Source organism: Rana temporaria, chromosome 2, assembly GCF_905171775.1.
Source record: "Rana temporaria chromosome 2, aRanTem1.1, whole genome shotgun sequence".
NCBI classification, from domain to species: Eukaryota; Metazoa; Chordata; class Amphibia; order Anura; family Ranidae; genus Rana; species Rana temporaria.
Window position 1 is genome coordinate 367,701,722 of NC_053490.1, and position 121,896 is coordinate 367,823,617.

Genomic DNA, 121,896 nt, shown 5'->3' on the forward strand with positions numbered 1-121,896 from the left:
TGGTTGTGTGAGCGCTCGCATTATGCAGTGATGGCGAGCAGAGGGAGAGGGAGGAATCCCCCGCAGAGCTGACTGGGGACGCTCTCCCTCTCGGGGAGCAAAATACAAAAATTGCAAAAAAAAATGTTTTTTTTTTTTGGGGGGGCACATGGTGGGGCACAGCATGATGTTGGGGGGGTCAGGGCCCCCTCTGGCCCCCCCCCTAGGGACGCCCCTGACTATGATACACAGTTGGGAATCTGTAATTTCCTAATTTTGGAATTTTATTTTTCCTGAAATGTGTCTCCTGGAGGAATACAACATGCGCCTTTAATCTCCATAATTCCGCCAGCAGCTTAGACCGTTTCTCTGGGTTATTTAACCCTTTCACATTATAAGAAGTTAAAGTAATCCTAGTCATTTTAATATTTCTCTTAGGCTATCCCCAATGTTTCAAAGAAGGAGGGGTAGAGGGAGGTGGAGAGGAAAAAAAAATATATACTGACTGCGCCTCCACTCAATGTCTTCCAATCTGGTTAGTCCCCTAGAATCCCAGAGAAGACCAAAGAAAAGAAAAAAGGACCTACGCCTCCGACTTCACTCCCAGCGGAGAAGAGGCGCAGAAATTGGGGGTAGTGGTAAACCAAGACAGAGAGCTGAGGCCTATGCCATCCTGCACCCGCCTATTAAACCCTTTTTATCACGGGTTGACACTTATCCCTGTTTCCAGATACACTATACTAAGCCCGCCAAGACTTTTAACTATATAAGCATAAACAGAAGTATACAAACATTAATACATTTATCCCTTATTGCAAATACACTGCCCCCTCCTGGACGTTTAACTATACCGGATTATACAAATATATACAGAAACAACTCCCCTCCATCACCCCCACCCCCCCAACCAGTGCATCCCCACACCCACATGGGTATATGCTGACCCACCAGCAGGGAGGGGGAAAGAGGAGAGAAATGAAAAAGGGGAGCGACCTACATAAATAATAAATAAATAATAGCATAACCACCACTCTCAATGAATTATTCAAATGATTGAATTGCACAATTAACCTAAACCCATCTGCACATTTATCTATACAGGAGTGTATACAACATCCCTTCATTACATTATTACCCCTCCCCTCCCATATTCCCTACCACTACATACCGCTACATACGCCTCCCCATTACCCCGATTAAGAGATACTCTCCAAAATCGTGGGATCCAATCGATAACAATAATTACGCTCCCATTTATGAGCCCACATTTCTTTATTCTTCTTCTTTCATCCTTTATTATCCCTTATTAATTCCCAATACTCTCTCTGATTCCTCCCCTCCCCTCCTCCCTCTCCCCCCCTACCCCATCCCCCCTCCCTTCGTAAAGTGATACTACTCCCATTTCCCCGCCTACCCCTACTCACGTGATACAAAGTATACCGTGAATACCGTGAAACTACATTAGTCTCCCTACAGAAAAAAAAAAAAAAAGAGACTGATATATTCTACATGTGACACCCGCCCTCTCCTGAGAGCCCTTTCCCCTATGTTGTATGATCCCTTCAAATTAGGGAAGGAAAATCAGATAAAAAATAAATAAAATAAATAATTGTGAGTTATAATCTACCATGCAGTGGCACTTTAATAATGTGATAGAATGAGAGAAAAGCCCCGGGTATAAATATTGGGGTCCCTGTTACCTATCTACTAACTCTCTGTGATAACCCCCCCCGCAGCTTACCTACCTCCCCTCCCCCCATCCCCTATCCCCCAAACACTGCCCCCCCTTTCCCCCCCCCGGATATCTCCGGCGGATCCCCCCCCCCCCCCACGAGAGAGAGAGGATGAGAGAAGAGAGAGAAGAAAAAGGAGAAAGAGGAAGAGAGAGAGAGAGAAAAAAAAACCAGAGACAGAAAAAAAAAAAAAAAACGCACACAAAAAAAAACAGAGGCCTTTCAACTGCCCTTAACTTTTAGCACTTTTAACGCTTTCCACAACTACAAATATGGGAAGAAAACGACAAGGAAAATTAAAGATACGAAAGGATTAACACATTATATCCTGTAGTATACTCTTCACCCCTTAAAAATAATTTAGGTTATTATTCAGTCCTTTTTATTGATTTATGAAGTAAAATCCGTTGTAGTTGTTAGTTTGATCCAATTGGGGACCTCTATAGGCGCTGTCTCCGAAAACCTGAATAGTTCTGGAAGTTGGTCAGGGGTACGCAAGTTAAACCTTTCCCCCCCCTTTCTTACAAACACTGCTAGCGGGTACCCCCATTTATACGTAGCTCCACTGCTAAGTATAAGGTCTAATAGTGGTTTTAACATGCGTCGTCTGCGTTTAGTCTGCCTGCAAAGGTCCGGAAAGATTTGAATCTCCCCACCATCATACTCCAGGGTCCCCGACTGCCAGGCCGCCCTAAGAATGTCCTCCTTAATCCTGAAACAATGTATCCTACAAAGCACGTCCCGGGGGTAGCTCTGATTGTGGTGTTTAAAGCCTGGTATTCTATGCACCCGATCCATTTCCATACTAGTATTTGGAGGATTTTTAAGAAGTTTGTTTAATATGGTCAGTACAACATCTCTTAATGCTGGTCCTTCAATCGACTCTGCTATACCTTTAATCCTTATATTGTTTCTTCTGCTCCTATTCTCATTTTCTTCAGAGTATAGCTGTAACATTGTTATTTGGGAGTTTTGTGAGTAAACCTTTTCCTCCAGAGTTTTCAGACGTAGCTCCACCACTCCCTGAATTGTCTCCACACTCTGCAATCCATTCTTAATAACAGCTACTTTCCTGTTTACACCTTCAATCTCCTCTCTAATAGGACCAGCAAAATTGGCCATCAGCTCCTGGATATCTGATCTGTTAGGCAATGCTTGAATCAGCAATAGTAACTGTCTGATGCTAGGTTCACCCTCTGTCCCTTCCATTTCTCTATGGAGTGGGTCAGGCATGCATACCTGTATCTCCTTGCAGTTACTCTGATCAGACCAGCTCTTTATGGGATCACCAGTGTCATTTTCCGGGGTAACACCCCCCAATGTTGCCATATCTCCTACCTGCTGTTGCAGCTGCTGACGCGATCTCGCTGTAAAGTGGAGATAGCTGGTGCGTGCGCGCTGGTTTCAGGTAGGGACGACCGCATTCCACCTCTATTAGTCCCCAGGATTTCAATCCCGCTCTGCTTGGCGTCCTGTCTTCCAGCCATATTGCGTGTAGTATAGCGGTGCATCGGTGTAAACATATATGGCACCCCAGGATTTCTGCCCCGCCTGGACATAGACAGGTATATCGGAAGGGAATCCTGTCTATCGTGATCCGTCGATCGTGAATTGTACGAGCTGTGCGGTATATGCAGGCTATTCAAGCTGCTATCTCCCGTTAGAGCAGGTCTCCTTCTCGGCTGCAGTCCTGGCAATTACGGCCGTCAAGCTCTCACCTGACACCTCCTCACTCCATCATGGTCAACCACTCCCCCATCAATTGGAAGTCAGCTGCTGGAGCAAAAAAAGAAACAAGGGTCGCGTATCTCGTTTTGAGGATACGGAGCAAAGATACACGCGGCGCATTTTTTAATTACGCCGCGCATCTCGAGATACGTCGGCGTAAGTGCTTTGTGAATCTGGCCCTTTGTTTTTTGTCGTGCATTTACCATCTGATCCATGAAATTGTCCTACAAGACATTTATGAACTGGCGAGCCTTAGATGAATGCGCGGTTCCTTCCACTTAGTCTATGTCTGAATAATTAAAATTCCCTATTATAATGACACTTCCCATTCTTGCCGCTAATCCAAATTTGATAGGCGGCCCACCTCTGCCTCCTTCCTCTGGTTAGGGGGCCTATAGCATACTCCCAGGGCCAGATTAAGAACATCATGGGCCTGGTGCTGAGGATTTTGGTGGGGCCTTTTATAAATAATAAATAAATGCGTGGGAATGACATGAACGCAGCCCGGCCAAGGCAAGTGACCAAAGGCACATAACCCAGAAGGAAGACTGGGTGAAGATGGAAGTGCCCGAGCCCCGCCTGATTCATCACAGCACAGCACTGGAGGGCTTAGTCTGAAAATTTAAGTGTACACTAATGTGCTAATATGCTGTGCATACTTGTACGTTGTGGCATAACCTACCCCAGGGCCTCTAGAAAGTAGTAATGTCAGGAAAGTTTACTACCACTTTAATATCACAGGATCCCAGGAGCCTCTCATGGGGCCCCTACTGACCCAGTGGCCCTTGGGCAGTGCCTAAGTGCACAGTTGCCAACATTTAAAAAATATTTTCAGGGACACTTTTTTATATAAGTGCTATATTTAGAGTAGCTGAGATCCCCGATGTTCCTCTATACATCATAGTAGTAATCACAAAATTAAATGAGTACTAATAATGGGGCAGAACAAATATGAGAACTGAGATTTCCTTTAGTTGAACTAACAAAAGTGTGTCCATTCTAGAGCTGGTAACATTGAGGATATTCAGTATAATTTTAAAGAACTGTTTTTGTGGGTAAGCAACATAGGGGAGGAGTATGGACGGTATATAAGTGGGAAGTATGTGCAGGTGAGGGAGAGGAATGTGGAGGGTCTAACAGTGGGCACTATGTACAGGAGAGGAGTGCAAAGGGTACGGCAAAAGGCACTATGTACAGGAGAGGAGTGTGAAGGGTATGACAATGGGCAGTATGTACAGGAAGAGTGTGGGGGTATGACAGAGGGTAGTACGCACCAGAGAGAAGTGTGGAGGGTATGATGGGGCAGTATGTACAGGAGAGGAGTGTGGAGGGTATGACAGTGGGCAGTATGTACAGGAGAGGAATGTGGACGGTATGATAGTGGGCACTATGTATAGGAGAGGAGTGTGGAGGGTATGACAGTGAACGCTATGTATAGGAGAGGAGTGTGGAGGGTATGACAGTGGGCACTATGTATAGGAGAGGAGTGTGGAGGGTATGACAGTGAGCAGTATGTACAGGAGAGGAGTGTGGAGGGTGCGACAGTGGGCACTATGTACAGGAGAGAAGTGTATGACAGCAGGCACTATGTACAGGAGAGGAGTGTGAAGGGTATGACAGTGGGCGCTCTGTATAGGAGAGGAGTGTGGAGGGTATGACAGTGGGCACTATGTACAGGAGAGGAGTGTGTAGGGTATGACAGTGGGCATTATGTATAGGAGAGAAGTGTGGAAAGTATGACAGTGGACACTGTGTACAGGAGAGGAGTGTGGAGAGTATGACAGTGAGCACTATGTACAGGAGTGGAAGGATATTTAGGGACTGCGTAGTGGTTAAGTGGGTCATACATGGATTGAAATTACGCAAAAATTATGCAGAGACCAGCCATAGTCGATCTATGTATGGGCAAGCTGGTTTTACACAAGTCAATCTATTAATCGACTTGAGTACAACCAGCCTGTTAGGTTTTTCCCAAAACAATCAGTGCTGCCAGCTATAGTTAGCAACACTGATCATTGTACTCACTGGCAGAACACAATAACACTGCAGGAGTGATTCCCCCATCCACAGGTCAGCAGGTGAGAGGGTGTGTGGGGACAGGCTGGGGAGAGATACTAGTCAGTGGCTGGGTATGCACTGGTAGTATCAGAGCCAGATACACACAGTTTACATACGCCACGATCGTTAGAGCGAGAACAATAATTCTAGTACTAGACCTGCTCTGTAACTCTAAAAAAAATTTAAAGCATCGCTTAGGATACCAAAAAAAAATCGTGCTAACATAACTAACTAGTGTTTTTTTTAATGAATGAAACAGTTTTTTTCCAAAAAGAACATGTTTGAAAAATTGCTGCGCAAATACCGTGCTGCACAATTAATCGTTAAAAAAATCGTGATCTCGATTCAACCCCCCTGACGATCTCCAATGCAGAGTTTGCCGATTCTTTCATATAAGTGGAAAGACTTTCAGCTATCAAAAGAAAATATCTGGGCAGTCTGCCAAGTTTTTAACAGGAAACATTGTAACTAGCCTTCCTTCTTAGATCAAAGGGATACACTTCTGTGTGTAAAGAAAAAATCTGGGCAGTCTGCCAAGTTTGTAAACAAAATGAAACATTGTAACTAACTTCCTTCTTAGATCAAACTTCTGTGTGTAAATGCAGGAAAGTCCAACACTTGTTAAGTTAAAAAGCAATATTATTTGCTAGAAAATTACTTGGAACCGCCAAACATTATATATGTTTTAGCAGAGAATCTAGTGAATACAATGGCAATTGCTGCAATATTTTACGTCACACTGCATTTGCCCACTTCAATGAATAATAAAAACCATAAAAACAAAACAGTAAAGTTAGCCCATTTTTCTTTTTTTTTTTGTTTTAATGTGAAAGATGATGTTACGCCGCAAGAATCGTGAGAGAATCGTGATCTATCTTCTAAGCAAAAAAATTGCAATTCACATTTTAGCCAGAATCGTGCAGCTCTATACCGTGCAACATAAAAAGTGCAATAAACACCATAGAGTAATTTTCTAGCAAAAAAACAAATTATGATTTTTACATGTAGTAGAGAAGTGTCAAAATTGGCCTGGGTGGCAAGGGGTTAATTACCATGAGTAATATACAAATAATTATTATAAGCCCTGTGATCCTATCAGTTTGCTGCAGTGTGTCAGCTTGTATTTATATTGGCCGCTCTGAATGTAGCTTCTGACAGGCTGTGCAAGCATCTCCGTATCTCCGGAACCATTAATGATAGCTGTCCCATATTTTGACCAGTTGTAGGGTGGGTCTTCAACTGCCTACCCCCAAATGTGGGGTTTCTGTGACCTCTGGTCGTCGAGCTACAACCCCCGAAGTTTTTTTTTTTTGGGCAAATGGGCTTATCTTGAAAAAGGGGCCTGGAGCTGCAGCTCCATCAGCCCCCTTGTTAATCCGGCCCTGCATACTCCCCGTATTACTTTACTCTTATTTACCTCCCTTTGTAGCTCTACCCATAAGGATTCCACTTGCTCCCTTAGTGATGTCATCTCTCAGGCCCCGTACACACGTTCCTCGGTGAGTTCAGGGATGAAGCCGCCGAGGAGCTCGGCGGGCCGCCTTCTCCCATAGAACAACGAGAAAATAGAGAACATGTTCTCTATTTTCTCGACGAGTTCCTCGGCGGCTCCATCGGGCCAAAAGTGTACAGACGACAGAGTTTCTCGGCAGAATCCGTGTTTGACCGAGTTTCTCGTGAATTCTGCCGAGAAACTCTGTCGTGTGTACGAGGCCTCACATTCACTTTACATAATATTTGATATACAAGCATACCCCTCCACCTCTTTTACCCTCTCTATCCCTTCAATATAGGGAATACCCTTGAATAGTTGCCAGCCAATAATGAGAGCTTATATTTTAGACTTAAGAGACTAAAGAGAATGTGAAACGAGGGAATCTGTATACCAAGTTGAGTTTTTTTAGAGAAGAGTTTGCTTGCTTTAAATTTTGAGCAGAATGAAGTCTCAAAGACATAATGAGGAAATCAAGGAGTCTTGACCTTCTGTGATTGCTTGAACAGTCCACAGCATTTGCAATATTTTTCCCCAAGCCTGAGAATAAAGTTGGATCCTTGACCCGACTTTTGGGTCCAAAACTATTAAAAGGATTATTGTGGCATCTAATTGAGGCATCTACTGTGAATCGATTGAACAAGGTTTAAGCCATGTGGGGCAAAAAAAATAAAAATTAGAGCAGGGGTGCCCAACCTTTTGAAGATCGAGAGCCAGAGCATTGTGTGTATAAGGCATGTAAAATTCACGATAGTGGTCTGCAGAATTCAAAATTGTGAGTTTAGTGGTTTGTGAGGTCTGAAAGGTTGGTGACCACTGGTAAAGGGTACCCGCAGTTTTACATAAAATGTTCCTCACATCTCCCAGTACCTGTAAGGCCCCGTACACACGACAGAGGAACTCGACGTGCTTGGCACGTCGAGTTCCTCGTCGAGTTTTGGGATGAAGCCGCCGAGGAGCTCGGCGGGCCGCCTTCTCCCATAGAACAACGAGGACAACGAGAAAATAGAGAACATGTTCTCTATTTTCTCGTCGAGTTCCTCGGCGGCTCCATCGAGCCAAAACTGTACAGACGACAGAGTTTCTCGGCAGAATCCGGGTTTTGACCGAGTTTCTCGGTGAATTCTGCCGAGAAACTCTGTCGTGTGTACGAGGCCTCAGAGCTGTAACGAAAGCACCCTACAGCATAGGTTTTGGGAATGTGCACTGGTAAAACCCTCCTGGCTTAAAGGGTTTGTAAAGGAATTTTTTTTTTTTATATTAATAGCTTCCTTTACCTTAATGCAGTGCTGTTTTCATGTCCTCATTGTTCGTTTTTGCTCTCAAGTTGCTGTAACTCTTTTCTGATCTCCACACTTCCTGGTTGTCTGTTTCCTGATAACAACAGTACTGGAAGCTTTCTCTCTGTGGTCACTAATCAAGGAGGTGTGATTACTGTTTGTCTAAAACCCCACAGCACCAATCAGTTTCGTTTTCCAAACCATCACTGCCCTGTATTGGCTCTGTGGCTCTGTACATCACAGAAGCAGGAAACAACATGCAAAAACGAAACTAGAAACTGCAGGTACATTATATAATTGAGTTGTATCTATTTGTAATCATTTTTAAAAGGAATCAGTTAAAGCGGTGGTTCCCCCTTAAAAACAACTTTTTTTTATTCCACTGCCCCCCCACATTCCATCACGATTAAGGCACATATTTTTTTTTTCCTGCTGTACATACCTTACTACAGCATATTCACCCGTGCATCCGGGTTGCGAGTCCTGCGGGAGTGGGCGCTCCTCACATGCTGTTGATTGACGTTTTGCCCAAAAACGAGCTCTCCCCCGTCGCGTAAGCCGCGTCACGGTTGGCGAAAGGAGCCAAACGGCGAGTCGGCGCTATACTGCGCATGCGCATCGCCGTTCGGCTCCTTTCACCAACCGTGACGCGGCTTACGCGACGGGGGGAGAGCTCGTTTTTGGGCAAAACGTCAATCAACAGCATGTGAGGAACGCCCACTCCCGCGGAACTCGCAACCCGGATGCACGGGTGAATATGCTGTAGTAAGGTATGTACAGCAGGAAAAAAAAAATATGGGCCAGATCAGCCAGCGGTGCAAATTTAGTTTGTCCTAACTTATGTCATTTAAGTTACGTTGCCCTAAGTTGGTGTCGTAAGTGCCGTATCCACAGCGCATTTGCGTCTAAATTTGCGCCAGCGTAACTTAAATTCAGGGGCGTAAGGCGGGGTTTTTGCAAGTGGGAAGGAAGTGGGCGTGCTTCATTGTAATGAGCCGTGACCCCATGCAAATGAGGCGCCGGCCGTACTGCGCATGCGCGCACGAATCGGGACCTCACTGGGCATGTGCAGAACTGGTCTCGGCGCAATCAGTGAGATAAGTAAAAGGCCAAGTGTACTTAGTTTGAGGATCGCCCTGTGTGTAAAAAGCACCACACACACACACTTCCCTTGCAAAAGTATATCCCATTGTTTCCCTTCCATGAGCAATTTGCTTCTGCTCTGTTTGTTTGTGTGTTGGTAAGTTGTGTTTGTGAGAAAAGTGTTTGAGGAGTTGGAGAGTCTAGTTGTTGTTTGTTTTTGCGAAGTGTCTTTATTTAATTTGTTTGTTAGTGTTTTTGCTGATTGTTTTTTGGTGTTTGTTTTTTGTTTGTTTGTTGGTGCGTGTTTGTTTTTGAATTACTATTAGCTGTGTCCTTGTGTGTTTAGATTTTGGTTAGTTTTTTGTGGTGTATATTTTTGTCTGGTTTTTGGGTGTGTATTGTAGATTGTTTGTCGGGTGTGTTTGTTGTTGCTGGGTGGTGTATGTGATGCCCCCCAAACGCAGGAAGCTTAATTTCACCCTGGGAGAGAAGCAAATTCTTGCTCGGGGCATTGTGAAATATGGGCGATTTCTGCATGGCCCTGAGAGCCAGAACACCACCCCAGCCAGGAGGAGGCAGCTTATTAAAAAAATCACGGACCAGATCAATGCGGCGGGGGGGGGGAGACCAGGACCCTCGCTGGCATACAGAAAAAAATAAATGATCTGAGGAGCGTCGTCCGGAATAAGATGGCAAGGATCGACGCCCATACCAGGGGCACTGGAGGAGGGGGACCCTGCCCAGTCAGACTGACGGAGGAGGAATGGGCAGTGGCCCAGTGTTTCCACCCACAGCAGGTGGTGGGCCTGCCTGGCTATACGTCAGATGTTCCTAGGAGGACAGGTACGTTTTTTTGTTTATTCTCTGTTGATTAGCATGTGTGGGTGGGGGAAGGGAAGATGTGCCAAGTGTGTGGTTCCTCAAACATGTGATTGTTTTGTGTCCTCCACAGATGGCCAGGAGGTTGCAGGCCAGGAGGTTACACGCCAGGAGGTTGCACGCCAGGAGGTTGCAGGCCAGGAGGTTGCAGGCCCATCGGGCCAGGCTGCAGCACCACCCCCAAGACAGGCTGATGATGAGTCCCAAGAAGGGCAGGATTCCCCAGGGGAGGGGATTGGCCAAACCTCCACTCATGAGGAGGTTGAGGGGGAGGAGGTTGAGGGGGAGGAGGATGAGTGGGAGGAGGATGATGAGGGGGAGGAGGACGAAAATATGCAGATTGGCCGGGAAGTCCTCCTGGCCACTGATATAATGACCTTTGAGTCTTCCCCTGAGGCTACCCCTGAGGCTGGCACCAGTCAGGCCACCATCAGGGGTAGCCCCTCCCACTTCTCCCCCAACAGGCCTCCAGTCACCAGGGTCACTCTCTCCCCTCCTCCAGGCCCGCAAGACTCAGCGGCAGCCAGGGGGCCAACCCAGGAGACCGTGGCTGTGGGCGAGCGTCTGTCGGCCAGTGTGGTGAAGGACAATGCCCGGCAGACCCGCACTCTTGGGAAAATACTTGAAAAAATTACGCAGATGGAGCACAGCCAGGGTGAAATGATGGAGGCACTCGGTGATGTGGCCACCAACTCAACGGCGGTCATTACATGTTTGAACGACATACAGACCGCCACAACACGCGTGGCCCATGAGCTGAGTGCCCTGACCCAGGCTGTGCAGGACAATACTAGGTCTGGCCAGGCCAATGTGGCTGCCCTCACTGCCTGTCTCACTCGCATTGCAGGGGCCATGGAGGGCAGGCCAGCAGGGGCGGCTCCTCCTTCCCCAGCTCACCCCCCCCAGGAGGCTCCTCCTTCCCCAGCTCACCCCCCCCAGGAGGCTCCTCCTTCCCCAGCTCACCCCCCCCAATGGACATCCTCCGCGACGGCGTGGCCGTGGCCGTGCCCGTGGCCGTGCCCCTGCCCGTGCCCCTGCCCGTGCCCCTGCCCAGCCAAGGCGTAGCAATCGCCGCCGCTAATTAATTTGCTGGGATACTTTTGTTTTTTTGTTTATGCATTTTTTTTTTTTTATTATTTAATTTGGTCTTCTGTACTTATGATTTGATTTATGTGTGTGAATGATGTGTGAATGTGGGGGGGTGGCATTCCTGAGAAATTAAGGGTGTCACCCTCAGTTTTGGTGGAGTAGGGATCCCCAGGACCAGGGAGAAGTGCAATCCCAAGTTCCTGAATGGTGTATGAATGCACAGTGACATAATTGGAGCCGTGGCGTGGCGTTACTGCTCCCAAGTCCCAAAGGGGGGGGGGGACTTGGATCTAATCCAATTCGATGTGCATGTGATGTGTCTGTGCTAGGAACCACAGTGGTGTGCATTCATGCATTATCATTGTGACTTTATTGATGTGCATTTACAGGGAAAAGATACATTCTTATTGTGACATTAATCATGTACGTTTACTGGGAAAAAATGCCTTCTGCAAGGCGTCTCCTGGCTGCTGTGCCCTCAGTAGACCGGGTAGAGTTGGTTGGGGGGGTATTGCCTGGGTCGGGGGTCAGGTCATCACATAAGTCAATATGCAGTCCCCTTCTGAGGGCAAAGTTGTGGAGTATACAACATGCCCCAATTATTTGGCACACAAAGTCTGGGGAATACAGCAGTGTACCCCCAGACTTATCCAGGCATCTGAAGCGGGACTTCATAAGCCCAAATGTACGTTCAACCACTCCCCGGGTACGTATGTGCGCCTGGTTGTAGCGTTGTTCTCCAGGGGTTTGGGGGTTCCTGAATGGGGTCATCATGTGAGGTCCCAAGGCATATCCTGAGTCACCTGTAAGGGAAAAGACAGGAGGATATTAGTCATGCATGTGCCCCTTGTGATGTCAGCATCATGGGGGGGACATACCTGACACACATGTCACTCACCAATCAGCCAGCTGTCTCCATACATGTTCTGGTCCAAATCTCTGGAGATCTGTGTTTGCCTGAAAATATAGCTGTCATGGCAGGATCCCGGAAATTTAGCACAGACGTGCCAGATGAGGCCATGGGCATCTACGATCACCTGCACATTTATGGAATGCCAGCCTTTACGATTCCGGAATATGTGCTCAGTATCATGGGGTGGTTGTAGTGCCACATGGGTACAATCAATGGCCCCGATGGTGCGTGGAAATCTGGCAATGTGATAGAAGTCTGTCATGGTCTTTAAACGCTGGTCCTCCTGGGTGGGTTTTTGAAATTGATTTCCCATGCGCCGCAGGATTGCAGGGACCACTTGGTGCACACACCTGCTGATGGAGGATTGTGCCATCCCAGCCACGCCTCCACTTGTGCGTTGGAAAGAGCCAGTGGCAAGAAAATGCAAAGTTGCCAGTACTTTGGTGAGTGGCTGCAGTGCATGGGAGCGTTGTGTTGGGCTGGTAAGATCATCCTGAAGTATTGTTGTTAATTCCAGGATGGCCTCACGGGTAAATCTGTAGTTGCGGAATACTTCAGAAGCAGGCATGCCAAACAAATCTTGGCGTGGGCGGTATACCCTCTCCTGTGCCCTCCTCCTCCTCCTCTGTGCCCTCCTCCTTCTTTGTGCCTCTATAGACACTAATGCAGCTAGGATCATTGATGGTCCTGGCATTTTGGCAGACAGATTTTAGTCCTGAAAGTGTGTGTGTGCTGAGCTCTTCCTCAATGGTGTTGCTTCAGCAGACATTCAGACGGCATGTGTAAAATTAGGGCTGCTTTTATAAAGTGTAAATTCCCACCGGGAAACTAACAGGTGCGCACAGGGCGTAATCTACGGCGCACACACTTAATTCTGTGGATCGCCCTATCTCCCTCATTTGCATCTTTGCCTATCAAATAAAGCGGCGTGCCTAGCGTAATTTGCGCCCGAGAATGCGCCGGTGTAATTATTTTAGGTAGGACGGAAAAGCCGGAATTTCAGGCGCTTCTCGTTTTGAGGATCGGGCGCAAAGATACACGCCGTGTAAATTTAGAAAAATCGAGTTAAGTTGGCGTATCTCTTTTGTGGATCTGGCCCTAAGTGCCTTAATCGTGATGGAATGTGGGGGGGGGGGCAGTGGAATAAAAAAAAGTTGTTTTTAAGGGGGAACCACCGCTTTAACTATTATGTCTCTATACCCTGTAAACAGTCATTTCAGCAAAAAATAAAAAAAAATATTTTACAACTCCTTTATAAAAAAAAAAAACAGAGTGACAGAGTGAGAACCGGAATCTGTGTATGTAAACACACAGATCATGGGGCCAGATCCTCAGCCAGCGGTGCAAATTTAGTTTGTCCTAACTTATGTCATTTAAGTTACGTTGCCCTAAGTTGGTGTCGTAAGTGCCGTATCCACAGTGCATTTGCGTCTAAATTTGCGCCAGCGTAACTTAAATTCAGAGGCGTAAGGCAGGGTTTTTGCAAGTGGGAAGAAAGTGGGCGTGCTTCATTGTAATGAGCCGTGACCCCATGCAAATGAGGCGCCGGCCGTACTGCGCATGCGCGCACGATTCGGGACCTCACTGGGCATGTGCAGAACTGGTCTCGGCGCAATCAGTGAGATAGGTAAAAGGCCAAGTGTACTTAGTTTGAGGATCGCCCTGTGTGTAAAAAGCACCACACACACACACTTCCCTTGCAAAAGTATATCCCATTGTTCCCCTTCCATGAGAAATTTGCTTCTGCTCTGTTTGTTTGTGTGTTGGTAAGTTGTGTTTGTGAGAAAAGTGTTTGAGGAGTTGGAGAGTCTAGTTGTTGTTTGTTTTTGCGAAGTGTCTTTATTTAATTTGTTTGTTAGTGTTTTTGCTGATTGTTTTTTGGTGTTTGTTTTTTGTTTGTTTGTTGGTGCGTGTTTGTTTTTGAATTACTATTAGCTGTGTCCTTGTGTGTTTAGATTTTGGTTAGTTTTTTGTGGTATATATTTTTGTCAGGTTTTTGGGTGTGTATTGTAGATTGTTTGTCGGGTGTGTTTGTTGTTGCTGGGTGGTGTATGTGATGCCCCCCAAACGCAGGAAGCTTAATTTCACCCTGGGAGAGAAGCAAATTCTTGCTCGGGGCATTGTGAAATATGGGCGATTTCTGCATGGCCCTGAGAGCCAGAACACCACCCCGGCCAGGAGGAGGCAGCTTATAAAAAAAATCACCGACCAGATCAATGCGGCGGGGGGGGGGGGGGGAGACCAGGACCCCCGCTGGCATACAGAAAAAAATAAATGATCTGAGGAGCGTCGTCCGGAATAAGATGGCAAGGATCGACGCCCATACCAGGGGCACTGGAGGAGGGGGACCCTGCCCAGTCAGACTGACGGAGGAGGAATGGGCAGTGGCCCAGTGTTTCCACCCACAGCAGGTGGTGGGCCTGCCTGGCTATACGTCAGATGTTCCTAGGAGGACAGGTAGGTTTTTTTGTTTATTCTCTGTTGATTAGCATGTGTGGGTGGGGGAAGGGAAGATGTGCCAAGTGTGTGGTTCCTCAAACATGTGATTGTTTTGTGTCCTCCACAGATGGCCAGGAGGTTGCAGGCCAGGAGGTTACACGCCAGGAGGTTGCAGGCCAGGAGGTTGCAGGCCCATCGGGCCAGGCTGCAGCACCACCCCCAAGACAGGCTGATGATGAGTCCCAAGAAGGGCAGGATTCCCCAGGGGAGGGGATTGGCCAAACCTCCACTCATGAGGAGGTTGAGGGGGAGGAGGATGATGAGGGGGAGGAGGACGAAAATATGCAGATTGGCTGGGAAGTCCTCCTGGCCACTGATATGATGACCTTTGAGTCTTCCCCTGAGGCTACCCCTGAGGCTGGCACCAGTCAGGCCACCATCAGGGGTAGCCCCTCCCACTTCTCCCCCAACAGGCCTCCAGTCACCAGGGTCACTCTCTCCCCTCCTCCAGGCCCGCAAGACTCAGCAGCAGCCAGGGGGCCAACCCAGGAGACCGTGGCTGTGGGCGAGCGTCTGTCGGCCAGTGTGGTGAAGGACAATGCCCGGCAGACCCGCACTCTTGGGAAAATACTTGAAAAAATTACGCAGATGGAGCACAGCCAGGGTGAAATGATGGAGGCACTCGGTGATGTGGCCACCAACTCAACGGCGGTCATTACATGTTTGAACGACATACAGACCGCCACAACACGCGTGGCCCATGAGCTGAGTGCCCTGACCCAGGCTGTGAAGGACAATACTAGGTCTGGCCAGGCCAATGCGGCTGCCCTCACTGCCTGTCTCACTCGCATTGCAGGGGCCATGGAGGGCAGGCCAGCAGGGGCGGCTCCTCTTTCCCCAGCTCACCCCCCCCAGGAGGCTCCTCCTTCCCCAGCTCACCCCCCCCAGGAGGCTCCTCCTTCCCCAGCTCACCCCCCCAGGAGGCTCCTCCTTCCCCAGCTCACCCCCCCCCCAATGGACATCCTCCGCGACGGCGTGGCCGTGCCCGTGCCCGTGGCCGTGCCCCTGCCCGTGCCCCTGCCCGTGCCCCTGCCCGTGCCCCTGCCCAGCCAAGGCGTATCAATCGCCGCCGCTAATTAATTAGCTGGGATACTTTTGTTTTTTTGTTTATGCATTTTTTTTTTTTATTATTTAATTTGGTCTTCTGTACTTATGATTTGATTTATGTGTGTGAATGATGTGTGAATGTGGGGGGGTGGCATTCCTGAGAAATTAAGGGTGTCACCCTCAGTTTTGGTGGAGTAGGGATCCCCAGGACCAGGGAGAAGTGCAATCCCAGGTTCCTGAATGGTGTATGAATGCACAGTGACATAATTGGAGCCGTGGCGTGGTGTTACTGCTCCCAAGTCCCAAAGGGGGGGGGGACTTGGATCTAATCCAATTCGATGTGCATGTGATGTGTCTGTGCTAGGAACCACAGTGGTGTGCATTCATGCATTATCATTGTGACTTTATTGATGTGCATTTACAGGGAAAAGATACATTCTTATTGTGACATTAATCATGTACGTTTACTGGGAAAAAATGCCTTCTGCAAGGCGTCTCCTGGCTGCTGTGCCCTCAGCAGACCGGGTAGAGTTGGTTGGGGGGGTATTGCCTGGGTCAGGGGTCAGGTCATCACATAAGTCAATATGCAGTCCCCTTCTGAGGGCAAAGTTGTGGAGTATACAACATGCCCCAATTATTTGGCACACAAAGTCAGGGGAATACAGCAGTGTACCCCCAGACTTATCCAGGCATCTGAAGCGGGACTTCATAAGCCCAAATGTACGTTCAACCACTCCCCGGGTACGTATGTGCGCCTGGTTGTAGCGTTGCTCTCCTGGGGTTTGGGGGTTCCTGAATGGGGTCATCATGTGAGGTCCCAAGGCATATCCTGAGTCACCTGTAAGGGAAAAGACAGGAGGATATTAGTCATGCATGTGCCCCTTGTGATGTCAGCATCATGGGGGGGACATACCTGACACACATGTCACTCACCAATCAGCCAGCTGTCTCCATACATGTTCTGGTCCAAATCTCTGGAGATCTGGGTCTGCCGGTAAATATAACTATCATGGCAGGATCCCGGAAATTTAGCACAGACGTGCCAGATGAGGCCATGGGCATCTACGATCACTTGCACATTTATGGAATGCCAGCCTTTACGATTCCGGAACATGTGCTCAGTATCATGGGGTGGTTGTAGTGCCACATGGGTACAATCAATGGCCCCGATGGTGCGTGGAAATCTGGCAATGTGATAGAAGTCTGTCATGGTCTTTAAACGCTGATCCTCCTGGGTGGGTTTTTGAAACTGATTTCCCATGCGCCGCAGGATTGCAGGGACCACTTGGTGCACACACCTGCTGATGGAGGATTGTGCCATCCCAGCCACGCCTCCACTTGTGCGTTGGAATGAGCCAGTGGCAAGAAAATGCAAAGTTGCCAGTACTTTGGTGAGTGGCTGCAGTGCATGGGAGCGTTGTGTTGGGCTGGTAAGATCATCCTGAAGTATTGTTGTTAATTCCAGGATGGCCTCACGGGTAAATCTGTAGTTGCGGAATACTTCAGAAGCAGGCATGCCAAACAAATCTTGGCGTGGGCGGTATACCCTCTCCTGTGCCCTCCTCCTCCTCCTCTGTGCCCTCCTCCTTCTTTGTGCCTCTATAGACACTAATGCAGCTAGGATCATTGATGGTCCTGGCATTTTGGCAGAGAGATTTTAGTCCTGAAAGTGTGTGTGTGCTGAGCTCTTCAGCAATGGTGTTGCTTCAGCAGACATTCAGACGGCATGTGTAAAATTAGGGCTGCTTTTATAAAGTGTAAATTCCCACCGGGAAACTAACAGGTGCGCACAGGGCGTAATCTACGGCGCACACACTTAATTCTGTGGATCGCCCTATCTCCCTCATTTGCATCTTTGCCTATCAAATAAAGCGGCGTGCCTAGCGTAATTTGCGCCCGAGAATGCGCCGGTGTAATTATTTTAGGTAGGACGGAAAAGCCGGAATTTCAGGCGCTTCTCGTTTTGAGGATCGGGCGCAAAGATACACGCCGTGTAAAATTAGAAAAATCAAGTTAAGTCGGCGTATCTCTTTTGTGGATCTGGCCCATGGTTCTTTTAGGGGAGAGGAGACTGATCTTGTGTTCATACAATGTATGAACATCGATCTCTCTCTTCCCCTAGTTAGTCCCATCCCCCCTACAGTTAGAAAACAGTGAGGGACCACAGTTATCCCCTTGATTGCCCCCTAGTGTTAACCCCTTCCCTGCCAGTGACATTTATACAGTAATCAGTGCATTTACACTAATTGCTGTATAATTGTCAATGGTCCCAAATGTGTCAAAAGTGTCCGATTGTGTCTGCCGCAATATCGCAGTGCCGATAAAAATTGCAGATCGCAGCCATTACTAGTAAAAAATAATAATAAAAATGCCATAAATCTTTCACCTATTTTGTAGATGCTATAACTTTTGCACAAACCAATTAATATACGCTTATTGCAATTGGCCTGGATTCAAGAAGCAATTGCGCCTGTGTAACCATAAGTTACACAGCGCAATTGCTTACTTGACCCGGCGTAACGAATGCTCCTGATTCAGGAACCTCGTTGCGCCGACTGCAGCCTAAGATCTGCGCGGCATAAGGCTCTTATGCCCGCATATCTTAGGCTGCATTCTTGCGATGGCCGCTAGGTGGCGTTCCCATCGTGCTCAGCGTATAGTATGCAAATTGCATACTAACGCCGATTCACAACGTTGCGCGAGCCCTGCGTACGCTATTAGCAGGCGCAGCCAATGTTACATATACCCGTCGTTCCCGCGTCGCGAAATTTGAAATTTACGTACTTTGCGTAAGTGTTTCGTGAATGGCGCTGGACGCCATTCACGTTCACTTTGAAGCAAATGACGTCCTTGCGACGTCATTTGCCGCAATGCACGTCGGGAAAGTTTCCCGACGGAGCATGCGCTCTACGATCGGCGCGCCTAATTTAAATGATTCCCGCCCCCTACGGGATCATTTAAATTGCGCGCGCTTACGCCGGGCATTTTGCCAGCGCGCCCGCGCAATTTACGGAGCTACTGCTCCGTGAATCAAGGGCAGCGCAGTAAATTTGCGGGGGCGCAGGGCAAAAACGTTGCCCTGCGCCTCCGTAAAATATGCGCAATTCTATCTGAATCCAGCCCATTGTGTTTACCAAAAATATGTAGAAGAATACATATGGGATATTTATTATAGCAAAAAGTAAAAGATATTGTGTTTTTTTCAAAATGTAGCTCTTCTTTTGTTTAAAGCACAAAAAATAAAAACCGCAGAGGTGATCAAATACCACCAAAAGAAAGCTCAATTTGTGGGGAAAAAAAGACGTCAATTTTGTTTGGGTACATCGTCGCACGTCAGTTAAAGCGACGCAGTACTGTATCGCAAAAAAATTACCTGGTCATTGAGCAGTCAAATCTTCCTGAAGTGTTTAACCACTTCCCGACCGCCGCATGTAGATATATGTCGGCAGAATGGCACGTACAGGCACATTGGCGTACCTGTACGTCCCTGCCTAGACGTGGGTCGGGGGTCCGATCGGGACCCCCCCCCCCCGCTACATGCGGCGGTCGGATTCCCGCGGGGAGCGATCCGGGACGACGGCGCGGCTATTCGTTTATAGCCGCTCCGTCGCTATCGCTCCCCGGGGCTGAAGAACGGGGAGAGCCGTATGTAAACACGGCTTCCCCGTGCTTCACTGTGGCGCTGCATCGATCGAGTGATCCCTTTTATAGGGAGACTCAATCGATGATGTCAGTCCTACAGCCACACCCCCCTACAGTTGTAAACACACACTAGGTGTACACTAAATCCTACAGCGCCCCCTGTGGTTAACTCCCAAACTGCAACTGTCATTTTCACAATAAAGAAGGCAATTTAAATGCATTTTTTTGCTGTGAAAATGACAATGGCCCCAAAAATGTGTCAAAATTGTCCGAAGTGTCCGCCATATTGTCGCAGTCACGAAAAAAAACGCTAATCACCGCCATTAGTAGTAAAAAAATAATTAATAAAAATGCAATAAAACTATCCCCTATTTTGTAAATGCTATAAATTTTGCGCAAACCAATCGATAAACGCTTATTGCGATTTTTTTTACCAAAAATAGGTAGAAGAATACGTATCGGCCTAAACTGAGGAAATTTTTTTTTTTATATATGTTTTTGGGGGATATTTATTATAGCAAAAAGTAAAAAATATTGCATTTTTTTCAAAATTGTTGCTCTGTTTTTGTTTATAGCGCAAAAAATAAAAACCGCAAATACCACCAAAAGAACGCTCTATTTGTGGGGAAAAAAGGAAGCCAATTTTGTTTGGGAGCCACGTCGCACGACCGCGCAATTGTCTGTTAAAGCGACGCAGTGCCGAATTGTAAAAACCCCTTGGGTCATGTAGCAGCATATTGGTCCGGTCCTTAAGTGGTTAAATTACCAAATGGATGATGATTTTTTGTCAGTGTCAAGCTTTACCAAAAATGTTTTACTAGCCAAAGCAGATATAAAGTCATCTTTTAGGCTACTCTCATTAATCATCTGTGTTTTAATTCTTCTATTTTATTACGTTTATTACATTCTTTTTCTTTGATATATGCCACCTTATTGTATGTTCCCTATCTTGTTTTGGAAGGGTTTTCCGCTTTTATTGAATAGGTAATCACAGTAGAGTTAGATTCCTCTAATCATTTATTATTTAAGTGATTTATTTATTTAAGTGATTTTCTTTTCATGGGTGCAGTTTGTTCTTGAATTTTGCAGTTTTTTTTTTTTTTTAATAAACATTTTATTGAAAGTTTTCAACAATACAGCAATATCCAAAACATATACATGTCAGTCATATTTCAAATGAAATCTTATCAGGAACTTATGGTATTTAAGTAATCATTACAGAAAATTATGTCATATAAGTTAAGTCAATGACAATGGTATCTTATACATGGGTCAAGTCCTAGTAACAAGAGTTCAGTTTGTGAATATTGAAGCACACATTGACAGGCGAGTATGAAACACCGTAGCTCCGAGCTGAGCATTCGTGACAGGAGCCCACCTCTGCCCTACCCACCCCTTAACGGGGACATTCTGTGGGCAGCGCAGAGCAGGGATGGGAAAGAAGAAGGAGAAGAAAAAAAAAAGGGAGTGAAGGAGGTACCTAGCTAATAAATCTATGGGAGGATGCAATCTCTAGTGTCATGTTTAAGTTTTTCCTAAGTACCAGATGGTACTTGTGTAGGGGGGTTTCTATATTGTGTCCAGCAAGACCATGTTTGTCTGTACTTCTCGTGTGTGTCTTTAGTTTGGTGGATAAGGCGTTCCATCTCCTCTATTTTGTCAGCCCGTACATGCCAGTCTTCAATTGTCGGGATGGTTTTAGACTTCCAGTATAAAGGAATGCATTGAGTGGCTGCATTTATAAGGTGGAATGTTAGTGATTTCCGGTATTGTTGTCTTGGGATGGGGGTATGATGAAGCAGGAATTGCGCTGGGGTAAGGCTTATAAATATTGTAGTTAGTTGCACAATGTGTTCATGTACCTCTTTCCAAAATTGGACTAGTGAAGGACAGTCCCACCAGATGTGCAGAAACGAGCCTTCCGCCCCATCACACCTCCAACAAGACGAGGTCACCGTCGGGAAAATTTTGTGAAGTTTCTCAGGTGTTCGGTACCACCTAGTACAAAGCTTATATCGATTCTCTTGTGCTGAGACATTGATAGATCCTTTGTGTGTGTGTTCCCAGATATTGTCCCAGTCCTCGTCAGATAAGGACATAGAGAGATCCTTGTCCCAAGCTGAGCGAGTATTTGAGGAAGGAGCTGACTCCGGTATCAATAGTGAGTGTAAAGTGGAGATCAAATGGCGCCTTGGTTCTTCCCCAGTGCATATTTGTTCTAAGGGCGTGAGATCTCTGCACCATTTCCGATGTGTCTGGGTTGGACCTAGAAAGTGTTTGATTTGAAGATATTTGAATACGGACATGTTCACTTGGGGGAGCGAAATAGTTAGATCTGGGTAAGCTAATAATTCACCATTGTGGAAAAATTGCTGAGCTCGAATGGCCTGGGATTTGGGGTCTATCACAGGATGTTTGTAAGATAAATTCGGAAGAAAATCTGGGTTGTGAGATAAAGGTGTCAACGGGCCCGGTGAGGGGGTTAATTTTAGGGAGCGACATATCACCTTAAAGTTTTGGAGTGTAGGACCTATTAAAGGGTGGTTCAGACAGTCTGTAGGAATCGAGCGCTGTTCAATCCATGGCAAATGGGTAATCGGGAAAGAAAGGAATGCGTTTTCCAAAGCAATCCAATCCTTGTTGCCTCTGTGGAGATGCCAATCTACAAGTCTAGTGAGTAGACAAGCTTTGTGGTATAGGGCTAGGTCCGGTATACCCAGACCCCCCCTGTGTTTTGGTTGAATCAGTTTAGACCAGCTCAATCTAGGTGCTTGGCCTGCCCAAAGGAATGTTCTGCAATGTTTTTTGAAGGTCGTAAAGAAGGTTTGAGGGATCATGATCGGGACCGCCTGAAGAAGGTATAGAACCCTCGGAAGGATATTCATTTTGAGAATTGCTGATCTGCCAAACCAAGAAAATCTACCCTTGTTCCAGTCTAATAGGTCTGATTTGATGGTTGAAAGATTTGGTAGAAAATTTAGTGCAAATAACTTACTTAGATCTTTAGGGATCTTAATGCCCAAATATGTAATGTAGTCAGATTCCCATTTGAAGGGGAAGTTTAGTTTACATAAGTCAACTACAGGGGTTGGCAGGGAGATATTCAGAGCTAGCGATTTGTCAAAATTAATTTGCAGATTTGATAGAGTGTTGAAAAGTTTAAAATCAATCAAAAGATTAGGGATTGTGGTTATCGGATCCGAAAGGAACAGCAAGACATCGTCTGCATAAGCTGCTGTTTTGTATTGCTTTCCCCGGATCTCGACACCCTTGATGGCATCATTTGCCCGAAGTTTTCTGAGAAAGGGTTCCATCGTGAGAATGAAAATAAGGGGAGATAAAGGGCAACCCTGACGGGTTCCATTAGATATGGAGAAGGCGTCCGATAGGTGGCCATTGACCCTAACCCGGGCAGTGGGGCCAGAGTACAGTAATTGGATCATTTGGATAAGACGTGGTGGCAAGCCCATTTTGTCTAAGACCGCCAGCATGAAATCCCAGGCCACTCTATCGAACGCCTTCTCAGCATCCAGTGATAAAAAGAAACCATTTGTTTTTTTTGAGGAGGACAGCCAATAGTGTATGTTGAGAGCTTTGATGGTATTGTCCCTGGCCTCTCTGCCGGGGACAAAGCCTACTTGATCGGTTGTGATAAATTTGGGGAGTAGTGGAAGAATACGGTTGGAGAGTATTTTGGCATACAGTTTGACGTCAACGTTTAGTAACGAAATCGGTCTATAGTTAGAGACAAGTGTGGCATCTTTACCTGGCTTGGGAATCGGGGCTATATGGGCCTCTAAGAAATCTTTGGCGCGTAAAGGGGAATCCGGGAGGGTGTTAAAGGAGGACAGGAAGTTGGGGATTAATATATCCGAAAAGGCCTTGTAGTAGCTAGCTGGCAGACCATCTGGACCGGGGCTTTTCCCCGGTTTAAGTTGGGATAATGCTATTGTGACTTCTTCAGTGGTGATTGGGGAGCCCAGGTCCGCAACGTCTTCAGGGACTGTATATGAAGGGCAGAATTCCGATAGGAATTCCACTATCAAGGTCTTCCTGTCAGGCTCTGCGATCGGCTGACGTGAATTCTGTAGGTTGTATAAGCCCGATAAGTATTTTACAAAATGGTCTGCAATTCCATTGTTCGTAACAATAGATTCCCCAGAGGTGTCAGTAACATTATTGATGGTGTGTGATGCTCTTTTTTTTTTGTAAAGCCGCTGCCAATAGTTTGCCTGATTTGTTCCCATATTCATAGAAAAGTTTGCTGGTAAGCATATGTCTGCGGGCAAGCCTTTTCTTAACCACTTAAGCCCCGGACCAATATGCAGCCTAAAGACCAAAGGTGTTTTTACAGTTCGGGACTGCGTCGCTTTAACAGACAATTGCGCGGTCGTGCGACGTGGCTCCCACACAAAATTGGCGTCCTTTTTTCCCCACAAATAGAGCTTTCTTTTGGTGGTATTTGATCACATCTGCGGTTTTTAGTTTTTGCGCTATAAACAAAAATAGAGCGACAATTTTGAAAAAAAAGCAATATTTTTTACTTTTTGCTGTAATAAATATCCCCCAAAAACATATATAAAAACATTTTTTTTCCTCAGTTTAGGCCGATACGTATTCTTCTTCCTATTTTTAGTAAAAAAAATCGCAATAAGCGTTTATCGATTGGTTTGCGCAAAATTTATAGTGTTTACAAAATAGGGGATAGTTTTATTGCATTTTTATTTTTTATTTTTTTTTTACTACTAATGGCGGCGATCAGCAATTTTTTTCATGACTGCGACATTATGGCGGACACTTCGGACAATTTTGACACATTTTTGGGACCATTGTCATTTTCACAGCAAAAAATGCATTTAAATTGCATTCTTTATTGTGAAAATGACAGTTGCAGTTTGGGAGTTAACCACAGGTGGCGCTGTAGGAGTTAGGGTGCACCTAGTATGTGTTTACAACTGTTTGGGGGTGTGGCTGTAGGAATGACGTCATCGATCGTGTCTTCCCTATAAAGGGAATGACGCGATCGATGCGCCGCCATAGTGAAGGACGGGGAAGCCGTGTTTACACACGGCTCTCCTCGTTCTTCAGCTCCGGGGAGCGATCGCGACGGAGCGGCTATAAACAAATAGCCGCGCCGTGGTCCCGGATCGCTCCCCGAGCGGACCCGACCTCCGCATGTAGCGGGGGGGTCCCGATCGGACCCCCCACCCGCTAATAGGCGAGGACGTACCTATACGCCCATGTGCCTGTACGTGCCATATTGTGGACGTATATGTACATGGGCTGGTCCTTAAGTGGTTAATTTCCCCCAGGAGCTCTTCACAGGCTTTTACTAAATCTTCGTGTGTTTGGGTAGCTAACGTTCGCTTGTGTATAAGTTCCAGGGTTTTGACCTTGTTTGACAATTCTAGAATACGCGCTTTTCGCAACTTGGCTCGTTTGGCCATGATTGAAATGAAGTGTCCTCGCACCACGCATTTATGAGCGGCCCAGACCAATGGAGCAGAAGTGTCTTCAGATATGTTTTCAGAGAAATAGTTTGAAAGAACCTTAGATATATCAGTGATGTTATTATTGTCCATTAAAATGGAGTTGTCCAGTCTCCAAATGTACGATCTGGGGCGGCTAACAGGTAACGAGAGCAGAATCGTGATCGGGTGATGGTCTGACAACAGCATTGGGTCAATTGTGGCATTAACTAGGGAGGTAAGGTCAGTTTGTGTGAGAAAGAAGTGGTCTATTCGTGAGTATTTTTTTTGGAGTGGTGAGAAATATGTAAAATCTTTCACATTAGGGTGAAGGGTTCTCCATGTGTCGTGTAGGGTCAAGGTAGAGAGGGTGGTTTTGATAGCTTTTAGCGCACTAAATTTTAAACAGGTGGAGCCATTGGATGTGTCAAGATCTGGTTGTAAGGGAACATTAAAATCCCCGCCTAAAATAAGGGTACCCCTCTGGAAAGACGTTAGTTGATAAAGGGTTGACCGAAAGAAGGTTACTTGTTTCGTGTTGGGAGCGTATATATTGGCTATCGTGTACATCGCGTTATGTATGGTACCTCGTAGGAATATATATCTTCCCAGAGGGTCTATCTGTGTTTCTATGACTTGAAAAGGACAGTGTCGAGAAATTAAAATCGATACTCCTTTAGACTTCGCTTCGCTATTAGGGGCATGAAATACTAGCGGAAAGTTCTTGTCAGTTAATTTGGGAATTACATCTGCTCGAAAATGCGTCTCTTGGATTAATGCTATGTGAACTTTTTCTCTTTGTAGCGAGAAGAGTAAGCGTGAACGTTTCTCGGGAGTATTCAGTCCCCTAATGTTTAAGGAGTATAGTTTAATTTGACTTAAAGGTCCCCCCCTCTGTGAGATGGGTGAGGGAGATGATACCGGAGTCATGTCTGTAAGGTATTGGTCTGAAAAGTGAGAAAAAGGGATTGGGATGTGGGGAGGCCGGGATGTAAATAATATAAGTTTCGTAAAAAGTTAACCAAATAAGGAGCAATATTAATAGAATGGGCCAACAGGCCTGTAATTTCTAGTTACCGATTAAGTGGTGGGGATATTCCACTCACTTTTTATTTACAAAGGGTAATCGGAAAAGTACGGTGGATGCCAGACCCCCAGGACCTTAAAAGAGTCCCAGAAGCACCAGAGCACCACCGTAGTGGGGTTGACCAGGACCAGCAGAGGCCAGTGAAATATTAATAATTATTCTATAGCTATAAAACCAAAACTATGTTTCTTAACAGGCCAAAAAATTTAACCAATTTCGCCACGTCACCCCAGAAATGATTCAGGCTGAGAGGAGACAGGATGCCTATTAGAAATGCACCAGATGCCAATTATGCCAGTTGAGGTAAAGTGGGTACGACCAACTGGTTAAATTAGAATGGTAAGCAATCTCTCAGTGTGAATCTTACATTTCTATAAATTCTAAAAAATGTACTACTTCTTAATAAAGCAGATAAAAGGAGAAACTAATCAACTAATTAAACAGATACTATAAATTCACTATTAAAACAATTATTAGTATTCTCATTTTTTGGGCCTTGACCAATAATGCTTGGTGACTTCCCATAAGGGGAGAGTATTGGTGACAAGGGTGTACTGCCTCAAAAAAAAAAAAAAAAAAAAAAACTCGGTCAGGACCTTTTACCTGCTACCTTAATTAATCATGGATGTCGAGGCCCCATCAGAGTCTTATAAGGTAGAAGTGTGAATAGAGAGTCTACTATATTCTTGTGTTACACCTGTGAGAACATAGCTGTATTAGGTAGTAGGAATGGGGGAAGAGTCTTGTAATCGTACTACCCCAAGTATGGAGGTCATCAAAGAGTTATCAGGTAACCCCGGAATCCAGAAACCGCAATCAGGGGTATCAGTCTCTGTGATCATCAAGAGCTAGGTGGTGCCGATATACCAAGGTTGGTCAGGGGGAGTTGGTTAGCCCTGTATCTGGGGCAAGCTGGGGGGGCAGTGTTCTTTTGGTCGAGTAGCCTCTTTGGTGCATGCAAAACAGTCTCTGAGGTCTGCAGGTTTCTACTGTTGACCACAAGGGGAGGCTTATTCGGTCATGCATAAAGACATCAATCAGCAATGGAACTTGTTTAGGTGATCAAGTAGCCTTTTTCTTGAAGAACACGGAACAAAGAAGAAAAAAAAAAAAAAAGGAAGTACCTCAAACAGGATGTGATGAAACTTTCAAGGTTTGATAGGTATATGAACCTATGTCTGACCATTCACTCGATGTGATCTCTTCTAGCCCTTCTGGCTACCGGTGGGGTCATTTGGTCTTGCTCCCTTCCTGCTCCGGGGGAGTTCTGGGGGAGTCTTGAGTTGGAGGGGGATCTTGTCCTGCGAAACCTGGTAGCTTGGGTTTCCATAGGTGTTTCGGGTGGTTTCCCCCTCCTCCCGACCGAACGGCGGTAAGGTGCATACCAGTCAGGCACTGAGATTGGGGGCAAGCCCAGTGTTTCGCAAAATCTAGGTAGGTCTTCTGGAACTCTCAAAGAGGCATTGCGACCTTGGTTGGTGGCCGACAGACAGAAGGGGAATTTCCATTTATACCTAATATCTCTGGACCGTAAGGCTTCCAATAGAGGTTTAAGATCGCGCCTGTGTTGCAGAGTGATTCCTGACAGATCTTGGTATAATTGGACAGAGGTTTCCCCGCAATACAATCTCTGTCCCCTGGCTTTGTTCAAAATTTCTTCTTTTAATTTGAAGTCTGACATACAACATATTATATCCCTTGGGGGATCTGTATCTCTACCTCTTGGGCGCAAAGCACGGTGTATTCTCTCAAAGTCAATGAAGGTTTGTGGGGGTTTACCTACAATGGAGTTGAATAGGGTAGTAACTTCTCTTTGGATCTGGTCACCCTCAATTATTTCAGGCACTCCTCTCACACGAAGGTTCCGGCGTCTTCCTCTGTTGTCTAAATCTTCCAGCTGTCGATTAACTTCCCTCAGTTGGAGGGTATGGTCATCTATCTTTCTGGTAGATTTTTGGAGAATTACTTCGTGTTCATCCGTTATCTGTTCAGTGGCTGACACCCTGTCAGAGAGGGAGCGCAGGTCTATACGAAGTTCTGCTATCGCGGCAGCTAGAGTGTCTTTGATATCTGCAGCTACTGCTCTTAAGTCCAGTATATTAATCTGTGGCAACCCGGCACTCCCAGTATCCTCCATACCTCTTAGTGTCTGAGGGGATATTTCTGGTTCAGGAGCTGTCAGCACTATATCTATGGGTGCTTGCGGGGGGGCTGAAAGTGAGCTATGATTTGAGCCCCGGTGGGTAGATGCCCTGTTCCCTCGGGGATTGCGAGGCTGAACAGTAGTATTATGCCCTGCTATTCCGGTGTTTTCTCTGGGGGACCGGGAGCGGGAGGTCGAGGAATGGCGGGAAGAGGTTCCCATACTAACCGGTACCAATACTAGAATACTTATGCAGTTTATGCGCTCTTGTTGTATAGAGATTGTGTTACGTTCTTGGGGAGCCTGGTGGAACAGAAAAGGGGGGCAAGAGGGTGCCTCTGAGAGGATCAATATGGCCGCCGACACAGGATATGGGCCGTATTTGCTGCCTTCAGTGCAGATTTTGCCGGGCACAGTATGCCACAAAAGTCTCTCCAGGCTACTCGGTCCTCAGCTCATAGGGTGGTGGGGTATTGAGTAGAGAGGGGGATTGTAACTGACCTCTAGGAGCTGCCACAGAGAGGACCAAGATGGCCGCCGATACTGGAGATGTGTGAGGCTAGTGTCCTGTCAGGCTGCTGCTGGAAGGTGAGGAGTGCCTTGGTGATGTCCTCGGGCTGTCCACTCTCTGTTCCATTAGGTGGAGGGATGTACAGGAGCAGGGGAGCTCGTAAATCTCCGCCGGGAGCCGTCACTGGAGGGGACCAAGATGGCCGCCGACGCTGAATAGAGGCCGGATTCGCGGCACTTCAGGGGAATTTTGCAGGGTATGGAGTACCTCAGCGGTGTCTCCGGGTTGCCTTGTCTCCGGTCCGGCGGGCGGTGGGGTGTTGAGGAGCAAGGGGAGTCCCGTACAGCCGCAGAAAGTTATCCCCGAGAGGACCAAGATGGCCGCGACTAGGCCGAAGCCGCGGTCTTTCCTAGTGAGCTTCCCCCGGCTTCAGCACTCGTACTCGCGGCGGTCTCGGGCAGCGTTTTTTTTTTTTCCTAGGTAACTTCACTGCAGGCAGGGATGGTCTATGTAGCTAGTGGGGAAGTTTGTGGACGGAAATGGAGTGTTATTCTGTCACATAAGCCATTGTGCTTGTCTGAGGTGACAGGAGCTAAGGATTTAGTCGTCCATCTTCCCTGCTGGTCCGGCCACGCCCCCTCCGAATTTTGCAGTTTGATTTGTATATTTTATGTCTCAGGATAAAAAAGCCTAGCTTAGTACTTGCATCCACTTCTAATGCATTACAATTGATAAATAATTAGGCTCTGTTTTGAAAAAAATAAATATGTTAAAAATATTACTTTCTTTTATTAACAATACAATGATCACACATAAAAACTGGAATGTCTTCTAGGCCGTTAAATTTTCAACACTATTAGGTGTTATAACCAGGGAACATGTGGGAACGAAGTTCCTGCACTTTTTTCACAGCAGGAACGCAGTTCCCTTTGCAGGACTAGAGCAGCCGAGAGCAGCCGAGCCGCCTGAGCCGATCCTTCACTAAGCGGCGATGCCCAGCTCAAGTTACTGGCAGGTGAACCTTAGTAATCCTTTATGTTACAGGCAGGGCTCAAGTCCTGCGGGAACGCGTGGGAACGGAGTTCCTGCACTTTTTCCACAGCAGGAACTCAGTTCCCTTTGCAGGACTAGAGCAGCCAAGAGCAGCCAAGCAGCCCGAGCCAATCCTTCACTAAGCGGCGATGCCCAGCTCGAGTCACTGTCAGGGGCAGGAAAACCTTAGTAATCCTTAATGTTACTAGCCGCTTCCTGTATATGGATTCATCGGGTAGTGTGCGGGTATTCCGTCACTTTTTATTTCAGCTTGTGTATTCAGTGGCTTGCCACAAGTTCAGCAGCATTTGTTTTATCCAGGGCTCAAGTCCTGTGGGAACGCGTGGGAACGGAGTTCCTGCACTTTTTCCACAGCAGGAACTCAGTTCCCTTTGCAGGACTAGAGCAGCCTAGAGCAGCCAAGCCGCCCGAGCCAATCCTTCACTAAGCGGCGATGCCCAGCTCGAGTCACTGTCAGGGGCAGGCAAACCTTAGTAATCCTTAATGTTACTAGCCGCTTCCTGTATATGGATTCATCGGGTAGTGTGCGGGTATTCCGTCACTTCCTCAATGCCGCAATGTCTCCCGGGAGCTTTTGTCATCGTTCCCAGGAGACATTGCGGAGGTCTGCCGCAAGTTATCACGGGATTTAGAAAGAACTTGCTTCTTTCTAAATCCTGTAATAACTCGCGGCAGACCTCCGCAATGTCTCCTGGGAACAATGACAAAAGCTCCCAGGAGACATTGCGGCATCGAGGAAGTGACGGAATACCCGCACACTACCCGATAAATCCATATACAGGAAGCTGCCAGTAACATAAAGGATTACTGAGGTACAGTGGATCGAAAAATAAATAAAACATGCGGTTTAGTAATTATGCATATGAGCGTATCATTTTTTTTTTTTGGTGGGGGATTGGATCTTGGGTGGGAGTTCCCACACTTTTTTCCCCAGGACTTGACCCCTGGTTACAGGTCGCTTCCTGTATATGGATTCATCGGGTAGTGTGCAGGTTTTCCGTCACTTCCTCGATGCCGCAATGTCTCCTGGGAGCTTTTGTCATTGTTCCCAGGAGACATTGTGGAGGCCTGCCGTGAGTTATTGTGGGATTTAGAAAGAACTTGCGGTTTAGTAATTATGCATATGAGCGTATGATTTTTTATTTTTTTTTGGTGGGGGAGTGGATCTTGGGTGGGAGTTCCCACAATTTTTTCCCCAGGACTTGACCCCTGGTTATAACCCTTACCAATCTAGGCTCTGTTTTGAAAAAGTAATTATGTTAAAATCATTACTCCTTTCTTTTATTAAAAGCAAGATCACACATAAAAAAATTGAATCTCTTTCAGGCCTTTTAGATTTCAGCACTAGAATTTTACAAAAAAAATCAAGACTATAATATATTTGTCAAGCCTAAAATGATAATTTTCACATGACAGAATTAACAACGCTATAAGGGTCAACATTTTTAGACAATTTCAACCGTAAATCAGTATGGCGATACAGAGTTGTTTTAGATAACATATTCTGTTCTCTTCATAAATGTTGCAGGATCTCTTGAATTTTCTGCAATCTGGAGTGAACTTTAGTATGCCCCTTAGTTGGAAAAATGGGGGCTATTTAAAAATATAATTTTTATTATAGCTTTTTCCTATTCTATTTGCCAGTGAAATCTGGGAAGACAATTTCAAGAACAGAATACTGTTTTGGACAGTCGGCTAGGGAATATTGTTTGCAAAAAAATGATTCTCCTGAAAATCTCTGCCAGTCATTGATTTATTCAGATATTTGGTGTATAACTGCCTTAGCCTAATTATTTAGATAAAAGCAAAGTGCATTCTAGGAAAAGATAATAAGCTGACCGACTTTCTCTCTTTTGATTTCAGATGGATTGCTTCCATGCTTTGATGTCAGATGAGAGTCTAAATAGTGTAGCATATCCACATCACGTATGGGATCTAATTTTAATATATTTGCTGACAAGATTAAAAAATATATATCATCTTCTACTTGGATTGGATATTCCTCTGCTTGAATGTTGTGGTTGTCCTTTCAAACTTCTAATAATGAGTCTTCATCTATCTTCTATGAAATTTTAGTTTCATAATTTTTAAGTATTTTAATGGAAGATCCTGGTAATTTTTTCTTTAGCTGCGCAACACCCAACAGGTATCAGTGTTTTTTTTTTCTTTCTCGAAAAAGGATGTTTATTGAACATTATGGTAAAAAATACATGGTTACATACATTTTGACAAATTTGTCTCACATCATCCTCATGTAACAGCACACAAAGAAGTAGAAACAATACCAAGCATTTAACATGGCCCACTCTCCTCAAACTAAACCAAGAAATACCACAATAGTGCGGGTACATTTTTAACATCGGACCCTCACACTCCCCGACCCACGCCAGTTTAAGCAATGCACCCATCCCTTGGCCCTCTCATCCTCCCACCTGCGCGGGGTGTCATTTGTTCTGTTCTCGCATCATTGACGCAAGCTTCTTATATGAGCAGCCTGTCCAGTACCAGCTCTAATGGGGCCAAGCCCGGGGCATTTAACCAAGGGGCCCATAACGACTCAAACCGTCCCGGTCTCTTCCTATGCTGATAAATATATTTCTCTGCCCGGAGGGTGAATTGCATCTGAGCTATCCATTCCCCTAGCCTAGGGGGTTCCACATCTTTCCAATGGGTAAGAATGAGTTTGCGGGCCTGGAAGAGGGCCCTCCCAATGGCAGTCTTCGGGTTATCCTCAAGTGGCAGTTCATCTATAATCCCCAAAATGCAAACCTTGGTGGTCTTTGGTACCTGGATCATAAACACATCATTCAGAGTTTTGAGGACCCCTGCCCAGTATAGGTGCAGCTTGGGGCACTGCCACAGCAGATGAATGAGGTCCCCACGTTCCCTGGCGCATCTAGGACATGCATCATCATCTACCAGACCCATCCTATGCAGTCTGGCTGGTGTAAAATGGACCCGCAAGATAATATAAAGTTGTGATAGACGTTGTGCCACATTAAGCGAGGAACCCTTAATAGCCAGAAATGCCTCTTCCCACTGTTCCTCATCAGTGTTTTTTATAGGCTCTCAAAGGTTACAAAAGTGACAACATTGGAGTTGACAGTGAGATCTCTTGATATCACTTCCAAACTATGTTATGTTATATTATTACAAAAACACAGAGGTCCTAATTTAGCGCTATAATGGAACAAGCCGCTGGAAATTGCCCAGGATCTTTTTCCTAATAGTTGCCCCACAGCCAGCCACACAGTCACAGTCACTCTTTGGCTCATAGTTACATAGTAGGTGAGGCTGAAAAAAGGCACAAGTCCATAAACCTATGTGTGTGATTATATGTCAGTATCACCTTGTATATCCCTGTATGTTGTGGTCATTCAGGTGCTTATCTAATAGTTTTTTTAAACTATAGATGCCCCCCCACTGAGACCACCGCCTGTGGAAGGGAATTCCACATCCTGACCGCTCTTACAGTAAAGAACCCTCTACGTCGTTTATTGTTAAACCTCTTTCTTCTAATTTTAATGAGTGGCCACGTGTCTTGTTAAACTCCCTTCTGCGAAAAAGTTTTATCCCTATTGAGAGGTCACCAGTACAGTATTTGTAAATTGAAATCATATCCCTTCTCAAGCGTCTCTTCTCCAGATAGAATAAGTTCAGTGCTCGCAACCTTTCATCGTAACTAATGTCCTCCAAACCATTTATTAGCTTTGTTGCCCTTCTTTGTACTCGCTCCATTTCCAGTACATCCTTTTTGAGGACTGGTGCCCAGAACTGGACAGCATACTCCAGGTGCGGCCGACCCAGAGTCTTGTAGAGTGGGAGAATTATTGCTTTATCCATGGAGTTAATCCCTTTTTTATTGCATGCCAATTGTCCGTTTGCTTTGTTAGCAGCCTACTACTGATCTACTACTAGGACCCCCAGGTCATTTTCCACCCTAGATTCCCCCAGAGAGTATCAATAACAAGTCCAGGGGTGTTTTTTTCCCTCTTCAGACCAAGTCTGAATGTTAGGAATGACTGGGCCCCATACAACCTACCCAACAGGCTGTACCCCCACAGCCTACCTGATGGGCCCACCCTCAAAAGGATATTTTCACAAAATATTTATGAAAATCATTATCAATGGACCCAAATATTCCTTCATCAAAAACATAAATTTCATCTTCAAGCAAATGTTCTTCCCAAACAATAAGGCACATATTCCACCAACTCCCAGTTGCAATCCCCCCATCCCAGCACAAATATTTGCCCCCCCCCCAGCTCAAATCCCACCCCAGTTCCCCCTCCTAGTACAAATCTCCCTCACCCCAAAAAGTCACCCGCCTAGCATACATCAAACTTTCTATCCTAGCACAAATCTTCTCCCCCAAATCCCCCCTCCCAGCACAAATATTTTCCCCCCAATCCCACCCGCCCAGCTCAAATCCCACCCAAATCCCCCTCCTGGCACAAATCTCCCTCACCCCCCCAAAAAAAAATCACCTGCTTAGCACACATCTTTTATCCTAGCACAAATCTTCTCCCCACAAATCCCCCCTGCCAGCCCAAATCCCTCCTAATCCCTCCTAATACCCACAAATCCCCCCATCTCCCCTCTTCTTCAATCCCCCTTAGCCCCAATTCCCACAAATTCCTCCTCCTAGTACAACACCCTCTAAATGAACCTTCCCAGCACAAATCCTCCCTACCCAAATCCCCCACCCCCCAGCACAAACATCCCCTCTCCTGGTTCAATCCCCCCTTCCCCAAACCCTCCTCCTAGCACATATCTCCCCTATCCAAATCCACATTACTTTTCCCAACACAAATAGCCACCCTTCCCCCTCCCCCGTTTGAAGAGCATTCATCTATACCAGGGGTGCCCAACCTTTTGAAGGCCGAGGGCCACTTAATGTGACTTGGTAACCTGTCGCGGGCCGCAATGAGCTGAGTGTCCAGTCTGCATATGCCAAGCAGACACAGCCCAATCTACTCTATGTTTACATCTGCCGATCCATAAAGGTGAATGGAGGGTCCAATTGGGTTGGACCGATTGCTTGAAAGGGGCCTAAGGCTGCTTTTATACTGATGGTCTGTGGTCTATTGCGGCACAGTGTACCTGGGGTTTTCCCGCTGGTTGGCTGCAATTTGCCATAGGTGTCTGTTATATCTTGCAGGTGTGGTGCACTTTCTGAAAAGCCGCTTGCTTCCTCCCTCTACCGCCGGCTTTATTTACAACACTGATGCTCTCAAATGGCAGGTAGGCAACCTGCAATCTGGGCTTGCCAACTGGCCATCCCAGAGCCATATTAGAGGGCTCCGCGGGCCACATGTGGCCCCCGGGCCACTGGTTGGGCACCCCTGATCTATACAGTATACAGCATGAAACCGTATTTTACTGTAGATCACATTGCACTGTACACACACCACCCCCTATCTCCTCCAAGGACTGCTCACCTCCCGGCCACAGGAAATGTGGAAAGGGGGCATGTACAGTATACAGTGAAATGCGATCTACAGTAAGATCCGGTATCATGTGCTGTGTAGATGAACGATCTTCTGACAGGAGAGAGAGCACAATACAGCGCACCTCCTCCTGGATGTTTCTTCTTTCGCTGTTCCAGCCTCCCGTCCCAGCTGTGAGTGCAGGCGGGGGCGAGGGAAGGAGATCCGAGGTGGCCGGCCTGGCTGCTGCGTCCTCTTCCTTACTTAGGGCTTCTAAGGTTGCTTCCAATTCAGTCTTTTTACGTGCAGTGGCAGCGGCTGCTTTGGCAGCGGCTGTCTGCTCCTCCCCTTCTATGCGTGCTCTCTCAGCTCTTATGACTGCCTCTTTCTGGGCATATTTGGCCCTAGCACGTGCAGCCTCTGAATTGGCTCGAGCCTTGATAGCACTTGCGCTTGCACTGGATGCATTTGACTGCACTGATTTGCCTGACCTTGAGGGAACAATCTGCACGCTTGGGATGCACAGCTCCTTCACAGGTGAGGAGGGAGCTTGCCCACTGTCCTATGCTGTGTCCGGGGACAGCTCTGCTCATGTTCCATCCTCTCCAAGCCTGAACCAAACATGCTGTTAGCCCAGACTGGGCTCTGCTTCCGCTGTGTTTTTCTTTTTCTATCTGACTTGGGACTATGTGGCAGGGGAAAACCTCTTCTATACCTGAGCTGGGGGGGACAACCCTGGGGCCCAGCCTAACCCCCCTCTCTCTTACGCCCTCTCTCCTTCACTCCCCCTCTCTCACTCCCTCTCTCTCTTTCACTTTTACCACCCTCTCGGTCCCCCACCCTCTCTCTGAGCCCCTTTCAGTTGCCCCCTCTCTCTCAGTCCCACATTTCTCTCAGCTCCCCTACCTGTTTCAAGCAGAAACACTGCACATACTGACTCCTACCACCATGACCACTTCAAATCACTGAGCCAGTGCAGCACTGACACAAGCCTCGCTCCGGACCTGGCCTCACTTTGAGATTCTCTGTGAGTGTGACGTCACTAGTTGCTATACGCCTAGCAACCAGTTCCACCGCTGACCAGTTAGGGTGGCTGCCACTAGCTGTGTGTCCTCTATTTCATTTCAGGACACTGTATTGTCCTTGAATGAAGGTGCCTGGGACAGAGATGAAAATTGCAGAACAGTCCCGAGCAATCTGAGACATGTGGACACCCTATCTGCAGCCGGGGTATTACACAGCACTTGCAGGTGTCAGGCAGCCAAAATGCGGGAGACTCCCGCACCTAGCAGGAGACTTGGAATGTCTGACATTATGACCATCCACCTAATATTGAGTAAGTCCCCCCTTTTGCTGGAAAAATAGCCCTGACCTGTTGAGGCATGGACTCCACAGTACCATCCAAATGAATGGCAGGTACTGCCCAAAGCATCAGCTGGCTAGGTAAGCCATATTGCATCCTGGTATCATCTCTTCCCCAGGTAAGCGATCCACAGGCACCCGGCCATCCACATGATGTAAAACAAAATGTGGTTCATAAGACTAAGCCACCTTTTCCCATTGCTCCGTGGTCCAGTTCTGATGCTCACTTGCTCATTGTAGGTGCCTTTGACTGTGAACATGGGGCAAAACAGGCACCTTCACTGATCTGCAGCTACACAGCCCCATATGTAACAAACTGTAATACACAGTGTTTTATCGGAACCAACATTAACTTTTTCAACAATTTGAGCTATAGTATTGGATCAGACCACACAGGTCAGCCTTCACTCCAGACAATCATCAATCAGCCATGGTTGCTGGTTCACCGCTTTACCTTCCTTGGACCACTTTTTGGTAAGTCGTAATCAATGCAGATTGGGAACCAGGGCTGCTGTTAGAAATTACAGGGCGAAATATAGCCTACCCAAAATAATAGTGGATTATGTTCACTAAAAATAAACTAAAATCATTATTATCGGATACAAACACAAAATGACTTACAATATTCCTGCTAATTCTGAAAGATAAAACTAAACTGAGTGATCATTTATTGTATTCATTGACAAAGGAGGGGGTTGGTAAATATGACATATTTATTGACTCCTTCTCCTGCTGTGCATCCTGAAAAGATTTCCCACCTTGTGTGCCTGCAGCAGCTGGAGAGGAGAGGAGGGAAGCTGGCAGCTCTGTGAAGAAGGGGGGCACAAAGTGTGGCCAGGCAGCAGGAAGAATCAAATCCTGCATGGGGAGGATGAATGGTGTGGCAGAGGGAGCAATTACAGGAATAGCAGTGGCCCTCATGTACTGGGTCAGGCTAGCAGGGAGACCTGGGCTGCAGGGGCAGAAAGGGTGAATGGTGTGACTGTAGGACAATTTCTGTAACTGATCTCCAGTCTGTCTCTCCCTGCAGCAGCTGAAAGCCGGTGGGAGGAAGAGGAGAAGATGGCTTTCAGCTGCTGCATGGAGAGACACACTGGAGATCAGTTCCAGAAATTGTCCTCCAGCTGCACCATTCACCCTTTCTGCCCACATTTGATTCCCCTGCAGCCCAGGCCCCCCTGCTAACCTGACCTGATACAGGAGGGCCACTGCTGCCCCCTTATCGACAGTTCTACAAGGAACATCCCACAAGACCTGCAGCTTTGGCATTGCTCTAACCCAGTCATCTAGTAATTACAATTTAGCCCTTGTCAGAAGTCGCTCAAATCCTTACTCTTTCCCATTGTAACAGAATGACCCGGGACAAACAGAGACTTTTTAAGGATGAGGGGTACTCCTGTACCGGCGTCACCAAGGAGTCTTATGTCTAGGGTCACCTTATGTCCGATAGGGCCATAGGGTGACTGAGAAATTATATCCTAAATTACAGGACAGGGGACATTAATAATAATTCATGGTTGTAGGATGTCTTGAGATATCACAAGTTGTTGGCTTATTCAATGTGGGGACACATTCTTTTGAAAGGTGTTAATTGCATCTACTCCTAGACATTTCATTGTCCATTGTGTAAAGGTGTTAATTCAGGTCTGCTCCTAGACCTTTCCATTGTGTGATAACACGGTTTAAAGCCTATTGATGCCCAGGTGTGACTACCTGTCTGTCGGAGACAGAACGTCTGTCTAAAGATGTGGATTGAAGGGAACTCATTGTGTGATGGTATTTTGTGTGAATTCTATTGATAAAAGTATGTGATTGAAGCCCCATGGTGTGAAGGGGGGTGGAGATTTCAGTGTCCCTTTGATTACGGTCACCTGCTTGTAACTGCATAAAAAGCTGAGAAGAAACCATTAAAGCAGTCTTGCATTTGAAACCAGAAAGCACAGAGCTCGTCTTATTCTGGGAAATGGGATGGATCGGGTCCTGTTGGTTGGAGTGTCGATAAGCTGTCTTGGATGGAATGGAATATCGTGAACGGATTTAACCCCTGTCCCATTTGGGGTTCCGTTACACCCATTTTTTCTAATTTCAACACATCAACTTCATTGACAACGTGTTCACCTGCTGCCTAATATATACAACCCACTTATAAATGCCATAGTAATGTGTTAATCACTGTTATACACTTTACCTGTCAGTGGTCGTAATGTTACGGCTGACAGGTGTAAATAAGTACAGTTGAACCTCGGATTACGAGCATAATCCGTTCCAGGCGTATGCTCGTAATCCAAAGTACTCGCATATCAAAGCAAGTTTTCCCATTGAAGTCAATGGAAACGAAAATAACTGGTTCTGCAGTGACTTTATTGGGATGCAATACCGAATGCGGCCAGAGGTGGGGGGCGCCAGAGAGTGCCGAAAATGGCCGAAAATGGCCGAAAAAGCCAGAGAACACTTTGGCTCGTTTCCTGCGCCCCCGTACCTCAGGTCAAATGAGGTACTTCAGGCCAATGTTCGGCTTTTCTTGGCTCCGGCGCCCCCGTACCCCGGCCAAATTAGGTACTGCAGGCCTATTTAGCTTGAATTCTGCTCGTCTTGCGAGTCAACAAAAAAAAATTGCTCGCAAATCAAAACGCTCTCAAACCAAGTTACTCTTAAACCGAGGTTCCACTGTAACAAAATGCATCAAAATTCATAAAACAACACAAAAAAATTACATATCATTGCTTCCCTGCGTTATACTCAAACCACAGTTTGTTATACAGCAGAGTGAATATTAGGCTTTCATCTCATTTGAGTCTTAACATGTAGGTGAACAGTATAAGAAATCACAGATGACATAATCTCTAATAGAAATCTTAGTGAATGACACATGCTGCTTAACCTGCTGAGTCTTTAATTTAGCTATGGGAGGAAGGGCTGGAATAGACACACCTGAATCTGCAGACTCTCATTTAGAGTGCAGTTTGATGACTATAAATCCACCTTGTAGTTCCTCTTACCATTTGATAATCTTGGTAATGTAGAAGAAAGTCAGACTAAAATACCCAGCCATGGCAGAACAACGATACCTGTGGAACCCACAGTCGACACACGAGAGGTTTGGATGGCAAGGGAGAGACAAGCAGTCCCGCTACACAGAAACTCTGCGAAGTACATGGGTGCGTAATCAAAACACACAAAGGTGAATGTTTGTTTTCCAACTTCTATTTCTTATACTCTACCTGATAAAATAATGTTGTCTCTGCTATAGTTGTTTAAAAATTGTCTTGGTGTAACAATGGACATTTGCATCATATAGTGCCAATAAAAAAAGCAGCATACTGGGACTGTCCGAATTTAGCAAAAAAGTGAAGATGTGTTTTTGTTTTGTTGTTTTTGTGATTTGACCATACATTTGACATGTACCCATTTAGGCCTCATTCACATAAGTGTACTGCTCAGTACACCTGGGCTGTGTTTACGCCCCCAGGGAGGCACTGGTGGTCCATGCAGATGCATGTACCCAACCTGTAACAGCTGCATAGATCTTCATGTACAATCCATGCCGGATTAATGCTGTGGCATGTATCCTGTGATCCTGTTTTAACAATAAAAAGCAATATTTTTGGAGTGCGGCTGTCCAGACATACCCTTTGATTTGCATTGCCAGCACCCGTGGCTTCAGATCCGGTGAAGAGGTTCATCATTTGTATTTTATACCTTGAGCGGTGACTCCCTTTCTCTATCCAATCAGCCAGGGTTGCCAACTTTTAGTACATTCACAAACAGCTTGTAAAATCTGTAATTTTTGCATCTGTCCATAAATGTCCATTATGGACGTGTAGTCTGTATCTCCGTAATGGACATTTATGGACAGATGCAAAAATTACGGATTTTACAAACTGTAAATTTATTGACGGTTGGCAACACTGCAATCAGCATATATCCAATCAGACAGGCCCTTGCACTACATACTTGTTGGTAAATCTAAAGGATATTGTACAATCAAATTGTAACATGTAGTGGCAGTGCACTGTTAGCTGACCATGTACTATACAATCTGTGGCACCAAAGAACGGCTCAAAACCTAGAAAGACTGCCTATGTGATCTCCTTTAGATTCATCAAATGTAATAGGAGAACAAATTGTAACAATCTATTCAATTTGTATCAAATCAGGTAGGCCCTAATCGCCCACATGATCTGAAGATTGCACGAAAACTACCGCTTTCAAATGGATCGTACGACAATCTGATTGTTGGTTCACAGCTTTCGAGAGCCCATCACGACAGTTTATCTGATCGGAGAGGCACGAAAATATATCTTGTATGATTTTCGTTTAATCAGTACAGTTGTTGGTCAAAAATATAATACAAATATATTGGTATTTAATCACTACTGGGGTTTTTATTTTTTGTTAAACAAAAAAAAAAAAAAAAAAAAATTGGGGGGGAAAAAAACAAACCTGTTTCATAGCTTTTCTAAAATATTGAAAACAACAGGTAATTTTTCTCCTTCATTGATATGCGCTGATGGGCACAGATAAGGCGGCACTGATATGCAGAGATGAGACGATCACTGGTGGGTGTCACTGGTGATGAGGCACTGATAGGTTACATTGGGTGGCACTGTGGGCAATGGTGGGTGGTGCTGGTGCGCACTGATAGGTGGCACTGGCAAGCACAGAGGACTCTGCGTCTGCTCTCCTCCTTGATCAGGACCAATGTCCCTCTGACAGCTGGTCACGCTATCAGCATGAGGAGAAAAAGTAGCCGATTACCAGCTCTGTTTACATCACATGATCAGCTGTCATTGCCTGACAGCTGATCACGTGGTAAGGGGTGCAGGGGGCGCGCAGGCCGCTGGAGGATGTCTATTGACTCACTCCCATCAAAGTAGGTCCATGCTGTAGCCCTCATTCAGCTATAGAGTGGACAGGAAGAGGTTAATCTGTTTTACAAGAATTTTTGTAACTTCATCCATTAGGGTCCGTTCATACTGGTGCATTGTAAAGCGCAATATGCTTTTTTTTTTTTTTTTTTGCCCATTTTTAATGCATTATGTTAAAATTTAACATTAAAACGGTAGTAAACTCCTGAATTGAAAAAAAAAATACTGGCCCCTGGGTAGTTTAAGCTATAATGTGCTAGTATGATTGACTTCCCTCAAAACATAGCCCTCCAGTGGCATGCTGGCAGCGCTTACATCTTCACCTGGTCTACCTTCCAGGTTCACACTTTCTGGCCATTTTAAAGGCTAGGCTGCAATGACGTCACTCCTGCGCATTCACGTCATGGTCGTAGCACAATGCTCTGAATGGCCGACGCACTCAATCTGCTGTCAATTCAGAGTGCGGTGTGCATGCATCGGTCACGTCACCAGCTGCTTTACACATGAATATCTCCTAAACACCGCAAGTTTAGAAGACATTCACTGTATCTACAGGCAACCCTTTTTTATAATCTTAACTGTAGTAGGTAAAAGTAAAAAAACTGAGTTTGCTACTGCTTTTAAGCATAACGCACTTTACATGCGTCTTCATCCTAGGTCACCTGGGAAAAAATTGACATGTGACTTAAACAAAAAAGTGTTTTTAGTGCGTTTTTCATTGACTATTATGAAAGGTGCACTTTTGGGGCGTTTTTCAAGCAGGAACTTGAAGAAAAAAAATGTAAGAAAAAAAATAGAGATGTGAACAGTCATGCGCTATTGTCACAATGGAAAGGTGCGTTTTTTAAGCGCACCAGTGTGAACAGGGCCTAACACTAATTAGTTGATACTGGGTCTAAAGGAGATTGTACAATAAGATTGCATAGTGTATGGCCACCTTTAGGGTTAGCAACATTGATTTCCTGGAATCACATGATTTGATTAGGCTCTTGCACTACATTATTTTTGGTATATCTAAAGGTTATGTAGATAGACTGTAAAGGCCAGGTATAGGTTGGGTTCACACTGCTTTATGGAGAGGCTCACAGCAGGGGGTCCAGTGCATCCCTATTCTCCATTTCAGGGACAAATCGAGTCAAAATTTGTGGCTGGATTTGGACCTGAAACGGACCAGAAGACTAACAGGACTCTTCTGCAAACCGCTCCACAGCCGTCCCGGAGCTGTGTGAACAGGCTCCATTGAGAGTCAGTCACAGTCTCCTGACATGCGATGTGGCTGCAGGGAAAACCCACATCCAATTCCCACTACTGTGAACCCAGCCTAAAGGAGAAGTATGACCAAAGCTCATTTGGCTGTATTTCTGTGGATCACAAGCATGCACATCATCCTGCGCTGCTGTGGCCCGTTTTCAGCAGACGTCACAGAGCAGGTCCAGGCTCAGGAAAGATTGCAACCAGGGGCGGACTGACCATTCGGGGGCTCGGGCACTGCCCAAGGGCCCATGCCACTAGGGGGCCCCATCAGGGTTGCCAGCCTCAGTAAAACCAGGGACAGTATGTAAAAATATGTTTTAAAAAAAAAATCCCAAGATTATAGGTGCCCCGCCTATAGTGTATATTGTGTGTATACTGTGTATGTATACTGCGTGTGTGTGTGTGTGCTGTGTGGCTCCATAATCTCTTGCCCCAGGGCCCCATAATCTCTTGCCCGGGGGCCCCATAATCTCCTATTCCCCGGGGGCCCCATAATCTCCTACTTCCCGGGGGCCCCATGTGTTGTCAGTCCGCCCCTGATTGCAACCATATGGTCGGGATCCTCTCACATACCCGGATTGGTACCCAGCGTACCCTCTCAGCAAGCCCCTGTGAGCCTGAGCGGGCTGCTCCCACTCCCTCCACAGGCCAGCGCTCCAGTGAGCACGCGGCGGTGGTGTTGGCATAGCAGAGAGCCGCTGACTGATAGTAACCTTCTCTCTGCTCGGGGAGCAGTGAGAACCGAGCGATCAGCAATGTTTGATCGCTCGGTTGTCATTCTTAAGCCTCGTACACACGGTCGGACATCCGACAAACTTTCCCTTGGATTTTTGTTGAAGTGATTTGTCTGATCACACCCATAGCATACACACACTTTTCTAAAACGTTTCCAACATCACGTGGTTTTTCTGCTCTTTATCGCCACTCTTTGGTTAACTTCTGCTATTGTTGGTTGATTTTAACATTAACATTTAACATTGGTTCTGGGCATGCGTGTTTGTACTTCGGACAAAAGTCTGATGGTTTGCTGTACAAACGGTCGGACTAGGCACCATCAGACTTTTGTTGTCGTAAAGTTTGTCCGTTTGCAGACCAAACTTTTTGTTCGATGAAACCCGAAAAAGTTGGTCCAATGGAGCATACACACGATCGGACAAATGTGAAAACTTGTTGATTTTGAAGTTTGGTGGCCGAAAGTCTGACCGCGTGTACGGGCCTTTAGAGCTGGCGGAGAACAGATGCATGATCCACCTAGGTAAGGATTAATACGAAAAAAAAAATCCCATACTACTCTTTTAAAATTGACAACTGGAATCTGGCTGCTGTATTTAAAACAAACTGATCTTCCTGTAGATTGTGGGCATGCCTGAATATTTTATATGGCTTATCGCATAATTACAGGGTGGAGAATAAGTAGTAGAATGTGCTGGTGGAACCTGATTTCTGAGATCCTTGTTTAATGCGCCTTTGTTTTATTTAAGTAATAAGTGCGCTTCAGTCCTGACAGTATCTTTTTACTTGTACAGTTCTGTTTATTCCTAGGTTTAGTTTCCTAAGAAGCAATATTAAAAGATGATCACTGGCACATGTCAGATTTCTTTTAAAATGCAATGTAGACTGTAGGAGTGCAGCGTTTTGGCAGGGATTGAAAGTAATCTACTTGGCTTTTCGTCCATGAACAGTCTGATGCATGTAATAGAGGGTCCCTCCCACCCATTGCCATAACAGGAGACTCTAGCCCTATATGTCTGTGTTTATTATTTTTTGTGTCTTCCCCACTAAATTGCTGAGTAGATGGAAGTCTTCCTGTATCCTGCTTGTTCCCATATCTTTGTCCTCGCAGCGTTTGCCAAATATTTTAATTCTTTTCTACAACTAAGGCTGTACTCTCTCTAACCACTGTCAAAAAAAAAAAAAAAAAAATAGCCTGTGGACATTTCAGTGGTGCTGTTTGCTGTAGAAATGCTGGATTGCATGTCAGAACTTACATAGTCGTGTACAGTGATTTGGTTTTTCCCATAGGAAAGACTTATTTGGAGACGAGCTACCCAGATCTCTAGGACGCAACATGTCTTCATCGTATAACCGATCATCGAAGGATTTTCCAAGGTCGCGGATATCCCAGTCGGACTCTCCACCCTCTTCTCCTTCACCGACAGCAAAGACTTTACGCGTACGACAACTTTAACCTCTTCCTTGATCCGTGTGTCTTCGACTAGGTGCAAGGTTGCTACGTTTGTTGTGAATGCACATAATGAACTGCACTTGTTGCACATTTCTTGTGCCAGCCACCCATAACAATCACGCTTTTTCACATACTTCACTCTCTGAAGCCTCTGCTATCCCCTTTTCCTTCTCTCTCTCTTTCGGCTTGCTGTCTCTTGTCCTAATATGGAATTGCCAGGCTGAGGATTCCAGTAAATGCTTCCTGGATTCTGTTTGATCCCACGGCTGCTCACAAAAGGCATTAATAAGAACTTTTTAATTGTGCTTATTTTTTTATTATTTTATCTAAAGCTAGCAAGTTTACATATCTGTGAAATGCAAGTTGCAATCTAATAGTTGTGTTTCCTGAGTAGATGATCTGATGCAGAAAATATGTAAACATGACATTTGTAAGGATATGTGTATTCGCATAATTCCTGCCTCTCCTTCACCAAATCACATTTCATTTAGCCTAGGTTCACATTGGAGCGATTTGAGAGATCAAATCGCATGACAAGTAGGAGGCAATGGCACTGTTCCAATCGGTGCGACACTGATTTTTGCAGTGCCGCACGGATTTGCAAAAGTAGTTCCTGCACTACTTTTTCCGATTTCAGGTGCGACTTCAATAGACATTTGTGCATGAAGCCACACAGATGTCTATCAAGTAGCACCTGAAATCGCAAGGACCTTGCTACTTTGAAATCCTGCTACTTCCAATGATGTAGTGCGATTTCAAAGTAGCATCAATGTGAACCAGGGCTTATCCTGATAGATATTGGATTGCTAATATATTGTTGTATGAAAATCACATCAGCAGCATCCCACGCTAGGAAAAACCTGCACCATCCAGTGAGGAGACCAGCCTGTTTGGGCGGTTTGAATTGTATATGCTGAGCTCCCAGTATAATGTTCAGTCTACTTATAGCATTAACCCTGATTGCTTTGATGGCAGGTTCACACCACAATTTCTGCATTGTGGATGTGTTTTTTAGTGCTTGTTCTTGATGCCTTTCAGTGCATTTCCCCCCTTTTTTTTTAGTTGAGGACATGTGCATTCAGGTGCGTTTTTGATGCCTTCTCGTGCATTTTTTTTTTTTTTTTTTAAGTGCGTTTTTGATGCTTTTTGCCACGTTCCATAACAAAAAAATGTAACATGTGCTACTTTTGTTGACTGCACTGGAACACATTGCATTATTGTAAATTAGGGCCATTGGAATCCATGTTACACTGTCAATGCGTTTCTGGTGCAGAATAAAAATTCAGACTGCGTTTCTGGTGCAGATTAAAAATTCAGACTGCGTTTCTGGTGCAGAATAAAAATGTAGAATGTGTTTCTGGTGCAAAATAAAAATTCAGACTGCGTTTCTGGTGCAGATTAAAAATTCAGACTGCGTTTCTGGTGCAGAATAAAAATTCAGACTGCGTTTCTGGTGCAGAATAAAAATGCAGAATGCGTTTCTGGTGCAGAATAGAAATGTAGAATGTTTCTGATGCAGAATAAAAATGCATAATGCGTTTCTGATGCAGAATAAAAATGCAGAATGCGTTTCTGATGCAGAATAAAAATGCACTGGACTGCATCCGGTGTGAACATACTGTATATGTACTCGCACAATACAAGGTTACAGTACAGTACATTTATTGCTTCATCAAAGAATAATCCAGTGACTTCAGGTATCCCTGCCCTTTTAATTACTGACTAGCTTTATGCATTAGAAATGGAGATATGTTGGTGTTCAGGTCTTGAACAGCTCCCATATATACAACACATAAGATACTAAAGAGGTGAAACCACATGTTGATGTTACACACTCATAGCAAACGCTGGCTTAAAAAAAAAAAAAAAAAACAGGGATTCTTGGTTTGCATATATTGTAGCCAGCCCAGGACTGGCCATAGGGCACACCGGGCTACATGTCCCGGGTCCGGAAGTTATATGAACAGTGACACGGAGTGACACGGAGTGATGTTTGTGGCCCCTGAGCTGGGGGAGCCGGTAGGGCCAAAGGCAGGAAATAAAATGCACTCCTGCAGCTGCCTGGCACCTGGAGTGGAACACACAGTGCTTGCTAATGCTCAGCCCAATCACTAATGATTGATCTCCCCTCATTCCTCCTCCAACTGCCGGTGTTCTGCCGAATAAGTCCCCCCCCCAGTGGATGAGGACCCCCCCTGTACTGCGCAGGTGTGAACTGAGCTCCGAAAATAGCCGAACGTAGAGCGGAGAGTCCGCTCTAGACCAGGGGCGGACTGACAACTCATGGGGCCCCCGGGCAATAGAAGATTATGGGGCCCCTCTGGCTTACAGATGGCCACCACGCCAGGAGGCAGTGCAGAGGCAGGGCAGCTAAACTCTTGGGATATTCACATTAAAAGCATGTCAGTTTCGGACATATCAGGGACAGATCTAAAAAAAACACAGATTTTTACATACTGTCCCTGGTTTTACTGAGCCTGGCAACCCTGATGGGGCCCCCTAGTTGCATGGGGCCCTCGGGCAGTGCCCGAGTGACTCAATGGTCAGTCCGCCCCTGCTCTAGACGGCGCCTGCGCAATGACGGGCGGGTGCTTTTGCAATGTTGATGTAAATGGTTATTGCAACAGGTCCAGGGCGACGTGGGCCTCACTGTAAGAGTGGCAAGTCGGCCTCACGTCCTTGCTCGCTCAGCTTCCTTGCTTTTTTTTTTTTTTAACATGCTCCATGTCCACGGGGATGGTAAGGAATGAGCCTGGATGTCTAAAGTGTAGCACCACCACCTCGGCAGTACACTTTGTTGTGCGCAGGCACCGTCTAGAGCTGACTCTCAGCTCTACATGTTCGCCTGTTTTTGGAGGCTCAGTTCACGCCTGCGCAGTATAGGGGGGTCCTTATCTGCCGGGGGAACTTTTTAGGCAAGACACTGGCTGTGTGCACTCCACTGAGACACGTGTGAGAGGCACCGCACTCCCTTCTAGACAGGGTCCCCAAGAACACCCACCGCACAGGCCCCCGGCCTCGTCCAAGCTGCTTGGCATGTGCCAATATAGTGTAATATACACTATATTAGCAAAAGTATTGGGACACTTGCCTTTACACACAAACTTTAATGGCATCCCAGTCTTAGTCCGTAGGTTCAATGTTGAGTTGGCCACCCTTTGCAGCTATAAAAGCTTCAACTCTTCTGGGAAGGCTGTCCACAAGGTTTAGGAGTGTCTATGGGAATGTTTGCCCATTCTTCCAGAAGAGCATTTCTGAGGTCACACTTATGTGGATGAGAAGGCCTGGCTCGCAGTCTCAACTCTTATTAATCTCAAAGTGTTCTATCGAATTGAGGTCAGGACTCAGGCAGGCATCTCCCAATATGTTTGGTAATATAGTGTATGGCAGTGTTCAGGTCCTGAACAGCTTCCATATATACAACACATAAGAAACTAAAGAGGTGTAACCACATATGTTGATATGCTACATGCTCATAGAAAACTCTTGGATAAAAAAACAGGCATATATCGTAACCAGGCCCGAACTGGCCATGGGGCACACCGGGCAGCATGTCCCGGGGCTGGAAGCCACATACACAGTGACATGGAGGGATAGTGTTTGTGGCCCCTGAGCCGGGGGGGCCAGGAAATAAAAGGCTCTCCCTGGAGCTGCCTACCACCTGGAGTGAAGCACACAGCGCCTGCTAATGCTCAGCCCGATCATTAATGATTTATCACCCCTCCTCCTCTGACTGCCGGCTGTGTGCGCTCCGCTAAGACACATGTGGGAGGCACAGCACTTACTTCTAGACAGGGGCCCCAAGAACACCCACCACACGGGCCCCGGCCTCATCCAAACTGCTTGGCATGTGCATCCATTACTAGCGCCTTCTATCAACCTTTTCCTTTTCTTGGGTATATGTAGCACTACCCCCAAAGGAGCGGCTGGTTTGTTTTGGGTGGCATGTTACCTATGTATCTCCGCCGTCTAGGGTACTTGATGAGAGTTGTAGTAAAGGGAATGTGCTTTTATTACCCAGTCGGGCAAAAACAATCAAACAGTGGAAAAGGTGAAGGGGTAGCAAATAGAAGATGGCAGACCAGGTGTAACTGCATATGGGGAAACAGTCCTGCTTCCAACAATACTTTACTTCGCCATTCCAGCCGGAGTGGGTGTAGCGCACCTGGACAGGCCTCTCTCCCAAACTGGCAGCCAGAGTGTCACTCGGGATCAAGTCTCTGCCACAGACCCTCCCAAAAGAATGGAGGCAACTATAGGCCAGAATCCTCTCTCGGTAGATTCAGCACCCGGATCTCCTTCAGGTAGTTTTTTGCAAGTTAGCGACTGACAGGCGATCAACTTCCAGCCTGTCAGATCCCAGGTAGTCCCTGATGAATGGACAGACCCCCTCCTGGAACACCAGCTTCGTGCTTGGTATTCCCCGCTCCTCATCGTCCAGCCTCCTCCAATTGAACGGACAGCTCGGAACTCCTTCAAGTTAAAGACCCAGTCAAGCGCTGGGCCTGCACAGCAGATCAGTTGCTCTGGGCCAACGTGGTCCAGGAACACTGCTACCCACGCACACCCCGGCCAGGAGGGCCATATGCGGGGGTGAGGTGGAGTGGCCACCCCAATGGTGGGCGCCACACGAGGAAGAAAACAAACCAATCTGTAATGGCGTCTGCCCCCCTTTATACCCCTCCCCAGCATGCACAACGAGGCGATCAACTCCCCACTGGCTGCTAAGGAGTGGCACTCAGAAGCACTTGACCCCACTGCTGCCACCTGCTGTCCGGAGGGTGACCTGAGTCCCCGGACAAAAGGTCCGCCCACAGTACAGCCAAGCTAGAGCAGAGACCCAAATTTAAACAATCAAACCAATTCAGAGCTAACTATTTCTCAGAATTTTCCCCCTAAATTTAACATGGCACAGGCTCTGAAAGTAGCCCAGCGCTACAGCAGTTTAGTCATTTAATTGTCTCTGATGTCATCTGAGGCTTGGAATACAAGCATTGGAGAGATCCCCTTCAATCAATCTATTGATCCTGTGTGTATGGGAGAGTCTGTGTAATGTATCTGGATGATATGATTGTGTACAGCTACCATGTGTCTATTTATTATACACGAGGGGCAGACGTGTCTGATGTTACACCGAGTCCGGGTGATATGTTTGGGGTTATCATAGTCCAGGTGATTATTTTGCCAGTGATATGAGGTTACTAGGAGTTTGGCTGATTTAAAAAAAGTGTTTTAATGGCATCCCAGTCTTAGTCCGTAGGGTTTAATATTGAGTTGGCCACCCTTTGCAGCTAAAACAGCTTTGACCATTCTTCCAGAAGCGCATTTGTGAGGTCACTGATGTGGACGAAAAGGCTTGGCTCGCAGTCTCCACTGTAATTTATCCCAAAGGTGTTCTATCAGGTTGAGGTCAGGGTTCTGTGCAAGCCAGTCAAGTTCCTCCACCCCAAACTCGCTCATCCATGCCTTTTTATGGACCTTGCTTTGTGCACTGGTCCAAATCATTTGGTGGAGGGGGAATTATGGTATGGAGTTGTTTTTCAGAGGTTGGGCTTGGCCCCTTCATTCCAGTGAATGGAACTCTTAAAGTGACACTAAAGGTTCAGGTTTAAAAAATAAAAATAAAAACATGTCATACTTGTCTCCACTGTGCATTTCGTTTTGCACAGAGTGGCCCCGAACGTCCTCTTCTGGGGTCCCCCGGTGGCTCTCGCAGCTCCTCCCCCACAAGATCTAACCCCCTCTGGGAAGCTCTTTTCCGAGGGGGTTACCTTGCAGGCGCGCTTCCTTGTGATAGTCGGTGGTCATAGCTGCTGAGTGTATCACTCGGCCCCAGCGCGCTGCGTCATTGATTTGATTGGCAGGAGCGGGAGCCAATGGCTGCGCTGCTATCAATCATCCAATGAAGAGCCAACAGCTGGGGGAAACCAACACGGGATCGTGCCCACGGAGATTCAGGGCTCAGGTAAGTAAAACGGGGGGGGCGGTGACTGCAAGATTTTTTTTTTTTTTTTAGGTAAAAAAACACAAAGCTTTTTCCAACATGACTGCACACCAGTGCACAAAGCAAGGTCCATAAAGATATGGATGAGCGTGTTTTGGGTAGAGGAACTTGAATGGTCTGCACAGAGTCCTGACCTCAACCTGATAGAACACCCTTGGGATAAATTACAGCGGAGACTGTGAGCCAGGTCTTCTCGTCCAACATCAGTGCCCAACTTCAAGAAATAGGCTTCTGGAAGAATGGTCAAACATTCCCATAGACACACTCCTAAACCTTGTGGATAGCCTTCCCAGAAGAGTTGAAGATGAAAAGGGTGGGCCAACTCAATATTGAACCCTACGGAGTAAGACTGGGATGTCATTAAAGTTCATGTAAAGGCAGGTGTCCCAAAACTTTTGACAATATAGTGTGGTGTGTGTATAGATATAGGGTTATTAGAAGTCTGGATAATTTTACTGTAGGTTACTTGACTCAGATGCAGCTGGTGTAATGTGGAGGGAGGGGCGCCAGTAGCATTGCTAAGTGCCAGGCATCCAGCCGCAAGGGTTGCCAACCATAAGTAACTTTACTGAGAGTTTTTACAAATATCATGTGGCATGAACATTGACCATTTTATTTTCTAGGGCCTCTGCTAAAAATATACTGTAATGTTTGGGGGTTCTAAGTAATCAAAAATGGTCATGTTTTACATGTAGGTGAGAAATGTCAGAATTGGCATTGGTGTAAAGTGGTTAATTCCCTATGGGTCAATTAACATTAAAGTTCTACGTCGAACCTGAGGGCCCTTTCACACCGATGTGTTTTTCCCCTTTTTTTACCTTGTTAACCACTTACCCCCCGGACCATATTGCTGCCCAAAGACCAGAGTACTTTTTGCGATTCGGGACTCTGACGCTTTAACAGACAATTGCGCGGTCGTGCGACGTGGCTTCCAAACAAAATTGGCGTCCTTTTTTCCCCACAAATAGAGCTTTCTTTTGGTGGTATTTGATCACCTCTGCGGTTTTTAGTTTTTGCGCTATAAACAAAAATAGAGCGACAATTTTGAAAAAAATGAATATTTTTTACATTTTGCTATAATAAATATCCCCCAAAAATATATAAAAAAACATTTTTTTTCCTCAGTTTAGGCCGATACGTTTTCTTCTACATATTTTTCGTAAAAAAAATCGCAATAAGCGTTTATTGATTGGTTTGCGCAAAAGTTATAGCGTTTACAAAATAGGGGGTAGTTTTATGTCATTTTTATTATATTTTTTTTTACTAGTAATGGCGGCGATCAGCGATTTTTTTTTTTTTTCGGTACTGCGACATTATGGCGGACACTTCGGACACTTTTGACACATTTTTGGGACCATTGGCATTTTTATAGCGATCAGTGCTATAAAAATGCATTGGATTACTATAAAAATGCCACTGGCAGTGAAGGGGTTAACACTAGGGGGCGGGGAAGGGGTTAAGTTTTTTCCTGGGTGTGTTCTTACTGTGGGGGGGGGGGGGCCTCACTAGGGGAAACACTGATCCTCGGTTCATACATTGTATGAACCGAAGATCAGCATTTCCCCTGCAGACAGGACCGGGAGCTGTGTGTTTACACACACAGCTCCCGGTCCCCGCTCTGTACCGAGCGATCGCGTGTGCCCGGCGGCGATCGCGCCCGCCAGGCACACGCACAGGAGTCGGGGGCGAGCGGCTGGGAGAGAGGACGTCATATTACGTGCTCTCGCCCAGCAGAGCCACCTTGTGGACGTATTTCGACGGTGCGTGGTCGGCAAGTGGTTAAATTTTTTTTCACATTTTATCCTATGGGACTCTTCACACCACTGCTCTGCGGGGGCAGTGCATTTTGAAAAGTCCTGCAGGTGCATGCTGGGTAATGGGCACCCAGAAAACACTAAACACTTACACAATATGGGGTAGATTCAGAAAGAAGTTACGTTGGCGTATCTATGGATACGCCGCGTAACTTCTAGGATGCTCCGGCGTATCTTTTTTCTGTATTCAGAAAACAAGATACGCCGGAATTTGGCTAAGATCCGACTGGCTAAGATCTTACGCCCTCGTATCTTACTTGCATATTTACGCTGGCTGCTAGGTGGCGCTTCCGTCGATTTACACGAGGAATATGCAAATTAGGTAGATTTTTTTACGTTCGGCTTTTTCCGGCGTAAAGTTACCCCTGCTATATGAGGCGTATCCTATGTTAAGTATGGACGTCGGGCCAGCGTCAAATTTTCTGTTTGCGTAAGTCGTTTGCGAATAGGGCTGTGCGTAATTTACATTCACGTTGAAAGCATTGGCTTTTTGTGGGTTAATTTGGAGCATGCGCACTGGGTTACGTTCACAGACGGCACATGCGCCGTTAGTCAAAAACGTCAATTACTTGGGGTCAGCCTTCATTACCATACAACACGCCCACTACATGGATCATTTGAATTCCGCGGGCTTACGCCGTACCACATACGCTACGCCGCCTTAACTTAGGGCGCAGGTTCTTTGTGAATACAGAACCTGCCTCACTAAGTTGCGGCGGCGTAGCGTATCCGAGATCCGCTACGCCCGCACAAAGTTACGGCGGGCTATCTGAATCTAGCCCTATGCGTTTTCACAAACTTCTGGTTGTGAGCCGTATCTAGGGACAGACTGGAGGTATATGGTTTCCCTAAAGAGCCACGGTAAACAAACCACCCAACCCTGTTCGTCCAGTTGATTGGGTCAGTCAAATAAGACCCCCCCCCCACCTGTCGGTCAATCGTCCATCCATCAGCCCCACATTTACCCCATCCAGACTGTGGGCAGCTTTGGCAACTTCCCCCTTGTGCTTCCTCCTTGGTGCCTCACCTCGCCTCCCCCCCCCCCCCGCTCCTGGCCAATATGGTCACTTCTCTTGGTCAATCGGGTCTTAAGATTTACTTCCTGATTGGACGGGAGGAGAAGCAAGCAGATGATAGCGAATATTGGTTTGGTTAGCCAATTAAAGCCTCATGCTCTAATCACGTGCTTCAAAAAAGGGAGCGTCTGCCACTGTCCCAGAGTCAGAAAACAGTCCAATAAATTTTTTATTTATTTTTTGTGTAGCGCTACCCCCGGAGGAGCCGCTGATTAGATTTGGGATTGGCGTGTTTAAGTTACCTCTATACCGTGTCTAGGGGTGATGGAAGTGTGGAGAGCAATAACAGAATGTCCAGGACCGTTGACGTTTTCAAATGCTTTATTTTCCTGGTCAAACACGACCAACATGTAACTTGAGGTAGACAGGATAGGTTGGAGAAGGAAGAGCAACTTCACAGTATCAGGCTATGGATAGTAAAGGCAGTCTGCCCCTCTTTGTAGTTGTATTCATCTGCGTCGCCACTCCAGCCGGAGTGGGTAAAAGTGCCCCTAGACAGACCTCTCTCACAGGCCTGGCAGCCAGAGCGCTACTTAAAGCTTCTGGGAGGAACAAGTCTCTGCCACCGACTTGGCTCTAATTAAATCAAGATATTAGATGAGACCTCTGCCACAGGCCTAGTGCTGAAATTGTGAACGTTTGAGCGAATCCTCCCAGTATATCTCTTGGGGTCACCGACTGACAGTTTAAATGTAACCTGTCAAGTGTCCGGTCACCCAGATCCCCGATGGTTCATTTAAGCCCTGTTGGATCACCTGCCTCCGAGTTCTCCTCAGGCCGATCCCCCACCGAACAGCACCCAGCTTGGGATCTTCTCAATAGAAGTGGGGACCCAGAAAATCACTGGGCCCCCTTTGCAGCATATGTTGCTCCGGGCTATGAGACCCCAGAGTCAGGAACTCCGTGTAGCACACGACCTCGGCCTGGTAGGTCATAGTGGTGGGGCCCGTGATGTGCGCACACCCTAAAGGTGGGTGCCGCACCTGGAACCAGGAACCGGCGAAGAACCCCGAACAACGGCCTCCGTCACAGAAATACCCCTCCCCAGCATGCCCCGCGAGGGAAAACTCCTCCAATTGGCTGCTGGGAAGAAGCGGCTCCGCCTGGACCCCTCTGGTGCCACCTCCCGCCCAGAGATGATACCGCATCTCTGGGGCACAGACTGACCCACAGGACAATCCAGATTTGGAGACAGCCAAATTTGACCAATCAAAGAATGAGAGCAACATAACTCTCATTCTCCCACTAAATTTAAGCATAGCACCTGTACGAAAGTACACATGCGCTACATTTGGTATTTATTGGAGGGATTAGAACTCGGATAGGGAATTATGGAATGCCCATTTGACTTCAGAATAATTCCAGGGACAACTTCTCCTATATACAGTCTATATACACTCCTCACTTGCTTGCAAAACTCTGGCTGGCACACAATTTGTGGATCTGACAAAAGCAGTCGGATTTAGAGCAATAGCCTGTTATAGACAGGAACCCGAGGCCCTTTAAGTGTGTAGCAAAGATTCAGTGTTTGGCTTAATCACTCCTATGGCTGCTGATCTTGGCACTACCTGCCTGGCTGCAGCTGCCCATTTCACCAGCCCTCCTGGCTAACTCCTCCACAGTCCTACCAGACTGATCACTCACCGGCCCACCCGGCTGACTTGTCAGGAGATCTGAACATGCTGACCTGTTCCCGCTGTCCTTTCCTTGCTCCTGTGCCTCCAGCAAGGGGTTTATTCGTGTTGTGGGGGATCCTTCCCATGCCCCAGACCCAGGGCCACCCCTCTCCCTAGACTAAGGGGCACTGTCAAGGGACGGTCTTCTCACCACTCCATCTCCAACTTCCACCCGAATCCCCTGCTGGCATGACTCATGCCTATTTATGAGGTGCCTACCCCCTTCCAGACCATTTTTGCTTGGGATTGGTCGGGGCCCATTTCCTATACTAAAATTGCTTACTCTGCTCTCACTGCACACAGTGTGCATTAAAAGTTGCAGTACATTAAATAGAGCCCACTGGACTTCTTGGCTGGAAGATGTCCAGCATCCTCTAACCCTCCTCCCCACATTCTTGCTGTCCCTGACCTGTCCTTTTTTTTTTTTTTCATTTGATTTCAGTTTTGGATCACAAAGGCTGAGCATTACATGCTGGCAGTGCCTAGGTTAGTCTTCATGCAGATGTCCACTCCTCCAAACTGACATCCACCCAGTAAAATGTATGTAAACCTCTTAAAAATGAACATGGAATATCCTTCTACAGTTTGTAGTGTACTTGAATCAATCTAAAGCACTGAATGTGATTTTTCTCTGCAGCCTGGTTTCTCTGCTATCTACAGGAGTAATTTCTGATTGTGCCAACTCCAATGGATCAACAAGGTCAAGGGAGGGGAGTTCCAGCACACAGCCAGTGATTGACAGCCTAAGCACATGTCTCTTTATGAGATTGTGTGTGTGTGTGTGTGTGTGTGTGTGTGTGTGTGTGTGTGGGGTGTTTTCAGATTACTCTACTCTCCTCTTGAGCTGTGCAGTGTGTGACATTGGATACCTGCCGCCTGTCTGGAAGGTCATAAAAGCTGTGTAAATTCTGGACTTTAAAGAAGAGAAGATATGGCTGCAGATAAATGGTTGCGAGCTTATGTAGTAGGTTTTATTTCATCTGTGTACCACCTATGGCTATTCACTTCACTGGGTAGCTGTAAGGGTTTACAACCGCTTTGATGCATTTGAGTCCTTTTGAAAATTGCAAGGCTGCTCCACAGAGGTGGGCACTGCTTGCATTAGAGCTGAGGGCTCTTGAAGTACTAAGGCTGGATGCTGTGAGGTTTTCTAGAAACTATGTGCAACACACTGCAGGCCCCTCCTTCATCCATGATCTGCCTGCATAGTATAGAGGAGCATAGGGACCCAGTGATGTGATCTCTGACCCTAAAATAAGGTATGTAATACGTGGTAAAAGCAGAAAAGTTAAAGAATTTCATTATCATTTTAACAAGGGGATAAGCCAGGGAAGGCAAACGAAAAGCGGATCAAACTCCAGCTTTAGTGAACTGGCATAGCCACAATCGGTTTATGACCCATTGATTTAGGATTACACAACTGCTTTTGGTTGGCTCTTTTTTGGTTGAGGATTATACAGTCCACTCTGCTATATGAATACCTTTTTGTTATGAAGTCCATTATTTCCACCCACCACCTATACTAGAATTATAGCTTCCCACAGTTAGTAACTGTCAAACCATGAATCAGACCGAGACAGAAGTACAGTTAAATTAATAATAAAAAGGTAAACCGAGTAAGCGTAGTCAAAACATAGCCAGAGTTCAGTAACCAGATCAGGTAGTCGGACAAGCCATTGTCTAAGAGCCAGCGATAAAGGTAGTAGTACAGCAAGCAGGATCTGTAGTCAGAGGGGACGTCGGTCAAGCAGGTCTTCAACACGAACACAGCAGAAAGTCTCTTGTGATGTTAACACAGGCGAAGGCAAAGAGCAAATAACCTGGAAGACTTTAAGTAGGCCTAGCTGACAAGCAGGATCATCAAAAGGTGGAGAGATGGGAGCTGGCAATTAGCTGACAGCTGAGCTGCCAGCACAGAAGGAAGGGCTGAGCCCAGCCCTGACAGTAACCCTGTAATGTTGAACAGGTGCCTTTTGAGCATGCAGTAACAATACTGTGCTGCCCCTAAATTCAGAGCACAGTTTTCCTCTGACTTCATTACTTGCACTATAGTAGGAAGGGGAAAGATGCTGCAGGAATCAGCCCATCTAGTAGAGGTGCTTCACGTAGGAAGGTCTAAACAGTTGATGGTTAATGACTGATGCCTGGATTGCCTCAAATGAATGGTTTGCTGCTGCCTCCCTGGTGGCAGGGTTTAGCAAGTGATGGACAGGTTAGACAAATTTCTGGGAGGGGCTGTACATGACCCAGGTGTTTATGTTGGGACTATTGACAAAATACATGGAAAATGGAAGATCCTTGAGACTGAATATAAAAAAAGTAGGCTGCAAGTTGAAGGGAAGGACCCGTCATTGTTATATTTTCTGGAATATTGTCTAACATGGGAAAAGCAGTGATAGCTTAAACCAAATTCAAGGCTAAAGACCTAGTGTAACAAGGATTTTGGTTTCAGAGCACTGGACTTTTCATTGCAAAATTGCAAATTGCAAAATTTTTCATTGCAAAACCTATATGCCAAAGATAGTTGGCACCTAAATATAAGGGGTTCTGCTGTGCTAGGGGAGATGTTTATGGGAAGGCTTGAGTATTTAAACTAGGATTTGTATTAAAAAAAAAAAAACATATGGAAAATACATGTGCAAGACAAACCGTGGATTAAAGTGTTCACCAATGCAAGAAGTCTGCCCAGCAAAATAGTCGGAAGCTTTGGTGCATGAATAAAACTATTGTTTAAATGGTACTGTTGAATCTTATTGTTATTTCGTTTAGTGGGCTGTAAAAATTCCTGATTTTCATATAGACAGGGTAAAACTGAAAGGTAGCAATGTCTGTCTCTACAAAAGAAGTGTTGTAAAACTGTGGAGGACCATGTTGATGGCATGTATGATGGTGCTGAGACATTATGGGTAAAGTGGCATATTTGTGTCCATACTGCAGATTAATTATTGGAGCTTGTTACAGGTGTAGCTCCCAATGAGTGGGCGCTATGTGTTCAAATTATAGTTGTCTGAGCAGTAGTTGGCTCAGAAGGATTGTGTCTAAATTGTGGCTCTCTCAGTTCAGCTGGTTGCATGATTTTCCTCCTGACGATAGGTGTCGCTGTCACCGCTGGTCAGGGTTGCAAAGGCAGCAGGCTGAATGCATTTCCCAGAAGCAGCCCAAGGGGCGTGGTGAACCCGCTGTGCATTCTGGGAGAGGTGCATTCTGGGAGAGGGTACTTAAAGGGCAGACACCATTTTTTGGGGTTTGTTTTCCCGATCCTCAACTGAGGGCCATCCTGGCCTCAGGAATGTGTTGCCAGTTTCCGCCTCTGGGCCACATTGGCCTGAGGCCTTGCAACTGAGACGTTGCTGGGGCCTACTGATCCAGGGATGTTCCTGTGTCGCCTTACCTGATGGAAGGGACCGAGTAATTGAGGACCCAATTGGAGAATGTATCCGGATCAAAGTTTACCTCACAGTGCTGCCGAAACAGCTGAGAGATCCTGTCACTGAGAGCGGTTCTTTTACTTCAGAAACTAACTCAGTGAGGGGTTAACCGAGTCTGTGGCAGAGACTATTGAGTGAATCCTAAGTTCATTTAGTCTGTGGCAGAGACTAATGAACAATTTCTACTACCAAGTCTGTGGCAGACTTTTCTTTGGATCGAGCTTCACACTGGTTGCTAGGACAGTGATAGTGGGCCTATCCGGTGGTTGCTGATTCCAGCGTGGAGACAGCGGTTTCCTCTGGACCTAGGACAATATTCGTGACCAGCAAGTAAGATACCTGGGTCCTCTCTATCCCTCTGTTGGAGAGTTTGTTCAATAAAACCCTTGAAAGAGAATTTGGGCCAGATCCACAAAAGGGATACGCAGGCGTATCTGCTGATACGCCGTTGTATCCCTGTTTCTATCTATGCGGCTGATTCATAGAATCAGTTACGCATAGATATTACTAAGATCCGGCAGGTGTAATAGTTTTACACTGTCGGATCTTAGGATGCAGTATCGCGGCCGCCGCTGGGGGCATTTCTCGTCGAAATTCTGCGTCGGGTATGCAAATTAGCACTTACGGAGATCCACAAAGGTTTTTCCCTTCGTTAAGTCTCCGTAAGTGTCAGTTTGCCGTCGCAAAGATAGGGCTGCTTTTACAAAGTGTAAAGTTAGTACACCATGTAAAAGTATACCTGTCTTTCCCGTGTCGCTGTCAAATTTCTTTTTAATTTTTTTTTTCCCGCCGCATCTTTTTTACCCGTCGCGATTCACAAAACTCGGCGCAACGTAACGCAAAGCACGTCGGGAAAATAGCGTCGGGAGCATGCGCAGTACGTCCGGCGCGGGAGCGCGCCTAATTTAAATGGGACTCGCCCCATTAGATTGGGCACGCCTTGCGCAGGACGGATTTAAGTTACACCGCTGCAAATTTCTAGGTAAGTGCTTTGTGGATCGGGCACTTAGGTAGAAATTTTGCGGCTGTGTAACTTAAATCGGAATATTTAAGTTGCGCCCACTGGCTGGGGATCTGGCCCTTTGTGTTGTGCAGACATTTCTTCTGGATAACTCCTTTAAGGAGAACCCCTGAGAAGAACACAAGGAACAGTGAGGTAACGGTAGGCCCAAATCTAAACCAGCAGCTCCTCTGGGGGGTAGTGCTACACAGGCCTCTAGTATTGGGCCCCTTTCACACTGGGGCGGGAGGCGCGGTGGCGGTATAGCGCCGCTAAAAATAACGGCGCTATACCATTGCATTTGCTGCGGGATTCGGTCGCTAGCGGTGCAGCATTAACCCCCGCTAGCGGTCGATAAAGGGTTAATACCGCCCGCAATGCGCCTCTGCAGAGGCGTATTGCCGCGGTTTCCCATTGTTTTAAATGGGAAGGAGCGGCGAAGGAGTTGTATTACACGCCGCTCCTCTCACCGCTCCAAAGATGCTGCTGGCAGGAGATTTTTTTCTCTCCCGCCAGCACATCGCCTCAGTGTGAAAGCCCGAGGGCTTTCACATTGAGTATGCAGTGCAGGAGTTTTTCAGGCGGTATAGCAGCTCTATATTTAGCGCTGTACCGCCTGAAACTCCTCAGTGTGAAAGGGGTCTTAATGAGGAGGTAGACTCCACTCCTTGTACTGATAGAAGGGGCTGGGCATTGGTAATAATGGGGAATTTTGACTACCCTGAAATTGACTGGACTAATAGCACTGCTGGGACAGTAAATTTAAAAACCTATTACAAGACATTATTTTGGTTTATAAAAACCCCAACTAGAAATTATGCTCTGCTAATCTCAAACCATACAGAGCTTATTACTAATGTTCATATAAAAGGACATCTGGGTAGCAGTAGCCAACATGGTTATTTAAGTTGTAAACAACTTTGATACTAAAATGTTAAACACTCAAATTTTGGGCTGCTTTGCAAGAATTAGACTGGGAGGGAATATTGTCAAAGAATACTGAACAGAAATGGGAATGCATCAAATGAACTGTATGCAAACACATAGCAAAATACAGTATATTCACATGTAGGCACGAAGTAAAAAAAAAAAAAAGCCCTGCCCCCCCCCCCCAAAAAAAATGAAGGAACACTATCATTTGAAAGTTACCAAGAATATAACCAAATACATAAAAAAGAAACCAAGGCTGCAAAAAATGCAAGTGAGAAGGCTGCTGAAGAGTAAGGCAAACCCCCAAAAAATCAACTTTATTGAATTATATTAGTAAAAAGATTGGGTCTGATGCAAGCCCTTTACAAGATAACTGAGTTGGTAACTGTGGACATATAAGGCTAATTTATTAAATACCCTCTTCAGCTGTGTGTATATAAAGGGAAATTGAAGGACTGAATGGAAGTCCGTAATGAGGATGTATTGGCACAGCCCCAAAATAACCGCAACGGCTCAAAACTGATAAGGTCTAGAAACCTTTAGAACATGGGTAATAAAGCACTTGGACTAGATAGCATACCCCATTGGATCCTTCTTCTGTTATTTCAAAGCCAGCGTTTTTAATTTTTAAGATAACTGGTTCCGTACCACTAGATGGGTGCAAAGCCAATAAACTGCCTCTCAAAGTCATTACAAGTAATTATATACTTGTTATCTTAACTTGTATGGTTCGGAAGATATGAGAATAAAAATACACACAAAGCCTTCTTATGCTAGTATGAAGATGGTCTCCAGGGAGGGGGTAGTATTTGACCATTTGCATTAAAATTGTCTCTTAGATAGCGTTAACCATATGTATGGCGACAACATGTGAAGATTGCTTAGTAAATTTGAGCAGGTAGAAGGAAAATGAAGTGGAAAAAAAGGTTGAGGGAGATGGGAAGAAAAGGGTAGGGTGAATCACTCAACACTGCCTTAGATATTCTCCAGGTATATGGACAAAAATCTCACTGTACCAATGTGAAGTCAAACAAACAACTCTTTAGTTTAAATAAAAAATAGTGTGAAGAGTGCCTAAAGTAGTGTTTCTCGAACTTTTTTTTCAGTCAAGGCACCCTTTAAAAATCCACACAATCTCGAGGCAAGATATGGTAACATCCACATGTGTAGGACACCCAACATTACTGGATGTTCTTCCAAAGCAAATACACCTTTGCACACTGGTACTGATTAGTATTCCAATGTTTCTCTTCTCCCTTGGTTTCTCTCCCACATTCAGCTAATGTGACCCTGGTGGTGAAGGAGAGGGGCAGGTGCTCGAAATCCTCCTTATTAACCAATGACGTCATTGGTTGTTGGGACACTGGCGGCTAGAAGGTTGTAATGTGCACAATGGAAACCCGTGGTTTTGTGTAACTGATAGGCAGGCTTGAACCACCTGCTGTCTTGTATACAATGTTGGGCAAATGTCTAGGTGTTTTGCCATGGCATCCCTGAAGACGCCTGAAGGCAACCCAGGGTGCCTAGGCACCCAGGTTGAAAAAAGCTGGCCTAAAGTAAACCCATATGGTCCATGTAATCTTGAAGAAAAGAGATCACCGCTCCAGGTGGGTCTACTATGTAATCACAGGCTGGCTCAGGATACCGAGGGTGCTGGCAGTGCACTAGGCAAGCATAAAAGTTGAGGAAAAGATGGATAGCCGCACTCCAAAAACCGTTGAGGTTGTCTTTATTAAATGAACAGAAAACAATAGATAGATAACAATGCTTTGACTCAACTTTTATGTCCATGTAATCTTGTAGGCTTCTGGCTTGTTATATTCCCAGAAGACCATCAGCTCCAAGTGGCAAAGATGGAACAGTCCATCCTGTAGTTTTGTACTTTTTTTGAGGAACCAGGCATCATGCATATTACAGAAGAATGTGGTTACTGCGCTGGTCTAAATACGCGATGACACAAAATGGTAAATTAAATCTAATACAATAAAGTGCTGAATCCAGTGCAGTGATATGCGTGATAAAACACAATAAATAACTATACAAATAAATAAATAAGTAAATTGCAATATCCAGCTGTCACAAGCGTGTACTATTGCGTAGTGCTAAGTGCAACTACTGTGCCACCAAACAAGATTTAAATAAGTAAATAAATAACAATAAAAAATCTCACAACCATGTGACTAAATAAATATCAAAATGTGATTCTGTTAAACATATGAGATATATACGTGATACTGTGTGCAACTAGTTTACCAACAAACAGATCTGAATTAATATAAATATAAATATGGATATAAAGTGCAAAGTCATAACATATGTGCAAAAAGCTTTTTAAAGTTCATGTGCCTGCATAACACAACTCCAAGATTGCCTGGAAAACCAGCAACTTGTCAGTTTGGAATCCAGTAAAGGGAAAAAGTTTTTATGTGGTAATTTGTCCTGGAGTTATATCTCATACATCTAGGGTGCAGCTATCTCTTCCACCCGACGGAAACAAGTGCTACCACCACCAACTGCTGAAATACACACTCACCAGACCCCAGCTGGTAATAAGCCCAAAGCCTTATTCCGTTATGATCGATCGTGTCCTCTTTTCCTCTCTCACAAGATTTTCCTTTGTGCCTCAAAAAACAGGGGGCTCATCATAGTATAGTATGTTTTAAAAAGGTTTATTTCTTTAAAAATATTTAAAATCAAACTACTCACCAAGGAGGTGCTTTAACCAGCACCTGGTGTATTTGGCAGTATCGGGTTTGGACAGCCGCTCACCAGCTTGTCTTTGGGTTGCGCGCCCGGCTCCTGCTACACTTGTGGTTCCGCTGGTCAGATGTACCCCCTCTGTGCGTTGTCCACCTGGCTTGGGGGTACATCTGACCAGCGGAACCACAAGTGTAGCAGTATCGGGTTTGGACAGCCGCTCACCAGCTTGTCTTTGGGTTGCGCGCCCAGCTCCTGCTACACTTGTGGTTCCGCTGGTCAGATGTACCCCCTCTGTGCGTTGTCCACCTGGCTTGGGGGTACATCTGACCAGCGGAACCACAAGTGTAGCAGTATCGGGTTTGGACAGCCGCTCACCAGCTTGTCTTTGGGTTGCGCGCCCGGCTCCTGCTACACTTGTGGTCCGGTGACAATCACATATATTTATCATGCATATTACAGTAGCAACAGGAACGTTTGGAATCTGCCAACAAATTTGTAATAGAGTTGAAGGATTTTATCCCAGAAAGGTGTGATAGGGGGACATATCCCCATATAGGGATCTTGGTACCTGGGGCATTACGGCATCTCCAGAAGGTCTCCAGAATCAAAGCATTGTTATCTATCTATTGTTTGCTTCCTTCGTCAATTGTTATCAAGAACCGTAGGACATCAATTTCACCTAGATACAAATTGTAGATGCATTCTTGTGCATTAGTTGAGATGGAAGCTTTGTGTGAACATGAGTGTCTAATCCTCCCAATCTAGTGACTCTTACATTTTTAAATTTATAAATGACAATGTTTGCAGATGGCACCAATGTCAAGTCAAAGTAGTGGAATGGTGTCCTTCCAGAATATCTCCTACAGTGCCTTGCAAAAGTATTCACCCCACTTGGCATTTTTCGTGTTTTTGTTGCCTCACAACCTGGAATTAACTTGGATGTTAAGAGGATTTGCATAATTTAATTTACAGAACATGCCCACAACTTTGAAGTTGTGTGTGTGTGTGTCCAAATAGGACAAAATAACAGAAAAAGTCAGTGTGCATAACTATTCACCCCCTAAAGTCAATACTTTGTAGAGCCACCGTTTGCAGCTATCACAGCTCCAAGTCGCTTTTGATAAGTATCTATGAGCTTGCCACATCTTGCCACTGCTCCAGCTCCTTCAAGTTGGATGGTTTGCACTTGTGAACAGCAATCTTTAAATCTGACCACAGATTTTTTTTATTGGATTGAGGTTTGGGCTTTGAATAGGCTATTCCAACACATTTACATGTTTCCCCCTTAAACCACTCAAGTGTTGCTTTAGCAGTGTGTTTGGGGTCATTGTCCCGCTGGAAGGTGAACCTCCGTCCTAGCCTCAAATCACAGCGTGGTACAGGTTTTGCTCAAAAATATCCCTGTATTGAGCACCATCCATCTTTCCCTCAACTCCGACCAGTTTCCCAGTCCCGACTGCTGAAAAATGGGGATGGTGTGCTTTGGGTGATGTGTTGGGTTTGTGCCAGACATAGCGTTTTCTTTGATGGCCAAAAAGTTAAATCTCGTCAGACCAGAGCACCTTCCTCCATACATTTTGGGAGTCTCCCACATGCCTTCAAACTCCAAACGTGCAAGTTTTGGTGTGTGGCCGTCTCTTGGCAGGTTTGCTGTTGTGCCATGTTATGTTCTTTCCATTTGGTCATAATAGATTTCATGGTGCTCCTAGGGATCATCAAAGATTTGGGGGGGGGGGGGGGTTTATAACCTAACCCTGACTTGTACTTCTCAACAACATTGTCCCTTACTTGTTTGGAGAGTTCCTTGGTCTTCATGGCAGTGTTTGGTCAGTGGTGCCTTTCGCTTAGGTGTTGCAGCCTCGGGGGCCTTTCAAAAAGGTCTGAATCCCAAACTGTGGAGAGAGTAAAAGGGTAGTACTAAACACTGCACTGCCCTTGTCTCCAAAAACTTGCAAATTCATAGCCAGTACAATTACATTTAAATCTCATGTCTGTGCTAAGCAGCCACAGAGAAAACATGTGAAAAATCACATTTGACTGAACCCAGGTCATATGAGGAATGCAGCAATGTCATAAGCCTCTAGTAGTGGGGTCTGCAAAAGACCCTGCTAGTAGAGACCATTAATGGTCTGGTAGAGCAGCCTTGCAATAAACATGTGGGTCTGTCTCTTTGACTGGGAACTGAACTACTGGAGTACATCCATAACTCTAGCCTTGGTGGAATTAACTTCCTATAAAGTGGATCTAGACATGTATAACAAAATACCAATCATCACCAAAGGTGCATATATTATAAAGTCTAGAAGGCTAATAAGACACATTAGATCTCTTGAGAGATATGAATAATGTCTGTCATATCTAGTTTCCATAAAATCATAAATGCACACTTTTTTGATCAGACTGTGAAAACTCCTCAGAGGGAAATATAGATGTATTAAAGATAATTGGCATTAAAGTGATGATAAAGGTTTGTTTTAAAAAAAAAATGACAAAGATATCATACTTGCCTCCACTGTGCAGCTCGTTTTGCAGTGTGGCCCTGAACACCGTCTTCTGGGGTCCCCCGGCAGCTCTCTCGGGAAGTGCTCTCCCAAAGGGGTTACCTTGCGGGTGCTCTCCCGGGTCCTGAATTCAGTGTCCATAGTCGCAGAGTGCATGACTCGGCCCCGCCCCCGCCACCTGTGTCATTGGATTTGATTGACAGCCCTGCTATCAATCAATCCAATGAGGAGTCGATACTCGTCGAGTCTCAATGCGGGACTTCCAGGGCTCCGGTAAGTAAAACGGGGGGTGGGCTGGTAAGTGTCAGATGTTTCTTTAACCTTAATGCTTAGGATGCATTAAGGTGAAAAAACATGAGGGTTTACAACCACTTTAAGGGTGTGTTTTTTCTGGGTATAATAAAATACACTTTGGCATTTTGATTGGGTAAGATTCAATCTAGAACATATCTCTAAGTACAACAAAAGACCTGTTGTATTTGGCAGCTGCATCTCTCATCTGACATCAAAACTACCAAGGACATCATAAGCCACTTTTTTCTGAGGACCAGTGATGACAGATTGGACTTACTGTGAAAGTGATCACATTGCACAGAACCAAACACCAGGTAAACTTAAAGCAGAACTTCAGTAATTTTTTGAATCTATTAAACCTCTGCCTTTGTTCTAATTTTGGATGGTAAAAAAAAAAAAAATTCTGCCAGTAAATACCTTATACAGCCCACTTCCTGTTTCTTGTCTGGTCATTAGCCTAGGCTTATGACCTCATGCACAGCTCTTTCTCACTCTTGTGAGATTGCCAGGAAGGGAGGGGGGGATGAGTCATAAGAGAGCCAATGAAGGCTGCAAGGCTGGAGGTGTGTCTGTGTGAATACAGGAAGTGAACAGGCAGCAGCTTCACCTGCCCACAGTTAAAATGGTTGCATCCAGACTCAGTGGAGGGAGATTTCTGCAGCATAATTGGCAAGTACAGAATCGCAGTGTATATATAAAATATGCAAAGTGGTTGGAGGGAAGCTTCAGAATGGCTGAATCCCCTCTTGCTGTTGCTATGTCTGCTTTGTAATATCTTTACTGTAAATATATTCTTGCATTTTCATTAAAACTATATTAAATTTAGCGTGTACTGGAAGTGACATAAGGACTAGCGCAGTGTGGTGAGAGAAAGTTGGTGTGAGCAATTACTGGGGCGGTTGAATGCATTAGCTATACTACGCTGACCAGTGTTCCCTGGATGCACTTTGTGCTCCTTGTGCTGTTTAATTGATGCTTGTGAGCATTTTTTTTTTTTTATACTTAATAAAATTGCTAATTGTATAGTGCTACACCACGGGTGCATTTATTTATTTTTATGTTGGCTATTGATTGTGCCATGCAGGGTAATTATCTGAGCTGAGTTACTCTGATGGACCGTGGGGGGGATGTATATACTTTGTGTGTGGACTGTGACTGTTGTACTTTCAATGTTTGCAAACTGGTGTTGTGTGACATTAATTTATGTAATTAATGGCACAAGCACCGCCATGTAGATCCATATATACTTTGATGTTCGTTTTTTATATTTAAAATTGATAAGTTGAATCTCTGGATGTTCTAACTAGAAATGAAAAGAACTTTGTGAAGAGTAACGATTACATTCTGGGGCATCAATTTGCTCTGATGACACATCAGTTTTTGGATCAGATCACGAGGACGAGGAAAGTCCTCCAATGCATAACTGTACCTATGACCACTCTCTAAGATGTAAATTGCATTCACTTTGGAAAGATCTCGTTCCATTTCCTGTCCAGGACAGAAAATCAAGGGAAATCTCCCCAGCAGAGCACAGAAAGCAAAAAATGATTTTATAGGGGTTTTTAACTTTCCTTCACTATTCAAACTTCAAATAGACAATGAATGCACAGTATGTTGCCTTATTCACTTGTCAATGCAAGTCAAATTACTAAAAAATCTATCTGATAAATCATACACTTATTTTCTATAAAAAAATTTTTTAAAAAAATTGGCATGTGTCTGTGCTGGAGAATTTTATTTTTTGTTCATCTTATAAAGTAGGTATAAACTACAAACTTGCTACTTGTACCTGTACATCCTTATTGCTGTACTCTGAAGTCCTCACTTTTAATCAGGCTGTGCCCAAACCTCAGGGGTTAATTCATAATTTCTGTCTAACGGGAACAAGTAAAGCAGTCTTGCTTGCCTGATCCTCTATGCTGCTAGACCAGTCTCTGCAGCCTCTTGCCTGTGTTCCGGCAGTCTAATGTCTTTTGACATCAGCAAGAGCTCTGCAGAGCCCATAGTCCTGCACTGAACATGGAGACCCCAAAGAACATTTCACACAGAAAAGCACCATCTGTCAGTGGAGCGGAGGATTAAGTAAATGCTTTTGCTGTCCCCTATTCTGAATAGGCAGTTAGCCCTTTCAGTGTGGGTGCAGTCCCCTGCAAGGTAAGGCTGTTTTTTTTATTTTTTTCTGGCATTGGGCTTCAAGTAAAGGTTGATTGCCTGGGGATATGGCAGAGTGAGCAGATGTGTCTGAAGAGCTCTGCTTGGGTGAGATCTGGACACTTTATTTTGTCGCGCAGCCCCCTCACATTCCATGTCAGGAACTTCAGAGACGCCATAACAGAACAGTCCTAAGAAAATCATTGAACATGGTACAAGAGCCAAACCCCTGGTTTCCCATGGGCTTGGTTAAAACAACATAAACCCAAAATGATAGTAGTTGTAGCATAGCACATAAAAACCAACTGAACCATACACTGTCATTTCTAAGCTGCGTCTGACACACATTACATACCTTTGAACTTTTAAACATTAATTCCCCCCCTCCCCCCCCTGCACATCTCAAAACTAGTGCGGGCATTATCCCAAAACAAAACAGTTACTACCATCCCGGTGTACAGGGTAACCTAAAGAACAAAAGAACAGTAGCTTGCGAGGGGCCCCGTGCACCCACCACCCCCCAGGGCTTCAAATTAATCATGAGGAGAAAAAAGGCGCGCGGTAAGAAGCAGCTTCCCCCGAGACATAAGAGCAGGTGGGGACTGGCACCCCCTGTGCACCCCCCAATAACCTGATCAACATTCCGGGATGGACACAGGGAATATCCTTGCTGCACAGTACATGTAGGTGGTAGGACAGCTTAAGTCCCAAGGCTCCTGCTACCTGGGTAGCTTAGGATTCACGTGAGCTCTTAGTGTAGCCCCAGAAGTATGTTCATGGTATTGAATAAGTCATGCATCACATTTCCAGTGTAACCCAAATATTAACGGTAGGTAAAAGAAAAAAGTAAAAATCAAATAATGGTCCTGCAGAAGTCATAAAACATCAGTCATGGTAGTGCGTACTGGCAAACAATAGGCCCAGTAAAGTTCCACAAAAATAAAAAAGGGGGGAAGTTCACAACAGGTGAAGGACTGGGCATAAATAAGAATGGCAGTTATATAGCTGTCCATGGAGCACTACAGTAAAGTATAGATGCAAAGTCAATGCAAGTAAAGGAGTACAGTTAGCATAGCTAACTGCTCCACAGCCAGCATGGGGGAGAAGGCTTCCCTTCCATAGGCCGTGATGAGTAGCTGCTCCAGAAACATGGCTGGATCTCTTCCTTCAGCTCCCTCTGGTAGACCGATCAGGCGCAAATTACACCTCCGGAGCCTGTTCTCCATTTCATCCTGCTTGAGAAAACAGTTGCAGGATCTGCTGCTGCATATGATCAGCCCCCGACTGTAATGGCAGCAACGCATCCTCAACAGCACCTAGGCGGGTCTCCGCCGTTTTCAGCCGTTCACGGAGATTGTTCATGTCCTGCCTAAGGAGGGAGATATCTACCTTGACCTCCTCTATTTGTGTAGCCAGGGTGGTACGGCAGAGCGTGATGGCTTCAAGCAGTTTTGCGGTGTCCCTCGCCTCTCTGTCCTGGGCCGCGCCGCCATCTTCCGCCTGCCCCCCCCCCCGGGTCGTGGCGGTATTGCGATAGCTTCGCCTGGGCCGATTTCTGCGCTTTTGACGGCGACATGATGCCCTGAGTCTGGGGAGTCCAAACGGGTGAGTATGCTAGGCTACAGTCGGTTGTGAAAGGCAGGATGGCTTAGATTGCAGGATCAATGGCCGGAGCTCTTCAGGAAGCGTCCTACTCCATGCTCCATCAGGCCACGCCCCCAAAACATTACTTTTTACTTTATCAGCTACTGTCAGATTTTAATTTTAAGAGGAAAATATTTTTGTCTTTACAACCCCTTTAAGTGTAAAACCGGATACATAAGTGCCGGCCATTACAGGCCCCAAAAATTAGTCGACAAGCGTTCACCTGACAGCAAACACAACTTTGTATTCTGTGGCTGGAGGAACATTAAGCTATTCACCGGATACAAAATTGAGTACCGGACAGTACAGCCCCCGAAAATTAGCCCACAGGCATTCACCTGACAGCAAACAACTTTGTATTCTGTGGCTGGTGGTACATTAGGCATTCACCGGATACAGAAGTGCCGGCCAGTACAGGTCCAAAAAATTAGCCCACAGGCATTCACCTGAATTTGTATCAAACATGGTCTACTAATCACAAGTGTTGAATTCCTCCAAATCCATGCCTCATTCATTTTTATAAATGTGAGGTAGTCAACACTGTTGTGAGCTAGGTGAACATCCTTTCTGACAGGACACTGGATCTCATATCATTAGTGACCAACACATCTTCAAACCACCCTCTTCTTGCAGGCACTGTTGGATTGGTACCCAAAACTGTTTCTCTGTGAGTGGGAATTCCTCTGCCAGCGGACGCAAAAGCAGAATGCAGCATTTCTTGAAGCAAGGCCTGGAAATGCTGCATTCTGTTAGCCCTCTGTGATGGTGGTAACATTTCCGCCATGTTTTGTTTGTACTGGGGGTCCAAGTACATTTCCACCCAGTACTGGTCCTTGTAACGTCACACCAATAACTTTGCACCAAGTACAACTATAGTTGCTTCTTTCCCAGTCAACTCTCTTTGTTTCTGCCTTCTTTCCGAATACCCTCTCACTTCCTGCGGCCTATTTAAACTCCCAGCACTGACAGGAAGGTGTTCCTCTATTGCTGACAGAACACCACTGTCAGCTGGACTCACCTGAACTGAGCTCTAGCTTCCTGAACTGGATCACCAGGACTCCTTGTTTGCAGCTACCGCTCTCATCAACCAGGTCCAGGCTCCCAGGACGCACATCCATGCCCAGCTATCTGAAACCGCAAGTACTCTGCTATAGAAACCAATTACTAAACGCTGATCTCCATACTTGCCGCTTGCTTCCAAGTTATGTGCACTGCTATGCTAAAGTACTAAGGACTTTCACTCAAGGTTGTACTGCAGCTCACATGTTATGTCACTGCTACAGATAACAGCTCTCATGTTAATGTTCACTGCTACAGATACCAGCTCTCATGTTAATGTTCATTACTAACCCCTAGTGTGCAGTCCCAGAATTGCAGCTATACTTATCCTTATACCATTAATACCAAGATTTACTTTTATGTTGCTTATGCTGGAATAGGCACTATTTAATTTACTGAGGCTGTGATGATAGAACCCAAACTCTTAACTGAGTTAAGAGTGAAACCTGGGTTCGAACCTGAGAAGTCTCCGCAGTTGCGATCCATAAACCTGAAACTAATTCGGCGTATTGTTACAGTCCTTGCCCTTTATGCTTTTTATACGGGGGTCCCCCTTAAAACACTGGAGCATGAAGGCCCCCATTTGCACTAACTGGAAGCGCTGTACTGGCCTGGCTCCTGCTCATCATCCAAGATAATGTTGTCCTCGTTCTCATCCCCCCATCCACAGACAACACCAGGGATCCCAGAAAGGTTTAAAGCATGTTCTTCTTGCTCCTTCTCCTCCTCTGCCCCAACACCATCCTCCTCTGACTCCTCTTCAGACTCCCGTTGTTGACTTGTCTCAGGTGGAGTAGCCCCCCCGGGAATTCATCCAGCATTGCAACTTCCTCATCTTCCTGCTCCTGCTCCGGCTTGATCAATGACACAACGCAATGCACGCTCCAGAAAGAAGGCGTAAGGTACGATGTCACTGATGGCTCCCTGGGTGCGACTGACCAGTTTGGTGATCTCATCAAATGGCCACCGAAGTCTGCATGAGTCGCGCATGAGCAGCCACTGGCGCGGTGGGAAAAAAAACAAGCTTCCCAGAACCTGTCCTACTGCAGAGTTCGTACAGGTAGTCGTTGGGCTGCTCCAGCAGAAACGTGCAGTTATCAAGCATATACAAGGTTGAGTTCCATTGCGTCGGGCAGTCACAAATAAGACGTCTGACGGGCAGGTTGTGTCGCCGCTGAATGTCAGCAAGGCGAGCCATGGCCGTCTAAGATCTTCTGAAATGGGCCCCCCTTTTTTTTTTTTTGCCAGGTTGCGTGCTCGGATAAGGGTCTGATATGGATTTTTTGGGGGGGGAATCCCACGCCTTTTTTTTTTTGGCTCAGAGGTCCCCTTAAAATCCAAGCGAACCTGGATTTTTGGGGGGAACCCCCACGCCATTGTTAAAAAAAAAATTGGCACAGGGTTCCCCTTAATATCCATACCAGACCTAAAGGGCCTGGTTATGGAATTTGGATGGAATTTCAATTACTTTGTATTGCCGGGACCCGACAATTCACTATAGCCATGAGTAGTTTTTAAATTACTTTTTTTTTTCTTTAGAAATGTCATTTTGTGCAGAAACTGTTATAAACACGGGAAACATGCGCTACTTTACAGACATACTGTAGACACCCCCCAGGTATGAAATTTAAAGGAATATTTCATTTATTGTTTCACTTTAAGCATGATTAAAATCGCTGCTTCCAAAAAAACTTCATTTTTTTTACAACTTTTTTTTTGCATTGATACATGTCCCCTGGGGTAGGACCCTGGTCCCCAAACACTTTTTATGACAATAACCTTTTAAATTGGCACTTTTGATTTTTCATGTTCGTGTCCCATAGACTTTAACGTGTTTGCGTGTTCAAACACATTTTTTGCATGTTCTGCTGCGAACCGAACCGGGGAGTGTTCAGTTCATCCCTAACCACTAATAATCTTATACCATTCAGAGTTTGAATCATTAAACACTACTCTCAGAATACTGTCTTTTAGCCAGTTTTCTATCCCTTTACAAACTGATTTTTTTTTTCCAAGCGTGTAGACCAGGCATCACTAAATGGTGGACCGCGGGCCGGATCCGGACCGAGCCACTGTCCCATCTGGACCCGTGGTCACGTAATTTAGGAGCCGCTTCTCTTCCCCAGCCTCGGCCGCTGTTCTCTGCATGTCAGGAGGCACCATGGTAATATCCCAGCTCTGCATTAGGGACGGGTAATCAGCTGAGTGCTGGTAATAGACTTTGGGAGACACAGCGCTGCATTGGATGGGAATGAGAGCTGCTTTTCATATTAACCAGCAAGTGATTGGTGGCTAGGACCACCCTGCATCTTAGCCCACTCGTTCCCATCCAATGCAGAGCCGTGTCTCTCAAAGTCTGTCTAATACCAGCACTCTGCTGATTACCCGCCCACAATGCAGAGCTGTGCCTTCCGCACCCGGTATATTACCATGGTGCCTCCCGACCTCTGCTTGATCTAAGGTAGGAGAGTAAAGTATGGAGCACACTACAGGAGGAGGGGGGGAGATGTGAGAAGAGGCAGTGCTGGAGGGGGGAGACTATCTGGAAATTTAGGGGGCTGTGAAGGTAGGCACTGCTGAGGGGGGGCTGTGAAGATAGGCAGTGCTGAGGGGGGCTGTGAAGAGACAGGGTTGTGATTTGAGAGGGGCAGTGCTGGGGATATGTGAAGTAAGGGTGATCTAATGAGGGGAAGGGCGATGTGAAGGGGATGCAGGTGCTGTGAAGAGTGCAGATCACACTTCTGTGGGGGATTTGTGATGTGAGGGGGCAGTGCTGTGGGGAGGAGTACTGTGAAGGGCACAGTGCTCTGTGTGAAGGGGGGGCAATGCTGGGGGGGGGGGGGATGATGTGAAGGGGGCAGTGCTGTGGGGGGAAGGAGTGATGTGGAGGGGGGTTGGGCAGGTGATGTGAAGGGGGCAGTGCTGTGGGGGATTTTTGATGTGAGGGCGGTGGGTAATGACAAAACACAAAAAAAATAATCACAAAAACTATGCAATTTGGACCTCCTCTGGCAGAAAATTTGGCTGATCGGACCTCCATAAAATGTAATTCAATACCCCTGCTGTAGACTTTACCTAATACATTAGCCGTGTGTGGGAAACTGTGTCAAACCCTATGGCAAAATCAAAATAAACTGTTTACACCCACCCCTCTGTCCAAGATTTTTCTCACCTCCTCATGAACAGAAATCAAATTTGTTTGTCAACTTCTGTCCTTCATGAACCCATGCTGTCTTTTACTTGGATGCGTTCTTGCTGGAAAAAAATAATAATTTTATGTGGTCTTTTATTAAACTCTCCTGTATCTTTACAACTAAAGAAGTTAAACTAACAGGTTTATAGTTATTTGGAAAAGCCTTTGATCCCTTTTTTAAATATAGAAACCACATTGGCCTTATGCCAATCCAGTGGTACTATGCCAGTCATTAAAGCGTGCCTAAAAATTAGAAACAATGGCTTTGAAATGAGAGCTCAATTATTTTAGGATCCTTGGACGTATGCCATCTGGTCCAGGTGCTTTATTCACATTTATACTGTTGCAATATTACTGAACCATATACATTTTGAGCCATAGTGGTTCATTTGGGGCTGTGTCAATATCATTCCCATTATGCACTTAAACTCCCCCATGCTCTTTTGTACACCCAAAGCTGAAGTCACTCACTGTAGATTTTTTTTTTTTTGTAAAGGGCCTACATGCTCAGACCTGACCTTTTTACCATTAATCTCTTTGAAGATTTTTTTGGGGGGTTTGTTCTATCTTTTGCAATCCGTCATTCATTCTGAATTGTTGTGCTCTTTAGTTCCTTTTTACATATTCGTTATAGTGTTTGTAACATTTAAAGTATGATAGTGTTGAATCATTATTTTTTTATTTTTGTGTCCCTAAACGGACACTGCTTTTAACTCTTGCATGCAATCCTTAACAGAACACACGCGGGGCATTGATACGTGCACAACATATCTGAGGTGGCACTTTTGCCTTGCTCCATATTGTTTGGATCATAATAAACAATGTAGGCAAAAAGGCAGTAGTTAATTACCTTAATTATGAGGTGTTTAAAGAAATGTTTTCACTGCACCATACAATTAATATCTGCTTCTCGTTTGCCCAATCCAATAAGGGAGAATAAAAGCTGATCTTGTTTTTATGTACAATGAGGGATACTTTCTGCAGACACCTTCATAAACCTAACCCTAGCTACTTCCCCCTACTTCCACAGAGATATTGATTGGTGGTAAATTCTTGGCAGAAATGGAACCATGCAAATCATTAAAATATTTACTTGTGGGGTAAAAAAAAATCAAAAAAAACAAAAAAACAAAAAAAAAAAACAGTTCGTATTAGTCCTCTATATACTGTGGTCAATATTATGTTTGTTTATTTATGACTGCTATGAGATATTTTGAGTTCATCTACGAGTTCTGTGTTTGTTCTTTCTTCTAGTGGGCACCTATCACTATTGGGTAAACACTAGCTGATTTACAAGAAAAAGTTTGGTTGGCAATAGCAGAAAGTTGATGTGTCAGTGACTATTTTTGGGCAAAAAGCATGTATTGAATGTGCTTTTTGTTGCCTGTCTTTTTTTATACAGCATAAATTAAGGCTTTTAGTACACTGTACATTGCCTTGAAGAATTGTGGTTCTTCAACCTCCATATCTCAAGGGGCATTCTGCGGCACTGCACCTCACACCGATCTCTCAAGACACTGCCATTGCCCCCCCCCCCCATTGGAATTGGATTGGATACTTAACGAGATAATGGTCATGGAGACATTGGTTGCGGAAGGCTGTCCCGATCCTAAACAGAACAGCACCACCTGAACTTGTTGAAAGGGCCTACAGCAATTCAGATGCTTTCAATCCTTTATCTCCCAGAGATTGGCCTTATTTATTTTCACTTCTAGCTATTTTTTTTAAGCGTTTCTCAAATTGCTCAGTTATCCCATTTCTCCTCCACCTCCTTTTTTCCCCGCTCATTTCTTCCCTCTCCATCTTATACCTTGCTGCGACTATTGGCTTACCATGGTTTATCATGTACACAGTGAAGTTGGCAACCTATTCTGCTCGTTACATCTTACTTGCCACTGTTATCTGCTTGATAGTTGTCATCCATGACATGTTTTTGCACAGTTTTCCATTTTTTTTTATATATAAAATAAAGTATTGTTTTTTTCCGCCCTACTTGGTGATCGTGCAAATGATTAACACAAAAAAACTTATTGTAGCCATGTTGCGCTCCAACATCAATGGCAATAACATTTCTTGAAACGTGTAGCACAATCACAGTATGGTCAAAAGAAACTCACTACTGACATACATTAATGTGCAAATTTAACTTCAATGCAACATGGCCTAATGGCATGTCATTTGTTGCACATGAATTCATATAATTTCAATTGTATCATGCCTTTGTATTGGAATACTTAACCTTGAATAAAAAAGATAATTTAACCCAAAGCGGTTATTCAGTCAAAAACTGTAGCTGCTGACTTTTAATAATTAGATATTCACCTGTCCCAAGATCAAACGCTGTGGTCGAGGCGGTGGAAAAGCGGAACTTTCTCTTTTGGGTACATTTCTGCTTTAAATAAAGACTAGAGTAATACACTTTGACAAAACAACTAATGAGCAATCCATTTTCATGGGCCTGAGTGCTGTACTGGCGGCCAACACAGTTTAATATTTGGTGCTTTGAAATGTCAAAGCGTACACAGTTAAAATGCGTATGATAACCTGGATATTGTTTTGATTGCCGAATGACTCCATTATAGTGTTCTAGAGGTTTACAGATGTGCAGACACTAATGTGTCACAGATGTGCAGACAAATGACAGTTAAGATTACTATATAAAGAATAACATTTGTGTGCATGGCTGCTTAATACTGATTATCACAGAACCAATTTCCTCCCTGCTTTGTAAATTGGTTTACACTTTTCACTTATGTGTACGAAGTCACTTATTGCTAATTTTTAATGACTGCATAAACTTAATTGCTTTTCTTTCATTTCACACTTTGACATTTGTGTATTATGATCTTGTTAGTTTTTAATGCTGTGTGCTGGATACATTGCTTTTTGTCTGTTTTGTCACCATTCTAAGGGGGTCTGTTTTTATAAACATTGAGTGAAATCAAACAGGTTCTGCTTCTTATTTATATCTAGTGAATGTTGCAGAATGAATGCAAGTTAAAGCAGAACATCACTCTCTCAGGCAACATTTACTCTTTTTAATCGTAAATAAATGAAAGTAGATCATATTTACTTGTGTTAGGCCGGGTTTACACTAGCTGCGGCCGTGGCTCGCAGCAAGGGGTCCGGTGCGTCCCCCTTGCCTAAATTCTAACCTGTAACTGAGCGAAAGACACACAGGACTCTTTTCCAGTGCGGACTGCGGCCGTCTCAGAGGTGTGTGAACCGCCTCCATTGAGAGCCGGACACAGTCTCCTGTCATGTGAATAAAATTTGCATAAGTGTAAACCCAGCCTTATTTTTTTCCCAATATTCAGTTACTTCCTGGTTTTCATGCCTAGGCAAATCATGTCATACATCCAATCTGGGGAGGGGGTTCTCAGTTATGCACACCCTACTGCCTACATGCCTAAGCCAAGATGTATCCCAGGAAATAAATTAATTATCTGTCCTTGCTTAGGATGGCCACAGCCAGAAATGCTAGGGGGTATTTTTCAAAGTGATTTCTCGGCAAAATAATACATGGAGACATGAATTAAGAGGTGGGTTTGCTTTGAATATTAAAAATGAAATAAGTAGCATTTTTGGCTTGGGGTGCTCGGATGCTGTGTAGTTCTACTTCAAGAAATACATGGAATCCTATATGTATTCCTGTTTTGAAAGTGGCAGAAGACCTGTTATTAGACCTATAAATCAAAACATAAATCCCAGTATCGACATAAATAGTTTGTGAACCATTATGTAATGCCCATGTGCATCAAAGTCCAAGTGCAAATACACTGATATGCTGTTGAAGTTCTCAAAGGAAAGGAGAGTTCAGAAAAAGTTTAAACCAATCCTCAAGTATTTAGAGGAAGATAGAGCGCATTAAACCACCACTAGGGTCTCCAGATCATGACACCACCACCTTAATCAAGATGCGGGCTTACCAGATTCTTTAATTAAAGAGTGGCCAGATAACCCTGGCCAAGGTATTCCTAGGACTCTCCCACAGGATTCCCTCAAGGGTTACAGATATGCACTGAAAGTGTTGTCTTGGTAGTATCCAGGTGCGGCCGCAATCAACATAAAACAAGTAGCTCCACAAAGTGTAAAACTTTACTGTAAAGATTGCTATCTTTACAATCAAGTTAATAGTAAGGTTTTACACTGTTGATTGTGGCCACACCTGGATACTACAGAGCTTCAGTGCATATCCGTAACCGTTAAGGGGATCCTGTGGGGAGTCCTAGGAATACCCTGGCCAGGGTGTTTGGGCCACATGCTCATCTGACCCTTTTTAAATTAGCGGGTCCACTAATCTGGTAAGCCCACATCTTGATTGAGGTGGTGGTGTCATGATCTGGAGACCCTATTGGTGATTTGATGCACTCTATCTTCATCTGAATACTTATGAGGAGGATTTGTCAACTTTTTCTGAACTCTCCTTTCTTTTGAGAACTTCACCAGCATATCGGTGTATTTGCACTTGAACTTTGATGCACACGGGTGTTGCATAATTGTTCACAAACTATATCAATACTGTGATTTATAATGTTTTGATTTATGTATAAATCGATTATAGCACAGCTCCTTTTTTTTTTTTCTGTGAAAATATCTCTGTGCAGCCACTACTTTTCATATTTGTATGCATTTATAATTTTCATGGGTTTTCTGAGTGCAGTTTTTGAGTTTGGATAAGAGCGGTTATCTCAGAAATGACAGAATTCCACAAATCTTTGGGTTTTTGCCTTTTAGTTGTACTTTGTTAGAAAAGCCAGATGCTGGAATGGTACAGTTTTGGACAAATGCTCATAAACCGTACTTTTTTTAAATGGGTTGAATATTATTGGCAAATGTCTTTGTGAAAGTTACGTTTTTTTGCTAATAATTTGGATCTGTCTTATATACCCCACTAGTGTAACTGTTGTGCTTTGTATTTTCAAAGTGATTCATCGTGCCAGTACTAAACTGTTTGTCTTTTTTACAGCATGAAAGAATATCAAGGTAAGATAATTTTGTTCTATGTTCATTACATCAGTTGAATCATGTCATTACTTTATATGATATTTTGACAGCAATTGTCAGTGTATAAGTATACAAAAACTAGATTTTTGTACTTGCCTGTAAAATCCATTTCTTGGAGTACATTACGGAGCAGGCTTAATCATACCCACCTGGGTTATGTGCCACCTACAGGTGAATGGACACTGGAAACAAAAACAGGAAGTCGTCCCTATATAACCCCATCCCCCAGGGAGAGTATCAGTTTTGGAGCAAGCAATGAACCCCTAAAAGAGAAGGATCTATGTATTCCATATTGTACTCCAAGAAATGGGTTTTACAGGCAAGTATTAGAATCCAGTCTTTTTCCTACACCAAGAAACAGAGCAGGCTTAATAATCATGGCCCACCTGGGATGTCCCAAAGCAGGGAACACAGCTACTGCCTCCAGGCCTAAGGCTACACTACAGCTTCCAAGACACTGACTGAACGCAGCAGCTTCTGCAGCATTTACACCCACCTTTATGAAAACTTGTAAATGTGTGCATAGACGACCAGGTAACAGTCTTGCAAACCTCTTCCCCTAATGCCTAACAGATAGTACAAGAGGCCTCTACACTCCTGGTGGAGTGAGCTTTCACACTAAATGTACCTTATCCTTGCCTTTCTAGCCACAGGCATGAGTAATCAGCTGATTTAATCCAATGCGAGTCAACTTGGTAGCCACCTGACCCTTCCAAGCCGTTAAAGAATGATGGCAGATTGGATCCTGAAGAAGATTCAGGTGGAATACTGAGCCCTCCTGGGTCAAGCTAGAGTGACCAGAATTACCAGCGTATTCACCCCCTGGACTCTGCGCAACAGCTGTGGAAGAAGCTAAATTGGAGGAAGAGCGTATAATGGAGAACTGATCCCCAGGATGGCCTTTGAAAATGCTTGCAGATCTTTGGTCCTGGAAACAAATCTCCTTAGCTTCACGCTGAATCTGGATGCTAGCAGATCCACAATTGGCATTCCCAAACACTGACAAAATGCCTTGAAAACCTCAGATATTTGTGCGTTTTTTTTTTTTTTGTAACCTTGTTCATGGTACCAAGTTTTTGTTGAGACAAGATACTGCAGCGTCCAAAGTGGGTGTACCCCGTCTCTTGGCAAACTTTTTTCCTCCATAGGATAAAGATGCTCAAATCTTTTGGGAGGAACAAACACCAGGATGAGCCCATTCTGGAAAATACCTCCCCTAAGTGGGGGTGTAACTGCAGCTATTGGGCCCCTTGGTGTGGCCACCTGGACCCCAGCAGAAGAGATTTTGGAGCTGTAGACTCAAGAGGCAACTCTAAATCAAAATGCACCATATCTGCCAAGGTACCCACAAGAATCCTCTGGGCCTGTGACACAGTCTGGCCCAGAATTTGCTAAGACTCAGATTCCTCAGCAGTGAAGTATGCCCCATGTAGAAACTTGACCTGGGTAAACCTATCCCTGGCAGAGACCCCCCAGGGAGAGGTACTGCTGAATGCCCTCTTCCCAGTCCTCATCAGCCAATGTGGAAATATCTGCCTGCCAGACCGAAAACAGTTGTGAGACCTTGGAGGTATCCAAACCTGCCCAGAGGAAGTAAGTACAGGGTGCCCAGGGGGCTTAGTCTCATTTGCTGTACCAAGCAAGCGTTCGACACCCGTGGTCTCCATCACCAGTGATATGGGAAACTGGGACTGAAAAGCATGGCGAAGCTGAAGGTACCTAAAGAACATATGATTTGGTAGCCCCTTCCGTTGTTTTAACTCAAAGTTAAACCGTCCACCCGATGAAACTATATCCGCCAATGTCTTACTACCAAACCAGGCCCACAGTACAGGATCAGGGATGTTATGGAAGGGTGATAGTCGCAGATTCCCCCACATCGGAGTGTGAGGAGACCAGCCATTGGGTTTCTGAACCCTGCTCCGGACAGTTTCCCAGACTCTCAGGGTAGTCCGCATCGAAGGGGTGACATTGGGGTTGGACCTAGGCCTTCGGTGTATGAGATTGTGCAGCTCAGAGTAGGATGTGAGCAGCTCGGCCTCCAAAGTGGAAACCGGGTTAGCCGGCTCCTCTAACAGCCACCATCTGAGTGTGACAAGGACTGCAGCCCAATAATATTTTTGGAAAAAGGGTAGAGCAAGGCCTCTCAGGGTGATATGCAGTTGTAAGCTGGATTTGGTGATTTGGTGATTCTAAAAACGCATTGGGGATACACAGGAGTCTGTCTAAAGATATACAAACATTTCAGCAAGACAGTTATTTTGACAAGGTTAACCCGTCTGACCAGGGTAAGGGGCAGCGTTTTCCAAGCAGCCCATCTCTGGGTCAGGAGAGACAGCACCAGAGTCGGGTTAAGAGGAATGAACTGTCAGGTCTCTGTGAATCACTACTCCTAGGGTCCGAAACTGTGAAACCTGTTGCAGAAGGAGCGCGAAGATAACAGACTTTCCCCAGTTAATACAGACGCCAGAGTATTTACCGACCGTATTGATAAGCACCAGGGCAGCCCCAAGAGTCGGTGGTGTTATGTAAATATAGCTGGGTGTTGTCCGCAGAGAGATCTTTTCTTGGACTGGGCCTATAGGGATACCACAAACCGCCGGGCAGGAACGCAGGAGAATCGCCATTGGCTCAATAGCCAACGCTAAAAGGGCAAGGGATAGCGAGCAGCCGAGCCTAGTGCCCATATGGAGATGAAAGGGCGGGGGAAAAAATCGACCCTGTGTGGACTCTAGCTGTAGGGGACCTATACAATGCCTGTACCTATGATATGAATCTAGGCCCAAAGCCGAACCAATGCAGGACCTACCATAAGTAATTCTATTCCACCAAATCGAATGCTTTCTCTGTTTCTTCACCTTAGCTACTCGGAGAAGCATGGCCTCACGGTAGGCCACCTGCATATCCAAGTAGGTGATTGGGTTACGAGTAATAACATACTGGGATTCTAGGTCTTGGGCTTTGGCCTCAGCTTCCTCAATACAGAAAAAGTATTGAGGAAGTTGTTCGGCTCATCCCTACTCGTGGGGATCAACTTTTCTGCAAATGAAAGTCAGCGTGCAGCCAGTTTCTTTAAAATCTGACGGGTTGCCAGCTTTATTTAGAAGAGGTTTGCAAAGTCATAAAAACTAAAAAAACAGTAAAGTAAATCCTTGCTGTCCAGCGCTAAACTAGACAGTAGACTGCTCTCTACACGGTGTGGGGCTGGTCCCCGTCACCCACAAAACATGTGGTCAAGCAAACCTTCTTTTCCAATCCAAACAGAGCTTTCCTCTCACAGATTCCCTTCTGAGTCTCAAGCCAGAGCTCTGCTGTGCTCCATGCTCCATTACCTCACCTCGCATACCGTCACATATCCTTCCCCCCCCTTTTCTCCCCACCCCCGTGGCTGAGCAATTGCTCCAAGCATACAGTGCATGTGGGAGAGGGTATCTGCATTGTTTTGGAGCTTGCCCGGCCTATGCTCTACTGTAAATTTAAAGGGCTGTAAAGCCAGGAACCATCTTGTCATGTGGCCATTTTTCTCCCTGTTGTCACACATTCACTTTAGCGGAGCATGGTCGGTGACCAGCTTAAATGGCCTCCCCAACAAGTAATACTTCATGGAGTCTAGGGCCCATTTAATAGTGAGACACTCCTTCTCGGCAATAGCATAGTTTTTTTTATGCTTGTTCAATTTCCGGCTCATGTATACAACCCGGTGCTCCTCAACATCTGTTCTGGGATAGTACAGCCCCTAGGCGTCCATCTGTACCACAAACTCCTGTGTGAAGTCTGGGGTTACTAGCACCGGTAGTACACAAAGGGACTGCTTTAATTTCTGAAACTCCTGCTCAGGTTCAGGATTCCATTTGACCATGACCGACCCGCTAACATTCATCAGGTCGGTCAGAGGGACGGCAATGGTGGCAAAGTTGGGTGTAAACTGTCTGTAATACCCAGGAAGGCCCGAACTTGTCTTTTGTTTACTGGTTGGGGCCATTTTTGAATTGCCTCAATCTTCTTGGTCTGAGGCCTGACCAGTCCCCGGTCAATAACGTACCCAAGGTATTTGGCCGTGAGACCTGCTTCCCTAAGAGAATCTACCACTGCTTGTACTCGGGAGGTGCGATTCCCAATCTAGGCTGTGGATGACCACATTGTCCAAATAAGTGGCTGCATACGGGCGATGTGGTCTCAAAGTTTTTTTTGTTGCAAGGTAAAATATACAGACTATATACAGACTATCCATTACCTCACCTACACACTTTTCTATTATAATTATGTAGCACTACCCCCGAAGGAGCTGCTGGATTGTTTTGGGTGGCATGTTACCGCTATTCCTTCGATGTCTAGGGTATACGATAAGAGCTGAGAAGAACTGCAATGTCCACACTTCGGGTTTCTTTTTCTGTGCTTTATTACCCAATGGGGTAAAATAATAAAAGTAGTAGTTTAAGAGGTAAAAAAAGTAGTAGGAAGTAGGTTCAGGTGTATAATTTTGTTCAGAAACAATCCTGCTTGCAGCGATGACACTTTCGTTGTCACTCAAGCCAGAGTGGTTATTGTGCACCTGGATAGGCCTCTCTCACCAGCCTAACAGCCAGGATGTCACACGGAAACGTTGGCAAAGTCTCTGCCACAGACCTTCCCAAAGGTGGAGATGTAATCGGTCCAGAATCCTTCTCAACACAGGATTATACATCCGGATCTCTCTTGAATAAACTCGTGAACTTATAGCTCCTTCAGGACGGACAGCACAGGACCACTCTGCAACTGTAGACCCAGTCTGACTACCGGGCCTACTGAGTAGAACATTACCCCGGACCAACGTAGTCCCGGAGCCAGGAACACGCACCCCCGGCCATGAGGGCCACACACCGGGGTGGTGTTACGACAGACCAGCGATCAACCGCAAACTAATGACCTCTGTCCCTTAAGTACTCTCCCCCAGCATGCACAGCGAGGTGACCAACCCCCCTCTGATTGGCTGCCGAGGAAAAACACCCAATACACCCTGACTTGACTGCTGCCACCCTTGGCCTGGGGTGGTACAAACACCCCAGACAGCAATAGTGGTCACTCACAGTACAGCCATGGCTGGAACAGAGGCCCAAATTTATTTGGCAAAACAATACGGTCAGAGGTAATTAAGTCTCTGACCAACCCCTAAATTTACAGCAGCACCAGCTATGAAAGTAGCAGGGCGCTACAATAAAATTTACTATTATAGCTTTTATTATAAACTATATGTAAAATAGCCAAAGTCGGTCAGTAATTCTTCTATTCAGGTCTCTGTGCCATAGCAGCCAATTTTGGATATATTCGATTTACATTTTTATTGGAATTTCCATTCAAATTTGGCTAAATTAACTGTTAGTGAAACATAACTAATACGAAAGCATCTGAAGTAGCGAATTATCTGAAGTAACGAATGCTGCATCTAAACAAATAGAACTGAAGCAATTCGAATTTACGAGTTATCCTCTGCATGGTTTGGCTCTGCCCCATCAACAGTAGCCTGCATCATCAGAGTGTGTCACAGGGCTACACTAGTTCATGAACTTTAAAGAGTTTGTGACTCTAGAGAGAAGTTATCACTTTAGATATATTTTGAGCCCCTGTAAAAGAAAAAAAAAAACTTTGAAAAATACATAATTTGAGTTGCCTTTCTCTGATATCTTTGGATGCAATGCAAAGTGCTGTGTGTGTTACCAGATTATACCATGTACTACTTCAGTGCATAAGTCTGAAAGGGCCATAATATTTTTGCTGCTTTTAAGTAGAAATTTGGTTGCTGTTTTTTACACATTTGCTGCTTTCATTGTCTTGGATAACTTTTTTTAGTTCTAGTTTTACAATTGTGTTATCCTATTATAGGATGGATTCTGGTGGCCTAGGCCTAACTACATCTGAAAGCGCCAGTGACCGTGCAGCTGCTCGAGTGAATGCATATACACAGCAACGAGAGAATCGCTTGGCATCACTTGGTAGTAAATCTGACGAAGATTTCAAAAAGGTTTGAAATAACAGAATTTTGCAATTTTGACTTAATGCTTGACTGAGTAATTACCCAATTGGGACATTTAAAGCTGAGTTTCACTTGTTTTTGTGTTTATTAAAAGTCGGCACCTACACTTTTTGCAGCTGCTGAATTTTAATAAACACACACTCGCCTGCGATGCGGCTGTCCAAACCCTTGGTTCTCTCGGGATCAAAAGTGTGGGCACCTGGCTGTGACAGCTTGCGGCTTAAGAGCCGGGTGCGCACTGCATATGCTCGAGTGGCGCTGCGCCTTCTCAGGGGCCGGGCGATCTTCTGGGACCTGTGACATGTCCTAGAAGATTGTAGAGAAGGAGGGGAGAGCAAAACTTCCGCTCAAGTCGCCTAGGCAGCCCGAGCGGAAGTGGGAGCTGGGTACCTGTCAAAACTAGGTACCCACTCCCGCCCCCCCAAAAAAGACATGCCTTACACCTCATGTCACATCACAGTACAGTGGAGTGTTCATCTTGGTGTCTGTGTGACATCAACACTTTCCATTCACTGTTTAGCAGCAGGGTCCACTGAGACACTAGAAGCTGCAGCAGCGGGATAACATCCTCAAGTGGATTGCAGGCACAGATTGAATCATCCAAAAGCAAAACACAGCAGTCTTGAGCAGGTGAAAATGTGGATTTTAATGTTGTGTTCGGTTTTTTTGTTCTGTGATTGGGTGAAACCAAGGGATTGGAGAACAATAAAAAAAATCCCAGATATGAACTTTAAAGAACCCAATTGGTGGTATGGTAAATGAAAACAAGGCTGCCTGATTGGCTAGATTTTAGTGAGAATGTCATTAAAGTGATCATTTCCCAATCATGCTTATAGTGCCTGTACTTCATACCTGCAGCCAAGGCTGCCATCAGTGAGCTACAGGCAGTCTTCCTATACCGGGACCCATAATGTCAACAGGGGAGCTCAGGTGGAGTAATTGGCATGGAGGCTGTACCTAAAGTGGTCACCTGCCCCTTTAATAACAGATGTAGTTTGGCTTGTTTACTATGCAAACGATACAATCAGGATTTAGGAGATCCCTAGTAATGGCAGAAGGGAATGGAGCCACAACTTCTCATTTGCTGAGGAGGCTGCCTCCTTAGCCAATGGGTACAAAGGGTGCGCTGCCATCACTATGTAAATTGTACATCCTGCAGGCTGTCTGGGATATTACCCAGGCTCCTGAGAACCGCCTGGATTAATAAAAAATTATTGAGCTGAGGGAGGAGTGGGCTAGAGATTGTGTGATTACAGTAGTATAGAAGCCAGAAGCAACCCCCGCCACTTCATCTCACCACCACCTACCCACAATACAAAAACAGGCCTCCCCATTAGCCATTTGTCCCCATTAAGGCCACCCACCGCCGCTTCTGCTCACCCCCCAAAAAATATACACAAAAACAGGCCCTTAGGCCATTAGGCCATAGAGGCCTTTCAACACCCCCCCCCTCCAAACAATATAAAAAAATAGCATGAGGAATCTAGAGAGCAGAGCAGTTACCTTGGGCTCTCCCGAGTCCTGGTCGGGTCTTCACTCTCTCCCCAGCGGCCTTCTGACTGTGCAGCAGCATTGCACTGGTCCACAGCTCTCCTCGACCTGGGCACCTCCTTTCTCTATCTCTCAAGTCAGCAGTCATGAGACCTGTGACTTCACTGACCAAGCGGAGGGGGATCATCAGAAAGATGATGCTTACCCCGGCGGTGCCACTTTAACCATATCAGGGACAAAAGTCCCCAATATTTGTGATGGAGCCTGATTTTCGAGATTTTGCCTGAGACGTCTGTCTAATTTCCAGGAATGTCAGACAAATCGGGACTGTTGGCAACTATGAATTTTAATATGGTGCTCTAGAGAGGTACACAAATTAGGGCACAGATATGTAGAGAAAAAATTACTTGTAGTAAAACAGCTTGGGGGGGGGGGGGGGGGGTAGCAAAGTTGACTATGCAAATAAATAAAAATGTATTTGATTCCTGTTCTCATTTTAAAGGGTAGAAATTATGAAAATATTTTCAATGTGCCCGGTTCTTGAAATGCTGAATTAATTTTCTGCAGATTTGAGTAGAATTGAGAAACACCTTCTTTTACCCTGCTGAATTATGAGCCTATCATTGGCAACTAAAGATAACTTTTGCTTATTCGTGCACACCAGAATTTATAAACGGAGGTTTCATAATGCCTATGCTGAAGCAATAGCCTTGTTGTAAGAAGTATACAGTATATGATGGCCTATGTGGAATGCAGTTAATGAGATCTTTCATTCAAAAACAAAAATAAGATCCAATTTTTTTATCCATATGGTAAGAAAAAGTTATAAAACTATTTAAGGGATGGCCTACCACATATGGTGGCAATGCCCCAAGGTACAGCAGTTCTGGAATAGCGTTTACAATTACATTTTTAGTCTTACTCAACTTAACCTGACCATGTCCCCAAAACGCACGTTACTGGAATGTAAGGTTGAGGAGGCCTCAAACTCGGACTGCTCCTTAAATTTATATCGGTTTCTGCTAAAATTACAATAGCCAGGAACTGGAGGTCAGCGGCTATACCATTTGACCAACTCAAACTTACACTTTCCTGGCTTATGTTAAATGAACAGTTGACAGAACTCTTACAGAATAAATTGAAGGTGAAAAAGTATGGGTCCATGGATCAGATATTTGACTAATGAACCCCAGACTGTCGCTGGCTAGGTTTCCTCCTGACTATGGAGTCCTTTATCTTCCCTTTTTCTCTCTTCTCCTTTCATTTAACATTTTTTTTTGGTTCCCCCTTTATTTTTTGGAGGGGGGTAATTTTGGTATTGAGAGGCCTGAACTGCGTTTTTGGGGGATGGAGCATCTTGCACTACTTGAGGGGAGAGATGCACATGGGAGAATCCCATTCAACTGTGTTGATATCATAGGATGTACAGTACTGACACGTTTAGATTTTGCAGTCTGTCTTCCAGTTTTCTCTGGAGAAAAATGATCAAGACTGGTTAATAGAGCATAATTATTACATGATTATGATTATTTACCTCTGAAACATAAGAGGCAAGTTGTCTCAGGGAGCCAGGCCTATCGCCATGCGGATTGTGGTAATGTTTTTTACATTGTACTTGTGCAATTATAAAGTTTGCATTTTGTATGGTACAGTATGTTGTTTAGATTATAGAAGCACTGTCTTTTTCAGAATCAATACTGAAATCTCTTTAATTATGTTCTGTGAAAAACCTTAACAATATTGAAATCTAAAACTATTTAAAAAAAGTTTGAAAAAATATGAAAATCCCTTATTATATTTTCCATTTAAAATTCTGATTATGTTTTAAACTGCATACAGTGGTTTTACAGAAAGATAGATATATTTTGACTTAATGCTTTTCTTCTGATGTAATGAATATGCAATGCATTACTAATTGGCATGATGATGTCAACCTAATCAAAGATAACAATTTTGAAACTATCAATAAAAATCATGTGTGGATTTTTTACATATTACACCGTTCATAAAACCATTTGGAATGCAAATTTCAGCATGGTCAATATTCTCTCTACTATATGCTTTCCTTTCATTCATTCTACATATACTGTAAGGGAATGTAAATGTCAGTAAGTGGGTTTACAGTATACTTTTAGGAAATGTGTGACATTGTACACCACATGCAAAAATTACCAAAGAATTGATTGCTTTCAAAAGGTCCTTACAAATTCCCTCATGCTCCTCTTGGGTTAAACATACTAGAATAAGTATACCTCCTACATACCATAATTTTCCTATATTGTTTCTATAAACATTTCCTAAAAAAAGAGGAACATTGTCTTTCCTGTAGGTACAGTACAAGTCACAGGTAAAGTATACATAGACCCTGGGATAAAGGCTCATGCCTTCAGATAATTGGAATCTGGCAAGCTTTTGGGGACATGTACACTGGTCACCTCCCCTATAATGACTGCCCTGTCAGTCCTCAATTTTAGAGCAAGCAATGCAGAGTACAGTAAAACCTTGGTTTGCGAACATTGTTCCAGAAACATGCATGCAGGAATGTGGCCAAACGCCCTGGTAGAAAGCCCCACTTGGCTCACCCCCCCTACATACAAGCCGATCTCCCATCACACTCTACCAAAATGTGTGCCACACTTTCAAGTCCTCCCAATGTTTGTTTCCGATTTAAGACTGAGAAAGTGTGTAGGAGGACTTAACCCCCGCCATAGCAGCCGATAGCGGCTGCAAAAACCCAGCCCATGGGGAGAATGTGACATGCAAAATTAACTTACCTGACGGTGATTGTAGCTTTTAAGCTGTAACTTGCGCAGTCCCAACGTCCCACGGATCCCCACCTTGAGGGCCACAATGTAGCCTCCGGCGACTGACACTCCATAGTGTTTGCAAGGATTACTATACCTGAAACAAACTAAACATGGAAGTCTGGCCCTCCATCATGCCCTCCGCTAAGGGAATACCGACTCTGCCCTAAATGTGCTGTAATATAGACATTAGTATCCCACACACCGTAGCAGAAGAGGTCCCCACGCAACAGAACTCATCCAATTAATGGTTGACGGAATTCAACCCCTGATGGTTCCCGGACCCCCCTCTTCCACTAAGTAACTGAACATCCCGAATAACACGCAGGAAACGGAGCAGCCATAGGTAAGCAATGATCTATGTAAAATTCTTCCTGCCAGCAGTACCCCAAACTGTCCAGGTGTACGGGGAGCGAACGAAAAAATGGATTCAATATCCTCAGAACCCCGTTTCTGTAGCGGCGAACAATGGATAAGGTGAAGCGTGCGTGCCTCCTACTTGGTCAGTACCCCTCGAGGCAAAATCCCTAAATCTGGCAAAGGCTTCACTGTGAACAGCCCGCCCATGCGACCCCCGCTATCTACTTACCCAGCTGTTCAGAGACCACCCCTGGATGTTGTAAAGCGGAACGCAAATACCGTGACACGGGTGTAGCCGCCCTCAGGGAAACAAGGGATCCTAATCCTTGGCACGTCCCTTCCCCTTTTTTTTTCATAAAGAAAACCTCGGTACCCGGGAGGAGAACCTCCCCCACCTTGGAGCACTCATGAATAAAACAGAAGCTCGCACACTTGCAATTGCCCTTGTCGTACTACCCACATAAAAACCCAGCTTAGTGGCCGGTTGTCATGGGAAAGATGCACCACCGGCCCCTCCTGTAAAATTGGTTTGGAGCCCGCGCTAAGGACATGAGCCGCACCCAGGGGATGATGTCTTGGTGGTTGCCATATAACAGAGCTCTGGATTCTTTTACCTATGACACTCCCCATAATGGCAAACGTCTGTAGCCAATTGGCGGAAAACTTTGGTATCAGTCTGTACCGCCTCCTTCCTCATCCTCCTTTGAATCCTTGGGCATAACCCTATCCAGGTTAAACTTCTCCAGAGGTAGCAGGGAAAATCTACACGTACTTGCCCCTGCAATCTCTCCCAGACATCGTGCTTTAATTGTGTCTCTAATGGCCCTTCCAAGCACACATAACCTATCACTTAGCTGCGTCGGCAGTCCGCACAGCATCCGATTTCCCAGGACCCCCTGTGATGTTTCGGCCTCCTCCCCTGATGCCGCAACAGCAGCCACCTGTTCTAGGGGGGGGGGTACTATGGGGCCCCGCGGTAGTGGGTGCTGCAGCCGTAACCAGGGGGAGGGGAGGGTGTACCACACTGTGTCCATTCCCTATCCCGACCACGAGCATTCCACCACGGCGCCACATGCGGGGAATTGCCCCGTTCCACCCGTAAACCTGTGCACCAAATCACGCAGCCCCCTTAATAAATCCCGCAACTGCACTTACGTCCGTATGTGCCACCTGTGGGCCATACCCCCACCCATGATGTGGCGCCGTGAGGGGCTGCCACGCTCCCATCAGCTACCACAACAAGTTACCCACTATCTTACCAAGAGAGCTGTTAAATTCAATTATTTAAACTTACCAGGCTGCCCAGCGGGACCTCCAACAGCCGCCGTCCCATAATCCCCTGATGCCCTTCCATGTCTTCTACAGACCAGGACAGTTCATTTTCTGACATCACTTCTAGGATCTGTGGTTCCTCCCCTTGAGGAAGGCCAGGGTGCTGTGGATCTGTGCCGTACCTGGCTCCGCCTCTCCGCACCGGATTGCCTGTCGATATATTGCGCAGACCCCCAGCACTTGCAGTATCCCGGGCCACCGTTTGCCTTCTCCTGGCCCATTACCCCCTCTCACTTATTGCAGGGGTTGCCACCGGACATTAGGGCCGTAGGCAGAGGCTGGTAACTGCCTGGCAGCCTCGGCATTGCTCCTCCCACGCCGAGACCCCCCCTTACCACTGCATCAGAGAGGGAGGAGTCTGTTAGATCGAGACAGTGACGCCGGGCAGGCGAAGGAGGCGTACGCACACTTCCTGACACCCCGCCAACCCTAGGGATTCCATACAAGCCCCCCACCCACAAAACTGTTAATCGCCTTGCCGGTGATCCTGACGGGTCCTGGGCGGGGCTCATAAACTGACCCAATGCTCATGGGGAGGATCATTGGCTCCGGTGGCCGAGACTGCCGGGCACGTGGGATGCTCTGGCCCCCTCTGCTGACCCGAACCCTAGGCTCAGTTTCCAGTAGTGCAACTTGTTATGCGACTTGGGACTGTAAAGTGATTTCCAATGAGTACCATTCACATCTATGCAACTTAAAAGTAGTACCTGCACCACTTCGGTCCCTTTCATGCGACTTGAGGTCCATAGACCAAGAATATACAGGCATTGCTTCAATTCGCATCAAACTGCTGTAAAAATCACGGAAAAATCGCACGACTAGGGTTGCAATAGTAGAAATTGAGCACCAGTGTCTATTTTAGAGCAGATACCTGGCCCCCTGGAAGCTGCCGCAACCGTGCCTGGATCTTGTCCACCTCGTCCATGCTTAAAAAAAAAAATATTTTTTTGTGACAAGCAGCAGCATGGAATAAACTGCCTGCTTGTCATCTGTCCCTTCTCTGCTGTCCAGGAGACCCCAGCTATTCCTCAACCCCCTCATCCTGTTGCTCCAACCAATCCACCTCTCCCCCATTCTCCACCTACAATTCTTAACCCCATAGTTGCTTCCCCCTCTCACACAGTGCAGGGACGGCCCTGCACTATCTTTCATTTTATGTTCTCTCGCTCTGAGCCTTACTATATGTAAAATACATAGAAACATAGAAAAGTATCGGCAGACAAAAAGACCAATTAGTCCATTGAGTGTGCACTTTCTTTTTTTTGTCTTTTGTTTAACTTGCTTGTCTGAGTCCTAGATCTAGGTTTGTCCCATGCATGTTTGAAACCACTTACTGTTGACTGACTCACTACCTCTGCTGGAAGTCTATTTAAGGCATCAACTACCCTTTTAGTATTATACTTTCTAAGATTAGTTTTGAACTTTCCCCCAGTTAGTTTGAGGTCATGTCCCTGTGTTCTTGATCTTGATTTTATATTGAAAATATTGCTCTTGAACCTTATTCACCCATCTTGATGTATTTTGAAGGTTTCAATCATGTCTCCCCTTTTCCTTCAGACTGTACATATTAAGTTCCTGAAGTCACTCTTGATGTTTTATCCCTCAGACCTTTCATCATTTAAATAAAAACGCAAGAAAAAAAAGACCTTTGACTTGCCTGTAAACTCCCATATTTTTCAGTACACTACCGCAGTGTTTTTCAACTCCAGTCCTTAAGGCGCACCAACAGGTCATGTTTTCAGGCTTTCCATTATTTTGCAAAGGTTATTTGATCAGTTTCACCTCAGCCATTTCATCTAAAGGAAATCCTGAAAACATGACCTGTTGGGGCGCCTTGAGGACTGGAGTTGAGAAACACTGCACTACAGGACACAGGCTGGACATTTTTAGACCCTGTGTTCTAGTCTGCTATTTTTTAGTCTGCTATTTATAGGTGATTGGAAATGGATAACGCTTTGCTGTGCATACCACTAGAACCCTACTTCACTCAATAAGACTTCCTGTTTTATTTTGCATTGTTTGCTGAAAAACTGAACAGAAGCAAGTGTGGTATTTGTCCTGTATTGTACTCTACGGTATGGAATTTTACAAGAAAGTTAAAATTCCTTAATCTTAAAAGTATATGTGAACTCTACCTTTTAAAACTGTGCTGCTAGTGTCAGTGTAGGCAAATCTATATTCTGCCTCAAAGTTAATTTGCAAGTCTAAATTGAGTCAGGGTTTACTGCGACTCATACAGGCAGGTCTCTGGTGCCTCACCCTGGTTCTAGAAGTTTGCAGTAATTTCTAGATGTTAGTGGGCGTTAACCAGGAGGGTTGATCTGCTTTGGGGAACTTGGCCAATCCCCAGGTAGTGGGCCTGGCCGGGTGGCTGAGCCAGCCCTTATATTATGGATGAGTCAGGTCAGCGGGGGAGTAGGTGGAAGATGGGAGTACTGAGGAGACTGTCGGTGGCCTTGCAGGGGGCCCTTGTTTCTGGGGGGGGGGCTCTGCCTCAGTCTGGCTTGGGCGGAGAGACTGCCACATGAAGCAAGCCTTTCAGGGAGACCACGCTGTGCTTAACCTTTCCTTTCCCTTGCCCTGGGAGATCTTCGGAGCAGTCGGGTTGGCTGGTGAAGAAGCAGCCAGTTGGGCTGGTAGTTCCTGCAGGCAGTAGAGCTGGGACCAGTGTCTACAGTGGCGTTGGAGATACTCTGGTATGCAGCCTACAATACATTGTGCTACTTTCTTAGGAACAGAGTGCTCCTTGTCCTTAAGAGGCTTCTGCCTTTTCGATCATCATAGACTGTCAGTGTCCAGGAAGGAGGACAGATTCAGGATTGTGTACATAGGGAGGAAGATCCCATAATTCCCATTATCCCATCCAAGTTATTACCCCTAATAAACAACAAAAACCATGCTCAAAGACTGTTCCTTGTGTCTGGATGAAAGTGGGAAATGCATGTTGCCTGGCTGTGCAGGAGTGGGGAAGCCAGTCATCTGTGGCCCCTGTGGTAGTAGTGTTACAGTATGTTACAAAAAAATGTAAAGTATTTATATTTAAGTGATCACATAATCTCTATTCTCGGCTGCATAGGGGGCCTGGCGAGGTGGGGGTAAAGAATTGGCAGTGCACTGATCTTCCCAGTAAATGGCTGGGCAGGGGGATACGTCAGCACAAGTTGAAGACTACCGCAGGTCAAGCAGGCTGTTCTTGCATCACAATCAGAAAACTGACCACACTGGGATGGCTGTGCTCTCGTCTAGTATGGTCAGTGTAACGAAACGTCCCACACTGAGTGCTTTTGTCATATACCACTTCATCCCAGTCTGAATATAGATATCAGATATTCCAACCTCTAACAACCACAAAACAAGACGATACTCGTTTGGTTGCTGAACATGGACGGTTTATTGAAATCACAGGTAATACGCTGAACAATCCCTCCCCACCTTTGCATTCTGGGCGGGGTAGACTGTTCAATCAGCAGTGAGAGCTGTTGGAGGAATTTGCTTGACAAAGTCAAGCGTACACAACAAAATGAGACTAATATATCTCATCACTAACAATTCCAGTGTGGCTGTACAGTGAGTCCAATTAGTACAGATCAGACTGGATTTCTCGGTCACCCTGTGCCCCTATTAGAGACACAGGGTGACTTAGACATAGGAGGTGTATGGGGAGCTCAAACAAGGTTTGCACAAGGGATTCTGAGTTCCATGCCCCCCCCCCCCACACCCAAAGTGACTGCGTCACAGTCAGTCTGAAATAGCAAAGCAGGGGGACTAGTTGGGTCTCCAGTTATTTAACACAAGGAAGCAATACAAGGAGAACATGATGCCTTTTTGAAATTGTGACAGCAGATGTGAGGAGGTCGCCGCCCAATGTCGGGGGGGGGGGGGGGAGATGCAAATGCCAAAACATGTTGCATATTCCACCCTAAAAAGGGTGGAACATGCAACATGTTCCAAAGGTAACTTCTCCTTTTAAATGCATGAATAATAATATCACTTAACATAAACATTGTATGCACCTGTTCACAAAGCTACAAATTGGCGAAATTACAGATCATAGTACATACCTAACCAAACCAAATTTAAAACCATGCCCAGCCACAGCTTTATTCCTTGCCAAAACATGACCGTAAGTCGTACTTCAACTGGACACTCTAAAAGTTCTGCGTTACTAAAGGAAGATAGCCTGGCATTATGCAATGTTGTTTGAACTACTACTTTGATCATTCTTCTTTTACAAGTATCATCTGATTTGAAGGTGTTTTTTTTTCTTTTTTATGTTTAGCTATACGAGAGTGCCTACAATGAAAATGAGAAGCTGAAAAGCAACCTCCGCGAAGCCCAGTTGGAGCTTGCAGATATTAAAGCCAAGCTGGAAAGAGTTGCGAAGGTTAAGTAATTCCAATTTACAATTGATAAACAACTTGTATAGTAAACCCTTGCAACAAGACTTCTAACACAAGACTGTCTATGGCCTCGTACACACGACAGAGAAACTCGACGTGCAAAGCCCGTCGAGTTCCTCGACGAGTTCCTTGTTGAACTTGTCGAGAAGCTCGGCAGGCTTGCTTTGCGTACACACGTAACATACCAAAATCTGGTCGTTCTCCGGCGCGATGACGCTCACGACGTATGACGCGACTATAAAGGGGAGGTTTGATTTTGTTGGCGCCACCCTTGGGGCTCCTTTTGCTGATTCCGTGTTTACGCGTGTTAGTAAAAGTTTGGTGAGTGACGATTCGTGCTTTTCAGTCTTTGTGCTTTCAGATTGATCTCTGCCGTTCAGTTTGTACTTGTGTGGGTCGTATCTAGGCAATCGAGACGTGCGGTCAGGTCGTATTGTTTTACATTGCGGTCCTGTCCCCGCGTTTTTCATTGTCAGGGTCGTTCTTCATAGGTCTTGCTGTTCTTCACTGCGGTCTGTTTAGTGCAATTCTGATTTGTCGTTCGTAACTAGCCTTGTAGCCATGTTGCAGGCACCTAGTCGTCGCCGACTTCGTGCTAAGCATCTTCTGTCTATAGGTCTGTTTGTTTATGACCTAGACAATGAGGAGTTCATGAACAGGAGGAGGACACGTTCATGGACCAAGAATTGGTTGCTCCGTAGGAACCAATTCTCTCACATGCCTTTGCTGCGGGAGCTTCAGGAAAATAATCCTGTTGATTACAGGAATTTCCTGAGGATGTCTGATCCCGTCTTTCAGCACCTGTTGGCTTTGGTGTCCCCCTATATTACCAGGCAGGACACCGTTATGCGGGAAGCCATCAGTGCTGAGCAGAGGCTAGTTGCCACCCTCCGTTATCTGGCAACTGGGAGAAGCCTTCAGGACTTAAAGTTCTCCACGGGCATCTCCCCCCAGGCTCTGGGCCTCATCATTCCTGACACCTGCTCTGCCATCATCCAGGTTCTGCAGGAGGAATATATGAGGGTAAGTTTTCTCCTTTAATATCACATTTTATGTCTATAATGTATGCTAATGTCTTGTAGTTATCTCCTCCTTCCCTAATTACCATGTCTGGAATATGCTGTGAATGTCCCCTTTGCCCCCATGCATGATGTAAACTTTGATGCCCCTTTTTTGGCCTACATGCATATTTTCCAGCACTTACCTCCCCAGCATGCTATCCTGGGCCCCAACCTACCTAGTCTAGTCACTTCCCAATGTATTGTGTTATATCCATTGTAATGTCCCCCCCCTCCCCTCCAAAATGTGTTGTAAAGTCTATGTTCACCAATATTTATTGTTTTTTTTATTTTAATTTTAGGACTCCCAAACTCATCTAGCCCTCCCCTCCAAAATGTGTTGTAAAGTCTATGTTCACCAATAATCAAAATTAATTTTTTTTAGTACTCCCAAACTCATCTAGCCCTCCCCCAAACTTGGGCATTGGCCCATCAGAGGGGGTGTTTAATGTGTTAATTGGCTAAATATATTTAGATATAATATGCTAGTTCCCAGAAATGTTATAATGCTTATAATGTCTTTGTATAATCTGCTTGCAAGGTTATGTGGCTAATTTTTTATTTTTTTCTTCCCCAGCTTCCGTCCACACCACAGGAGTGGCAGTCTGTGGCTTTGGACTTCCAGACCCGATGGAACTTCCCCAACTGCGGGGGAGCCATCGACGGGAAGCACGTCCGCATCGTGCCTCCACCCCGTTCAGGATCCCAGTTCTTTAATTATAAGGGGTTCAACAGTATTGTGCTGATGGCGGTGGTGTCAGCACAGTATGAATTCCTTTTTGTGGATGTCGGGATGAATGGACGGGTATCGGATGGGGGAGCCTTCAGGCAGACGGAGTTCGCGCTTCGCCTTCAGGATGATGATCTGTCATTGCCACCGGATGACCAGAATGTAGAAGGCCTGCCATTTGTTTTCCTGGCTGATGAAGCGTTTGCCCTGGGACCCCATCTTATGAGGCCATTCCCTCAGCGCACCCTCACCCCAGAGAGGAGTGTCTTTAATTTCCGGCTGGGCCGAGCACGTAGAGTGGTTGAGAACGCTTTCGGCATCATGGCCAGCCGGTTCCGCCTTTTCCTCACCTCTCTCCACATGGCGGAATATAAGTGGAATACAATTATTTTTGCCTGCTGCATTCTCCACAATTTTTTAAGGAGACAATCTCCAAATTATATGGCCCTGGTTGGGCCCGAGGCACAACATTTGACCCCTGCAGAAACTTTGGCGGGCCTTGAAGCTGGCCACACAGGACTGCCCCCCCAGAGTGCCCGTGAAGTCCGGGACAAATACATGGACTATTTCATGGGTAGGGGGGCAATACCATCTCAATCAAATTTGCCCTAATTGTAGCTTTCTTAAAAATAAATCATAATTTTTTTTCTAAACTTGTTATGTCTTGCTTGTGTTGTTTGGAGTTCTTTACTAAGTGTAACTAAGTGTATTTTCATTATCAACTAGCAAACATTTCCCAGGTGACCCCCAAACCAAACACATAGACAATTTTACGTATTTTAGTAAAAACACCACACACTTTTTTGATGTTCAAAAGCTCTTTATTTTCTAAATTTTTTTATTTTTATTTATTCATAAATACCCTACAAAATTTTTTGTTATATTTTCTCATACAATATACAATCATTTTTGTGGGTGATTTTTCTCATACAATATACAATCATTTTTGTATTTTTGTGGGTGATTTTTCTCATACAATATACAATCATTTTTGTATTTTTGTGGGTGATTTTTCTCATACAATATACAATCATTTTTGTATTTTTGTGGGTGATTTTTCTCATACAATATACAATCATTTTTGTATTTTTGTGGGTGATTTTTCTCATACAATATACAATCATTTTTGTATTTTTGTGGGTGATTTTTCTCATACAATATACAATCATTTTTGTATTTTTGTGGGTGATTTTTCTCATACAATATACAATCATTTTTGTATTTTTGTGGGTGATTTTTCTCATACAATATACAATCATTTTTGTGGGTGATTTTTCTCATACAATATACAATCATTTTTGTATTTTTGTGGGTGATTTTTCTCATACAATATACAATCATTTTTGTATTTTTGTGGGTGATTTTTCTCATACAATATACAATCATTTTTGTATTTTTGTGGGTGATTTTTCTCATACAATATACAATCATTTTTGTGGGTGATTTTTCTCATACAATATACAATCATTTTTGTATTTTTGTGGGTGATTTTTCTCATACAATATACAATCATTTTTGTGGGTGATTTTTCTCATACAATATACAATCATTTTTGTATTTTTGTGGGTGATTTTTCTCATACAATATACAATCATTTTTGTATTTTTGTGGGTGATTTTTCTCATACAATATACAATCATTTTTGTATTTTTGTGGGTGATTTTTCTCATACAATATACAATCATTTTTGTATTTTTGTGGGTGATTTTTCTCATACAATATACAATCATTTTTGTATTTTTGTGGGTGATTTTTCTCATACAATATACAATCATTTTTGTGGGTGATTTTTCTCATACAATATACAATCATTTTTGTATTTTTGTGGGTGATTTTTCTCATACAATATACAATCATTTTTGTATTTTTGTGGGTGATTTTTCTCATACAATATACAATCATTTTTGTATTTTTGTGGGTGATTTTTCTCATACAATATACAATCATTTTTGTGGGTGATTTTTCTCATACAATATACAATCATTTTTGTATTTTTTTGGTTGATTTTTCTCATACAATATACAATCATTTTTGTGGGTGATTTTTCTCATACAATATACAATCATTTTTGTATTTTTGTGGGTGATTTTTCTCATACAATATACAATCATTTTTGTATTTTTTTGGTTGATTTTTCTCATACAATATACAATCATTTTTGTGGGTGATTTTTCTCATACAATATACAATCATTTTTGTATTTTTGTGGGTGATTTTTCTCATACAATATACAATCATTTTTGGATTTTTTTTGGTTTTTTTTTTATTAAATAAAGTATAAAATCTGGTTTTATTATTTTTTTGGTTTTTTTTTAATTAAATAAAGTAGAAAATCTGGTTTTATTTTTTTTTTGTTTTTTTTTTTATTAAATAAAGTAGAAAATCTGGTTTTATTATTTTTTTGGTTTTTTTTTTGATTAAATAAAGTAGAAAATCTGGTTTTATTATTTTTTTGGTTTTTTTTTAATTAAATAAAGTAGAAAATCTGGTTTTATTTTTTTTTTGTTTTTTTTTTAATTAAATAAACATTAAAATCTGGTATATAAAATTTTTTTTTGTATTTTTTTTAGATTCAGAGTCTCCCCAAAACATCAAGTAAATTTTTTAATTTATTTTCCACCCTCCTCGTTCTTTCTTTAATTTGTCGGTTGGCCAGATGAATCTCCTCCACCTCTTCTCTGCAGGCCCAGATTTCAGATATAACCATCTGTTTTGTATGCCTGTCCAAGCCACCACCTGATCCTGAAATGTGGGACAAAACCATTTTTTAAAATTAGGCAGGCCTACATCTACATTACCTGAAGCTGGGTTAGTTATATGTTACTTTACCTGATGTGGTGGCAGGCTGCGCATCATCACCATCCCTCGGGGGTGTGGCTTGCTGGACTTCTTGCTCCCGTGTCGAAGCTTCATGACGCCCTACGAGAATGAAGAAAATGGAAACAGGTTTTTTCTAGCTTATAGGCCTGAAAGAGGAATATGATTCACTTTAGACAATTTCTGGGACTATTGATGTTTTGAAAAACCCCTCAGGGCAAAACACAGGATTGAAGGCATTCACAAAGATCCTGACAAATCTTGTAGCTTTGGTCTACTTTTAAACATGTAAGCCAACAAAGTATACACTGGATCACCTCAGCTCTGTGTGAAGCCCAAAATGGGTTATTAAAGGGGACAACAATTATGCAAATGAGTCCACATGTGTCACCGACTGCTGAGCAGACTCTCCTTTTACTGTATATTTAATTAATAAAAAAAGTTTGGTGGTTTTAATAGCACATCTACATTATTTTCACGATTGATCTCACCACAATTTTAAAAAAATGTCCTAATTTCTAGGATTTTAAACACAATATTTAGTCGTTCCGAATGGACGTCCAGTTTGACGACAAATTATTGTGCCTAAAAAAATATTACAGTACAACCTGAAATCAAAAACACATGGCGCGGAACAAATCTTACAAAATATATAACAAACTTACTTCTTCTAATCACTCTCCTGATCCTCTTCATTTGTTCCGGCTCCCGTTTTTTAAGGTCACACCACCTTTTCCGGATCTGCTCCTTGGACCTTTTCACCCCAAATTTCTGATGGAGACTCCTCCTCACCTTCTCCATTATTTGGGCCTTGACCTTATTAGGGTACTTATATGGCCCATGCCTCCCATCGTAGTCCTCTGCTTTGAGGATGAGGACCATCTCCACCATTTCCTCAAAGGTCATGTTGGAGGCCTTACACCTGATTCGCCGTGCTGCCATCTTCTCCAACATGTGCTTCCAACAAAAAAAAGATGGAAAAGGGGCGGGGAAAATACGATACCATGAACGTCAGGGGCGGGGAGACGTGCGTAAAGTCCCACATGCGCGTGTATAAAGGGCTACCACGTGAGTAAAAGGGGCGTTCACAGTTTGTGGAAGACGGCGGAGATAACGATCGGGTCAAAGACCGGTATGTAACTACATTTTACATGTTTTTCTTGATTGAATGATTTTGTGGCCTACATCTTAGGTTCAGAAATTACAACATAGCCAGTTTTTAATTTGAAGGTAATGGTCCGCTATAGTGCCGTCGTACGTAAACAACGCTTTGATTATGCATTTTGATCCAACTACTGTTGTGTGGGCAATCTCGGTTCTCATCAGGATGTCTTCTAAAAACAAGTCGGTTTAAACATGATGCAAATGGTCGCTTTTATGTCTTGACCAAACTATATCGGAGTGCTTTTATCTAACTAACGTTTCATACACAAATGAGGATGAGATCTGGCTTATTAGTTCGACACAACTGGTCATCTGTTTCCTAGGAACTGACCCAACATGATCTCTTGCCAATTCCACCTTGTCGTTTTTGCGACGGAAGATAAGGGGCGGGGGGGAAACATCAATTTTTTTTAAGCATGGGCGGATGTCGTGTGCGGAGTGTATATAAGGCTCGAACACATGTAGCGTCCATACGACCGGGTTGCGTAAGAAAGACGTTTGAACGACAAGCGTGTAGGTATGCTTCGAACTTGGGACAGCAGTGGCATATTCAGGAAAGACAGACATTTAAAGGAGCACTAAGCCAAAATTGTTTGGGGCAGAAATAACTAACTTTACATTATATCAGTATTGATTTCATGTCCTCATTGTCCCTTTTTGCTTTTAAGCAGCTGTAATCATTTGCATAAATCATCACTTCCTGGTTCTGCTCCCTCTCAAATTTATCAGGGGAGCTTGTCACTGTGGTCTAAGCTGTGTGTTTAAAAATCAACCAAAACAATGCTAATAATTTTTGAAATTAAAATATGCCCTGCTTTTATTTTTTTTTGGTTCTGTGTGTCTCTTTACTTCACAGAAACAATAACTAAATTTAAAACCAAAAGTGAAACTAGAGGCACATTATATGTATGCACTTGTATGTCTCTAGACACTGTAAACAGTAATTTCCTCAAAAAATATAGTTATCCATTAGTGACCCTTTAAGGGCTAGCTTGTGAGAAAGAGTAATTGACTTTCTAGATTGTGTAGTGACATTATTTTTTTATCCTTGGTTTTGGACAGGAAAAGATGAATCGCTTTAACCAACCCGACTTCTTGGAGATCTTTATTGATAGGTGGCAAGAACTTCCTGTTCTGTGGGCCACCAAAGACCCCATCTCTCGAAATAGAGAATTGCGCAAAACTGCACTGGAGAGCCTGCTCCCACTTGTGCGGAGACAGGTGGGGTTTGATGTGACAACTGACCAGTTGGAGGTCAAAATTGGGACCTTGAGAGGCACCTACAGGAAGGCACGCAACAAGGTCTTGGCTTCGATGAGGTCTGGAGCTGGAGCAGGGCGGGTATTTCAACCCAAGTTGTGGTACTACAGCAAACTGAGCTTCCTGGATGAACACCTGGAGGTTAGGGAGTCACTTTCTAGCCTTCGCCCCAGAAGCCACAGAAGCTCCAGCCTTCCCTCCAGCCAACCTGCTGCTCCCTCTGCAGAAGAACCCTCTCAGCAGCCTTCCATCCTGGATGAAGATCCAGATTTGCCCAGCTGGAGCCAGGTATATAGTACTTTCAATGTGCAAATATGTGGTGTTCAAATGTTGTTAAAGAGATGTAAATTAAGATATTAAAGGTAAAAAAAATTTAAATATAAAAGTGTTATTCCTAAAATTTGTCAGTATTGGCCATGAATTTTTGTGGTGTGATTGACCATAAAACATGGGTCAGAATGATTGGCTTAGCTAAGTCGTGACCAAAAAAAATGCTACAGTCAGGAGCTTAAATAAATAAACCAAAAATTTTAACAAATAGTAAAACTTTACTTTTTTTCCATACACAGGACGAGACCAGGCAGCAGGAGGATCAGGAAAATGCCAGGCAGGAGGAGGACAGGGTGAGTGGCTTGGAGGAGGCTGCAGGCCCAAGTATCTTGGACGTGTTGGCAGGCCCAAGTAGCAGTAACGTGGTGGCAGGCCCAAGTGGAGCGGATGAGGTGGCAGGCCCAAGTGGGTTGCAGGAGGTTGCTGGGCCAAGCACGAGATGCCAGGTGTCTCCTCTTCATCTGCGTCCGAGAAGGCAGGTGAGGGATACAAGGGTGCGTGACGCCTCACTAGCCCTCATTCGGGATGCCCATGCAACCCTGCAACAGCCTCCCACTGCTCAGGAGGGATTTGTCACAGTTGTTTTGGCCAAAATGTCAGAAATGACATTAGACCAACGCCTCCTCTTTGAGGGCCTCCTCATCACCCTGGCAAATCAGGGGGTGAGGGGTCTTCTCACAGAGGACACTGTGATTTGCCGCCATCCCCATCCTCACACACCACATAACTCACAAGCTCCCCCACCTTCTTCTTCTTCTCATGCTCCTTCTCAAGCTCCCCCACCTTCTTCTTCTTCTTCTTCTTTTTCTCATGCTCCTTCTCAAGCTCCCCCACCTTCTTCTTCTTCTCATGCTCCTTCTCAAGCTCCCCCACCTTCTTCTTCTTCTCATGCTCCTTCTCAAGCTCCCCCACCTTCTTCTTCTTCTTCTCCTGCTCCTTCTCAAGCTCCCCCACCTTCTTCTTCTTCTTCTCCTGCTCCTTCTGAACATTCTTCTTCCTCTTCTTCTCCTGCTCCATCTGAACATTCTTCTTCCTCTTCTTCTCCTGCTCCATCTGAACATTCTTCTTCCTCTTCTTCTCCTGCTCCATCTGAACATTCTGCTTCCTCTTCTTCTTCTACTACTCCTCCTCCTTCTACTGCTCCTCCTCCTTCTACTCCTCCTCCTTCTACTGCTCCTCCTCCTTCTACTGCTCCTCCTCCTTCTACTGCTCCTCCTCCTTCTACTGCTCCTCCTCCTTCTACTCCTCCTCCTTCTACTCCTCCTCCTTCTACTGCTCCTCCTCCTTCTACTCCTCCTCCTTCTACTGCTCCTCCTCCTTCTACTCCTCCTCCTTCTACTCCTCCTCCTTCTACTCCTCCTCCTCCTTCTACTCCTCCTTCTACTGCTCCTCCTCCTTCTACTGCTCCTCCTTCTCCTCCACCTCCTCCTCCACCACCGTCGGCTACTCATCCTCCACCACCTTCGTCTACTCCTCCTCCTGGCATGAGTACTACCCCTGTGGCACCACCTCCAGCCAGGCATAAGAGGAAGGCTGCTGAGAAGGCTGCAGAGAAGGTGAAAGAGCAGGCTGCAGGGAAGCCACCAAGGAAGGCCTTGAAGAAATCAAGAAAGTGACTCCCTTACTTCCATGTGGTGTACCAGAGTTCAGGCTGCTGTAGTACCACAACCTGGTGACATCTGCCTGCCCTGCTCCAGTTTCTGACCTCGGGGAGTCCAAGACCTTGATGCGTGACTTCCTGAATGAACCTCTCAAGTCCCCATTTTGGCCTCCAACTGATCACCAGTCACATCAGGCCACACCTGGCTGTGCACAAATGGCAGCAAGCTCTCCAGTGCTGACTTTTGCATATCAAATTTTTTTTTATTACCAAAATAAATGGTACATTTTTTTTTTACAGTTCATACTTGTCCTTGTATTTTTTTACATTTCAATTTTGCAAGTGAGAAGGCAGGTTCTTATTTTGTAAAAATTGGATATAAGGTGTAATTTGAAAGGGACACATGAGATAAGACAAAGCAATAAGGTTTCTATGGGGGGAACTTGACATTACAAAAAATAAAAGGATTAGCATTTTCTAAAAATTTAAAAATAAGGTGATTAAAAGCAGGATTTAAAACACACGACCAAAATAAGGTGACAATAAAAAAAAAAAAAAATATTGAGTCCAGTAAGAAAAAGGTTCCACCTAATTTTAAGGAACTCTGTGTGAATATCGTAAAAAAAAAATTAGTATATTGCAGTTTTGTGCCCTTAGGAAAAATTGTGTAAAGCGCTGCAAATAAACGATTAAATAATGTTGGAAGCGACACGAATGTGCTATCTCCAATCCAAACGCTAGTTTTACCTATGTTGGTCTCCAGTGTCAAGTTTTTGACAAGTTTCTTAGCATACACACGACCGAGTTTCTCGTTTAAAAAACAGCCCGATGAAGAACTCGTCGAGCCAAAATCCACTGCCATCGAGAAAATAGAGAACCTGCTCTCTATTTGCTCGACGAGTTCCTCGGCGGCTCCATCGGGCCAAAAATGTACACACGACCGAGTTTCTCGACAGAATCCGGCTCTTCACCGAGATTCTCGACGAATTCTGCCGAGAAACTCTGTCGTGTGTACGAGGCCTATGACTATTCCTAACACTTGCCAGGTGCATTCCTTCTGCAACATTGTTACTAGTTGAAAAGCATTTGCACTTGATTATTAATATATAAATGAAACTGTATTTAACACAGTTCTAAATCCAACAATTTGCAAAGAACACTAGGGCCAGATTACTGTATTGTACCCTTCTTCATAACCAATTTGTGTGTGGACACACTATTCCCAGCAAAAGTATCCCACCATCCTAGGATTTTGCTAATCTGGACATTGCATTTCTTTAAGACTGAAGATTACATAAAACCTAGGCATACTGTATACTTGGCAGCATGCTTCTAAATTTTAACTGAAGGTAAACCTCTGTTATGTCTTGACAACTAAATGCCCAGTATAAGCCCAAAAAATTGTTATAGATGGTGGGGAGGAGTTAGAACTTCTGTAGGTTTCTATTGCCATCTATGAACCCAATTAAAAAATGCTGTGAATCAAAGCCAGCACACCATGAATCTTTGAGAGAACATCCAAACATTTTATAAAAGTGATCACAACAGGAGTCAAAATAGAAAAGTTTTTAAGCTATAATGTGTAATAAATCAGCACATTGCTTCAATAGACTATGGTGGGTATAATGCAATTAAAATACATAGCCATGTGTAAAGGAAACCTTTTATTTTAACACAATGGGGGTTATTTACTAAAGGCAAATCCACTTTGCACTACCAGTGCACTTGGAAGTGCAGTCGCTGTAGATCTGAGGGGGACATGCAAGGAAAATAAAACAGTATTTTAGCTTGCACATTATTGGATGATAAAATCAGCAGAGCTTCCCCTCATTTCAGATCAACCCCTCAGACCCCGTACACACGAGGAGACATGTCCGATGAAAACGGTCCGTGGACCGTTTTCATCGGACATGTCTCCTGGGAGCTTTTGGTCTGATGTGTGTACACACCATCAGACCAAAATCCCCGCGGACAGAGAACGCGGTGACGTAGAAGACACCGACGTTCTCAAACACGGAAGTGCAATGCTTCCACGCATGCGTCGAAGCAATTCGACGCATGTGCGGGATTTCGGGACGCTGGTTACACATCATAACCAGCGGACATGTCCGATTAGGTGTACTAACCATCGGACATGTCCGACGGACATGTTTCCAGCGGACAAGTTTCTTAGCTTGCTATGAAACTTTTGTCCGCTGGAAACCTGTCCGCTAGGCCGTACACACGGTCGGACATGTCCGGAAACTGGTCTGCGGACAAGTTTCAGCGGACATGTTCGACCGTGTGTACGCGGCCTCATATTTAAAGCGACTTTACTTTTAAGTGCACTTGTAGTGCAAAGTGGATTTTCCTTTCGTAAATAACTCCCACATAACTCTGATCGAAGGACAAGAAGCATCTTTTGAAATAAACCTCATCTATGCCTTTTTTTGCTTCTTTTTTTTTTTTTTTGTGCTTTGAGTGTTGTCCTAAACCAGCGTAACTATTTCTTTGTTTACATTCAGAAGTCTGCTGTTTGACACAATGGGGTTTATTTACTAAAGCTGGAGAGTGCAAAATCAGTCTCACTTTTGCATTGAAACCAATCAGCTTTCAGGTTTTATTGCCAAAGCTTAACTGAACAAGCTGAGGTTAGAAGCTGATTGGTTTCCTTGCAGAAGTGAGACAGATTTTTGCACTTTCCAGCTTTAGTAAATAAACCCCATTTGTCTTAATCATTTAGGCTCCATGCACACTAGCGTTAAACTAAAAAAAAAAATGCTGGAAAAAAGTATGAATAAAAAAAGCTGGTAATAGCTTTTTGTAGTAGCGCTTTAGCTGCCATTTAGGAGAGCTTGTGTTTTATTAGCATTTTTACAGTAGAATGGGGGGAGCTAAAAAAAAACACTATGTAATATTTAGAAGCATTTCTGCTGTAAAAATGCTCCAAGAAACACTCTACAAAAAAATATAAAAAAAAATTCTGCTCCTAGATGCTGAAGCTCAAAAAACATTAGTATTGTGCATTGACAAATGGGATAACACTATTTCGCTTCTAGGAACAGAAAAAAAAAATGCTTACTGCTTCTAGGAGCAGTGTGCATGGAGCCTTATGCCGCGTACACACGATCATTTTTCGGCATGAAAGAAAACGTTGTTTTTCAGCATGTCCAAAAAACGTTTTTCCAACTTCATCATTAAAAACGACGTTGCCCACACACCATCGTTTTAAAAAAATGATGAACAAAGCGCGGTAACGTACAACGGCACTCTAAAGTGAAAGTTCTATTCACCTTTGGGCTGCTTTAGCCGATTCCTTGTTAGTAAAAGACGATTCACGCTTTTTTGTCTGTTACAGCGTGATGAACGGTAGTTTTACCAGAACGAGCGCTCCCATCTCATAACTTCTGAGCATGCACAGGTTTAAAACGTCGTTTTAGCCCACATACGATCATTTTTTACAACCCGAAAAACTAAATTTTTTAAAACGACGTTAAAAAATGCAGAATGTTAGAAAAAAAAATTGTAGTTTTTCAGAAACTGAAAAACGATGTGCAGCCCACACACAATCATTTTAAATGAAGTTTTTTAAAAACTATGTTTTTTTTTTCATGCTGAAAAATGATCGTGTATACGCGGCATTATGGTCATGATTTGTAGTTTACAAAAGGGATATACAAATTTAAATATGTGACTTGATCATCTTTAGATTTCAATTTTATGGTCAACATTTCCTACGTGCACAACTGAAGACTGTCTTATTTCATCAAAAGTTTTCAAAAGTTTTTTTTAGATCCGACATCCAACATTGTACACAATGTTGCATGCCTTTTTTCAACCTGACTAACTATGTAACTATGCCTGCACATTTTTCAGTTAAGTGCCATATCGCAAAAGGCCTGGTCACTAAATGGGTAAATCCTTCCAGGGCTGAAGTGGTTAAATGTATTTAACTCTTTATTGTATAAGGCTGCCATTAAATACATATTTCATTTAGAAGAAATCCATATCACACTTTATTTCTTTCACCTTTTGTTCACACATTTGTTCACATTATATGAATTTCAGAAACAGGACCAATCATCAAGTCAGGCTGGACTGCTAGAGGCTGAAAAGAGAGTAAGTGATCAATGTTCTTCCTTCCTAACTACTGGTTTAAAGGCAAATTGAGCTAATTATTTTTTTCTTTTACAGGAGAAGAGGGTTTTGGAACGCAGGATGACAGACATGGAAGATGATCTTAAGGTAATAAATTAAAATAAAATGAATTGACTTGCTTGTAAATTCCATATCTTGAAGTACAGTAAAGGACACAGGCTGGATATTCATAGATGGGCGATTGGGCACAGGCAAAGCTTTTAGACACTCCCCCTCGGGTGTACCGCTAAAACCCTACCCAACTTCTGGAGAACTGATTTTATTAACTTGGGGACAGAGGGGTCCTGTGTCTTGCACTGTACCCCAATATATTAAGCACTTGCCGCCCGCCAATGACAGATTGACGTTGGCAAAGTGGTTGTAGAATCCTCACTGGACGTCATATGACGTCCTCAGGATTCTGAGCCGCTGCGTGCCCCCGGGGGCGCGCATCGCGGCGATCGTTGTTGCGGGGTGTCAGTCTGACACCCCGCAACTCCGATCTCGGTAAAGAGTCTCTCACGGAGACTCTTTACCACGTGATCAGCCGTGTCCAACCACGGCTGATCACGATGTAAACAGGAAGAGCCGTCGATGGCTCTTCCTCACTCGCGTCTGACAGACGCGAGTAGAGGAGAGCCGATCGGCGGCTCTCCTGACAGGGGGGGTTCGCGCTGATTGTTTATCAGCGCAGCCCCCCCTCGGATCGCCACATGGACCACCAGGGATGCCCACCAGGGAAGGACAAAAAAAAAAAATGGGGAAAAACAATCCAAAAAAAATTAATAAAAAAAATGGGAAAAAAAAAAAAGATGCAAAAAAAAAGATGCCAATCAGTGCCCACAAATGGGCACTGACTGGCAACAAGTAAATCAGTGCTGCCCCACAGTGTCCATCAGTGCCGCCCCACAGTGTCCATCAGTGCCACCCCACAGTGTCCATCAGTGCCACCCCACAGTGCCCATCAGTGCCACCCCACAGTGCCCATCTGTGCCGCCCATGAGTGCCCATCTGTGCCACCCATGAGTGCCCATCAGTGCCGCCCATGAGTGGCCATCAGTGCCGCCCATGAGTGCCCATCAGTGCCGCCTATGTGTGCCCATCAGTGCCGCATACCAGCGCCGCCAATCAGTGCCACCTCATCTGTGCCCGTCAGTACTACCTCGTCGATGTCCATCAGTGCCATCTCATCTGTGCCCATCAGTGCCACCATATCAGTGCCCGTAATTGAAAGAGAAAACGTACTTTACAAAAAAATTACAGAAAAAAATAAAAACGTAATTTTTTTCCAAATTTTCTGTCTTTTTTTAGTTGTTGCGCAAAAAAAAAAAATCGCAGAGGTGTTCAAATACCACCAAAAGAAAGCTCTATTTGTGGGTAAAAAAGGACGCCAATTTTGTTTGGATACAGTGTAGCATGACCGCGCAATTGCCATTCAAATTGCGACAGTGCTGAAAGCTGAAAATTGGCTTGGGCGGGAAGGTACGTAAGTGCCCTGTATGGAAGTGGTTAAACTTGCAGGCAAGTCAAAATTAATTTTACCTTAATCTTACACCACAGGACACAGGTTGAATATTTATAGACCCTGGGATGTCCCCAGGCAAGGCATCAAAAGGGTGGCTAACAGCAAGGCAAACACAAATATACCAGTGACTCTACAAAACAGAAAAGGTTCAAAGACCAGACTGAGTACTGCAGAAGAACCTTACGACCATAAGCTGCGTTAGAGAGGTGGAACATCAACCTGGTTGAACTTGGAAAATGTATGAACTGAATACTGGGAGGGGGGGGGGCAGCCTTATAAAGCTAAGCAACAGAGCTTTGATGTCGGAATGCCCAGGAAACCCTCATCAATCTGGTGGATTGAGCATGTAAAGGTATAAGCTCTTGCAATTGGTTGTCTTGTCTGACAATATTGGACTTAGAAGCAGGATCATGTTGGCAAGTCTGTTAAATGCTGTGGCTTTCAGATAGAAAAAAAATGATGAAGAAAAAAGCATCCAAGAGGATCTGGGACGTTGATAGGAGTTAATTCAAAATAACAAAGAGAGAGCTCACTGGCTCAGATTAGGCTGCTCACAGCACGACTAACCTTCTATGGGTACCCTGCTAGTTACCAAAACAACATGCACTAAAGCAAGAAGCACCAGACCAAATGATAAAAATCCAAATTGATGGTGTAAACTAAAACAGCCAATGCATTCTGGGGGCAAGAAAATGTGTGTGTGTGTGTGTGTGTGTGTTGTAGTAGTGTGGTACCCCAAAAGCGTAATGACCCAGGATTCTCAACCAGGCATGTTGAGGGGCTCCAGGGTGTTTGCTGGTTTGGGAGGAAACTGGCTTTTCAGTTTCCTCTGTATTTACTAAAATCCACTTTGGGACCTGGAGCCTGGGGATTTCGTAGAGATCCGGGTGGGATGAAATCCCCAGTCCTGGGTTCAGGCTTTAAAGCTGATCAGCACACTGATTGTACAGGTGTGTGTGGGCCTGATAGGAGACTCAGGACCAGCATTCTGGGCTCCACCCTCCCGAGGAAGGCGGAGCGCCGGTGTGCACTGAATTGGCTGGAGATTGCAGGCTGCACTGTAAAACCCCAGAGACCTGAGTCTAAGGTTGCTGACAGGAGTCAGGAGGGCTCCATGCTGGAGCCTGAGCAGTTGTGCTACTGCTGACAAGAGCCAGGTGGCTCTGTATTTTCTTTTGCACGTGTAAGCCAGGAGACTGAAGTCATTATTTTGTTTGGACTTTTATTTTTGCCTTTTTTAATAAAAGTGGGCCAACAAGCCCTTAACCACTTCATTACTGGGCACTTAAACCCCCTTCGTGCCCAGACCAATTTTCAGCTTTCAGCGCTAACGCATTTTGAATGACAATTGCGCCATACAACACTGTACCCAAATTATATTTTTATCATTTTTTTCCCCCAGAAATAGAGCTTTCTTTTGGTGGTATTTGATCACCTCTGTGATTTTTATTTTTTGCGCTATAAACATAAAAAAACAGAACATTTTGAAAAAAAACACAATATTTTTTACTTTTTGTTAGAATATATCCAATTTAAAAAAAAATAAAAAATTTCCCTTGGTTTAGGCCGATACGTATTCTTCTACATATTTTTGTTAAAAAAAAATCGCAATAAGCGTATATTGATTGGTTTGCGCAAAAGTTATAGCGCCTATAAAATAGGGGATAGATTTATGATTTTTTTATTTATTTTTTACTAGTAATGGCGGCGATTTGCGTTTTTTTTTCTTTGTCAGACCTGCAATATTGCGGCGGACGTATCGGACACTTTTGACACAATTTTGGGACCATTCACATTTATACAGCGATCAGTGCAATAAAAATGCACTAATTACTGTATAAATGTGACTGGCAGTGAAGGGGTTAACACTAGGGGGTGAGGAAGGGGTTAAATGTATTCCCTGGGTGTGTTCTTACTGTGTGGGGGGAGGGGACTGACTGGGGGAGGTGACCGATGCTGTGTCCCTATGTAAAGGGACACAGATCGGTCTCCTCTTTCCCTGACAGGACGTGGAGCTCTGTGTTTACACACAGAGCTCCACGTCCCTGCTGTCACCGCCGATCGCGGGTGTCTGGCAGACATCACGGCCACCAGGCACACGCATCGGCTCCCGAGCGATGCGCCGGGCACGTTGTCTCCCCGCTGCGCGCCCCCAGAGGCGCGCATGGGGAATGACAACAATAGGACGTCCAAAGACGTCCACTCGGCACTTGAGAGCCGCGCTGTGGACTTCTTTCCCACGGATCCCAAGTGGTTAAATATAGTTCCGGACCGGCGTGAATCACTTAAAAACGCATATCCCACTTGAGCTAACAACCCCCAACTTTACAGTGTATATATAATATACACACATACAAGCAACAGAAATAAACAATAAAAAGGAACAAATGATAAGTGTACGATAGGTTCGCTTTGGAATTACTGTTTGATGCTACATGGTCCATACATACTATTGTACATATAACTGAAATAAATGCCCGTGAGATAAAACCGTTAAAAATGCATAATGGTTTTTGTACAATATATCCTGCTCAATCAGTATAAAAAAAGATCTGTGTACTTAACATGGTTCTAAAAGATGAAGACGTTATCTCAATGCATTCCCTGCATTAAGGTAAACGTTTTACATTGCGGTCCTACCCCACCTTCCTAAATACTTACCTACTGTATGTACTCAATTAATCCAGCACTGTGCTGGATCTCTTCTCTCTTCCCCTTCACACATGGACTTGGGCAGCGGCAGGAGCCATTGGCCTTTATAACTATTTTTAACCTACTCGGATCTGATCATGTGATCCCACAGCTCCAGCTCCCCTCTTTTAGTGAGCAGCTGCTGCGGAGACAGAAGGGAGTGCCAACAGCAGCCGGGCTATTGGAGCCAAAGAGTGCTATCACAGCTTTTGAAATTCACAGCCATTTGTCTACCACAGCCTTTGTATCTTCAATGTTTCATGTCTACCCATTTCTGGTAGTAAAGTTGGAAGTGGAGAAGAAGCCTGGCACTTTTGAGCCCTGGACAGTAATAAATGAAGGCCATTCATTGTCTCAGAAATTCTGACATAGTTGCAGGAAAATCTGCCATGGTCAGAGTACACCTCTTGTAGTGTGGTAAAGAGAGCTAGAATTGTGGGCAGAGACCAGTGTTAAAATAGAGTTCTGTAAGGAAAGCAACATCACTCTAAGCAGCTTGACTACTTTCAGGCCATTAGCAGAGTGTTTTTGCCTTGGCTTTTTGTTGCGATTCCATTGAACCTGGTTTCTACCATTTCCATCGGGGTATTTCCCTGTGTGGTATTCATAAAGTAGGGTGCAGAAATGCAGTAAGCGTGTACAAAGCATACAACGCTACAAGATGTGCGGTAATAGTGCGACTTGCAGGGTGATGTAACACCTAGTCATCCACCTGAGACTAAGCTCTGGTGGAGATTTTTACTGCCAAGTTCGACTTTCTAAACCTATTGAGTGTTTAATATTTCAAACACATTATTGGTTTCCTGATAGCTTTAATTAAAACAAGTTAGTACTACACATAAGACACTAATAACTGCATTGCAAACAGTGGAGATATTAAAGGGGTTGTAAACCCTCCTTTTAAAAAAAAAAAAAATAACAAACATATCATACTTGCCTAAACTGTGCAGTTCGTTTTGCACAATGTGGACCTGAACCTTGTCTTCTGGAGTCCCCGGCGGTGTTTGCGGCTCCTCCTCGCATCGGTAAACCCCATGGGAGAAGCGCTCTCCCTGGGGGTTACCTTGCGGTCGCGCTCCCGAGTCCAGCATTTGCATGCATAGACACAGAAGGCCGCACTCGGTGCCGCCCCCCCCCCGGCGCCCACATTATTCTATTTGATTGACAGTGGGAGCCAATGGCTGCGCTGCTATTAATCTATCCGATCAAGACCTGAGAACCCCGGGCAGAGGGGTACAGCGTGTCTCCCTCGAGGAAATAAACAGGCTCAGGTGAGTAAAACGGGATGGCTAGGGGGCTGGTTAGTTTCAGAAGTTTTTCACCTTCATGCATAGGATGCATTAGGTGAAAAAACATGAGGGTTTACAACCTCTTTAAGTCTCACACTTGATGAGACTACAGTAACTATCTGAAAACAGAACAAACCTCTTACCTTTTGTTCAGGGGTCAGTGACACAGAGGACAGACTTGGTCTAAAAGTGGGAGGGGCTTAAAGGGGAATGAATAAACAGAATCTGTGCCTAGACACTGTATACAGCAGGGTCCCCAGAATCCCCCCCAACATCAGGGTCCTTGGCATTCCCCCTCAGGTCAGTATCTCCGGGGTTCCTCAGCATTACCTCAGGGTTGCCAGAGCCTCATTGCTTGCATCAAGTTGTGACAAAAGACTGGTCAACCTCACGTCATGCTGTCAGTTGCGCAGCAATGCCACACTCGGCCACGTCCTGCACAAAGATTTTTCAGCTTGTGGGACCACAATCTAGGTGCCAACAGACAGAGAAAAATTGTCACTGGGTTTAGTTAAGTAAGCTATTAACTCTTGAACAGTGTTGCCAACCTACCAGATTTAAATTTACTTGAACAACACCCAACATTAACTGGCACAGGCAAGTTTTTACTGGCATTTCCAAAAGTTAGAAAATTACAGTTTTACGTGCAAATTGGCGTGTTTAGGCTACAAATACAATATGCAATTAGCAATATGATTTAAGGTAGATATTAAAGCAAAAAACATATTTATTTTATTTTTTATATAGTAAGTAGCTCAGGGACAGGACTCAGGAGGGCAAGAAATTAGAATGGGCAGCACACACATGAAAGTGACTCTTTAAGCCAGCAATTTTCCTATAAGAAAAGACTGTGGTGGAGCAAACACACTGGGGTTTCCCGACCAAAGCTCTCATGGCAGTTTTCCTGTCGGGAAACCCTGCCGTGTGTAGGAGGACAAAGTAATGAAGCGGGTTCTTGGTTTTCCCTTCTGGTTTGCCGGCGGTAAAAAGTCAGCCGGGAAATCTGTACGTGTGTAATAGGCATAATTGGCATTTACTGGCAGGAGAAAATTGCCTATTTTTTACTGGCTGCCAGTAAAAATACTGAAGGTTGGCAACACTGCTCTTGAATCTGCCACCAGCTACTTTTACCAAAAAGCAGGAACATTTCACAAGATTAGCAATACTTATTATGATTTTAAAATAAATGTCTGTATACACACTGTCACCACAGACAGGTATAATCAGAGATTTATCATATACCGTAGCACTCTTTAAGAAACAGGTATTCTCTAAGTTTGCATTAAATCCTTAGAGACCGTTTTAACACTTTTCAAAATATAGTTTAATAAAGAAAAGGGTAAAAATGGTGCAAATAAAATATTGCAAAAAAGAACAAAGCTATATTACAAAGTAACAAAGCGACCGAAAAATTAAGGATATGTGCAAGTCTTGTTTCAGCAGATTTCAGGCCATGAGCAAGATGGTATATTGGCCCTCATAAATTGACAGGTCTTCAGTTGCTTGATGGTACTGGAGAGCTGTCAACTTGGGGAGCAGTCTTCTCCGATATCAAGGGTGTTGTCAAAGACCATCTGACACATTAAGCGGCAGAGGAGTGGCCATGGGATGTCACTGGGTTTATGACTGCATCATGGCCTTCCCTTACACAGTTTTATACAAATATTAATATCTTCCAATATGTACAAGTCGCATTCTTGAATTGGTAGATTATTTTGTGTCCAGGGATACTAAACAGGGTTTTTTGGATAGGCCTGTCACCCAGGAAGTATGAGTTGGCTACCTCACCTTCTGTAAACTATAGAGTAGTCCTGTATGACCTCGATTTGTTCGGTAGGATATTCCCATTTTAAATATATACTTAATATTAACGTGTCTTTGTCCTGTTTGATTTTATGAATTCTGTGTAGATTCTTTGAAATGGTGAATGAGGCAAAGGACTATGTGTGACAGAACTGAAGGATTTTGTGACTGTTTTATGATGGGTCAGTGGGAAGTTATAATCTGTAGATGTTTATGGTTAGCTGACATTAACAGACATCCTGACGGAACCTCAATTAGATCATTTCAGTGTACTGGTGTCTACTGTCCTTAAGTTGAGATTTAAGGCTGTTTGAAATGTGACTAAGTTAAAAGGCTATGGAGGGGCACTCTTAGCTGCTGCAATGTGTACTGCTCTACAAAACCGCCATTGCTGACCTAGGATTCCTGAACAACGTGGCCACCAGATGCAGATTTTCGTGTGCCCAGCACGTGATATCTTATCATCACCCACTCCTTACAATAGGTCCCCAAAACCACCCACCAGAGTCACCCCACTAACAGGGTCCCTGGAGTCACCCCCTATGCCAGGGTCCCTCCCTCCTTACATAAGGGTCCCAAGAGCCCCTCTTAAATTATAGGCAGCAAGAATGAAAAATAAAGAGGGTGCTTCTAAACCCGATTAAAATTTGGCAAAGTTCAATTCATCTATAGGTAGGCTGGTTACACTGAAGTCGGTCTATTCATTTCAGTACACACAGCCTGTGTTTTTTTTTTTTTAGTACAGTTATTGCTAAAAGCTATAGCTTGCAGCAGTAATCATTGTATTCTAACGTGGTGGGGAAACCTTCCACTGCCAGAATACAATAGAACAGCAGGAGGGATTCACCCATCAACACTAACTGTGATGGAGGAATCAAATGATTTTCCATGGGTTGAAGGAAAGAAAAATGCTTCATGTATTGCCAGCCTTAAGCCTCATACACACGATCGAATTTTCCGCAGTGTGAATGAAAGGACACAAAGCTCCAATGTAATGAGAAGAGTGAGGCCCCATACACACGATAGAATTTATCCGCGAATACGGTCCAGCGGACCGTTTCCGCGGATAAATCCTCTCGAGGATTTCAGCAGATTTTAATGCGATGGAGTGTACTCACCATCGCATTGAAATCCGCGCCGAAATCCTCTGGCGATGACGTGTCGCGCCGTCGCCGCGATTATGACGCGGCGACGCTGTCATATAAGGAATTCCACGCATGCGTCGAATCATTACGACGCATGCGGGGGATCCCTTCGGACGGATGGATCCGGTGAGTCTGTACAGACCAGCGGATCCATCTGTTGGGATGGACTCCAGCAGATGGATATGTTCTGCATGTCAGCAAATATCCGATCTGCTGGAATCCATCCCAGGGGAGATATATCTGCGGAAATAGATCCGCTGGAGTGTACACACCATAGGATCTATCCGCTGAAACCCATTTGCTGGGATTTATCTGCGGATGGATTCTATGGTGTGTACGGGGCCTGACACTGACCACCAATCTAACTAAGACATTTCGCCTCCGTTCACATTTATTTGTGCCGGGAATGCATGCAAAATTGCTTTCATGAAACCACAGAAACTTGCAGCCATTTAGCAGATACACAACTGTGGCATTAATTGACACCCTCGCGCATCTGTTGAGATGTGCGTATTCACATGCACCAAAATTCACGGGGTCCACCTCCAATTTGCTTACCTTTTCAGAACAGGTTAATGTTAGGCTTAATGGCCACAGTTGTAGGCAGGACATTCAAGCGTGCCCCTTTAACCCCCCCAGTGGACAGCATTCAGCAGAATTAAAGGGGGATATGATCTCAGGGGGGCATAATATGCATATGAATGCCACCTCCTATTTATATATCAATGCCCCTGGTCCATGGCTATTTACATATTAATACCACCGCTATTTACATATTAATGCAGGTTATTTACTGGTAAACACAGGGTCTGCAGGTGAGTCACCTGTAAGCGGCAATAGAGCAGAGCTGGGCAGCGTTGGTCACAGAACTGACATATCGGGACACAGCATGGGACTAAAACTTCAAGGGACAAGGGAATTTAAACTGGGATAGTTGGGAAGTATGAGGCGGCTGCTTTGGGCCCAACAATGGTGGGGCCCAGGGCAGTTGTCCCTTTTGCCCTGTCTTAAAGACGGCCCTGCTGCCTTCTGCATCTTCATTACTATTTGTTACTGACTTTTTAGCTTGTTCCTTGACTAAACCTCCACTTGATCCCAACCTGCAAACACTTGTTATCAATGTTTTTTTTTTTTTTTTCGACTAAGCTTCTGCTTGATCCCTACTGGCTACGGCACCTCGGCTTGTTTACCTCCTAGTGGAGCGATCCTGAGGACCGCAACCTGGCTCTAGTATGCAGCAAAATACATCTTAACCAACAGGAGCTCTGGTGAAGACCAGTTAGTGCATAAACCATAGCTCCCAACTGTCCCTGATTTGGAGGGACTGTGCCTGATTTGGAACAAAGTCACTCTGTCCCTCTTTCACCCTCATTTGGGTGTGATCTATATAGTTGTTTATGAAATGCACTTTTTATCTTTCAAAAAGTGTTTCCAGTGCTAAAAATTTCATCCTATTTCTAAATTGCTGCATTTGTAATTTTTTTTAAGCCAATATAAAGGAAAAGTAGTGGTAAAAAAAAGCCCTTGTGGATTTACTTAATCTTTTTGTTTTGAATTCTCTAAGGGGGTGCAGCAGGGGGCGTATCCTATGCCTACATTTGTTTGCTAGTAGGTGTCCCTCAATCCCATCTCAAAATGTTGGGAGGTATGCATAGACCCTGCACTTCGGGGAAGTCCACATCTCCCACTAGGTGAATGGGTTTGTGCATTCATCCTTGTGGTTTTTGTGTGAGCCCTTCTACTGCTATAGCCACTGGCCTCTGAGCCGGAACCCCTGATAACGATTAGAGGCATTCACAGAAGTAGTTGAGCAAGCCTTAAAAGAAACCAATCCTTAAAATTAAAAGCTTAAATGATGATCTGTCTGAGCCACCAAGAAATGATGGAAGAAGCTAGTTCCCCTTTGAACCAGACTTTCTAATTGAAGCAATGGTTACAAGCTAGACTCGCACAGCTCAAAACTAGACAATGAAGGCAAATCTCCTTCTGAGGTACTGGGGCTAGACAAAAATGAAGGATGCGTTAAGCTTTAATATCAACTTGTCTTTTTGAGATTTGAATTTTGGTTCTTATGGTTATAAACAAAGTGACAAGTGAGCGCTTAGGGGGAACCATATGCAGGAGACCTGTGGTCTTATTGGGAAAAAAAACAGAAAGCTAGTTGTGTTTCAAATAATTGCTAGGATTTGTTACTTGATATTACTTGGGGCCAAATTCTGATCCATTCTTAATTGAAAAAAGGCCAGAATTCATCCCACAGAATATTTCCTGGAATGAAGGTTTTTCATTCCTCACGCCAAATGAAATATGCATGTCATAATAGACCTTGCGGGAAGTAGTCTAGTTTTTAGCATCATGAAAATTGCAGATTTTTTAAAAGGTCCCTGTTCCTGTTCCTTAGGATTGGGGCTTTGACAGCCATGCTGGTAAAGCTGGCAACTGTGAAGCAGTATAGTAAACTGGTACTTGGCACAGAAGATTTTGGGGAGCTCACGGAGTCTGCCAGGAGTCTGATCAGGTCAGAGTGCCACATCCACCCGGGCTAATTCAGAGCTATGAAGATCACTGGAATGCTATCATATTCACCTTGCAGAGCAGACAATGCAGGGGAGGAAATTAGTTTTAGGAGAGGAAACATTTAGACTGGGTTTCACTGATCCCATGGAGCTCCAGAGCATCCACTACTTTCACCAAAGGGTCCCTGGGGCTTAAACCTGTCCAGTTTGTTGTTAAACCTTGGAACCAGGGGGCCTGGCACCCCCAGCTGTCACACAGGTCCTGGGGAACCTTCAGGTATAGGGACCATTCCCCTGGGTCCAGATACCAAACACTAAGTCTGCGTGGCAATTGTCCATACCTGGGATGTAAGTGGCGTACAAGGATGTAATGTAAAGTTCTGCCAGGACTGATTTATATTCTCTTGTCACAGCAAGGCTTCTGGTTCCTCCCTGATGCTTGATGTATGCCACTGTCATTGTATTGTCTGTTGGAATTCTAATCAGATGCCCTTCAGTTGAGATGGCCAGAGTTCTAGGGACAACCAAAGTGTCCCTAGAATGTCCAGAATGTTGATCAGGAGACAAGTCCCCTGAACCAACAAGGCATTTAGGAATGTGAATGTTGAATAATGTAGAGTGAATTGGGTTGTAAAGGTACATTTTTTTCCCCATAAATGGCTTCCTTTACCTTAGTGCAGTCCTCCTTCACTTACCGCATTCTTTCCTCCTTCACTTACCTCATCCTTCGATTTTGCTTTTAAATGTTCTTTCTTCTGAAAAAATCTGCACTTCCTGTTCTTCTGTCTGTATCTCCACACAGTAATGCAAGGCTTTCTCCCTGACTCTCCAGTAGTCCAAGGGAGGGGGCGAGCACGACACTCCACACCAGGGGGAAAGCCTTCCATTACTGTGTGGAGTTAGACAGAAGAACAGGAAGTGAGAATTTATCAGAAGAAATAAGCACATTTAAAAGGAAAATCGAAGTATGAGGTAAGTGAAGGAGGACTGCACTAAGGTAAAGTAAGCTATTTAGGAAAATAAAGTGTACCTTTACAATCCCTTTAAGACATTCAGGACCTTGAGATCCAAAATGGGGGTTTTTGAAACCATGAAAGGATGAAATAAAATCCCTGAAGCCCTCTGTGCCAAGATGCATGAAAGTTGGAAGAAATGCACTGAAGGCTGGAAATAGGTCAAGAAACACCCCCTGACTTGTCTACGGGTTTGGGGGATTTAGAGATCTGGGATTTGCAGTAAAATGGGGCTCCTGGCTCAAGTTTGGCCACTTCAGACTGCAAGGTCTACTATGAAAAGCATACTTTGGTGTGAGTAGAAGAAACATTTTCATCCCACAAAATACTCCTAGGTTAAAACAGGAGTGACCCCAGGGGAAAATGTAATGGCTGGTTTAGATTTTTTGTGTGAAATGGGCTCTAAAAGAGGTATGTTGAGCACATTCACATGTATTGTCACAGTACAAAAGCGTGAATGTCTCTTTTCTTTTCAGAGAATAAAAGATTGCCTTCTGGTCCTGGCCAATTTTAACCACTGTCTATAATCTGTGGCAGGTCATATGTGCATAGCACCATGTTTAACCATGTTTTAGTTAATGTCAAAAAACATGCAAGGTTCAAAGTAATGTAACCAAAGGATATTGTTGTGCCCTCAAAGAAATGTATGCAAAGTGTCAGAAGCATGATACAATTTTTTATTTTGGACTGGAAAAACCCTTTGTTGCTGTGGGGAGAATTCTTCCCTCAGACACTTATGGATTAAACCAAGTATATACTTATTTGACCTTAAAACCTTTCTATAATATTTTTTTTTACTACTGTGCTATATTATGCCACCTGATTTTTAAACTTTTGTTTCAGGTTCTCACAGACCTAAAATTTGATAACCAGCGTCTGAAGGATGAAAATGGAGCCTTGATTCGAGTAATAAGCAAACTTTCCAAGTGACCTTGTAGATTAGTGAAAAAGAGAAATAACTTAAGCCATATAATGCATCCATTTTGTAAAAATCTATGCATACCTTTGGAGATGCCACTTCCAAGAAAACTCTTCATATTTTGGATGCATATTTTTGTGTATATTTTGGGAGAAATTGATTTATTAAAGCAAGCAAATTTATGAAATATTCATATGCCTTAAATGTTAAATTGGATGACTTAATGCACTGAATTCATAAGTCTGTATATAAGTATAAGCAAAC

General features: G+C 44.7%; 1 protein-coding gene across 2 annotated transcripts; it reads left to right on the top strand.

Annotated features, from left to right (window-relative positions):
• Positions 1-39,400: 39,400 nt before the first annotated feature.
• LOC120927203 (protein phosphatase 1 regulatory subunit 12B-like) lies at positions 39,401-121,663 on the top strand. Of its 2 annotated transcripts, none has more exons than XM_040337716.1 (8): positions 39,401-39,656; positions 44,620-44,770; positions 79,222-79,238; positions 85,119-85,257; positions 95,536-95,640; positions 108,663-108,713; positions 108,789-108,839; positions 121,557-121,663. In XM_040337716.1, exons 1-8 carry the CDS (start codon positions 39,526-39,528, stop codon positions 121,641-121,643), a joined length of 732 nt encoding a protein of 243 aa, XP_040193650.1. In that variant the 5' UTR covers positions 39,401-39,525; the 3' UTR covers positions 121,644-121,663. The 2 variants fall into 2 exon arrangements, with proteins under 2 accessions (XP_040193650.1, XP_040193651.1); XM_040337717.1 differs by having other exon boundaries at positions 39,568-39,633.
• The last annotated feature ends 233 nt before the right edge of the window (positions 121,664-121,896 follow it).

Coding starts and splice junctions, on each gene's coding strand:
- LOC120927203 (XM_040337716.1), top strand. CDS start 39,526: ATGGCAGAACAACGATACCTGTGGAACCCACAGTCGACACACGAGAGG. Junction 95,641..108,662: donor AGCTGGAAAGAGTTGCGAAG/GTTAAGTAATTC, acceptor TATGAATTTCAG/AAACAGGACCAATCATCAAG. Junction 108,714..108,788: donor TGCTAGAGGCTGAAAAGAGA/GTAAGTGATCAA, acceptor TTTCTTTTACAG/GAGAAGAGGGTTTTGGAACG.